The 144,179-nt window shown below is 39.1% G+C and overlaps 3 protein-coding genes across 4 annotated transcripts in view; all 3 read right to left on the bottom strand.

Moving 5' to 3' along the window:
- lrrc52 (leucine rich repeat containing 52) overlaps nucleotides 1–30,818 on the bottom strand; it is a 55,360-nt gene extending 24,542 nt beyond the window's left edge. The window contains exon 1 of the mRNA XM_079830855.1: nucleotides 29,759–30,818. Within this exon, the coding sequence (XP_079686981.1) occupies nucleotides 29,759–30,407 (649 nt within the window). The 5' untranslated portion in view covers nucleotides 30,408–30,818. The remainder of the gene's footprint in view (nucleotides 1–29,758) is intronic.
- A 25,363-nt stretch (nucleotides 30,819–56,181) lies between these two features.
- gtf2a1 (general transcription factor IIA, 1) lies at nucleotides 56,182–71,187 on the bottom strand. 2 transcript variants are annotated; one of them, XM_079830488.1, is made up of 10 exons: nucleotides 70,937–71,187; nucleotides 68,506–68,607; nucleotides 68,268–68,421; nucleotides 68,110–68,174; nucleotides 64,844–64,919; nucleotides 62,478–62,611; nucleotides 60,459–60,560; nucleotides 60,100–60,363; nucleotides 59,932–60,021; nucleotides 56,182–58,721 (listed from the first exon to the last, which is right to left on the bottom strand). In XM_079830488.1, exons 1-10 carry the CDS (start codon nucleotides 70,964–70,966, stop codon nucleotides 58,614–58,616), a joined length of 1,125 nt encoding a protein of 374 aa, XP_079686614.1. In that variant the 5' UTR covers nucleotides 70,967–71,187; the 3' UTR covers nucleotides 56,182–58,613. The 2 variants fall into 2 exon arrangements, with proteins under 2 accessions (XP_079686614.1, XP_079686615.1); XM_079830489.1 differs by lacking the exon at nucleotides 70,937–71,187 and adding an exon at nucleotides 68,724–70,202 and having other exon boundaries at nucleotides 57,071–58,721.
- A 5,482-nt stretch (nucleotides 71,188–76,669) lies between these two features.
- ches1 (checkpoint suppressor 1) lies at nucleotides 76,670–124,969 on the bottom strand. The gene is made up of 6 exons (XM_079831691.1): nucleotides 124,785–124,969; nucleotides 103,711–104,261; nucleotides 90,884–91,032; nucleotides 87,884–87,942; nucleotides 84,805–84,913; nucleotides 76,670–80,735 (listed from the first exon to the last, which is right to left on the bottom strand). The coding sequence occupies exons 2-6, from the start codon at nucleotides 104,245–104,247 to the stop codon at nucleotides 80,237–80,239; spliced, it is 1,353 nt and encodes a 450-aa protein (XP_079687817.1). The 5' UTR covers nucleotides 104,248–104,261; nucleotides 124,785–124,969; the 3' UTR covers nucleotides 76,670–80,236.
- Nucleotides 124,970–144,179: the final 19,210 nt, after the last annotated feature.

The following is a 144,179-nucleotide window of genomic DNA, read 5'->3' as shown; positions in this document are numbered from 1 at the left end:
CCTGCATGAGGAGGTCTCTCCTCAGCGGGATTGGCCACGGAGCTGTATCTGACATCTGACTCAGCAGTGAGAACCAAGGTTGACCCAAATTCAGAATGCCTGGCACGTGAGTCGCTCTCAGCGAGCTCAGATTGTGCTCTGCCCATATTAGGGCTTCTTCCGCCATTGAGTGCAGATCGATAGATCTCAGACCGCCTTGGCGATTTATATAGGCTACCACCGACCTGCTGTCCATTCGGATCAGGACATGGTGGTGTTTTATGTACGGAAGGAAAGCTCTTAGCGATATCGTGACCGCTTTCATCTCTAGACAGTTTATATGAAGGCTCTTCTCCGAGTCTGACCAGAGACCGGAGATCGGCCTGCCCTCGTGAAGAGCTCCCCAACCTAGGTTGGATGCGTCTGTCGAGATAACTTTCCACTTCGTAACAGTGCCCAAACTCACGCCCGTCTTGTACCAGACGGGATTTTTCCAAGGAGCCAGAGCCAACACACAGCTGTGGTCTACCTTGATTTGCAATCGGCCCGAAAGCCATGTGTGAGCTGGAACGCGGCGATTCAGCCAGTGCTGTAGGGGGCGCATGTGCAACAGACCCAGTCTGAGAACTGGCGCCGCCGAGGCCATGAAACCCAACATCCTCTGAAAGTGTTTGAGAGGAATGTGTGCACCGGACCTGAGGAAAACCGCTCGGTTCCGAACAGAGAGCGCGCACTGTGACGTCAGCCGCGCACTCATCTGCAGTGAGTCCAATACTGTTCCCAGAAACGAAACTTTCTGTGTGGGAGACAATAAACTCTTTGCCACGTTGATTGTGAGTCCCAAGCATTGTAAATGGTTGAGAAGCCAAGATCTGTGGTTTAATAACTCTATCTCTGACTGAGCTATTATGAGCCAGTCGTCGAGATAGTTGAGAATTCTCATTCCCCGAAGCCTCAGCGGGGTTAGCGCCGCTTCCATGCACTTTGTAAACGTGCGGGGGGCTAGAGATAGACCAAAAGGTAGCACCTTGTATTGGTATGCTTTCCCCTCGAAGGCGAATCTCAAGAATGGCCTGTGATGGGGGGCTATTTGTATGTGGAAATAGGCATCCTCTAGATCCACAGTGAAAAACCAATCTCCCGGGCGAATGTGCGCGAGGATTTGTTTAATTCTCAACATTCTGAACGGGTGCTTCATAACGGCTTTGTTTAGATGTCTGAGATCTAGGATGGGTCTTAGACCACCGTCCTTTTTTGGTACAAGGAAGTAACGGCTGTAAAAGCCCGACTCGCTCTGTGAGGGGTGTACGGCTTCTACCGCTCCCTTTCTTAACAGTTTTGATATCTCGGTTCGAAGCACGTGACTTTTGTCGCTTCTCACCGTTGTCTCTTCCACGGCGCGAAAGCGCGGTGGTCTGCGAGCAAACTGTAGCGAGTAACCTCGTTCTATTATGTTCAACACCCATTTCGAAATGCCGGGAATGGCCCGCCAGGCCTCGGGCTTCGAAGCCAGGGGCTGAATTAATCTGTGGGGCGAGACGCTGAGTAACAGGGACTCGGTGGCCCGATAACCTTGCGCTAAGTTGGCGCTTATGAGGGAAATGTTTCCCGCCGCCTGAGTGCAGGGGGCCGGGGGACATAGAGTATTGGTGCTTGTGTACAGGCGAGCGCGTTTGAGTGCGGGCTCGTTGACTGTGAGAATAATGTTTCCAGCCAGAGTGCAGGGGGCTGGGGAACATGGGGGAGTGCTTGAGTGTAGGGGTACATGCTTTAATGCTGGCACACTGCCTACAGAGAAAAAACTCTTTTTGTGACTCATATGGGTCGCCGTGAAAACGGCGTTTGTGTACAGGCGAGCGCGCTTGCTTGCGGGCTCGTTGGCTGTGAATGTGGCGTTCCCAGCCGCCTTGAAGGGAGCTGGGGAACGTTTTAGAAGAGAGCGAGGCGGTGCACCGGCCGAAGCGGGCACTATCCGCCTTCTCTTCATACCTCTGGCTAGGACGGCTTCGGAGGCTCAGGTTTCGACACATTGCTGGGTCGTGGACCTCGACGCTCCGGCGGTCTGCTGCGGCTCGTAGAGCGGGAACGCTGACCGGGCTTGGAAGCCGCGTGAGGCTGGCGAGCTGAAGGCGGCGCCTTGGTGGGCTGGGCTGGTCCAGCTTTAGCGTGACGGCTAGCGGAGGAGCTGGAACGCTTAGGCAGGAAATGTCGCATTGCCTGTGAAGCCTTCTGTGCATCAGTGAAGCGCTCCGTGAACCCAACCACGGCGGAACCAAACAATCCTGAAGGCGAAATGGGCGCGTCCAGGAAAGCGGTCTTGTCCGTGTCCTTCATCTCAGTTAAGTTAAGCCACAAATGGGGCTCCAACACCGTCAGGCTGGCCATGCATCTGCCGATCGCCTGAGCATTGGCCTTGGTGGCGCGCAGGGCCAAGTCAGTGGCGCCGCGCAAATCCTTCAGAGCCTCGTTGTCAGGAACAGACTCGTCCAGGGAACGGAGGAGTTTGGCCTGGAAGACTTGAAGCACCGCCATAGAGTGTAGCGCTGACGCCGCCTGGCCGGCGGAGGCGAATGCTCGACTGGCGAGGCTGGACGTAGTGCGGCAGGCCTTGGAAGGGTGCACAGTCTTTTACTGCCATCCTCTGGCGGAGGGCAGACCAGTCAATGCCGAGGTCGTCCACGGCCTTGGTGAGCAAGCGCATAAGCTCAGCGTCGACTGAGGTTATGACGCGTCGAAGTGGCGTGCTCCGAGGCGGCGTCCGACCACCCGCTTCCGGATGCAGCAAGGGAAAGGCTGTCATCCTCTTCCTCCTCCGGTCCGCCGAACGAAACAGCAGCAGCCGCCATGCGAGGGGAGCAGTGCTGTTCGTCAACGAACAACACGGGCGATGGCGAGGCACGCGGGGACATGCCCGGCGTGTGCTCGTCAGAGCGCTCCGGTGGCCTCTGGTCGCAACGTTTTTTTCTTCCGTGGCTCTAGAGGCTGGGAGCAAGGGACGGGATCCGAGTCGAAGCTGGCGAGCCGAGCCCGAAGGGTTCGAGATGACGCAGATGATGTGCCGATCCTCGTCCGCGATAAAACCTCTGCACGAGGCGCAGGAACGAGACATTTGCAACAACGTCTTGGCTCTTTTTAGAATGTTTGAAAAAACAGAAGGTATTAAAGGATATAGTGCCGGATGGCGCAGCTGGAAGGCAGGCTGAAGGCGGAGAATCCGACGTCCTCAGGCTGCAGTGTTCCGCTGGGTGCGTGTCGACGGCAGGCTTCGATCCAGAGCTCAACGATTGCAAGTCGCTGAAGAAGAATTAATCTGACTAACCTTGCGAGAGTGGGTCTTATATACCCTTGGCTATGCAAATTCTGTTGCCCCTTGTGGCGGGAATTTGGAAGGACCTGATTGGTCTGTCCCGCCCCACGGTCTCGCTATAGGTTGCTGCAGTTGCAGCGGCACAGCCAATCAGCACGCAGCTGCTTCCTGCTGAGAGTTGTGCAGCTGCACTGCGTATAAAAGGTATTTTTGGATAAAAATTTGCTTCAATATCTCGAGGAAAGGAATTCCCCCATAGCGTTTTAGCAAAACGCAATACGAGAGTACTCTCGTAAGGGAACCTCATTTAAATCACCCTCATGCCATTCCAAACCTGTATAACTTTCTATCCTCTGTGGAAAACAAAACAAGATATATTTGGATGAATTATCCCTTTGGGCAGTCGTGGCCTAATGGTTAGTTAGAGAGTCAGACTGGCAACCCGAGGCAACATATGCCTGCCCACTGCTCCAGGTGTGTGTGTCCACGGTTTGCAGTGTGTGTGTGTGTGTTCACTACTCACTACTCCTAATGTGTGTGAACTAACTTGGATGGGTTAAATATGGAGGCCAAATTCCGATTATGGGTTACCATACTTGGCCTTCACATCATGAATATGAATATGAAAGAATATGTCACTTTAAAGCCTAGACTAAACATTTCCCGATTCACCATAAACTGAAGCGTCAAAGTGGCGTTAATTGCTATGAAATATTTAGCTAACTGTCGTGTTTTTCAGTGACACTTTTGCTCAAGGTTAGTGTCAATACTGCTGAGTGTGCAGTGTAGAGATTGTCCTGTCATCCTCAATTAAAGAACGCCCCACGGCTTTACCGTTAGTCTTGTTTCAGCCGCTACAATATTTATGCAGGGATTTCGTATAACAGGGGTGGGCAAAGAATGCATGCAGGTTACTTCCAGTCTCTCTAAAACAGCATTTGCTGATTGCAGTCTGAAAGAAGTGTCCAGTTGCTTTCTTTTTTAGAATGCTATTTTGTCACTTAATTACGAAATAACATTGCCCTTGTATGAGGGTCAATAAGCGCATGATTTAGAAAAAGCTAACCCCTGGTTTCATAGACAATTTTGTAATTTTTCGCCGCTAGAGGTCGCTAATTCGTAGCTAGATGACACCTGGATTTCGCAGAGGTTTTATTATGCCCCAGACGACCATGCGTGGGGTAATGCAGCACTGTTTTATCATTTTAGATACATTTGAGTGTGTTGAAAGTTGTGTTATAATGCTTCTCTGTGCGTTTACTCGACGCCTACTATGAGACACTTGTTGCACACTTCAGTAAACTAGATCGATATTAGGCAGGTTATCCAGAAAACGAGATTTAAACAAAAAGACTAAGGCCCGGTTTCACAGACAGGGCTTAGACTAAGCTAGGATTAGGCTTTAGTTCAATTAGGACATTTAAGTAGCTTTTATAAACGAGCTCTAGAAAAAAACATTACTGGTGTGCATCTTAAAGGTCCCATGGCATGGATTTTTTATTTTATCTTATAATGTATTCTGAGGTGTTCTTATATTGTTAGTATGATTTTTACATCATAAAATGTCATAATTTAGAAATAAAATGCATTTTTTTCTATACTGATGTGTGCCCTCTGGCTGAATGCCCTGTTTCAAGGGGTGTGTCTGCTGTGAGACTTCAGTAAAAACCCCACTGTTGTGATTGGCTGACATCTTTGCATTTGAAATGAGCGGAGGGGGCGTGGTTTAACGAGGTCTACGAGGCACAAGGCTGTGCCAGAGAGACGGATGGACCTGAGTTCACTTCTCATCAGTTCTCTCAGCACGTCTCAGTTCAGTGAACTGTTGTAGTTACTAGCATATATTCTATACTATAACTATATTCAGGTTATTAGTTTATTTCTAGTCAGAGGGACTGTCACTCATGTCAGAAAGTTAGTAACTTTAGTAAATGATGGATCAGTGCTGACTCGAGACGCGAACCGTGTAAAACGATTCAGTCTGATTTGGTGAACTGGTTCAACAGGTTCACTAAAAAGAATCGGTTCAAAAGAACGATTTGTTCGCGAACCGGACATCAATGGACCAGAGACGGAGAGATTGTTAACAAAGTTATATATTGTAACTACTGAGTTGTGAGAGCGCTGTCAGCGCAAGTTTATTTTGTTTGTATCTGAGAGTTCTGAATAAACACGATTCCCAGTCACGCCGAGCCGTCTTCCTCCTTATTACCAACTTTGTAACACATGTAATGTACCATTACAGGAGATGAACGAGTTACGAGTAACACATTATTGAGTACACAGTGCAAACAAAGACACAACAGCAGTAATCGAATGTGATCTAGTTTATTGTGGGTCTAGGCTGGCTAGCCTAGCCCGGAGACCCTCACGCTTACCCCCCTTCTGCTTAATCTCGCGCCGCGTTTGGTGCCTCCGCTGTGGGCCAGATGCAGTACTGGGGGTCAGTGATGTTGAAGACCGACCGGTCAGTGCAGCCCGAGCCTCGGCGTGCGTGAAGTTTATTTCTAAAGATGTGGCTCTGCCGATGTTGAGCAGAAACTCTCGACTGTATGCACATTTTAGAACAGATAGACGCGACGAGGACGTACAAAAACACTGACTCACAAGATAGAAAACACTGTTCTGTCGTGAGAGAGATAAGCCACAGCGTGTGCACGAATAATAAAGTTCTGTGTGAACTTGAATAATTAGCTACACATCAGAAATCACTGATCACAGATCAGAAAAAACTGAAAAAAGACTTCTGTTTTCATTTTCAGTGTACATCCAAACACTGAGAAACTGCCAGCATTCACTCGTTCACAAGCCATGATCTCTTGAGGACAAACAAATATGGCGCTCGCATGGGCGTGCCAAATTCTCTGGGCGGAGGAAAGGGAGGTAACCGTTCCTGTTATGACGTCACAACAGGAAAATTCAAGATCAGCTTGTCTGGGCTGTCATTTTGTCAAAGGCAGAAAAAGACAGCCAGAACTCGGTTTACACCGATCAAAATTTCTAGTCACTTGGGGACAAGGCTAGGGGAACTCATATTAATGTTGAAAAACCTCATAAAATGAAAATTTCATGCCATGGGACCTTTAAGACAAAACGGCATTGACATATTTGAAGACGTATCAGTGCAAGTTTCTTTCAGTTAAAACAGCTCAAACATGCATTTTAGTCTAGGACTAGCTTAAGCCTTGTCTGTGAAATCGGGGCTAACTGTGTTGAGCTAACAATGATTCATTTTCTGTCGATGAATGTATCCAAACAGCTGCTCACCTGTCTAATAAAATGCATAATATATTCAAGCGTCTTTGGAAATCATGGTTAACACAGGCATTATGTCATTGAAAGCCAACGCACGGACACGGTCCGTGTCCTGGTTAAAATTGCTTATTTCTCTGGATTTAAACATTCTTGGAAACATTTGCACAACATGTACGATTTTTAGATTAAAATGTCTAAAAACCACTAGAGCAATGCTGTATATTTTTTTGACTTGTGTACTTACATTATTGCAAATGTAGTCCTGGACTAAAATGTATCTTCGAGCTGTTTTAACTGAAAGGAATTTACACTGACATATCTTAAAATATGTCACCGCCATTGTTTTGTCTCAAGATGCACACCAGTAATGTTTTTTTTTTCTTTTCTTTCTAAGACACGTTTATAAAAGCTACTTAGTGTCCTAATTATGTCCTAATTAAACTAAGGCCAAATCCAGGCTTAATCTTAGACCTGTCTGTAAAACCAGGCCTAAATGTTTTAAAAATCGATCTTTAAACGCATGTGCAAATTTTAGAAATGTACTCTATGTATCCATGTTGGTTTTAAATGGTTTCCAAAAACTTATTTTATACTAAAGAAAAGTTTAATTAAATGTCATTAAAATGTCATTTGGTGTAACCAAATATCAAAAACAGAAGTTTACAGTGTATACATTTTAAACATAAAATTAATTTGATCATTTATAAATATAGTATAACAATACTAACTAATAAAACCTCAACAACAAAATTCAAAATATTTTTACTTTTTTTATTATTACGGGTCCTCTCTATGATGCATTGCTTAGCTTTAATTTGGCAGACAAAGGATTTTCGAATTTTTGTTTGTGAAGCAGTTTTGAATGTATATATATTATTTTAATGAGTTTTTTCTTCATCATGATGTCAGGGCAGTTGTATCACCTTGATATTTGTGTTTTTGAAATTAATAATTTAGAAATTCTGAAAAAAAAAAAAGTTAAATAGGAAAACACTACTGACCCATGAATCAGCAGTACTGTATTCAGATACAGTGCTACTGCATTTTCTAAAAGGGATTTTCCTGATCCCAGAGAGAGTTAAAAAGAACATACACAGTTCAATGCTTATTAAAATTTGCTTCAGGAAAAATTACATCATCCAAAACATGATTCACTATTTTCTTGGTGCTTCAGTGGCTTTCATGACTAAATCCTTGTATAGAGAAAATCCGCAGCCTTTCCAAAGAGCAGCCTGCCCACCAATCAGTGCAGAAGTTCAGCTTAGACCAGAATAAATTCCAATGTGTTTTTTTGCACAACACAATTTTTTTTTTTGCATGTTGTTCAGATCAGGTTTATTTAGTTAAAAAGCTTGGTAGGGACAATTATTATGTTAGTGACCAGTCTCCAACAGACAACATATGCTGTAAGACCTTACAGCCGTCAAATATCAGATGCCTGCCGACTGGGTCCTGCCAAGCACTGCATGGCACAGAGAGAGATAATATAACTCTTGACAGCACTAACATGCACCTGTTTGTGGCTCATGAACTGTGCTCAAATATTTTAAAAGCTTCAAATGATTTCTTTCATAATATGATACTCATTAAATATCACTGGTACACTTTTTGAGCCATCCACCTCGAGCTCTTTTCTTCCCTATTATGACGTACACTATATTGCCAAAAGTTTGGGGACGGCTGCCTTTACATGCACATGTCTTTAATGACATCCCATTTTTAATCCGAAGGGTTTAATATGTAGTTAGCCCACCCTTTGCAGCTATAGCAGCTTCAACTCTTCTGGGAAGGCTTTCCACAAGGAATTTGTGAAAGGACATTTTTGACCATTCTTCTAGAAGCGCATTTGTGAGGCACTGATGTTGGACGAGAAGGCCTGGCTCGCAGTCTCTGCTCTAATTCATCCCAAAGGTGTTCTATCGGGATGAGGTCAGGATTCTGTGCAGGCCAGTCAAGTTCCTCCACACCATCTATATCTTTACGGACCTTGCATTGTGCACAGGTGTGCAGTCATGTTGGAACAGGAGGGACCATCCCCACACTGTTCCCACAAAGTCAGGAGCATGAAATTGTCCAAAATGGCCAAGCCCAACCCCTGAAAAACAACCCCACACCATAATCCCCTCTCCACCAAACTTTACACTTGGCACAAGGCAGTCAGGCCTTTATGTGGCCTACCACCTCTTGGCTGAGTTGATGTTGTTCCCAATCGCTTCCACTTTGTTATAATACCACTATCAGTTGATCGTGGAATATTTAGTAGTGAGGAAATTTCACGAATGCACAGATGGCAACCTATCACGGTCCCACGCTTGAATTCGCTGAGCTCTTGAGAGCGACCCATTCTTTCACACATGTTTGTAGAAGCAGTCTGCATGCATATATGGTTGATTTTATACACCTGTGGCCATGGAAGTGATTGGAACACCTGAATTCAATGATTTGGAGGGGTGTCCCAATACTTTAATATAATTTATATCTGTGTGAAAAAAAGTATAGTAAACACTAAATATCAGTACACGCATTTTCTGCTCTCCAGTAGTGCAGGTATTAATCTAGCATGGCTGAGTTCAAATGCATTCAGCAGTGCGACCTTCTATTTTTAAAGCCCACTAATTATAAAATTGCATATGTTAATCTTTAAGAGGATGAAGTGCTAGAAGGTGGGAGATTCTTTGCCCACTCTCATTCTGAATCTCAATGAGGATGGACTTTCTGATAAGTGTGCGGTGGAGAGAAAGATTATTGTACAGGAATTTGCTCAGGCAGCAGTGCTTTATATAGTGTGTTCAACTCTATTGTTTTGTGCGTGTGTGGTGTCAATCATAGTTGTGTATTGATGTGTGTTGCAGTGTATGTATTTCCTTTATCCTGAAATGACCTTGTAGTACAGTGTACATCAATATGTCCTGCTGTACGTCTGTGAGGGGCTCTGTTTTTGTGCTGAGCTGTGTTGTTTTGCATGGAAGCACCTTGGTAGTAAAAATTCGAAATAAAATTTAGCATACATAAAATCACAATGTAAGATATAAAGTCAATTTATGTGAAAAAAAGGCACAATTATGAGATATACAGTCTCATTGCGAGATACACTACTGTTCAAAAGTTTGGGGTTTGTAATATTTTTTTGAACAAAGTCTCTTATTCTCACCAAGGCTGCATTTATTTAATAATAAAAAAAATACAGTAAAAACAGTAATATTGTAAAAATGTATTGCAATTAAAAATAACTGTTTTCTATTTGAATATATTTAAAAATGTAATTTATTACATGCAACGATTTTCAGTATCATTACTCCTGTCTTCAATGTCACATGATCCTTCGGAAATCATCCTAATATGATGATTGGATGCTTAAGGAAAATTTTGCAAATCACTTTTGAAAACACTAAACATTTTTTTTGTGGAAACTGTGATGCATTGTTTTTCAGGATACTTTGATGAACAGAAAGTGCAAATCAACAGCATTTATTTGAATTAGAAACGCAGCATTTACAGTTATTAGTCTTTACTGTCACTTTTCATAAATATAATGCATCCTTGCAGAATAAAATAATTTGTTTATTTCAAATAAAAAAATGACTGACACCAAACTTTTGAATAGTAGTGTGAATTATGAGTCTGATTTATGAGAAATAATGAGAAATAAAGTCGAGATTATGAGAAATAAAGACAAAATTACAAGAAACAAAAGTCATGATTGGTATAAAGTCACATTTTGCGCTATAAAGTTGCAATTTTAACGTGGTGTGTGTATACATGTCACGGATGGCTGAAGATGATTTTGAAGGGCGAAACGGTGAGATGTAGCATGTAAATCAATGTAACAATGAATAACCATGGCAACAGAAGAAAACAAAGCAAACACAGGAAATTATGATAAACAAACTAAGAGTCCTTGAAAATGAAACATTTTACACTACAATACACGAAGGGTGAAATACAAACACTTGACTAGTATCAAATGTAAGAACTGATATTATTAAGGGGAAAAAAAACTTTTTACAAATCGCAAAATAATATGTTGTAAATTGCAAATTTATAATAGTAACTAATAGTAGCATCACAAGCAAACTGAATCAGAGATGTAAACGTATGCCATGGCGCATGGTGGTTAACAACTGAATGTCAACTGCAGGTATAGCTAAATAAAAGACCCCAGAAAGCCCTTGAGAACATGTATATTTGTTGCTCCTACCAATGACATCAGAGTGAACCATGAGATAGATTACATTAAGCGTCTGTCAGGTGACCTTCCTCTGAGACTGCGGAGCATGAGCTGTCACGGCATTTGCTAAGGTCATTACCAAACACCTCACACACCTGCATCGCATATAAAAACGAAATGTAAATCATTGAGTCAACGACTCAGTTCACAGCATATAACTTTGTTGTGGCTGAAAAATTGAGATGCATGAAATAAATTGAATTGAAATCAAATTCTACAGATTCCCATCTGTGCAAAGTAAAAAAAAAAAATCTATTTTTGAAATTTGTCAAAACATGATTGACTGGCAGAGGAAATAACAGAAGGCTGCAAATATTTAAGCTTTGTAAACTACTAACAGCCGTAATGTTCCACTTCTGCATATCTATTTCCTAATCTGTTTTTCTCTCTATCCCCTCTCACTCTTTTCTCCTTGTGCTGTGATCCCTTTCTTCATGAATATTTAACTCTCATCCTAAACCCGCCCACTTCTTTGGCTCCGTTCCTATGAGCCTGACCAGTTCAGATTCCCTTCAGCCAACCAGTGCACTTCATCATGAGGAGACGGAGCGAATAACATGGCAAAAATCAAGGGTTTGGGACAGAGATTGCTTTTGAAAGCAATACCATATACTGCAGAGAACAACACAAGCATTCGGTGGCACAAACCGCTGCTCTCTTTCCCTTCAAACAGCTCTTGCTGGAGGGCATCACTCTCACTGCTGAAGATATGAATCTAATACTCTCTCCAGATCTGCCCCCTCAAAAAACTTGCACCAACACAACTGTACGCACATATACTTCAGATATCAGAGGACACGTGAGATTGAGGGCATTCAGTCACTTTCCCAATATGGATGGAGGTCATGGGACTGATCTATTGTCCGTCTAAGTCAATCAATATGCAGTGTGCAGTTTATCCCTTTGAGATTACAATAATACAGATCTTAAGACTGTATGCTACATTCCAGGCTAGTATCTAAGTAAATGCTACAATAATACAGTTACAATCATCTTTTACGTAAATACTAAACATTGTTAATCTGTTCACCTTCTCTTCAGATAATTAGTTATTAAATCCTCAGTGATTCACTCACAGATAAGTTCATGTTTAAAGTAATTTCAAGTTCATTTTGTTTGAGAAGTGTTCGGAAGTAGGAGAGTAAGTCCATTTATTTCCAATAGATGTTGGCCTACATATACCCTTAAAAAATTTGGGGTCAATAAAGACATTTTCTATTTGAAAGAAATGTATATTTTTTTTCAGGAAGGGTGCATTAAATTGGTGTGACAGGAAAAACTTTTGTAATGTTACAAAAAAAAATGGTATCATCGTTTGCACAAAAGTATTAAGGAGCACACCATTGATAATAATAATAAATGTTTCTTGAGAACCAAATCAGATTGATTTCTGAAGGTTATTGTCACAATCACAAGTGAGAGTGCCCCTGATTACCACCTGAGGGCACTCCACCACGGACTGTCACTCCATCACAAACTACATTACCCATAATCCTTTGCCCGGACTCATCATCACTCATTGTTTGCACCTGTGTCACATTACCTCATTACCCCATTACCCCAGCCTATATAAACCATGCTCACTCTATCATTAACTGCGAAGTCTTGTTTGTTGTATATACTGCATTTCTGAGCGTTTCCCTGGTTTCATGTCTCTGGTTTTGGATTTCTTGCCTGTTCCGTGGATTACCAGTTTGCCTGTCTCTCCTGCCTTGTTTGCCTGTTTGGACTGCTTGCCTGTGTATGACCTGTTGCCTGTTTTTGACTACGATTGTGGATTACCCCTTACAAATAAAGCTGCATTTGGATTCTCAACCTCTGTCTCGGAGCAGTACGTTACAGTTATAATGTTTTAAATGGCATGCACATCATTCTTTTTTGTCAATTATGTCTTGGTAACCTTTTTTTCTGCTAGTATTGTGTCACATTTATAATTGCCAAAAACAACCTTTTGGCGGGGCCTTCTGATGGCTCAGGAGCTGTGATTAAATGCTCATATTATAAGAGCGTGCTGCAGTTCCATTTTTCACCACAGATTTACATTGAAAATTTGTGAGGCGCTATAGAGCTAGGGAGGGCTCCGAGACCGGCTGCCCCATTAGTATCATGAATACATGCCTGCCAAATCCATGCGCTACATTTTAATATATCCTGCTCACTTTACTACTTAAAATAGTCTAGAAAATCCCAAAAATATTTGTTGCAGAATGCTGAGCACATTTAGCCTAGAAATCTAGACGCACCCTAGCTGCAGCAAATCTAATTTGCAGCCAGGGTAGTCTAGCAACTCTCTGTTGGCTTGCGAGCTGGAAAAACCAAACTCTGGTCAAGCCAATCACATCGTGTATAGAGTCGGTGGGCGGGCTCAACATAATGACGGCAGAGTTGCGGCGGTTCTGCATGCTACTCGTAAACAAAGAAGCTGGCGAACAGCGGCCTTTCGAATCGGCTTTGGCCGCGACTCTGGAAGACTTGGAGTTAAGCTTTTCTTTGAGAAAAGAACAAAGAACGGCACTGAAGTCATTCTTAAAGGGATAGTTCACCCACAAATGAAAATTAGCACATAATTTACTCACCCTCAAGTCATCCTAGGTGTATATGACATTCTTTTTTCAGACGAATAAAATCGCAGTTAAATTACAAAAGTCCAGACTAATCCAAGCATTAGAATTTGATTTATAGTTGCTCTGTTTTTGAAGTCCATAAAAAGTGCATCTGTCCGTCAAATAACGTGCTCCACGCGGCTCCGGAGTGTTAATAAAGGCCTTCTGAAGCGAAGCGATGCGTTTGTGTAAGAGAAATATCCATATTCAAAACTTTACCAAGTAAACATTCGGCCGACCGCCTTCCGTGGAAAAGTGTTGAATGTTGAAAGTGAAACTCAAGATGCGTACGTGACATCATGACGAGCCTACCTGGTCGCGTTAGACTCGGAACTTTCAACAATTTTTCCATAAATTGAACAGGGAAGGCGTGTTTACGTTGTGTTTCAAGAGTCTTTGGTTGGAGCAAGATGGCGGTGTACCTTCTTTTAATGAATTTCACGAAAATACAGCAAGGTTTGTTAACTCTGCTTATAGAAAATGAAGAACAAAGAATGCGCATCAGATGAGTTTTAATCTTTTGCGTTTTTAATTCATCTATGAAGCCACTGTAAACTGTATCGTTATATAGTAGGCTAATTGTAATTATAACAAGCACATAATAAATGCCAGTTTCTAGGACGAGTAAATAGAATTTCAACAAAAATTTACCGTCAACTACAGACGTTGCATCCATTGATTACACCATGTTTCTCACTGACCAACTCGTACAGATCGGGTTTAAAGAAAATCCCGAACTTCCCACTGGTATTTACGACTTTGTGGTGGCGTTCATGTGCGTTCAGCTCGTAAATACGATCTTTACGACATGACTTGAACGCACCACTAGTCTCGCGTAGCCAGACCTTCAGACTGGCAGCAGAAAGTCTGGACTCTATCATAGCTTTCATTGGCCAAGGACCACCTAAGAGGAATTTTGACTGACATGTAACGCAGCCAATCACAGTTAGTTTTGTTCCGCGTCATATTTAGGGTTGTGAAAATGTAAAGTCGATGTCCCTGCAATAACAGACCTGAGTGCATCTATAAATTATTAATTCAAGAAGTTTTTGCAAGTTTACTGCAACAATGGAGCCGCAAACTTCACATACTTTTGAAAATCCAGCCTTTAGTTGCTCCTGGTAAGCGCTCATTTTCACAGTTGTAAACACGACGACAGCGTTCTTTTTCCACGAGGGGGTTTGGCGACACAGCATTTGTTTAGGAAGACCGTTAAAGAATGCGACACACGTCTTGCGGACATCCTGTAGAATTCAACCAATCAGATGACAACTTCGAAACTCCTGAAGTGTTTCCAGATAAGTGTGCCATATGCATCAGACCGGTCCGTGGGTGTGACGTCTGAGGCTGAGACTAGGAAGAACCCTGCTCTGTCAGATGGTCATCTCTCTCCCTCACAGTTTCTTTCTCTCTCGCTCTGTTAGTCAACACTGTGAAAGTGCTGACAGTGTGGAGAACCGTCACCTCTCCAGCAGCTGATCCAGAAACAATAGAGCCGCTGAGAAATATTATCATGACACACGGCATCACAATTATACAGAATCAAATCAACCTTGACTAGTTTATTATGAGACAGTAGATGATGAGCCAGCAGTAATCTTTCTTATCCTGATGGTTATATCCCCCTGGTTATAAGTTCTCCTGCAAAAAGACTGAGGCAGTGAGAGACATACAATAAGCTGCCACAATTCAACAATCGGAAAATGCTGTGAATTATAATATGAAAAAATATGGAATATGAAGCACATGTATGAGCCTCCAGATGATGATTAGCGGTTTCATTGTGTGGTTGTCAGTAGTCTTGCGTAGCCATGCTTTTGACTATCAACATAAACTCTGTACCACATTGCAAGTTATTCTGGCCAAGAACCACCCACTTAGAGAGGAAAAAAACACTCTGATCGACATATTAAGTGCAACACTCATTGTCTGTGGCAACAAAACGATATGATTTTGCTTTATGCATGTTTCGTGACACTTTCAATAGGAAATGTCCAGTGAGTGGCGCTAAAAGCACAATTTTTTTTTTTTAAATAACACAAAACAGATGCACTTTGAAAGTAATGTACTACACTAAACCCCACACCTAACCAATAGTATTAACAACAGCAAATGTGTGATAAAAACATTTGCTGAAGAAACCATGCCATTTTAGCTTGCTTCTACAAGAGCTCTTCTATCAGGATGTTTTATTGGACTTAAAAATACAGTAACAATTATTGTGGAAAATTAATTTATATTAATTAATACAACTTTTCTGTTGTAACATATTTTAAAATGTAAATTATTCCTGTGATGGTAAAGCTATATTTTCAGCATCATTACTCCAGTCTTCAATGTTACATGCTCCTTCAGAAATCACACTAATATGCAGATTTGTAGCAATGCAAATGTCTTTACTGTATCTTTTGATCAATTTATAGTGTCTTTGCTGAGAATTTTTTTTATTTACTTTCTTTTTTTAAAACAAAAATCTTACTTATCCCAAACTTTGGAATAGCAGTGTATCACGGTTTCCACAAAAATATTAAACAGCACAACTGTTTTCATGTCGCGTGTAGTAATAATCCAAAGACAAGATGCATTATGCAGAATGAACGATAAAGAGACTTAAAAAACACCAAGAATGTGAAACACTACATGCGTTAACATTGACGACACAAAACCATGTACACAGGAAACAGAGGGCTTAAATACATCATTATTATAGGTGTGTACTAATTAGAAACCACAGTAACAAACAATAAACGAAAACTCAGGATAAGACATTGAAAGCAAAAACTGACAAAGAAAAACAGAATATGACAATAAAACTAAACAAGACATGATCGTGACATTTCAGCATTGATAATAATAAGTGTTTCTTGAGCATCAAATCCGCATGTCAGAATGATTTCAGAAGGATCATTTGACACTGAAAACTGGAGTAATGATGCTGAAAATTCAGCTTTATCATCACTGAAATAAATTACATTTTAACATATACTGTATTAAAATAGAAAACAGTTGTTTAAAATTTTAATAATATTTCATAGTATTACATTTTTTTACTGTATTTGACCAAATAAAAGCAGCCTTGCTGAACATAAGACACTTATTTTAAAAATATGAAACAATCGGAATTATTCCAAATGTTTGACCGGTAATGTAATACAAATTAGTCAGGTTGCACTTGACACCCCATATCACAGATACAAGCTCTACTTCAATATCTCTTCATCTGATCGAATTCCGCTCCAGTGAAACCACTACATATAATTCAATCATTGAATATGGCAATGTTAATAGCTACTGCTAATAGATACGCAGACACACTGCTGTGAGCATGTAAGATATGCTACTGTTGCATAAATAGACAAACATAAGGTAGGCAGGTGGAGCTGGGGGAGGTGGAGGGTTTCTGAGGAACTCTGATAATGTGCTGCAGGCCTAGCTTACAGCAAACAATGAAACAGACTTTTTAAATGCTGAGCAAGCAATCTCATTGGCTGCAGAATCAGCAGAGGCTGATAATGATGTGATTGCTTGCACTAGATATTGCAAACAAATTGTTACTGATATACATCCTCTGATAAACAGTTACTATTTTATAAACTGTATTTGTCACTCTATAGCTGGCAGCCCACCAATCATCTCCATACGGGGAACCCACCTCCCTCCCCCTTTTCCTGGCGGTGCGGCTAAATTTGGTTAGATACGTGTGCGTACCAAGCCTGCAGCACTCCTCTCAGAAATTGAAGCCTCCGCGCCTCGATCGCCCTCCGGTGGTTGGTCCCAGTATAGCTCATAAACCCCACCTCTCCTGGACACGAGACACACTAAACAATTCAATTACACTTCAAATAATTGTTTACTAAAGATGGTTTCTGTCATTTTAGGCAGTTTTTATCATGATGATTTCATTTCAAGTGTTCGTTTTTTAAATAAGAGTAGGTTTAGTTAGTTATTTGATGCTATAAAAACGGGGGGTGTGACGTCATGATTGACAGCTGAGATTGACGGCTTCTCTGAGTGAAGTTGTCACTAAGGCACTAACTGACTTTTTTCTGGATTTTTGGGAGGAGATTGGAGCTTTAGCTTTAATATATTTTTTCTAGAACTACGCAGCACGGGCCAGTGGATAATGGAATGCAAGCTCAAAGGAGCTCCTGGACACAACATCCTGTGAGAAGTAGTTCAATTTGACACGCACCTCTCTGTTACAAACCACACATCACTCGATGTTTAAACTAGTTTTAACCCTTAAACGCATACCTCTGGTCTTTAGTGACCAGGGACGTAATTTACTACCCTCCTTCTCATTCATTTTTTAAAGTTAGACATCAACCTTCTATAAGTGGTCCTCAATCAATTAATTATAAACAATATAACAAGACAAAAATACAATTCTAAAAGAAATCATGTTTTCCCATTCATTTGTTGTAAAAATTGTATAGGGTCGCTAACGACCCGAGGTGTATAACTAGTGTATTTTTTTTTCTGCACATCAATAATTGAATCTTTGATGACTGAATAAAGAAATTCACCTTTATACCACAAGCTGGCAATGTCTGATACACAATGATGAAGTGACGTTTCACTCATAGTTACTGCAGGAATAACACAAAAGAATAGGAAGGTTCATCAGCAAAACTTGAAATGGCTCAGTGATTTACTGCAGAGCAAGTTCTGAACACAATCAAATATTAGTGTCACTGTCACTTGATGGTGGATCTGGTGAAGAAGCTGTCAGCGATTAAAATGTTGATTTTGAAGATGTTGAAAATGATAGTTTTGAGAATATGTTTGAGATTGCGAACATGAGCCAGATGCTGAATGTACTGGGGAATGAGCTCTGACGGTGACAGTGATGATTGTATAAAACATCTGCTCAAACTGAACCCTTCCGAGATCCAAAAGGTAACAAAATATGCTTTATTTATATTATCGACAGGTAGAGATCTATCAGTGTTAGATATAGATCCGGTCACTAAAGACTCAAATATGTAATAATGATTGGGAAAACATTCATGCATTTAAGGGTTAAATCGGATGAAACAGCCTCAACATTCCCAATAAGACTGATGAGGAAAACAGGAGAAACATTGTGCCATGAAAAAAGTTAGAAGACTTTTAAATCATTACCCTTACAAAATTTACCACGTATGTACTGTAGTCCCACTGACTGTATGGGTAGAAATGTGGAAAATGTTTATTGAATACTACATTATAGTTATTAACATTTACATATTGCATATGGGTATACGAGAATATAATTCATTTTTGTTATGAAATGATGGCAGTTTCCATGTAAATACAATACTTTTACTTTTTAGGCTTACTTTAGCTTATTAATTGACACTGTAATGTGTTTCACCCCCAACTGGCCCACCTCAACTTTTCGATTTGATAATCCGGCTCTCAAATTGAAGCTAATTGAATAGCCCTGCTCTATAGAGTAGGCCTATTTGATGTCTTTAAATGCACTACACACAATTGTCGCATTCTTTTTTTATGCACTTGGTGCCCACCGAATGAAGCGGCACTTAAACGAACTTACCGCGAGCCCCAGGCTCGCCTTTAAATCAGACCCTATTAGCAGAAGCATCTGGCGTCGCCACATGCCTCTGCATCCACTCAGTATGCAACACCCACACTCCCATACGCTGCATTTACTATGCCAAAGGACTCACAATTACCTCTCACATCTGATCATCCAAACACACACATCCATGTGTCAACACTTCAGTACATTACAGAACAAAAACACACCTTCAGAGAGCAGAATGAATGACGTACCTGTGCAATAAGGCCTATGTTCATTTGAAGTAAAACTTAATTTGAGCACAGCAAGTGGGTGAAACTGAATTTCCTCATCGTCTCATTGAAACACACTTCACACAAACACACACACACAACACAATGAGAGCAGAGGAATCCCCAAAGGAGGAAGTCTTCAATGTGCGAGTTAATGAAACTGGTGGCTCTCCAAGGCCCAGGACAAATAGAGAACGGAGATGTGAGCACACACACACACACACACACACACACACACACCTACAAAAACAAAATGAAAGTAATGAAGCCAGAAAACATAAAACATCATAACACTGCTGCTATTGGCCTGTGTTTGTTGTCACTGTAGAAATAATGTAATGACCAAACCCAGATGGAATTTGCAGACTTTATAGACCTATAGACCTAGAAAAATTATGTCCCACACAGTCCCTAACACTTCAATATCGAGTCAGACACCATCCTGCACAATGACATATGGTGGCCCTTTTCCGCCTCGTTGTAAAAAAATACAAATATTAGCTGTGAAAGTTTAAAATAAATCACAATTTTGAAAAACAAAGTTGTAAATCGCAGTTATAAGATATAGTCAGTTACGTAAAATATAATTGCAGCGATAGGCCCATATAATTATAGAGTTATAATAGACAATTATCAGTAACAAAGTCACAATTGGGGGATATAATTATAAAATTAAATTGTGAGATTTTATAAATTCACATCGAGAAACATAAAAAGCACATTTTGCGAGAAATAAAGTCACTTTTTGAGATATAAAAAGCAATATCGGGAAAAATTGTCGCAATAGCTAAAAAAGTTGCACACACTGAACATTTTTTTGACAGTTCAACTTAGAAAATTTACTTAATGCACTGTAAAAAAAATCAGGTCTCCAATTGAACATTTTCTAATGAGCGATCACATCCAAAATTTTCAGTTGGCCAAATTTAATTTCTTGAATTTTAATTGAATTAAATTGCATCAATTCACAGAAATTCGATTTGGCCAACTGAAAAATTTAGATGTGATCGCTCATTAGAAAATTTTCAATTGGAGACCTGAATTTTTTTACAGTGTGTGGTAACATCTCAAATAACTGGTTTTATTTAAATGAATTAAATCATTTAAGATTACTGGATTCAACCAACCTGAAACATGACTGTCAGTAGATTTCTTCAGCAAGGTAAAATTACTTAAGTTTTATATAACCTTTTTTTTGTTTTATATGATTAAAGTCCTTTTCCACCTTGATGTAAATACACTCAACAAATTAATGCATTACTCTTACCTAATTTAATTGAAGAAATTTGAACACACAATTTAGTTTATTCAAAATAAATCAGTATAGTTGGGTCAACAGAGGCGTTCATCATTACGCTCAATAATGAACCACTAAGAAAAGATTAGTGTCAGTACTGACATTAGCAGAACACTGAGTGCCCACAGCCAAAGCACACACTCTTCAGCACAATAGTAACCGCAAAATTCAATAACAGAAACTCCTCTAAATGTCCAATATTACAGAACATTAATCATTAACATAAACAACCAACATCTTTCCCTTTGCTGAAAAACACATAAACACGAGTCATTACTATACTGCCCTCTATAGGTCTGGTGCAGTCGTGGTGCGCATATGTCGAGCTTTATTGAAAATTGTATATTGAGTTAATATAACTCAATTAAGTTAAAACATAAACCTTAGTGAATTAGGTTACAACAACAAAATTTGAATTTGTTGTTAGAATCAGGTAGAAATACCTCCTTAAAGCAACAATCGCACGTTCAGTTTTTACAGTGCATATTAATAGAATTAAAGATGCTACTGTGAAATATAAAGTCAACTGCGAGATATAAAGCTGCAATGTGATTTTTGTGAAGTTACATTGCAAGATACACTATATTGCCAAAAGTTTTGGGACGCCTGCCTTTACATGCACATGAATTTGAATGACATCCCATTTTTAATTCGTAGGGTTTAATATGGAGTTAACCCACCCTTTACAGCTACAACAGCTTAAACTCTCATGGGAAGGCTTTCCACAAGGTTAGGAGAGTGTTTATGGGAATTTTTGACCATTCTTCTAGAAGCGCATTTGTGAGCTCAGGCACTGATTTTGAGCGAGAAGGCCTGGCTCGCAGTCTCTGCTCTAAGTCATTCCAACGGTGTTCTATCGAGTTGAGGTCAGGACTCTGTGCAGGCCAGTCAAGTTCCTCCACACCAAACTCGCTCATCCATGTCTTTATGGACCTTGAACATGTTGGAACAGGAAGGGGCCATCCCCAAACTGTTCCCACAAAGTTGGGAGCATAAAAATTGTCCAAAATGTCTTGGTATGTTGAAGCATTATGAGTTCCTTTCATTGGAACTAAGGGGCCAAGCCCAACCCCTGAAAAACAACCCCACACCATAATCCCCCTCCACCAAACTTAACACCTGACAATGCAGTTAGGCATATACTGTTCTCCTGGCAACCACCAAACCCAGGCTTGTCCATCGGATTGCCAGACAGAGAAGCGTGATTCGTCACAGAATGGAGATGGTGGTCTACTCTAGTGTGTTAAACCACTGAACTGATACACAGAAGGTTGCTGGTTCGATTCCCAGCAGTCGCCACCACCAGTGTGTCCTTGAGCAAGGCACTTTCTCCAGGGGGGATTGTCCCTGTAATATGTGCACTGTAAGTCGCTTTGGATAAAAGCGTCTGCCAAATGCATAAATGTAAATGTAGAACAGTGCTCAAGAGTCCAGTGGCGGCGTGCTTTACACCACTGCACTTGGAAACCCATTTGACAAAGCTCTCTATGCACTGTTCTTGAGCTAATCTGATGGCCACACAAAGTTTGGAGGTCTGTAGCTATTGACTCTGCAGAAAGTTGGCGACTTCTGTGCACTGTGCGCCTCAGCATGCGCTGACCTCTGTGATTCTACGTGGCCTACCACTTCGTGGCTGAGTTGCTGTTGTTCCCAATTGCTTCCACTTTGTTATAATACCCCTAACAGTTGACCGTAGAATATTTAGTAGTGAGGAAATTAGTACCACACTTGAGTTCATTGAGCTCCTGAGATCGACCCATTCTTTCACAAATGTTTGTAGAAGCAGTCTGCATGATTTTATACACTGTGGCCATGGAAGTGATTGGAAAACCTGAATTCATTGATTTGGAGGGGTGTCCCAATACTTTAGGCAATATAGTCCACCTTGTGTTTTTTTTTACATCAGGGCAGAAATGAGCTTCTATAGTGACATGAAAAGCAGCACAAAGTCCACAAAAGCATGTACAAACTGTACTATAATTAAATATTAGCAATATAGATGTTGCTTGCTTATATTTAATTTAATCAGCCTAATTTTGATTGACAAATTTTGGCTCCAGATGATGTAGTTATAGTGGCTAACTGGGTTGTGCTAACCAGCCAATCATCAACGAATTGCAATCCACAAACTAAGTAGCAAATCATAGTTTTGCTGGGCTGTGACGTAAACTAAAGGCTATTGGCTAAAAGGACAAGCCCTTTTGTTTCAATATGTCAACACAGGAAGGAAATTATTAATAAAATCATTTTAAGGGGTTGTTAGGACAGTACAAGCCGTGAGTGATGGTTTCTGTGTGTTCCTTTGTGTGTATAAAACCAAAGAAACAGCATCACTTAACAAAAATGTCTTTCTATGCAGAGGAGATCTACAAGATCAATAATATCCAAAGCAGAAGGAGGATGGTGATGGATCAGGATTTCACTCTACATTTATAGCTCAGGACAGAATGGCATCAAGTCTACAATATTGGTTTTGGCCTTTTCTCTTCTTAAGGAAGCCTGCACTGAGGACTGTGATTAGCACACTGCACCTGGCTAAGACTTATTTAAATAGAAGCATTTTGGTGGCCTGTTTGAGAATATTCCAGGGTGAGAGAGAAAGAGGGAGGCAGAAACATGAAATGACTCACAGATGCTAAAGTGGTGTGAATCACACAGAGTGGTCACTCAATCTGCAGCATACACACACTTAATAGACTCCATAGCTACAGACAAACACACGCGCACACACACACACACACACACACACACACACACACACACACACACACACACACACACACACACACACACACACACACACACACACACACACACACACACACACACACACACACACACACACACAAAGGAGTAATTATTACATAAATAACACTCTTTTCTACATTTTTAGTTACAAGTATAGGAGAGTGCATTAGAAGAATATAAAAATTGTGCATTTGTCTTCAGAATATCTCAGTTTGTGTTCCACACACAAGAAAGAAAGTCAGGTTTGGAAAAACTACTTACCTTTATGTTGTTCCAAACAACTACACTCTAAAAAAAAGGTTCTATATGGCACCAAAAATGGTTCTTGGCTCGTAATCATAGGGGAACATTTTTACGTGCTATATAGCACCAATTTTTGTGCTTCAGTGGTTCTTCAGCGGTTCTTCAGAGGTTCTTCACCGGTTCTTTGACTAAGGTGCTATATAGCACCGCTACCATATACAGAACATGTTAAGATATGGTGCTATATAGCACTGCTACCATATACAAAACATGTTCAGATATGGTGCTATATAGCACCAAAAGTGGTTCCTCTATGATTACGACGAAGAACCATTTTTGGTGCCATATAGAACCTCTTTTTTTTTAGAGTGTACAATGAATGTCGACTAAAGCTTCCATCATATAAATATCATAAAAATGGCCCACACAACTTCTGTGCTTTATTCCAAGTGTTCTAGAATCATAAAACTTTATGTGAGAAACGCATCAAAAGAATTAGATATGTCAGTTTGTGTAAATGTGTACACTTCCTCTGTGTTATTCACAGATCTCCCTGTTTATTTGTCATTTCGTGTAATCCGGTGAACTTTTGACAGCCCACACTTATGTTAAAACTTACGCATTTTTGTGTAACTGCCCACAGACAGTCAGATCAACAGAGGGGTGGAGACCAAATCAAAAGTGGATTATGGGTGACAGCCAAGTTTGATTAAAAAGCCCATCTTGCCAGTGGTGAATTACCCCTTTAACTGCTGTGGATCATCGAGTCAGTGAGATCAATTCAAGAACCGGAAGATATCTGACTCAAAAGAACGATTTGTGCACAAATCAGACATCACTTTCCTCGAGTCAAGTTGAATAACTAGGGCTGCGTCTGAAAGCTTAAAAAGCTTCTGAGGATGCATTGCCAGGAAGTAAGGCATCAAGACTTATCCGAATACAGTGTTAACTCCACTTCCTGTCTCCTGAGATACCTTCATCTGAACAATTTTTGAAGGCAGCATTGGTGCATCCTTCGTTGCCTTTGATATCCCACAATCCTGTGCGTTCCATTCGGTGACAGTTGAACTAAAAATTAAAGATAGCATCTGAAAGTTGTGGGTTGGTGGTCAGTTTGTGTAAAACGTTTTCCACTTCTGATGTCATTTCTAGCGAGAAATTACTATTGAAGTAATTGAATATCCGCTTAGTTATCACTAAAGCTATTAGTTATCACCTAAGTTATCAAGCTATTTTGTTGTTTCGTGAGGTACCTTTGTGCACAAAAAGTCACTGTCGGACAAGTCAGCTGCCTACGTTTTCGGACGGTCGTTGTGATTTTGCCAAGTAAGACATCCTAGCGAATAATAGCTGTCTCTGTTAACTATAGACCCAATATAGTCTGGCTATGAGTAACCCACTTCTAGCCAAAATAACCTATAATTTGATAACGTGTCGTTTTTGTCAAAATAACTTGCAAGATGTGTGATATTCCATCATGTGAGCATAGTCAACAGTGCCCTTACGAAAATTAACCATGGTTTTATTATAGTAAAAGTGTAGCAACCATGTTTTTTTGGCTAATATATTACCATTTATATATGGTAATACTATGGTTAAACTATGGTTAAAGTAGCAAAGCCATGGTTAATTTGTGGTTACCATTGTTTAACTATAATAACCATGTTTTTTTTTTTTGGTTTCATTTGTAGTAAAACCATGGTCCATTTTCGTAAGGGTGATTCTGTGACTAGTCTATTCTTGATTATGGTTAGAGGAATATAACATTTTCACTGACAGCCCAAATTTTGCCGTATTTTAGCCTAGACGTCAGGGCTGTGTTTGGACGGCTATTAGATGTCTTTTAAACGCAAAATTGCTTGCTGGGATGTTCCTGGATCAACATCTATTGTTGATCTTGGAACAACGTTTCTGTCCAAAAACATAGTCCTAACCCTATCCCAACCCCTAAACCTAGTAAACATACCCATAATGTATCTCTAAAATCATACGAAAATGATGAATAAGAATGGTGTCAAAGCCCCTAACCCTTGTTCTGAACCTAAACTTTACTAAAAAAAACTATCCCTTAAATCTGATTGGTTGATTGGAATGTTGTTCCAGGATCAACACGGATGTTGATCCAGAAACATGTTCTACTCGTTGAAGTCACGTTAACCGTTTTGTTTGGGATGCAACCTTGGAATATAGCACAGAAGTCATATGGATTCATTTTATAATATTTTTATGATGATTTTGCATCCTGTTTAAAGGGATAGTTCACCCAAAATTGAAAATTCTGTCATCATTTACTTACCCTCAAATTAGGGTTAGGAAAGTTTCAAATATGTATGAGTTTCTTTCTTCTGTTGAACACAAAATAAGATACTATGGAAGTCAATGGTGCCCCACAAATGTTTGGTTACCCATATTCTTCACAACATCTTATTTTGTGCTCAGCAGAACAAAGACATATATCCAGGTTTGGAACAACTTGAGAGTGAGTAAATGATGACAGAATTTTCATTTTTGGTGAACTATCTATATTTAGGCTTAAAAGCTCCCATTCTTCAGAATGGCTCTGTTCGTGTTCCACTTCCACAGAAAAGTGAAAGTCATACAGGTTTGGAACGACATGAGGGCAAATAAATTACAACATCATTTTCATTTTATTTGGGGTGGACTATCCCTTTAATATGCTCATGCACAAGCATTCTCATCTGAAGCTGGTGATATTTGGTGATTTAAAAGAGAGGCAGCCGTGCTCTTGTAAGGTGCAGCCCGAGCACACGGACAGGATTATATAATGGGACAGGAATTCTCATATCCACTTTAAAAAAAGACATAATTAGCCATCTGCTCTCAGTGGACGGACGCAGCAACACTAAAACGTCAGAGAGTCTAATCAGGAGAGAGACAATGAGCACATCTTTGAATAGACTGAGCGAAATTAGGATTTCACATTCTTAGGGTTTTGCTCCCCGATAACAGAGAAGCCAGGGCTTATGTTCAATCTCAACGTCTGGAAAAGCTCAATTAAGTTCTGAGACGGCATTGACTTATTTCTAGAAAGATGGATTGGGCAGATTGCGTGTATTGTTATTCTTTCTATACTTTCTATGTTCTATCTTTAACAGCTTCATTATGGCATAACAGCTGATAAAGCACCAAGAACCAAAAAAAAAAAAGATTTCAAAATCAGATTTTGTTTTTAGCACGCCCAAATTAAATCTATTTGTGTCTGGGAAAAAAAAAATATGAAATCCAACTTTTACTAACACAATCTATACTAAATGAGGTTTAAATCCAATGGTTTTAACCAGGAGGCCGGGGCCCCACTAGAGGGCCTCAACAAACCTCCAGTGGCCCCCAATAGATACACTATAATACTATATTTTTAGTATTTAAAATACTTAAAAAATACTATGGAAACACTTTATTTTAGGGTTCAATTCTCACTATTAACTAGTAGCTTATTAGCATTATATTATAGGATATTGGCTGTTTATTAGTCCTTATAAAGCCTTACCTTATTCTACATCCCTTAATCCTACCCAATACCTAAATTTAAATGCTACAAAAACAGCTTTACTAACTATTAATAAGCAATAAATTAGGAGTTGACTGAGGCGAAAGTCGTAGTTAATGGTGAATATGTGTTCCCCATACTAAAGTGTTACCATAAAAATGTTTATTACAATAGAAGTAGAGGTACATATCAGCTTATATGTGAATATGGCCTAAAGCACTGTTTTAATCTGATTATAAAGAGATTTGAGTCTGAACGATCAAATTGGAAGTCGGTTTTATTGTTATTTGTCTGGAGCGATATCCGAATTTACTCAGTTTTGCTCACTCTTACCTCATCTAGAGAAATGTGTGACTTTCACTATGTAGTATGTAGTAAATAGCGACGAATGAGTTAACAGTGAAACGGTTTTGAATACTAAAGCATTTTGCTGATGCTGAAATCATTCCTATGGAAATCTACCAGATATAGACAGATTCCTCATTTTCAAAATGACAATTTGGAAATTAATACATTTATTCAGAAAGGACACATTAAATTGATCAAAAATGACAGTAAAGAGATTTATGATGTTACAAATGATTTATATTTCAAATATATGCTGTTCTTTTAACTTTCCATTTATCAAAGAGTCCTGAACAAAACGTCCTAAAGACCAGATGTGAAAACCAGATTGGAGTTGTGTGCATTTTGAACAAATAATCATTGCTAAATAAAGTTGTAAATCGGTCCAAAAAGTTGAGATCAACGCAAACCACATTCAGAGGTAGTCCAAAACCAAACTCTAATCCGTCCTAATGCAATTTCAGACGACAGCGAAGCTCCGCCTACTTGTCAATCTGCACTAAAGCAAGGTTTTAAACTGCAGGAAAAACAGAAAGTAACAAAGACAGATTGGATACAAGACTTCAACACGAATGACATATACACAGTGACGCGGATCATGTGAAGCACACACATCTGAAGTTCAATTACAGCTGCTTGACTAAAATAACTATGAGCATCACGCTCGAAATGTCACATTTGTGTGGAGATTAACATTTAAGTACATTTGCCCTAAGACTAAACTGGCTTTAACTGGTTTAATTTAGCTGCTCTCATAGCCCGACCAGAGTGGTTAAGCTGGTTCCCCAGCTGGTCTCCCACCTTAAACAGCTGACAAGTGCCCAAAACCCCTCTAAAATGAGCAAACGACCGAAGACATGCATATACACAATGACATCTTGTTTTCCCACCAAACATATTGTTCGAGTCTACATCTTTCACGTCTTTTGCTGTAATGTTGTAAACAGAGCCAGCCTGCCCTCTGAAGCCGCAGTGTTCACAAGGTCTGTGCCCTGCCCTCTGTTCCACTTAGACGGAGTCTTTGGATCAAATTAACAGCCTGAATAACTCGATAACGCAAACTGGAGTGATAAGATTGATAAAGACCTTCTCACTCTTGAGGTCTAATGGTGGAGATAATTAGCTGGCTTTTAATTCCCTTCCTCTCTCACCTTCACTGTAAGGTCATTTGTTGGACACAGACACTGGAAACTATTTAAATAACCTAACATAAAAAATGTTATATAATGATATAAAACATATTTAACATTGAGCTTTTTACATTCAGCAGTGTATTTTGAAGGGGAAAAAAAGAAAAATCCTGGGTAATGTATTTCAGTTAATGAACATTTAGGCAAACCCCATAAGTCGGCGCTGTAGATTGGTGCTTGCCAAATTTGAAATGGTTGAATCTTAAATTATTACATTTGGTCCACAATCTTGAAAATATGGTTACTTCCTTGCCTGTTAGTGGTGACACACTGTGTCCTTGATCGAGACACTTAACTCCAAATTACCCCAGGGAGACTGTATAATATGTGTACTAGGACACCTTGTATAAAAGCATCAACTAAATGACTAATTAATAATTAGCACCTTCATTACGTTCAATTATGATGCCTGGAGCAAAGGCAATAACATTTGTTAATACAGCAGCAGTTAAAGACTTTGGCTCATAACTGAAAAAGATGATCATAACCTGCTCCAGTGTGCTTGTCTTATTATTGTGTGTACTGTAAATCACTTAATTATTTAACGATGGATCACTAATTTGCAATTTTATTACATTGATCTACAGTATACTGCAAAAACAAAATTTTGCTGGACAGATTGAATGGCTTGCCACTTGAAATTAGAGTCGCCATAGTGTTTCTCATTTTAAAGCTTGGCTAAAAACCTATTTGTGTACTTTATAAATAAAGGAAAGGAAATTAATTAAATCAAATAATTTTAAAGTTAAAAAATGCAGCAAAACCCCATTAATTGGCTGGAATTTACATATATTAAATATTACATTTTAAAAGAGAAAATGTTGATGTATTGTAAAACATTGTAAATATATTTAGGCCTAAATTACAATATAACCTACACAGAAAATAATATTTAAAATTTGGCAATAAGCATTCTTTTAGGTTAAGTTTAGTAAAAAGTATGTACCACCTTGTAATGTATGTGGAAGAATTCCTATAACATCTGTGCTGTCATTGAGCACATTTCTGGAGCCATTTTGTTCAAATTTTAACTATGTAGACTTCTATTATACCACATAGTAGGCTACACGTCACAATAACAAAAAGATGTTAATAGCGCAAATAGGTTGGTATTATAACATTATAGGCTATCAATTAATGGCATAGCCTTCCCAAAATCCCTGTAACATCGTCGGTTTTAAGTTCTTGCAGCCACAGCTGCCATATTTGTTTACGCATATCGAACTTGGAAAGTTTTCAGTTGCAGAAGCGCATCTCACCTTGGAACTTGAAGCCCTCTATTTGGATCCAGAGGCACAGGTCCTCTGTGTCGCAGTCGCATCTCCAAGGGTTCCCGCTGAGCCCCAGAGAGCGCAGCGCCGGGAGCGCGATCAACGAGCTGATGTTGAGCGCCGTCAGGTTGTTGCGGCTCACGTCCAACACCTGCAGCGCCGCGTTCTCCGCGAAAGCGTCCGGGTGGATCTCCGACAGCCCCGGGTTGTCAGTCATCCTCAACATCACCAGGCTGGCCAGCGGGCCAAACGTCCGGTCCTCGATTTGCGCCAGGGTGTTGAAAGACAGATCCAGGTAGGCGAGCTTGCGCAGGTTTCCAAAGGTGGACTCGGAGATATCCGTCAGCGAGTTGTTGCTGCAGTCCAGGTACACCAGGTCCGACAGGTAGTTGAGCTGCAGCGCCGGCAGGTCGCCGATCCGGTTATTGGAGATGATCAGCTGCCGGGTGGCCAGCGGGAGGTCCACGGGGAAGTCGCTTAACTGTTGCCCGGCACACTGGACCACCAGCTGGTCGTCGCATACGCAGCGGTCCGGGCAGCCGGCGGTCAGAGCCGGGGACGGCGCTACATCCATGACGAAGACGAAGAGAAATACCAGCCGCAGTGACTGCGCGCTCGGCTCGGGCAGAACACGCATGATCCCGCCGCCGGCTTCATCGACTGTGCGTGCGCTCGCGCATTCTTCATTGATCTGCGGGATCCGGTTCGGTCGTAACTGCTGGAACGTTTTGGTGTCACGGAGCGGATTCTGCTCTTGGGATCCTCTCGCAAGTCTCCTCAACAGCGAAGGTGACCGTGCGTGCCGCGTCTTTAGTCCTTCCAGTGGATATCACCATGAGCTTATTCGTTGCGGTGTTGTGTTAGGATCCTGGACATGTTTGTTTTCCATTTTGCGTATATCAAGGTTAATAATGTTCTGATGATCCTGAACAGACTTTTCTCACTAGTCCATAAGTTTGATTCCGTGTTGAAACGCTGTCAAGTTGTGAGACGCGCACCATCTCGCTGTCTGTGCTGCTGCACGGTGTGTGTTGCTCTGCTTCTCTCTGCAGCTGCGAGTGAGTGAGTGAGTCAGAATGAGAGAGAGAAAGAGAGGGAGAGTCTGACACAATGTCGGTGTCCCGCTCATTTACACAAGAGAAAATTACCCGGGTATAGACTAAAAACCTTTCAACACATAGACCATGCGCTCAGAGAGCACGCAGGTGGATGGACTATTTTCGAAAATAAATAAATATTAGTTTTAAAACAGTATATGGTATCCTGGCAGTCCCTGAATAGTATAGGGGAGATGGGGTTTCTTGTCACAAGATCTTCAGTCAAAAGTCATTTACACACATGTGTTGGCAGTGATGGTTCTGTTCAAACCATTTCAAATACCTCTTAAACTAGAATAATTTTGTGAGTTCTAAACTTAAATTACAGTATCCTCATATGTATAGCTGTTGGATAAACAAATGACCACAATAAAACCACACATAACATTCAGACAAGAGTCACTTATGCATATAGCCTATATGAGGGTTCCCCAAATCGGGTCCTGGGGGGTCAGAGTTTAGTTCCAACCCTAATCAAACACACCTGCACAAGTCAAGGGCTGCGTCCGTAAACTGGAAAATGCTGCCTTCGGAGGACACATTTCAAGGTAGGAAGGAATCAAGGCACGTCCGAATCCAACGTTAGCTTCCCTTCCTGTCTCCTGAGAGACCTTCATCTGATTGATTTTTGAAGGCAGCAGAGGTGCATCCTTCGCTGCCTTTGATATCCCACACTTCTGTGCTTTCCGTTCTGTGACAGTTAGAATGAAAACAAAGAAAGATGGCTTCTGAAAGTTGCGGTTGCTGGTCAGTTTGAGTATAAATGTACATTTTTGACCAACATTTTCCACTTCTGATATTTATTTAATTTAATTAATATTTAATTAATCAAATATTTGTTTAGTTCTCACCAAAGCTCGCTTTATTTTGCTGTAGCCTATATCATTAAACGGTTACGCTGCCTCAGAAGTCTGTCAGAAATCCGTTTTGTGAGGTATATGTGCTTACACTCCCTTACAAGTCATTGCCTGATAAGGCAGAGAGGCAACAAGTCAACTGCCTAGGTTTTCAGATGCAGCCAAGGGCTTCAGAGTTACTAGAAAGTTGCAGGTAAGCGAGTTTGATCATGGTTTGAGCTAAACTCTGCAGGACAGTGGTCCTCCAGGGCTGGATTTATGTTCTAAATAAAGGCTTGCCTATAGATTTAATTTAAAGATTGAATGTCCCATTCACGCTTGTGCATATAATGGCAATAAAAGGTCACTTTGTTAAAGCTTTAAAAAAGGACACAATATATCAAACTTCTTATAAGTTTGAAGAAGGTCATCATTACCATTATGGTCAAGCGCGAACAGGACATTTGTAATTTTCCTTGTGTTGTGAAAAAGAAAGGACATACAGCTTTAGAACAACACCAGTGTGAGAAAATATTGAGTGAATTTTCATATTTGGTGAACTGTCCCTTTAGTAAAATGTTTTTGCAATTTTGTAAAGTTGACCGAATATAATCCGGAAGGAACATTGAGGTTGCGACTGTGCTATTTATTTCTTTACACTCTTAAAAAAAAAGGTTCTATATGGCACCAAAAATGGTTCTGGGCTCGTAATGGGAACCTTTTTAAGTGCTATATAGCACCAATTTTGGTGCTTCAGTGGTTCTTCAGAGGTTCTTTACCGGTTCTTTGACTAAGGTGCTATATAGCACCACTAACTAAGGTGCTATATAACACCGCTACCATATACAGAACATGTTATACACTCTAAAAAAAAAAAGGTTCTATATGGCACCAAAAATGGTTCTTGGCTCGTAATGGGAACCTTTTTAAGTGCTATATAGCACCAATTTTGGTGCTTCAGTGGTTCTTCAGAGGTTCTTCAGAGGTTCTTTACCGGTTCTTTGACTAAGGTGCTATATAGCACCGCTAACTAAGGTGCTATATAGCACCACTACCATATACAGAACATGTTAAGATAAGGTGCTATACACTCTAAAAAAAAAAGGTTCTATATGGCACCAAAAATGGTTCTGGGCTCGTAACCGGAACCTTTTTAAGTATCATATAGCACCAATTTTGGTGCTTCAGTGGTTCTTCAGAGGTTCTTTACCGGTTCTTTGACTAAGGTGCTATATAGCACCGCTAACTAAGGGGCTATATAACACCGCTACCATATACAGAACATGTTAAGATAAGGTGCTATACACTCTAAAAAAAAAAGGTTCTATATGGCACCAAAAATGGTTCTTGGCTCGTAATGGGAACCTTTTTAAGTGCTATATAGCACCAATTTTGGTGCTTCAGTGGTTCTTCAGAGGTTCTTCAGAGGTTCTTTACCGGTTCTTTGACTAAGGTGCTATATAGCACCGCTAACTAAGGTGCTATATAGCACCGCTACCATATACAGAACATGTTAAGATAAGGTGCTATACACTCTAAAAAAAAAGGTTCTATATGGCACCAAAAATGGTTCTTGGCTCGTAATGGGAACCTTTTTAAGTGCTATATAGCACCAATTTTGGTGCTTCAGTGGTTCTTCAGAGGTTATTTACCGGTTCTTTACCGGTTCTTTGACTAAGGTGCTATATAGCACCGCTAACTAAGGTGCTATATAGCACCGCTACCATATACAGAACATGTTAAGATATGGTGCTATACACTCTTTAAAAAAAAGCTTCTATATGGCACCAAAAATGGTTCTTGGCTCGTAATGGGAACCTTTTTAAGTGCTATATAGCACCAATTTTGGTGCTTCAGTGGTTCTTCAGAGGTTCTTTACCGGTTCTTTGACTAAGGTGCTATATAGCAGCGCTAACTAAGGTGCTATATAGCACCGCTACCATATACAGAACATGTTAAGATATGGTGCTATATACACTCTTAAAAAAAAGGTTCTATATGGCACCAAAAATGGTTCTTGGCTCGTAATGGGAACCTTTTTAAGTGCTATATAGCACCAATTTTGGTGCTTGAGTGGTTCTTCAGAGGTTATTTACCGGTTCTTTGACTAAGGTGCTATATAGCACCGCTAACTAAGGTGCTATATAGCACCCCTACCATATACAGAACATGTTAAGATATGGTGCTATACACTCAAAAAAAAAAAAAGGTTCTATTTGGCACCAAAAATGGTTCTTGGCTCGTAATGGGAACCTTTTTAAGTGCTATATAGCACCAATTTTGGTGCTTCAGTGGTTCTTTACCGGTTCTTTGACTAAGGTGATAGCACCGCTAACTAAGGTGCTATATAGCACCGCTACCATATACAGAACATGTTAAGATATGGTGCTATACACTCTTAAAAAAAAAGGTTCTATATGGCACCAAAAATGGTTCTTGGCTCGTAATGGGAACCTTTTTAAGTGGTATATAGCCCCAATTTTGGTGCTTCAGTGGTTCTTCAGAGGTTCTTTACCGGTTCTTTGACTAAGGTGCTATATAGCACCGCTAACTAAGGTGCTATATAGCACCGCTACCAAATACAGAACATGTTAAGATATGGTGCTATATAGCACCAAAAGTGGTTCCTCTATGATTAAGACGAAGAACCATTTTTGGAGCCATATAGAACTTTTTTTTTTTTTAGAGTAGTTCAATGACTCGCTCATAGAGACATTAGAGCTGTGTTCGAAATCGCCCCATATACCCTCATTCACTATTCCCAATTAATTCACTAATACAGTCCACTTGAGGGAGAGAATGAAAACGAGTGAGTGAATTCGGACAGTGAGTGCGCTGGAAGGGCTGCCAGTTTTGTGCTTGCTGTTTAATAATCATTTGCAACTTAGTACACTAGCAGCTCCAGTAGTGATGAAAAGCTTTATCTTGAACTCTGTAATGGAAACAAGCATGTATAAACTTTAATTAAACAATTTAATAGTCAATTAAAAGGAATTTAAAAAAGGAATTCAAAGAAATGTATAGCTTTAACAACATGGATGGCTGGATGATTTAGTTGGGGGCACTATCTTCTGACAGGCAAGACGTGGAAATTCATTCCTCACGACCCTCACAGTGCATTATGGGTATTCATGTTGAGTGTACATCACTTGTATACTCATTATAGCGGTGCATTATGGGATTGAATGAATGCACTCGATACAGTCTATTCGTACATCCCTACAAATTAGGGGGACCAAACGTCCTGTTTTCCCTAGGACATTTCACTGTTTTCAAGTCCTTTCCTGTACCTAATATAACAATTTTCTATCCATACAGAGGAGGCATACTTTAAATGTATTGAAATTAATAAGGAATCTTTGAGTAAACTTCGAGTATTATTTGAGTATCTCATTGCCAGGCCGAGTGTCCTGGTTTTCGGTAATCAAAATATGGTCACCCTACTACAAATGTAGTGCCTTATTTAGGGGTATAGGGGGCGATTTCAGACACAGCCTCTAGTGTGGATTTTCTCCACCTACTGGCAAAACGATGTAACCTGTAATAGTAAGCAATAGTATATGTATAGTCTAAACGGACAAAACAATTCAAAGAACAGTTCATTTACATGTTGTTTTGAACACTCAAAGCACTCAAACATCAGTGTGTGTGTGTGTGTGTGTGTGTGTGTGTGTGTGTGTGTGTGTGTGTGTGTGTGTGTGTGTGTGTGTGTGTGTGTGTGTGTGTGTGTGTGTGTGTGTGTGTGTGTGTGTGTGTGTGTGTGTGTGTGTGTGTGTGTGTCTGTCTAGGTTTTTCGCAGTACCTCAAGCATGTGTGTACAGTGATGTCATAAGACTCCATGCCTGACGTAGCAGAAACAGAGGAGGGACAGAGTGTACAGCAACTGACTTTGACCGTCTTGACTGTCTCTGTCTGCGAGGCGAGACAGATGGAGAGAGAGAGAGAGAGAGAGAGAGAGAGTGAGACTGTTGCATTCAAGCTGACGCAGGTGCAAAAGAAACATGATATGTGCGACTACAACATGGAGCCTGTTCTATTATTGTTGTGGGGGAATCTTTGTATCCTCCTGTATCAACAAAGAGGGCAAATGATTATCAAGTGAAGCTATTTTTCATTTGAAGATCTCTGTCTGTTCCTCCCAGGGCTTTGCACCAACAAGCCTACATGCGAAAACCATGATTCATTTGATTGTGTAACTTCTATTGTGGTGGAGTAACACTTGCCTTTAGCTTTTCAGGCCTCCCACAGGTAAATCGACTCACCGAGTAGAGCCGTTGTGTATGACTGGGGCATGTTACTCCATACTGGTTGTGTGGGACTGTGAAAGGTAATAACAAATGAGTTGTACAATGTGATATGTGTCCAAAACTCTGCTCAAGGGTCTACAACAATAAATAAAAAAACCTCTATGGTTGTCATAAGTGGTCATCAATTGTTTTGGAGTGTATTTGAGTTTTTATTGAGATACTCATTTGGGGAAACGTAATGTGATTCTAAAGTAATGTGATTCTAAATGAGAGATTTACAAAAAATATTTCTCAGAAATGTCCACAAAGTGATAGGAATTGAATCTTTATTTCACATAATTCTGACTTTATGTCTCACAGTAGACTTTATCACAATTTAGACTTTATTTCAATTGCAGTTATACTCACAATTAAAGCTATTTCTCACAATCTCACAATTGCGACTTGATTTAGAGTAAATTCGACTTGAAATTATTTGCGCAACTTTATATATTGCAATTGAAACTTTAATTCTTACAGTTGGAATTTTATAGCCTTAAATTGTGACTTTATTTCACGTAACTGCAACTTGTAATTATGACTTTATATCTCACAACTGCAACTTTATATCTTACAATTGTGACTTTATTTGTTGTAATTGTGACTTTATATCTCACATGTGGCTTTAAATATATAACCATTTAGACTTTATTTCTCACAAGTACACTTTTATCTCAATTGCAACTTGATTCAGAGTAAATTTGACTTAATTTGATGTAATTGTGAATTTATCTCAAAAACTTTATATATCACATATCTTACAATATCAACTTTAAATTATATACAACTGTTTAAATGATTTACCATAAAGTTGCGACTTGTTTTTGTTAATATATATCTCACAACTGCCACTTTATCACCTTTGCAAAATATCTTACAATTGGGATTTAATTGTCATAAGTGTGACTTTATATCTCGCCATATGACTATACTGCCAAAAGTTTTGGGACACCTGCCTTTACATGCACATGAACTTTAATGACATCATTCTTAATCCAGAGGGTGTAATATGGAGTTGGCCCACCCTTTAAAGCTTCAACTCTTCTGGGAAGGCTTTCCACAAGGTTAGGAGTGTGTTTATGGGAATTTTTGACCATTCCTCCTGACAGCTCTCAGTGTGTTTGGCATGGTAATGGATATGACAATGTTCAAAGTGACAATGTTGTTGTTCTAATCTCAATGACAGTGTTCTAAGGTAAGTTCTTCCATGACAGCTCTCTGTGTGTTTGGCACGGTAATGGATATGACAATGTTGATATGTTTGATCTAGGCAGAATTTATTTGCTATGCTGCTGCTGTATGGGACTTGCTACTGCCAATACATGCACGACACACTGCTGTGAGCAAGTAAGAGATGCTGCTGCTATACAATATAGCGTACATGAATTACCCGTAGCAGATACATACAGGTGGAGCATTAAGAGTTCCTTTCACTGGAACTAAGGGGCCAAGCCCAACCCCTGAAAAACAACCACACACCATAATCCCCCTCCACCAAACTTTACACTTGGCACAATGCAGTCAGGCAAGTACCGTTCTCCTAGCAACCGCCAAATCCAGATTTGTCCATCGGATTGCCAGACAGAGAAGCGTGATTCATCACTCCAGAGAACACATCTCCTCTGCTCTAGAGTCCAGTGGCATCGTGCTTTACACCACTGCATCCGATGCTTTGCATTGCATTTGGTGATGTAAGGCTTGAATGCAGCTGCTCAGCCATGGAAACCCATTCCATGAAGCTCTCTATGCACTGTTCTTGAGCTAATCTGATGGCCACACATAGTTTGGAGGTCTGGAGGTCTGACTCTTCAGAAAGCTTCTGCGCAATGTTCACCTCAGCATGTGCTGACCCTGCTCTGTGATTTTACTCCCACTTCGTGGCTGAGTTGCCGTTGTTCCTAATTGCTTCCACTTTGTTATAATACCACTAACAGTTGACCATAGAATATGTAGTAGTGAGGAAATTTCACACATGGACTTATTCCACAGGTGGCAACCTATCACGGTACCACCATTCTAATGTTTGTAGAAGCAGTCTGCATGCCTAGGTGCTTGATTTTATACACCTGTGGCCATGGAAGTGATATATAACACATTTATAAAGAGTTCAGATGCAACAGCCCATCTGACGTTTTTCTTTAAAATAAGCTTTTTTGTCAGGCTTCTATGTATAGGTTTCTACCTAAGTACCAGCACTTCTGAAGGGGCTGAGGCTGGGATTTAGTGGGTTTGAAGTGAAAGTATTTTATGAACCTATACTATATGCGGAGAGCATTCACTCAGTATCGTTATCTCAATTTTGACCGAAGTGGCTTTTAGAGGCTTTTGCATCTGAACTCTTCATATATATATATATATAGTTCAGATGCAAAAGCCTCTAAAAGCCACTTCCAGTTTGGCACGTTTTCAGATCATGCCTATGGAAGCTTAACTTTCATAGGAATTCATTGAAAATTTGAAACACTCACTTTACTCCACACCGCTCCGTTATGAATGCCCGAGCGCCGTGCGCATTTACATTCTGTGAGTGAGATCCCACCCCTATGGGTGGGTTGAAAACATGCGTAACAGCTCCTATTACTGGATGTAGTCTCTAGCCTCTGGCCAAAAAATCCTCTGATGACGCAAAATTACAATATTTGCGTCATCTAAGAATTTTTTCCAGAAATAAAATGCATAATTCTCTCGTCTCAGGGGCGGAAAGTACATTCATTCGAATATACTACTGGGTTTCTACTGATACAAAGCTTAATGCTAATCGCTGAAGTAACCCCTTAATGTTAATTTCAACATTTACTAATACTTTATTAAAATCGTGTTAACATTAGTTAATGCACTGTGAACTAACATGAACGAACAGCTGTATTTTTTTATCAACTAACATTAACAAAGATGAACAAATACAGTAACAAATGTATTGCTCATGGTTACTTTATGTTAGTTAATACATTAACTAATATTAACTAATGAAACCTTATTGTAAAGTGTTACCATAGGGATATCTCGCAATGTGACTATTTCACACAACAATTTTTCATCATTGCAAATTTATAGCTAACAATCAGATTTTTTATTTTTATTTTAAATGCATATTTCTATCATGAAACTCTAGATGACGCAGGCTAATAGGTCCTAAACTCAATCTGCTTGCAGTCACATCTTTTCTATAGGGCACAGCTGATTGTTTACTGCTGTATCAGTTGCCAATGAGCTCAACCTTCAAATACTGGTCAGCGTTTGCTGTAGCAGTCCAGCGCGCTTTCAGAAACCCTCCACCTTCCCCAGCTCCACCTGTATAGATCTGCTGCAGGTAATTCATGTACGCTATATTGTATAGCAGCAGCATGTCTTACTTGCTCACAGCAGTGTGTCGTGCATGTATTGGCAGTAGCAAGTCCCATTCAGCAGCAGCGTAGCAAGTATCAATTCTGCCAAGATCAAACATATAACACTGTCATATCCATATCCATTACCGTGCCAAACACACAGAGAGCTGTCATTGAAGAACTTACCTTAGAACACTGTCATTGTGAATAGAACAACAACATTGTCACTTAGAACATTGTCATATCCATTACCATGCCAAACAAACAGAGAGCTGTCATAGCAGTACTTACTTTTTACTATGATTGAAGAGCTCATTACTGTTCAAATACTTGGATTATACCATAGGCATCTTGCGCAATGCTTATTGTCATAAAATGACCCACAATTTTCAATAGACACATATTTATAACCTTAAAAAAAACCAGACACTGAAAGAGACTATCATCTGCAGCCAGACTCTCTGGGGTACACTGAGGCATGAGGAAGCCCTAAGTGAGTCAGACAGGTGCATGTGAGTGAAGAAGAGCCGAGCCGCATTAGTATATAGGGCGGTTGTTGGTGGCTTGACTGTGCCCTGAAAGGTAAGCTGGCATTCTGGGGTAAGCGCCAAAGTAAACCGAACGATTGAGCTCATTAGTGTAACTTTCATCCCTGGACCGTCTCCAGCGTGTCAGTTTGCAGACGACGGAGTGTCAGGTGAAGTTGAGGAGGGAGACTTTGTTACTATTTAATGGGTGAGTCATCTATCAGAGGCTCTGATGCATGGCACAGTCCATGGAGAAACTGTGAGATCTACATGTGCCATCAGAAAAGGTTACTGTATATTTTATTTAAGAGTTATCCTTTATATAAACATTCACAGCACATGTAATATATTTATCAGAGTGTGTCTGTGAAGTTTTAGATCAAAATTCCAAACAGATCATTTAATATACCATTTTGAAAATGCCAATTTTTGGGTTTGAGAAAAATTAGCTGTTTTGTGTGTGTCTCCTTTAAATGCAAATGAGCTGCTGCTCTCTTCCCCAGAGGGCGCAGCCTTCACAGCTCGCAAACGAAAACGTGATATGATATGAAATATGATACATCTGTTTGGTTATGATCATCTCTATCGCGGACATGCTCACGTGACATTGCAGTTCTTCCTCATCATCCTGAAATATTATCATCTGCATGCGTTTTAAAGCCTTATCACTCTCAACTTGAGCACACACACTACTGGAGCACACACACCCGACACATGCGCACAGAGCTGGATGTCGTGTGTCCGTGAGTATTAAACTACTAGACTAGTTCTCTTTCATGTGTTATTGCGATTAAACTGTCAAATGCACACAAGGTTAATTCAAAGCAGCTTCACAGAAAATACATCTACATTACAATTTAAATTGATTTGTACATGTTATGCATTTCAGAAATGCACATATACAAAGCACACAGATTAGCTAACTATCTATAATTAATCAATATAATAACTATGGCACAGAAATAAGAATGCATGTTACAGGTTATGTCAGAAACACACAAAGTTCACATGAAAACAGTTGGTTATGTCTGTGCATGTATGCAGCAAGTACAGAAATCCTGTGTGTATATTAGATCTGTGTATTAAAATGAAAGCAGCGTAATATAGTACCTACTGCTATATATGCTGTTAACATAAATCAAACAACAAAAGAAAAACAGAAAATCAGTCTTAGAAGTTTTAATAAGAACAAATTTCTTACTTGAATGCTGCTGTTAAATTGTCTGGCTATCACCAGAACAAACTCAATCTTTTAAGATTGAACATTGGTCTGGGGAGTCTGCTCTGTATTTTCTTCTGCACAAGAGGCGTGATCAACGGGCATAGTTCAAATGACTCTGTACGCAATTGGATAGTCATTCAACCAATCAGACCACAAGATGCGTGATCAACCCAAATAAGTAGTATCAAATTTTGTATGGCTCCATGACATGATTCAGGCATTCAATTTCATATCAATCATCCAATTAAATTTCATATTTTTAATGTCACAAAACTGAATTATAATGCTGTACTAGCTAGTTGACAAACTTTTAGCTAGAAATAGCACAAATTTGCATCTTAAATAAGCCCTTCAGCTTAACTGTTATGACTAGTGATGGGGAGTCGACTCCAAAAGAGTCTATTCCTCAACTCTGAATAGCCCCAGAGTCGGGGTCGACTCCAGCACAGGAATCGACTCTCTGTGTTGACTCTGTTGCTGTGTCCGAAATGGCTCACTTGTTTATTGATTCTCTAATCCCTATAAAGTGCATGGCAGTTGAGTGCACTATAAGCAAGGAGTGAATAAAAAGAATAAGGAATTCAGACACTGACGTAATAGAGAGCTGTCGCAGACACTTTGTCACACATTTATTTGAGTGCTTGCTTTAGAAATAGAAAACTTTAGTTTGTAATTGGCTTCCTCCATGCTAGCTTTAGTTTAATTGATGGTATAGTAATGCAATAAATATAGATTTTCCATGCTTAACCTTGTGTTCATAATCATTACACTAAATCATAAAAAACTCACATCAAGAAGAAACACATCAATAAGTGTACATTATTGTATGTATTTTAGTATTTAGTATCTTTAACTCACCTTTTAAGACAATGATCATGTGTGTTTAGCCCCATCGACAACAGCTTTTTTCGTGACTTTTTCCTCTGTAAAATTAGGTATCGCTAGCCTGACAAGCCAGACCCACATCAAGATGTTGGGTCTGGAAACTCACCATTGGCAGGGCTCAATCCGAGGGGCGGGATAAACGGTTGTCTTTCAAATTCCCTCTGCACCCAATTGGATAGCGCCATGAGCGCCACAACCAACCAGAGCAAAGAAGAAGGTGAAGCCGAGCTAACGTTAGTTGATAGACTTTCGCCGTAACCGGTAGGAAAAACTTTGAACATATCTTCTTTTCTTAAGAATGACTTCAGTGCCGTTTTTGTTCTTATCTCAAAGAAAAGCTTAACTCCAAGTCTTCCAGAGTCGCGGCCAAAGCCGATTCGAAAGACCGCTGTTCGTCAGCTTCTTTGTTTACGAGTAGCACGCAGAACCTCCGCAACTCTGCCGTGACGTGCCGTCATTATCTTAAGCCCGCCCACCGACTCAACACACGCTGTGATTGGCCTGACCAGAGTTTGATTTTTCCAGCTCTCAGGTCTACCGAGAGTTGCTAGACTACACTCGCGGCAAAATACATTTTCTGCCACTAGGGTGCGTATAGATTTCTAGGCTAAGGTATCGCAACAGCTAGGTAGAAATGTTGATATCCAATCATCAAGTCATCGCTAAATTGGACTAATTTGGATGCTCACGCTAAAAGTATGCGGTTTTAATAAGGGGGTTTTAAGGCTTTGTGTCGGGGGGGAAATAATTTAAGTGTGTAACTTCAATTTTGTCTTATTTCTGACCCTGTTTGGATGTAAAGTAAATGTAGGTAAACTCCTACAGTGGGAGTCGGGAATCGGATATTTAAAACTTTTTTTGCTCTATCCTCTGCGCTTCTGCGTTTGTCAATACGCGACTCGCGCACAGCTGACCGCCGGAAGCTACTTATTTTAGTCTATAAAGTTTTAAATATGGATATTTTTCTTACACAAACGCGCCACTTTGCTTCAGAAGGCCTTTATTAACCCCAGAACTGTGTGGAGCAGTTGTGGGATAGATGCACTTCTCAAAAAAAAGATTCAGGCCCTTCATAGATATGACACATTTAAATGCTGTTCACTTTACTTAAACATATCTAATTTTGTCACAACTTAATTTAATTGTGTTCAGTCAACCTAATATATTTAAAACTGAAGTTTACTTAATTAAGTTGTGTTAAAACTACATTAAATATTTGTGTTGACATAACTAACTGGGCAGTGGATCTGGAGTTCCCAGCATGCTTTGCAAGGGACTCCATTAGGAGAGTAAATTTAGGGATTAAGTGTTATTTTATGTGTTTTTCTGTAAAAAGAAATATGTTGTTAGTTAATGTTAGTGTTTAATGTTCAGTTATGTTGGACATTTAGAGGAGTTTCTGTAATGTTTTTAATTCTATAGTTATCGTTATGCTGAAGAGTGGCACCTGTGCTTAGGCTGTGGGCACTAGATGATCTATGCTAATGTCAGGAGTGACACCGCTTTTCTTATATTTTCATTATATATATTGTGTATGATGTCTAATGAAACTGCTTATAGTTGATTTTCCAGTTAAATATGTTTTAATTTAAGTTTGACAAATATAAAAAAGTAATGTTATAAGTATATAAATATCATTTACACTGTATTTGATAAAATTGAGTTGGACCAACTCAATTACATTTCATTGCATTAATTAGTTTATGAGTTGGGGCTACACATATTTATTGGACGGAAAACCTGCCCTCAATTAAATTGAGTTTGTCCAATGAGTTATTTTTTTGAAAGAGCCAGGACATTTTTAATATAACTCTGATTGTGTTCGTCTGAAAGAAGAATGTCATACACACTAGGATGACTTGAGGGTGAGTAAATCATGGGCTAATTTTCATTTTTGGGTGAACTATCCCTTTAATGCAACACAAACCATTCATGTAATCTCAACACAAATGGATTAAGTAAACTTAAATTTAACCAATATTTAAGTGGATTGAACACAATCAAATGAAGTTAGGACAAAATGTATAGCAATTGTGTTGCTTTAGCTCATTTTAACTAGGCAATTTGAAAAAGCAATGCGGAAAAAAAGTATGCGATTTCGGATGCATCCGATGTGTCTGGAGCGAGGGTGGGACAACTCTCACACATCAGATCGACCCATGGACAAAATCAAGTCTGCCCTTCATTATTTCTATGAGAAGCCATTTCACTGGGATATACATCACAATAGGAAAGAAAAGACCATCACAGTTTCAGTTTCACGCCGTCTTTAAATAATTTTGTTGCGATAGAATGTATAGATGCCTCATTGGAACGGTCAGCGTGTTGTCACTCACAGTAATCGATGATGCCACGACATTGCGCAGCTTCTGGTTGAGAAACCGCCTTGATTTAAAAAATAAAATAAAATAGGATAACCTTTCACAGGTGTGTTGGTTTGTGTTTTTATATGTAGGCCAAGTATATATTTGCTTTATATATATATATATTTTTTTTTTCAGTTATGATATTACTTAATCAATAGAACCACTGATTGTTTATTGTTTCTTCATATATGTTTTCTAAAGTTTGTATTTGAGTGATTGAGGGTCTGGCCCATGCCAGGAGTGCAGTAACACTGCTTAGTCACTTAGCCCGGCTTCCAGAGATGAAATATGGATTTGTCTGAACCCAATGGACGGGCATGTTGTTCTGGACAAGCTGGCGCCTGCTCCTGACCTGGAAGGTCACTACGTGCCTAATTCCGGAGTGAAAGCGTCAACAAGTGATCTATGGAGACGTGCATCTGATTAACTGACAATGTGTGGAAATTGACTATGACTGTCTATTTTCTCTTAGCCAATCAGAATCATTCAACCCGCAGTAATGACATAGCTAGACCTTGAAAATAGTATAACTGTTGAGAAATTGTATGTATGAAAAGGTAGAGAGAGAGCGCTGCCTACAAATTCCTTGTGGGACTTGAAGCTGGCTCCTGCTGATGAAACTGCAAACAATTCTTCAGTAATTTTTTCTTTAATTAATTGCACTCCGGACTCTTGGTCTTCATTCTTCACAACTGGTCTTGGGTCCTAAACTGTTGTCCCCTGACACAGTCTATTGCAGATATATTCATACATGCGTCTAACTACGGTTGAAGACGCTCGCGTTGCTCTTGAATGTCACCACACTGGCTTAGACCGTTCCAATATGGCGGACGGCTGACTATAGCGAGCGGCCCATAGAAACCGCCACTAATAGAGTGGTGCAGGTATGATGTCATTTTGTAGGCCAATCGGCAGTTAGCATCACACTGGTTCCCTCGATAAAAACCCAATATGATTTTCCCATAGGCTTTTAGATTATAGCAAAAAAACAAGCTCTTTGATCAAAAAAAAGTTTAAGATACTTAGGTGTAGACATTTTGAAGCCTAAATACAGTCGCCAGAAGTAAAAAGCTAAAGGTAGGCTGTGAACGGACTACACCACGGTCGCTCGACTTCAACGTCACCGACAACTCAACAACTTTTCACAGAACGTTTGAGTTAGACTAGTTTATAAGAGCACAATTATGAGCATAATGAGGCTGTAAAGGCAGAGTGAGCTCACGTTTTCGACGTGATGACGTTTAATGTCCTGGCGGCCTCTTTAGTCCCATTTAGCCACTTGTTAGCAACCGCCTTTTCCAAGACACGTAACAGCTTCAAAAAACATAAATGGGGTAAAACTGATGTTTTTTATGTCGTATAATAAAATGAGAAAGTATCTTGAGTTTGTGTTCACCACAAATCTTATTTGTCTTTGGGACAATGCAACCGGAAGTGCAAAAATGCTAACTTGCTTCCTCGTTTTGGCCTGCAAAGTGATGTCATACACTGTAAAAAAAAAAATCAGGTCTCCAATTGAAAATTTTCTAGTGACCGATCATATCTAAATTTTTCAGTTGGCCAAATTGAATTTGTGTGAATTGATGCAATTTAATTCACAGAAATTCAATTTGGCCAACTAATAAAAATTTAGATGTGATCGGTCACTAGAAAATTGTTGTTATGAACAGTGCATTCAGCATTTTGTGTTGCTAACTAAAGAACAATCAATACAGACCACAGACATATTACATAGAAATGTACAGTTTAAAGTATAGCTAATACACTTCACATTCCTATACATTAGGCTAATTATTAAACATTCGCAAATCAAATATTTTTATTTCTTATAAATAAAATTGGTTTAGATTAGCCAAATTACCTTGTATATGCTAGCTTATGTGTGTATATATATATATATATATATATATATATATATATATATATATATATATATATATATATATATATATATATATATATATACACACACACACACACACACACACGATTTCGTTTTCATCAAGATCAAGATAGCTGATAAAATTTGATGATGGCCAGTGCATATTTTATAACTCCTATGTATTACTACTGTTAAGTAATTGGTATGATCACTAGCCTATTCATATTAATGTAGGCTATTAATATATCTAAAACAAAGGTAGGGAAATGTAACCGTTAGATCTTGAGTTTTGATGATGCATTTATTATTTTTTAATGTGATTAATGCAGTACGGGTGACGAACTACTGTCATAAATAATTATTTTAAATTACGTTTATTCATTTTTATTTCTATACGCCCGATAATAACCTTTTAGTGAACGTTACAAGTGCAAAGGAAGAGCATCGCCGTTGGGTGTCGCCAACCGGTGAAACAGCTCAATGTGGAAAACAGTTTTGAATTGGTGTAAATTCATGATATTGTTGCAATAAAGAGAGATTAGAGGAGAGATTATGACGACGTGCAGCGGTGATGATAACCGAATCATAATGTTTATCTCTCCACGGTGTTTTGAATGTGTGCGTGCCCTGGATCCACACAGAGTTTACTGTGAATGCTCAGTTGGAATTACCTGTTTTAGTGTTTTGGTCTGTAGTTGTCCACCGATAACTATTATCACATTATTTCAGAGAAACCAACACAGTTTAATTATTTATGTTCATTAAGCAGCTGCTTTAGTAAGTTTCAGTGACATCCGACGTCACTGCAACGTAAATGATATGAAGCATGACGTATAAGGAAGAGAGCACGACACGGGCTACCCACAATGCAACGGCACAAGTTTGTGTTTCATACATATTTTTGCGTTTTATTCATTAGATTTGTTAGGTAAAGGTTCGGTAGATATATGAACAACACTCTTTAGTGATAGTGCTAATGCTTAATTGAGTTGAAATGTGTGGTAATAAAGCACGTCAGTGCTACCGTTGTTGTGAAGTGTGTTGCCGTCGGTGGGCTCCCTGCTGGTTACATCTAAACATCAGTACACTCATGTTTTTCCTCAGATCGTATAAATCTTTCGCCTTTTACTAAAGATTTCCGTGGGGAAGAACACAATGAGTATAATCTAATTTTTTGATGCCCTGCCTCACGGCGGGGCTTCCTATCGGTGTTAAAATCAGAATCATAACAATGTAGTTACAGATTTGTGAAATATAACAAATGATTAAATAATCATCGGACTTATTACAGTGAAATTGTGTCACATAAATATATGTATCGAAATCATTGTGTAATAAGGTATTATTCTAAAAGTCTAAACGGTTTTAAGTCTGTCATGCAGAGTTAAGCTCCAACTTGCCTTAACACGCCTCTCTGGAAGTTTCTATGCCTAGTAAGACCGTGATTAGCTTGTAAAGGTGTGTTTAATTGGGGTTGGAGCTAAATTCTGCAGGACTGGACACCCCTGGTAAAGTATATTCTGCAAAATGATGAGCTACTTTTGCCATGTCCAACTAATTAACGAAAAATAAAACATTACGCTTTCACTAAATCCATTTTTTCCAAAAGAAAAAAATCTCTTTGGCTTTATTGGGAAGACATGTTCTTGGGAATAATGTTTTAATTAAGAGAACCTATAAATTGTCATTACTATGATTCACTTCCCATCCCGTAAATGGGTTGTTGATGTGACACAAGATAAAAAATAATATAATTAGTATTGTCATCATTTGAAATGCAGTAAATATTTATTTGTCTTACATGGACCTGTTGATATAGAAACTTTATATTTTCACTTTTTGAGCCAAATCTCACATTTTTCCTATGGTGTGACGGCTCAATAAATTACAACTTTTACAAAATAAGCATACAAATGGTAATAAATACCTCAGGCATAATTCTGCACGTGTCTATTTTAGTAAAACAATCTTCTTCTTTTTTCTCATCCATATATTTCTTAAAGCGTAGGAACTTGATACATTTTGTCCAACCCGGTGTGATGCCATATCCTGATTTAAATCGGGCAATTCCACTTTTAAAATTAGTTGAAGGACCCCATTCAAGGTCATGTTACTGTAAAGCCCAAGACGTGCACATGGTACGAAATTGTCTCAGAATACTTAACGTTTCTGAAACCACTATAAAAGTGTTTCTGTTGTCCTTTGGTGCGACACCGCTATATTCTTAATTCTTTCAGTTACACCATAGGACACATTTCAGTAAAAATGTTCAAAAAACAGTGAAAGAATTGACCAAGTTAGTGACCCCTTATATTTTCTCAAACATCAGACTTCAAACTACATAATATGCATTTGTTCTTCAAAAGTGGTGTTTTACAACAAACAAACAAAAAAAGGAAAATATTTTTGTACTGCTTATTTGTCAACCACACAAAAATCTTTAATATCCCTTTAAATGTCAGGTCCTTTATGACACCCTGCTGGAACTTGGAAGATATGTTATTTTGACAGGAAACAACATCCTAACATTGGTTTTGTAAGGGCTTTTAGTCAGTCCAGGCTGAATATCATCTAGTTCTGGTCTTTTTGGTCAATGTATTTAAACAAGTAAAGTACATTTGACATATTTGTAGACATAGTAGAAACAAGTAGTCCAGTATTGCTCACACAGCTGCATGCATTGAAAAAAAGGGGACTCCCGTAGAGAGGCCAGTGATGACAACAGCAGCAGACAGCGAACAGTCAAAAGTGCAACAGACACAAATAAAGTGTAGCCTGCAGCAGATGGAAAGCCGGCGCACGGACCCCTGCTGGCAGGGAAGCGAACTGCAGGTGGGGGTGGGTAAGCGTCTGGAGCTCTAACCCCCTGTGGTTCTCTGAAGCTGTGCTAAGACCAACTGAAAATGAAAAGTTGCGATTTTCTACACCTATATGGCTCCTTAGCACACGATGTAACTGTAGAAGAGTCAAGTTTTAAATAGGAAAAATATTGAAAGTGTCTTTGGTCATTTTTTGAATGAGATGCTAATGGACTGATCAGAATCAATGATGTATGCTAAGCTATGCTAAAAGTGCTACCGCCAGATACAAAGATCGGCTGAATGGATTCAAAAACGGTAAAACTCAACTATTTAACTCTAGGGGACTTGTAAAATGAGCCTATTTTCAAAAAAAGTGGAGTGTTCCTTTAATAAAGTCCACCATGGTTTCGGACATCACTACAAATGGCTGTCCCTTCAAATAATGCCCTATTTGAGGGTATAGGGGGCGATTTCGGATTCAAGTGAAGCCAAAGCGTCCGGATCGCCCCCAGGTGACAGGATGCAGTATAGCTCATAAACCCCACCCCCTCAATGAAATGTAATGGGAAATAGACAAACTAAACCATTTCAATTACACTTCAAGTGATTTTTTTCAAGTAATCACGCCCGATTGGTGGCAATAACGTAATAGGTGGGTGTGGCTCTGAGGCTCCACCTTCTTTGATGTGGAAATCTTCTTTAGTTTATTTCATGTGTTCAGTCAGACACCCACGAGTAAAAAACATCAACAAACTGGAGAGCTGCTTTATAGTAGAAACTTAAGTTGTGATTCTAATTTAAAGCAAAATTGACATTTCCATGTTTAATCATGTAAAAGTTGCTTGATTTAAAGCAATTTATTGTGTAAAAAGCTATATAAATAAACGTGACAACATCCACATCAGTATAATCAGATGCTTTCTTAACTGTCATTTTCTCACCACTGTTATTTTTAGATGTGTTTATTGTCGTATTGAGAGGAGAGTGTGCAGAACATATGATTTTCATCAAAATATGGGATGTTTGCTAACAGTATAACGCTGCTTAGGTAGTTCTAACTTCTTTTTACCCCCAAGCAAAGGATGGAAAAGAACTTCACCATGAGTATATCAGGGCCTTAAAGGGTTAGTTCACCCAAAAATGAAAATTCTGTCATTAATTACTTACCCTCATGTCGTTCGACGCCCGTAAGACCTCCGTTCATCTTCGGAACACAAATGAAGATATTTTAGTTGAAATCCGATGGCTCAGAAAGGCCTCCATTGGCACAATGGCACGGTTCACTCTCAAGACCCTTAAAAGGTACTAAAGACGTCGTTACAAAGTCCATCTCACTACAGTGGTTCTACAATAACTTTATGAAGAGACGAGAATAGTTTTTATGCGCAAAAAAAACCCTAAATAGAGACTTATATAATGATGACTGATTTCAAAACACAGCATCATGAAGCTTCGAAGCGTTATGAATCAGCGAGTCGAATCATGATTCGGATCGCGTGTCAAACCGCCAAACTGCTGAAATCACGTGACTTTGGCGATCCAAACTGCTGAATCGACTCACTGATTCATAACGCTTCGAAGCTTCATGATGCTGTAATTTGAAATCGGTCATCACTATATAAGTCGTTATTTAGGTTTTTTTGCGCACAAAAACTATTCTCGTCACTTCATAAAGTTATTGTAGAACCACTGTAGTGAGATGGACTTTGTCGACGTCTTTAATACCTTTTATGGGTCTTGAGAGTGTAAAGCACATTGTGCCAATGGAGGCCTTTCTGAGCCATCGGATTTCAACTAAAATATCTTCATTTGTGTTTGAAGATGAACGGAGTTCTTACGGGTGTCGGACGACATGAGGGTAAGTAATTAATGACAGAATTTTCAGTTTTGGGTGAACTAACCCTTTAAATAATGAGAGGATTGACACTATCCCTTTAACATATTATTATGCATTGCTTTGACATGTATGAAGTAGTGGAAGATTTTTGTAATGGCAATGTCCTTACTGTATATAAGGTTGTGGGTGTGTTTTCAACATTGCACGTGCGTGTTACTAGCCTGGATGCCAGCCGAACGTAGCCCCGCCCACAACATTTGAGGTCAGGAAGTTCGGTCTGGACTTGATCCGCTGTGGAACCAGAGCTGTTTGGACCAATCAAATTGTCAGGGCGGGCTTTATACGATGATGGACAGATGATCAGCAGTAACGTAATCATCCACGTCACCAAAGAGCGCTTGGGTCTTGTCGAGTTCTAATCCTAAACGGAGAACTTGTTCGTATATGCATTCACCATTATTGTTTCTCTCAAAAATGATGATCGTGTTGGAAAGTACTCTGTGTATCCTTAAATTATTTTTACAACACTGGCAAAGATCGTATACCCTCATCATCTTCTTCTACTTCTTCCAGCGTGCATGCAGTTGAGTTCTGTTGACAACTATGCGTTGCTTAACACACGTCACTTACTCCGTTGCTCTGATTGGTTGTAGGTCTATCCAACTGAGTGCAGAGGCATTTTCTTTCCTGGTTCGGTTGAAACACGCCCCCATAATCACAGCCCAATGGCGCATGTTACAGCATATCACCTTGCTCTTTCCCGTCTCAAATGTTGCAGACAAGCCTGGGATACATGCATACATGTATGTGAGCGAGTGTGTATTTGTAACAGTCTGTCTAACCACAGGATCACTGGCCATATCGTATTGTTAGGCCTGTCTGATGTCAGTTTCTCCTGGTCTCGTCTCTCCCGATCTGAAGCAACCAGCGTCTGTCAGTCCTAAAATTCAGGATCCGTTTCTGCGTCAGTTTAACTTTACTGCACCCTGCACCATGTCACGGCCTCTAAGGCCATTAAACCCACAAGGTCAGTGGTCAGCCTGTGAGCCAAGTCTGATCTTACTGTTACTACGCAGGTAGAGACGCCCTTCCCAGTCCTTTTATTCCACTGCCAGTATTGATGTCCTCTCAGAAGAAACAAGAGAGTGATCTAGAGCAGTCATTGCACCTTAGATGAAAATCGGGACAGTGTTTCCACCAACAGTACTGCCAGCTGTCTCGCTCCCCACTATCTTCAATCTGTCATCAAAACCGTACACCGTCTCATCTGCGTTCGTCCCTGCGTGAAATTCCAGATTGTGCAGATTCATATTTAAACGATTGGATTGCAGCTGCAAAAATTCACCAAACGATGGTAAACGTGACCATCCCTCAATGATTGACTATAAACCAAGCAAATAGCATTCGAGTGAAGGTTGTGAACATTTCATTGGTTAAACCTACTGAACAAATCGGTGTCTTGATTCTGAAAGAGACTCATCGTGATACTGAATGACAGAGAACAACAATAGATTCATTTCAGATGCAAGTCAATCTTGTTCATAACAAGGAGAGAAAGGGAGCAGAAGAATTATGAAAGTGTAAAAATTAAACTCTTTGGTCATTTTTTCGAGCAAGATGCTAACGGTCTAATCAGATTAAGCCCTGCTAAAGGTTCTACCGCCAGAGCCGGAGATCGGCTGAATGGATTCGAAAATGGTATTAAACTCTAGGGGAGTTGGAAAATGAGCCTATTTTCAAAAATAGTGGAGTGTTCCTTTAAAGGATATTAAGACTTCTGATTCATAAATCAATTCATTTGTTATTCATTGAACTAATAATACTCAAATGTTGAGGGCGGGGCTATGGTCGGCTTGCATCCAGGCTAATCAAGCAATGCTTCATGCATCACTACCAAGCGGCAATCTTCCGGTCTCTCTTGAATCCAACGCAGAAGTGACTTAAACTAAAATTCATCGACTGCCTGCTAGAGACGGGAACCAAAAGGGAGTCAATCTCATGGACCCCCATGTTAAAATGCTCAACTTCACAGCAGGAATTTTTTTACAGCCTGGTACAAAAAGTGGTTTTGGTCTATATTATTAATTTTGCCCTTCAACTGTAAGGGGGGTGAATTTTTTTTTTTTTTAATAACTCATCCGTTTAAATTATACTAAGCTATAAAGTTCTATATACTTAAGGGTGTGGCCACTTGAGTGACAGGTGGAATGCCGCTGCTACTAGCAGTTTGTCTGCTGTCTTTTAATCCACCCACATCCCACTTCTTTGCCCATTTTCCGTTATCCAGGAGTGAAGCGCGGTGACACTGCCGGAAGGTTGGTGGTTCAATGCCCGGTTCCACCTGACCAAGTGTCGAGGTGTCATCCCACCAAACCTAGTAAATAGCCCATGTTGTTAATCCCACATCCCACTTCTTTGCCCATTTTCCGTTATCCAGGAGTGACGCTGCCAAGATGGCGATGGCCAGCTCCACCCACTTTGGGTGGCAGTGGCTCAGTTGTTCATGTAGGTCAGGGGTGTCCAAAGTCAGTCCTGGAGGGTCACTGTCCAGCAGAGTTCAGCTCCAACCCCAATTAAAACACACCTGAACCAGCTAATCAAGGTCTTATTAGGCATACTAGAAACTTCCAGACAGGTGTTGAGGCAAGTAAGAGCTAAACTCTGCAGGACAGTGGTCCTCCAGGACCTACTTTGGACACCCCTGATGTAGGTTGTCTACAAATCGGAAGGTTGGTGGTTCAATCCCCGGTTCCACCTGACCAAGTGTCGAGGTGTCCATGAGCAAGACTGCTCCCGACGAGCTGGATGGCACCTTGCATGGCTGACACCGCCGTCGGTGTATTAATGGGTGAATGTGAGGCAATGTGTAAAGCACTTTGGATGGCCACGGGTCTGTTGAAAGCACTATATAAATGCAGTCCATTTACCATTCAAAAATGCTCTTCAGAAACCTACAGGTGACATCACGGACACTACGTCTATTGTTTCATACAGTATATGATCACTAGACCATTTATAATTGACAATGGACCTTCTTTCACAGTTTTTGCTAACGTGACTGCACCTTTAGGCTGTATCCAAAATTGTGCCCATACCCTCATTCACTATTCCCCACATTAAACCACTTTAAGTAATTAAAACCAGTGAGCGCATTCAGAAACTGACTGCATTAGAAGGGCTGTCTGATGAAAAGCAATAATTCATTCAGTGCAACCCTCAACAGTGCATGCGTATGTGCGACTTAATTTCCATATTCTGTAAAACGTTGATCTTTCGGCATATACCCTATTTACTAGACGCTGAGTGTACATCGGTTGGACATTTGTTAGTGCGGTATATAATAGGATTGAATGAGCGCACTTGATGTTCACTATGGTTTCAAACACCACTACAAATGGCCACCCCCTCGAATAGTGCACTACATAAATCTAAAGGGGACAGGGAGGTGATTTCAACCTACAGTAACCCTAACCCCACACTGGCAAAATTTTGCAGGGAAAAATCAAAAATATTAGTAGTGATGCATGGAGCACAACTCACTTTCAATCAAATGCAGATTTCTATTGGTCAATGGGGCAAATCTAGCCTGGTTAAAACCAGACCATTCTCAGTTGTCTGGGTTTTCCCAGGCTAGGGCAAATCCATGTGACTAGCAAAATCTGTGTGGGAAATTTTTGGGCCCTTTCCTGGATTCACATCGAAATGACTGGTATTCCTCATAGAAATGTCACTAAGTAACTGTAAATATAAATCTGTAAACTGTAAGTGACCGCACTTTTAATGTCAGCATCGGTAACACTACATTTTAGTATTCTTGTTACATGTTTCTTACTATAGCAAAGAATAGCAAATTATAATTACAAGCAACTTATAAACTAAACCCTATAGTAAATAGCCTACGTTGTTAATATCTCTCAGTAAATGTATAACTACACTGTAACAAGTGCACCTTAAAATAAAGTGTAACCTCAGCATCTATGGTAAAATGAAACTTTAAGGCCACAGAATGATTCGTGAACAAATCTCAATTAATCTTTTCGGTGAATGAATTTTAAAGTTTTGAGTCACAGAGTAATCATGGGTTAACAACCCATGTCCTTAAATTTTAGGAGATCACCACCACTAACTGCAACTATCTGGTTTAGCAGTAAACACTATTGTTTTGGTCAAAGGTAAATCTGGAACTCTCCCAAACTGAATCCCAATATTACCATTGCAGTATAGAATGCAAAACAAAATTGACTAGTCTCTCTTCTACTGCTTGAATCATCCGGTTACTCCATTGCATAACCACATTGTGTTATGTGTGTATTCAATAATGTAACACTAGGATTGGACTGTGAGGATGTCCACGTGGAAAAACACACAGCACTATACAAGTGAACAACCTGCCAGAGTGTCAAAGGACACTGAAGAGCTGTAAAGTGGGTGTAGATAGTGATAAATATAAAAGCTCAGGGCAACTGCTGTACTTTTACACTAACACACCATAACATACCTATTTTAAAGAGAGGGGGAGACATTATAATCCGCTGATGTTGTTGTAGGCGTAAAAATTCATATGAAACCGAGGCATCAACACAGCTGTCCTCTCCATTAGAAGCGTAATGGAGTGTGTGTGAAGATTGATGAGGCATAGAAACCCAGATGGTGAATATACGTAGACCTCGTGTGACATCGTGACCTCTGAGGAAGGGAATGGATGGGATGAAGGAAGTTATAGGTATAAGGACATGGATCACCATCGCAAAATCGAGGGGAAAAGCCACATATACAAAGTGATTGAGGAAAGAGGACCCATGGGAGAGCGAGTGACGTGTGCTCAATCAACCTCAGTGGGCAACGCTGTTAGACCTGCAGCAGAAAAGTGCTGATTCATGAGAAGGGAGGTGTGGAACTGGAGTGGAGTACATTTTTACTGCAGATGAAGCATTTATATCGTGCCTGGGGACGAAGTTAATGTAGGAATAAGATGATGAAATGAAAAAGGCCAAAATATAGCAACTTCCCTCAATGATTTGTTCTTACTTGTAAAATAAAGGCTTTTAATCCACCTTTCACTCCACCAGTCATCAATATTGCTTAAGTTTGCAGAGAATGCAATGCAGTGTTAACCTATAGTTAGAATTAGTCTTTAAAATGTACTTTAACTAGTACTTTAAAATGACAATTTTGATTTCAAACACTGTCAACATTTAAGTATTTATAGGGAATATCACCACCTAGTGGATCATTGTAGTAAGAGCACAATGCATTCCATCATCATCTGCAGCAAAGAAACAAAGCAAATCAAGCGCCATTCCTTGTCATTTTTGGTATTTTACAACCCAATTGATTCATAACTCTGCAAGATTTTGCATTTGCTTTATTTTCCTTTACTTTTTTTTTAAAGAATGCAACTTTTTAGCAAGGATGCATTCAATTGATCAAGTGACAGCGAAGATATTTGCTACAAAAGTAATGGAGATCCATTTCAAATAAACTATTCAACAAAAAAATACTAAAGCAGCATAATTGTTTTCACAATGAAGAGTAATGATGCTTTAAAGCTGCAGTCTAACTTTTTGCACTCACAGAACTGCATGCATCTTGCGGAAGAACATTGCAGCCGAAACGACTTCTCTCTGTTTATGTCTATGGCGAGTCACGCAGGGACTGTGCTCCTCCGCAGCGGTTCCTACCAGTCCGGCCTAAAATAGTCCCAATATAAACACTTATTACAAGTGTACCATAATGATTCACGGTAAGACAAAAACACGGTTTGGAAAATGGATTCATGTTGTACTGTCTCATATAATTTTTGAACACAAAAAAAAAATTTTAACCGCAGCTTTAACTTTTTTCATGTTATAATGTATTCCTGTGATGGTACACACTTGTACTGTATTTTTGATCAAATAAACAGTCTTGGTGAGCATTAGGCTTTTCAAAAACATTAAAAGAAATCTTAGACCCCACACTTTTGAAGGGTAGTGTATAAAAGAAGAGGGTGGGGCTTTATTCTAGCCATAAAAAAAACTGGATCGTCAAACCTACAAAATAGTTTGTTCAAATGATTTGGCTACTTCCCATAATCCACACAAAATCCATGACAAAAGAAAGTTTTTGAAGTGGAACAATGTCTGAAACTTGGACAAAAATAAATAAATAAAGACTTTAAAATAATGTGCAGTGATGAATAGTTCATGTTAGGTCTTCAGTAAAAAAGGCAGCATTGATCAGCAGGAGACAAGTTGCAAAAGGCAAATGTTACTCAACAAAGAGTCAATTTTAATAGTGCTTTAATAAAGTTCAGCAAACGCAAAAAATAATAAAACGTATGGTTCAACAGAATACTAAAGATCTCTACTAACATAACCCTTCATAGAGATGAGAATCAGAAACAGAGCAGTTTGATTGGTAAAACAGTAAGTGAATGTACAGGAAGTTCCCTCACATGACAGTAGTTCCGAAGTATTCTTTACTTACCATTAGAAACGCAAAGCCAAAATGTACAGTTTGTTGGATTTGTTAAAGGCTCTCCCCCTTTAGACTAAAGACCTGATATTTAAAATAAATCTGAAAGGCACAAACAAGGAGCGTAAAGATGAACTACACTAAAATAAAAAAGCCCCAAACTAGTCCAAGCCATTTCATCGAACAATCTTAGCATGAATATTTGCAACAAAACGTCAATACTTTCAACTGCTGAACATATGGACACAGAACACACAGTCAGTCATTCCTCAGACCGTATGAGGGCACGGCTTTAAAAGTCAGACTAAATATTATAAAACAAAATATGGAGGGACAAAAATAACAACAAGTTCCACAATGCACAGAATCAGGTTGAAATCCTCCTCAGCAGAGAATGGGCTGAAAGGAGCATTTCATTAAGAGCACAGTTCGGTTTCATCCCCCTAAAATATGATGCTGCCTGAGCTTCAGGAATAAATACGAACTACTACAAATGTGTAAAATAAGCCTGACCGCAAGTAAAAGTAGGAAGGGTGGCCTGACCGAGCACTTCATTGACACCAAACGCAATAATTGCACACAAACACACGAGCGACGACGCAAGCTCCGTGATGCACTGCCCAAAAACATGCATCAAACTGACAAGAGCAGATCTTTAGCCAGAGTACAGAGTTAGAAAAATCCATGACAGACTTACAAACACATGAACAATTTAGTGAGATCGACATTGTTACACTTAACTCGCCTGTTTTCATTGGTATCTCTGCTGTTAAACATACAAAGGTCTAAAAACATCGCAAATATGAAAGGAAATGATTGGAACACAGTTCTTGGTTGCTCGTTTTAGTGTTTGTATAAGGTGGCAAATGGTGATGAAATGGTCCTCGTGTTGGACCATTCGCTTTACACAGGATTCAGATGACTGATCTAGCTACGGAAATCACCAACAAACACGTACGGTTGCAGTAAAAAGGCCGTCTTAACACCCCAGAGTCAACTTAAGTTAGCGCCAGGCGCTAAAACTGGCTCCCTGCGCCTAATATATTTTCATATATCTGAGGGGCAAGAATATTGGTCTAAACAAGAAGTTATGGGCTCCTGTGAAATTCTACAGGTAAAAGGGCCATCTTAAAAGGAGGGGGAGGGGTGGGGGAAATCTCTTGGATGGCACACGTTATTTTGTGCAGATATCACTCAAACAGCACAGTAGCATTGGGACGTTACTCTTCAGCCCCCGAAGTGGGAATCCCCTGAAACGTAGTTTCAGGTCTTGATGTGTCTTGCCTTAAGTGTAGACAGTTTTGGGTTTTGTTCCTCTCTCTTTACCACTCTGCATCTCCAATGGCTTTGGAGAACACGTAATCCCGCCCGTTCAGATTCATTATCCCGTCTTTCAGGTGAAATTTCCATTTGTTCTTACTTCTGTGAATCTGAAGCAAAAGATAAGGTATAAATTTCGATTGAACAATTTAAAAGGGTGGGAATTTTTTTTTTTGCTTTACATTTCTAAGGGTGTAACATGTCAGTGACTATTATAATAGAGTTTATTTATTTGTAATTTAATAAAGAAAGTTTCCTATGCAATGTCAAATTTCACTTGTAAACTCGTGTTATTGGTTTTGCATACATTTTCTAGACATGTTAAATGCCAGTGACCATCGTAATAGTTTATTTATTCAAATATTGATATTTTGATACATATCCATGCTGAAATATCTGAAACGATACCAATACAAAAACAATATCGATACACAGCTGTGTGTTTTCGCTTTCCTCTTCTTTCCAATGGTGAATTGACAGACTCCCCTCACGTGTCTCGCTCTAGTTGAATAGGTTTGGTGTTACAGGTCATGAATTTCTGTGCGGGTATTGTACATCATTTTACTTATTCCCGCCTCTAAAACAGGTAAAGAGTACCAAATTGACTTCTTTTTCGTAGCTAATTGCGGTGTGTAAGCTAGTGCAACAAAATTACCCAAATCAATCAAAAAGAAAATTTGAAAAATATCTAAATCGAAGTTTTCCTTGTGGTATTGAAAATGGTAATGAATATCAATTTTTCTCAAGGTATCGCTTCGAAGTTAGAAATTCCAGTATCGCTACACCAAAATCATGTTAAATAATTGAGTGGGCGTTTAGACGACAAACTTTTGCTAAGTTTCTGAAAACAATACCGCTATCGTCTGTGTAAACTAAAACAACACAGTTTATTTAACGCTTCTCCAGCAAAGTGTAGATTTCCTGCACCACTACTACGACCAGAGATTTACCTTTTTTTTTATTGTATTCACCGCTCTGTATGCAACATTTTAGTTTAAAAACTTAGCACATCGCTGTCATGTAAACTAAATCATTTTTGCATTACATTTCTAGGTATGCAATATGCCAGTGTCGATTCTGAAATTCTGTGTAGGCACAGCTATTTAAAGAAAAAATCCTATTTATTTTCTGGAGTCTTTCCTCGTGGTTTTAAAGGTGCAATGTGTAGTATTTAGGAGGATCTACCGACAGAAATGCAATATAATATACATAACTATGTTTTCAGTGGTGTATAAAAGACCTTACATTTACTGTTATGTTTTTTTTTGCGAATTGTTGTAAACTAGCAAGAGGTAACAGAAGTTACCTACACATTCTTACCTTGTCATATTGGCAAACCACCACGTTCTCTGTGTCGAACAGCTCCTGGTCTTCCTCATCACTGACGTCGTCACCACTGTTTAACGGCTCCTGAATTAAAAGACAGAATTGTCAAAAAAAACAAGGACAGTCTAGGATCAGAACCAAAGGCGCTCTTCCAGCACATACCTCCTCCACTTGGCCATCCTCGCCACCATCTTTCTCTTTGTCTTCATCCTCGTCCTCATCATACTCGTCCTCCTCCTCTTCATCCTCATCTGAGGACGTGTCACCTGCTCCGTCTACCTGGAGCATCATGGGAGGTTGCTGCGAGGCCTGTTGCTGCTGTGTCTGTTGTTGGGGTGGCTGCGCTTGAGGCTGTGGCTGAGGTTGAGCCTGCACCTGTGCAGCTCCCTGTCCCTGCTGCACCGCCATAGCTGCAGCCTGCATGACCTAAAGACAAGACTTTTCAATACACACTGCCTCTTTTTCATCAATATCATCCCAGGGGCATGTAGTTTATGCTTGAGATCAGAGGTTGTGCTGACCTGAGTGTTCTGCTGCACTTTATTTCCCGTGAGGACAATCTGCTGTGGTTGGATGATGACTCCGGTCTGCTGAGAAAGGCCTCCCGGAAGAGGAGTCAACACCTGCATGGAGAGAAAGAAAGAAAGAAATGAGGGCCTGGTTTCACAAACAGGTCAGACTAAGCCGGGATTAAGCCTTAGTTTAATTAGGGCATTTAGGTAGCTTTTATAGACGTTCCTTAGAAGAAAAAAAACACTCTAGAGATAAAACAATTGGCACTGACATATTTTAAGATATGTCAGTGCAAGTTGCTTTCAGTTAAAACAGCTCAAACATGCATTTTAGTCTGGGACTAGGCTTAAGCCTTGTCTGTGAAACCAGGGTAGGTGTGCTCAAGTTGAACTATACTAGGCTTCCACCGATGGGCGAAATCTGCCGGTTGCAGTCGGGGAGGAGTTGAAAACGGAGATGCGAAGTAGGACACTTTCTGCTTCCCGTAGTGATGTTGGTATTTGCGTACTTTATCATATATGAATTGGATTAGATGCAATATTTGTCATGAAGGAACAGCCTGGGGCCGGTTGCATAAACCGTTAAGACTAGTCTTACAAGTTAGACATACATTTTTTTCTTTAAGACTGTTCATCATTTTTTTTAAATCAGTTACATAAAAACAGACTGGCCTAATTTGATACGATAAGTAAGACTGAATGCCACTTGCCTAACTACTGGTGGCTCATACTAGATCTTAAGACACTGTCTTAACATAATGGCTTAGTTTATGCAACTGGCCCCAGAAACACTTCATTCAATACTTCATGTCCAGTACTGCTTAATACAGAGCCATGTGTACTGGAATAAAGTTCAACATAAGCCTATACTATTTAAATGCAAATAAAGTGGGTCTATTTTTTTTTTATCAGTTTTGTTTTAATAAACATGCCAATATAACATTAAAGGTTACATGAGAAGAGTTTTTCCCGTTATAAAAACTCTAATTTGGGAGCATCGGCTGAGCGGAATGCTTCAGAATATACTTGAAACATGTGATCGTTGTGAATCCGGCCAATTGTGTAAACGCTGCAAGTCAAAAGCTTGTGCAGCCGATTTGGGCCAAACAAACTGACATTCCCAGAACTCACTGTGTGACGCTTCACATTTGATGGGTTTTCCCTTTAAAAAGTCAGGGGTTTGTTGCATCTTACGGTGTTATGGTTTATTGTATTTTATTGTGATGTGCGAGTAATACAGTGTTTTGTATCTGTACTTGTGGTAACAGTCATAATGTGGCTCTTTAATCACGCAAGTAAATAAAAAGTAAATTAGTAAAAAAAAATTGTTTAGTTTTTATGTAAATAAGTAAAAATAAGCTAAACTTGGCAAGTATTACACTTTACATTTCTAAAGTATAAAGTATTACACATCACTTCAGCATGCAAGTAAAAAAATCTAAATCAGTATAACATTTACTTAAAATCATTTTGTAAGTAATAGAGTAAACAATTACGTAAAAAGATTACTTAAAATAAAAAATAAAAATGTATAAAATGCTTGTCTTTTAGTATGTTGGTATATTAACATTATAAAAGTTAATGAAATAGTTTTACTGTAAATTTAAGATCATCTGTAAAACTTAATATTGCTACCTTATTTTTTTTATGGTAAATCTCTGGCAACCACAGCTAAGTTTTTCCCTATAAATTTAATGAATTTTTACAATGTACAGCATCTTTCATAAACCACTGACACCGCAACAACGTAACCTGCTCTACTTCCATCAGTTCTCTTCCTGTGAGCTGTTCCCCATCACTTCTGATATGTCATTTAAACAAATAAGAGAGCTGACAGGCATTCTGCATTGGCTAGCTATGATGAGGACCTCTGCTGACATGGTGAAACAAAAATCGCACGCATCACATGTGCGGACGGCGTCACAACCTACAGGATCCAGTGACTGGACTAGAACAATTGAGTCACTGTTGGCAAACCGAACATGGACATTGAAAGTTTCCAGTGTTACTAGTGTAAGAAACACAGACCTGCTGTATGACGGGGGCCTGCACACCTCCAGGCTGCATCTGTGGCAGGACCTGCTGCTGCAACACCATCTGCTGCTGAGGCTGAATGATGTATTGAGCTCCATTGGCAGCTCTGACCACCTGCAGGATCTGACCTGGGACAGCCAACAGAGAGAGCTTTTTTTTAGGGCTTTCAAACTTGATGCGTTAACATGCACTTAAAGTCAGCATGATATGGACATCGCGAAAGAGAATTTATCGATCGCAATTGATTGGATTGTACAATGAAAGGGCTGCAAACTAAATGGGTGTTTATTTCATGCAAGCGACGGTGTGCTGGAGGGCAGGGTTTGAAACTCGTCTGGCCACATTTTTGCCCAACCATCAGACTGGTTTAATCAGAAGACATTATGAGGACACGTTTTCTTTATTTTATAAAACGTTTATAATAAACACTCCAATATTCCATCAAATAAATCAAAGTAACTTTAAATGTTTAACATTGTTAATACATTCAGTGACGACAGGTAGCATTTTATTATTAATCTTTGTTAATGTTAGTTAGTAAAAAAACATTGATCATGTTAGTTCAAAGTGCATTAATGTGCAATTTTAATGTGATGTATAAGTAAACATTAAGATTTATAAATGCTTTAGAAGTATTGTTAAAGGGTTACTTCAGCGATTTAGCATTAAGCTTTGTATCAGTAGAAACCCGGTAGTATATTCAAATTATCGTACTTTCCCCCCTCATGTCCCCCTGAGACGAGAGAATTATACATTCTATTTCTGGAAAAAAAAATTGTTGATTATGGCATATTTCTCTAAATGTGTTCTGTTTTTATAACTCTTGCAAGTGTAATGATACAAATAATAATTAAAATCTAGCCTTTATAACAATGTGAAACCCGTGCCACTGTTGTACTTACATTTTACCTCTAGTCTTTTTGTTTTTGCTATTGTGCAGGATGAGGGTGAAGCTGAAACAACCTCCTCCCAAGAAAACACCATTGGAAGATTCCTTTTTAAGAGACTTGAGGATTTGTTTTAAAATGTATTATGAGTTTTGACAAAATATACATTTAAGTTTTACAAAAAAATATGCAGAATTTTGTCTGAGAAATAAAATGACATTTTATAATTTGTGTTAAATCCCATTTTGTTAAATAAAAAAAATTGTATTAGTATCGTGAATCATATCGCATCGTGAGTTGAGTGAATCGTTACATCCCTACCTTTGATTTTTTTGCCATTCACAATTGCGAAATCTGATCGGATTTCAATCAGCTATGTACAAAACTAGTTTTATTAAGCAGACGCTGTTCAAAAACAACTTGGTTCCAACATGTCCCCATACAGCAGTAGTACTCAACCTTTCAGAGGCAACCCATTTTTTTAATTTACAGATACTATGATCGTCCATAGATTAAAACAACTAAAACAATTATAATTAAAATACATTGCAGACTTCCAAAATTTGGGGTGAATTAAAGGGTAACTTCAGTGATTTAGCATTAGGCTTTGTATCAGTAGAAACCCGGTAGTATATTCAAATTATGGTACTTTCCCACCTGATATCCCCCTGAGACGAGAGAATTATGCATTTTATTTCTGGGAAAAAATCCTCCGATGACAGTCATTTTGTATCATCTGAGGATTTTTTGGCCAGAGGCTAAAGACTACAGCCAGTAGATGGAGCTGTTCCGCATGTTATCAACCCACCCATAGGGGAGAGATCTCACTCACAGAATGTAAGACACAGACGGCCGCACGGACAATCATAATAACGGAGCGCGGTGCAGAGTAAAGTGAATGTTTCAACTTTTCAATGAATTCCTGTGATAGTTTAGCTTCCATTTGCGATCTGAAAACATGCCAGACTGGCGCTTAACGTTACCTCAGTTCTGCTCAGCTCTTCGTGATGAATGAAATCCGACTCCTACGTCTGTGCGTCTGTGCCGTGACTTTCGTTCGGCTCACTCACACTTTATTTAAAAGACACGTTCAGCTTTTAATTGTATTGTTTATTCTCTAACGGAACTAAATGATTGTATTACTATGAAGATCAAAACGACGGTGTATGGAGTGGCCTCGTAGGGCAGCGAAGCAAGTGCATTCTGGGAGTTGTCCTTCATCCACATGAGGCAAAAATACATTTGTCTTCTCAGTCTAGAAGGCACCAAATTCTAAAATAATTTCACATTTCTACTGCATAAATGACCCAGATTAAATACAAAGCTTAATGCTAAATCACTGAAGTAACCCTTTAAGAAACAGATGTAGTTTGTTGTACCTTAAATTTAAAGCATTTTAAAGGCAGTTTGCTGAGGCCCCCGGGTTGAGAACCATTGCCTTATGGGACACATGTCAAGAGTGTAATGTCTTACCCTGAGGCGTGATGAGTTGCTGAATTGGTGATACACCCGTGGGTAAAGCCAAAGTTGCTGCTGTGGCTGCTGCACTCTAGTGGAACAGGAGATTGAAACAAGAATTGAATCCACAGAGGACATACACATACATTAATGATCAGGTAGAGCAGGAGTGAGAGAGGAAGAGAACAATATCCTTGCTGGAATTTGCTGTGTAATCTAATTTGAAGTCCCCAGCTCTGTCTAAACCATTTTCCAGGAAGACTCCTCCCTCATCCCATCTGCTCTCCTGCTGGCATTAATGCTGATCCTAAAGTGGTGTTCATATATATAGGCAACTAGTGTGGCAAAAACCACTGAGGTCATTCATTTTCAATGGGACTTGCAGAATTGTGGATTTGAGTAACAGTGACTGTCCGTGAGGTGATGTGGACATGCATAATGTTAGTCCTTTTGAAAAGCTGAGCAAGTAAAGCAGTGATGCAGCTAACTCTAACCCAAGCCAAAAGAAACACTGGAGCGCACAAAATGTGCTGTGCATGTGAACTCTGAACTACAACCCTTAAACAATTAAGTCAACAGAATGAAACAGTGACCACCCACTTTTTCAGTGGCCTTGATTCCGCAAGTTTTTTTTTCCCCATAGGGTTTTTAAAGAGGCTTATAAACAGTTAGAAGGCATGAACCAAACCAACAAGCTACAAGGTGAATCACAAAATTACAGACTTGGACTGTCACTGGAAGTAGTTGAAATATCAGACAAAGACTGTAATTAATGACTTTAAAAGGGTCATGTAATGCACTTTTTAAAAATATTCTAATGTTCTATGAGGTTGACTTGTGTCATGATTGGAAAACAAACAACAACAAAAAAACATCCTAAATTAGAAGAAAAGCCATTTTCTATGCTGTTTTTTGACCCTCTCTTTCGAACACACAGTTTTGGTGGTTGTGCCGCATTCAAGATTTGGAAGTAAATGCCCACTTCTATGACTGGGTAACAGCTTTGCAAAATAAAATACATTTTCAATGTCCCTGCCATTACGTGTGGAATTGTTTTGAAAATTTCAGATGTTGAAAAATATCTTGTTACATACTAGTTAAAACATTTGTCAACAATTAAATGTGCATAACATATGCTTTATATACGTCTTCGCTATGGCAAATAGTTTAACTATTGGAGGTTACCACAGTTACAGTTGACAGGATAACGTGTGGAGTTGTGTAAATGGAGTTATGAATGAAAATACCATTGTTTGTCGCACTGTCACTCTTATAGGCTATTCATCTTTTTCGATAAAGTGGAAAACGTATTCACTGTCATTTGCAGTGTCATGTTTTAAATAAAAATGAAACGCGTAATGTCTTGCTGATGACAAAACAGAAGATCTCACTCACTGAAGCTTTTATTCAGGATTTTAAAAATAATACTGCGCTACAGTATAAATATACTCAGTACATATCAAATGATCTGTATCAGACAAAGCTATAGTGACACTTGGTGAAAAAACTGTTACTCACACTTGTGTGTTGCGACATTACTGTCGGAGCCAATATAGTCGTCACTGCATCATCTTTTATTTTCAGTCTATCTGAAAAGCCAGCGTTGAACTGGGTCTTGTTTAAAAACTAATCCACAGTAAAATGAAGCAAGCAACCAAAGTGTCTTACTGACACGATCTGACTGGAACTTTCTTTAAATATTAGGATCACAAGGAAGGAAGACAATATCTTGTAAGTCTCGTATTTATTACTACATGACATGTGCGAAACAGTGGGTGGGGCTAAAGAGGTAATGTGTAGAAGTAGGTGTTGATCTTATGCAGATGCGGTCTTTTGTCTCACTATTACGTCAATGTGACAATCAAAAGCGAGTCAAATTGAGAGCTTGGTTTCAATGAAAGCCATTTTTGGACTAATGAAGATGTTACTAACAGGATATTTTTATAGTACAAGGTAGGCTTGCTACGATAGTCGGTGTTGCCGGTGTTACCGGTGTCCAGACTCAACACCGGTTATATCACTTGCCCACCGTGGCACCGCCCACCGTCTTTTTGATTTTTTTATAGTAATAAAATAATTTAGTTCAGTTAGAGAACAGACAATACAAATAAAAACTGAATGTATCTGCTTAATAAAGCAGGATCCGACCGTGAGTCTCGGCAGCGGCAGGAGTCATTCATCAGATTTAAGAGTGAGGAGCTGACGGAGATGATCGCGGAAGATTTGGTTTCAAAGCGAAACGTAAAAGCGCCTATTTAAGGGAGTTTGTCATTTGTTTTGTTGTTGTGTTTTTCATTAAAAATTATAGGCTAATGAACCCACAATTCAAGCAACCCGCAGCCGAATTGGCGCTTATTCAAAACGAAAGTAAAGTAAGTAAAATGTGCACGACCGCACAGAGCGCGCAATGTTTACTTTCGCCTGGCTCCGCAGTGCGAGCCTCCGCGCTACGCTGACTGCGGGCGCTCGTGCGGGCGCGTCGAGTATAAACGATGCTTTAAGGACGAACTGTTATTCATTCATGGTGTGCATCTCAATCATAGACTGATCAATGCTTGATCAGTGCCCTGACTACTGAACTAGGGAACTGATTGAGACGCACCCATGGCCTCAGAGAGCTTATTTACAGACGAGCTGTCATTCACGGTGTGTGAATACGCAACACTGGCGCGTTTTCAGTTCAGAGCGGTGGTGTGCATGTTACTTTCGGTTAGATAGAATTAGTGATTTAAAAGCCTCCGCCGGTGATACCGGTATTACCGGTGTTGTCACACATCAATTAACCGGTGGGAAAATTTCCTCACCGTCACATCCCTAGTACAAGGACCTCATATGTCATCAAGGAAAATTCTCAATTCATGCCCCTTTAATGAAGGAAAGAACTACAATCCCATGAAGAATAAGGCAAATATAAAACTATTGATTTAATGATGCAAAAATGTGTATATAAATAGTAATTTGAGAGCTAAGGGAGACCCTTATGTAATTCGCAGTGCTTTACGAGAGTGACAGGCTCTGATGGGTGGAGATTTCTTTGAAAAATCATGGGTAATTTTGGTTCAGACAAGGAATTCCATTGTTAAAAAGTTAAAATAATGCAGGCTGATGGTTTCAACAAAAGCATATACCATCGATTAACCGCAGACCTCACAATAGGGCGATCTTCAGTGGTTTGCAAGTTATCTTTAGAAATAAATTCCCTAATGGAGAAAACGACCAGAACTCAATTGTTGCACTATATTTTAGTGTTCCAAACACTAAAGCAAGTGAAGCACACTTACCATTCCTGTCGCGCTCATGTGCTGGAGAATCTTAGGATCCTGAACAATGACCTGCTGCTGAGGAGCTGAGAAAATCAGACAGACGGTTATAATTAACAGCATATTTACTGGCTTTTATTCCATTTCTAAAAACAAGTGCACGTCAGATTGGGCCTCACCCTGCTGCGGAGGCAGGAGGATTTGCTGTGGTTGGGATTGTTGCTGCGTCTGCTGAGCTTGTTGGGCCTGCTGCTGTTGAGCTTGCAGAGCCTGCTGCTCCTCCGTATGAAAGCCATCCACCGCCTTGGACTGCATCAGCTTACTCTCCCACAACTGCTCAGTAAGCAAGATGCCAGTTTAAATCAACCATCAATCTGGTCAGCACATTAAGATTTATCATAATAACAAACATCTTACCGTTTTAAGCTCCATCAGGACCTGCTCATCCACTCCCTCGTCCAGGAAAAGCTCCCGGACTTCATTGATGACATCCTCCATTACGGATCTATACAGTTTAGGCTACAATGCAAGCACACAAAATGTAAACCTTTCTTACTACTAAATATTATGAATGCATGTTTTTAATGAAGTGGTTGAACTGGATCACAATATCAGTAAACTATTTGTTTACAAACCAGACTGAATCAGTCCTCGTGAACCAAGAATTGTCTTTTGCCAACATGGTTCGTAATGAGCTGAGAATCAATGATTGAGCTGACTTGGAGCGAACTGAGTGTTTGACTGATGAGGCAAAGAGTCACTTTAATGCCTGCTACAGACGCTGCGATTTTGGAAATCCTATAAGAGCATTACAAACAACATTGTACGACATGGATGTAATAAACTTAGACTGTATGATGACGAAGACACCTTTTTAATCGTGGGCTATGACGCAAATTTGTATAGAATAATAAAATATCAGCATGCGCTAGTGGTAAACAAAAGGAACAAGATGAATCGCACTTTGGCAATTGTGGTTCTCATGTGCGCTGAAAAAAGATGAGGAAGAAAAAGTGGAGAAAAATGACATGGGTCATGGTTAGGGAAAAGAGGCCAACTTGGCATGCAAATTTTGCAAATGGAGCTTCAGGTAAATAGTTTTTTAAGTTTCAGCGCCAGTCAGTTATTGGATAGTCAGTAGCAGCAAACACCATGAGGGGATCATGCTAAATTTCTGACATTGTCAGAAAATCTCACTCTACGACGTAGGACCACCGCTTAGGAGCCACAATCACAGAAATCGCCACAATTGGCCATATTGGTCTGGGACAGCCCAAAACCGTACGATGCGTTACAAAAAACGCACTGGTAATGTTTTTAACTTTGTTATATTACAGCTTTATCAGCAAACATGAAAGCTATTTTTCAGGTAAATTGATTTTGGTATTGTCTGTAAGCGTTTATAATAAATATCATTAAATATAAATAGGTTCTAAAGTGCTTTGTTTATAATGGCTGCAACAAACTGAACTGGGACAACGCAAACCTTTAAAAAAAAAAATATTACAAAAACGTAATTGAAAGTAATAAACGGTCATATGTGCCACGAGGCTTTATTTGACAGTTTGTGTTAGAGTAACAAACCACTTCAAGAACACAAAGAATGACGTAACTACGTAAAAACGCTGGATTGTTTCTCAATGGAACCGACCCACACGGACATCAGTCCGAGTTCCCAGTCAACATTGGGTAACTGGACCCGAGTCGAAGCTCTAGTAGATAGTGACAAATGGTTTTGCTAACGTGTTCATTATGGCTGCTCGCGATCTAAACGCGACGCATCCGCTTTAAATAGCGCGTGCACCACTTCGACCACGGTCAACTGCACGCGCCGAAACCGAGAAAAGAAATATTTAAAATACACATGCACTTCCGGCAGCAGTCAATCCGGAATGAGCAAGCAAATGTCTTTCTCAGCACAGAAACCACAATCGCTATGGCGCCACGAATCCGTTTTTGCTAAGACGGAAAAGCAGCAGCAGGCTCGCGGTCTGTGTCGTGTCCTGTCCGTGGCGCGCGGCGGCCCGTCGGCTCACTATTTAAAGCGCAGTCTGGTGTTTATATGCAGAGCCGGTGACGTAGCGCCGAGTAGCACCTTCCCATCCCGGGCAGTCTATATTAGAGCGCCGGTATGGCTGTATAAAACCAGGCGTCTGAAAGAAGGAGGGTCAGAGGCGGAGAGAGAGAGACGCAGACAGCGAAGGGCGACGGTAGCCATGATGAAACAGCATTTGCCTGCATTGAGGATTCCGTAAAACGTGTTTTATTGTGATAATCGGGTCATTTTTGGGCTCATATACATGGGATTCGGTAATATGGGGGGAAATGTACAGCTCGTTAAAATAAAAATGATGTGATGCGGGAAGGTTTTCGTTCGAACACGCAGGACAACAAACACAATTCTGTCCTTTCGCTTGATATTTATATAATAGATTTTGTTGTTTAATTTCAGATGCATTTGTCGGGATCAAAGGGTGCTTTAGCAACAAACTGTAATACCGAGTTACACGAAGACATTATTTATTTTCCGCTTTTTACACGGCCGAGGTCATATGTAATAAAGTCCTTGTTAATTTAACATAAATGCGTTTTTAAACACATAATAAAGTGGATCAGAGCAACTGTTTGTTCTCCAGCAGATTCAGCCGTGTAACGTAACTTACATCTCTATCAGCAAACACTCACACACTTCCCTACAAAGAGCTCAAATGGATCAGATTGGATGTGTACGTGTGTCTAATATGTTTATTCGTTGTAAATACTAAGTGTGGGTTTGGTACTGCGTCTAACTACAATTCTTGGACACGTGTGTGATTTCGAGTATGAGTGCCGTTTGTCTGATCCTTACCACTGCGTTCGAGTTAGCCGAGCTCGCCATTATGAGCGCAGTGAGGGGGGAAAAACACACCGCAAGTATCAAGCAAGAACCCCAAAAATCATTTAAAAAAAGCACGGAAACATCTAAAACGTTTAAAAAGTTGCCGGTTAAAGTTTTTGGAAATAAAAACACAGCTGTTTACGGTCTTATTCACAGTCCCAGGGCTGCTGCTCCCCAGCCGTCCGTCTTCTCCAGTCGTCCGCCTTTATATACGGAGCTGCGCGAGACACAGGGCAGGGTCAAGCGGGCACTGTGCGAAATATCGCGAGATTTCAACGCGTTCTTACCGCAAACACGACACGGTTAGTCAGTATGGAGGCTTAACCAAAATCAGCAAATAGTCACGTTGTGTTTATCCACAGAAAAAAAAGACACGCAGCGATGCGGGATTGTTACGATGCGGGATTACTAAGCGTTTCTTGTTTATTATTATTACTATTATTATTATTGAGATCAAATTTCCTAGCCTCTTTATTTATCAGTTTTTATGTCCATCAGAAGGTTAATGAGTTTCATTTGATAAAAAATAAATCTTTATCCTTTTATAAATAATTTAAACTTCCAGGCAATGCTTTGTCAAAACAACGTCAAGTTTGCTAAACTCTCTAGTTATGCTTACAAAAGCACTGAATACACCAAAGATATGTATACATTTATAGCCCTTACTTTATTGGAAATTAGGCTACAAGCCTAATGGACGTACCATTTTCACCACACGAGGGCAATGTGTACCACTCCATAAGCAACCACTGGTTTATATGTCTATCTAAGATTCATTTGAACCTTCTAAGACCATGGGAGAAAAACAATGGTGTTTATTTTTCATTCACCAATAAATTTGGGTTTCAGGATTATTTAACCAAACTTTGTTTAAAGATTATTCTCAACTGTTATGAAAAATATTTCAGACTGAATTGATATACCATTTTACTTTATGCAATATGTGGGTAAAGTTGCCATACATGGGGTTTCCCATTCAATTCCCATTCGATACACTGTATCTAATTTGCATATTAATGTGTTCTTGGACCAACATTTAATGTAAAAAGAAAAGTGTAATAATGGGAGTAATAGTTGGCAACATTTTCATAATAATATCTAATATTTTATAGGAATATTTACAATTTCTTTCCCAATTCTCTTGTGTCTCCCAAAATGCCTGATAAACATGATTTAAGTCCTGGTGTCCTCTATTGAGGACATTTATGAAATCAGTGCCCTGTTTTGTAACAGAAAGTCATATTTTGATTAGAAACCCCATATTTTCCTGAGATGTTGAATTATAACAAATGGTATCACTGAAAAGCTGAATGTGCTCTTTACAGGACACGTGTCTGTGATCAGTGTCAGAGAAATTCACTCAAATGTAATGTCCTCGTAAGTGGACAGTGGCACCCTGGAGGTTTAACATTAGATTGTGGTTTATTTCTCAAAACCTTTAAATAAATAGGAATAGCAAAACTAACAGTCAACATTTTTGCAGATAAATATTTCAGGAAGTTTAAATAAAGGAATCAAGGACTTTTACAGCCTCACTATAAGTTGTGCAGATCGTTCCAGAGAGAGGATTGTCTGCAATCAGATCTTTTTTTAATTTTAAACGAGACGAGTTGCATGCTCAGAAGTAAGTGTAAAGATGTTATGCTGCATAAAAGCCAGGTTAAATTATGCCAGCTTTGACCCACATCAGCGCTTAGTATCAAACTTAGTATGTTTATTTAATTTCTGTATAAATGCATTTATGCCACCTCTGAGTAGGTGTCGACTTCAGAGTTATTTGAGGTTTTTTATTAACCAGAGAAACTTAGTAGTATACAGTATAGAGGAACTTACATATTAATACACAAAAAAACTTTTATTGAAAAGATATATTGTCAATGTTCTCCAAACTGGTGCGATAACCTTAGTTTCCTGAAAAAAATGAATACAATTTTGCTTGGATCCTGACCATTTCATCTTGCGTATATGACATTTTCCCCAAATAAAAAGTTGTACAATAAAAGTCACATTATTATTACTATTACTTTAATTGGAATAATACATATATAAGTCGACATTTATGTGAGTTGAGTCGATTAGTTGCTGATGACATCATAAATGGACAAATAAGCCTGAACCACGATGTGGCATTTGACACAGCGCTGCCGAAAAGGTTTATGCTCCTACATAACAGCTTATTTTTATCAGTTCTTTTATCTTTAGGTCATTATATTTCTCACAGATTTCTGCTGGTTCTAATTCAGATACAGTAAAAGTAGCAGTAAAGATTACATTTATATGAATGCATTAGTGAGAGAGCGATTGCGTGTGAATTAATTCTACCTGAAAGTGTCTTTCTACTAATAGTGAAGCTGTGGGGTTTAGTTACTATGCCAGAACTTTTCAGTTTCTATAAGCTATTGTATTGATAAATCATAGAATACTGTTGACGATACATTTCTTCGCTACTGAATGTTTCTGTGTGCGCGCGATGTGCGAGCTATGGGCCTTATTCATTACATTTTTGTAAATAAGTAATTTGAACGTAAAACTCTCCTCCGGATTCACAAATGCTTTGTAAACTTTCGATTGGTTAAATTTGTGTATGTTAGTGAATAGTTTGAGAGCGCTTTGGAGGCGCAGCGTTTTTCCAGCTGGGACGCTTTGGTTGCTATGAATATACGGAGTATGCCAGGCAGTAATGTGCCATCTCATTTTGAAGAATATTACTGAATATAAAAATGCAGAAATATTAACTTATCCATTGTTGTTTAGTCATTGTACAAGTAGGATGGTTGGTCAGTGTGGTATTTGTCCCGCCTCTCCTCCACTGTGATTGGACGGCTGGGTAAAAAGTGACAGTGATAAGTACGGCGTTTTACCCAAAGTTAAACAGTTTTCAACTCTCAGCTACAAAATAAATAAATAAATAGAAATAAAAAGACAGGGCAAACGAACTTGTGAAATATTATAAAATTCTGTCATCAGTTTGCCTATAACATTTGAATGTTTTACGCACCATTTATACGTGCTAGGGAACAGGTGTAAATTTCTTTCGTAGCAACTAACATTTTGAAAATACGAAAATGTTCATGAATCCGAAAATTTACATTAGAGCGGCTTTCCGAATTATTTACACAAAAATTCGTTCTACTCCTGTTTCATGAATGATGCCCACTGTGTGTGCGTTACAATGCAGCAACGCATTCATTTAGAACGGCCATTAAGTTATGTGTGTATAAGCTGTTTAAAATGTGCATTCACCCGATCAATTTTGAGCATCCAGATGGTGTAATCAAACATACACTTATGTCCTTGTTGATAATTATATTGAAGCGGCGGTAGATTCCAGAATCTTTCACACTATATTGCCAAAAGTTTTGGGACGCCTGCCTTTACATGCACATGAACTTTAATGACATCCCATTCTTAAGCCGTAGGGTTTAGGCAGCCCACCCTTTGCAGCTATAACAGCTTCGACTCTTCTAGGCAGGCTTTCCACAAGGTTTAGTAGTGTGTTTATGGGAATTTTTTTCATTCTTCTAGAAGCTCATTTGTGAAGTAAGGCACTGATGTTGGACGAGAAGGTCTGGCTCGCAGTCTCTGCTCTAATTCATCCCATAGTTGTTCTATCGGGTTGAGGTGAGGACTCTGTGCAGGCCAGTCAAGTTCCTCCACACCAAACTCGCTCATCCATGTCTAGACCATGTCTATAGACCTTGCTTTGTGCACTGGTGCGCAATCATGTTGAAACAGGAAGGGGCCATCCCCAAACTGTTCCCACAAAGTTGGGAGCATGAAATTGTCCAAAATGTCTTGGTATGCTGAAGCATTAAGAGTTCCTTTCACTGGAACTAACGGGCCAAGCCCAACCCCTGAAAAACAACCCCACACCATAATCCCCCTCCACCAAACTTTACACTTAGCACAATACAGTCAGGCAAGTACCGTTCTCCTGGCAACCACCACACCCAGACTCAGAGAAGCGTGATTCGACACTCCAGAGAACACATCTCCATTGCTCTTGAGTCCAGTGGCGGCGTGCTTTACACCACTGCATCCGACGCTTTGCATTGCACTTGGTGATGTAAGGCTTGAATGCAGCTGCTCAGCCATGGAAACCCATTCCATGAAGCTCTCTACGCACTGTTCTTGAGCTAAACTGAAGATTTTTGAGGTCTGTAGCTATTGACTAAGTTGGCGACTTCTGCATGCGCTGACCCCGCTCTGTGATTTTACGTGGCCAACCACTTTGTGGTTGAGTTGATGTTGTTCCCAATTGCTCCCACTGTTATAATACCACTAACAGTTGACCGTGGAATATTTGCTTGTGAGGAAATTTCACGTATGGACTTATTGGACAGGTGGCAACCTATCACCTATTACTGAATTCCTGAGAGCGACCCATTCTTTCACATATAGTTAGGCAATATATATCTTGTGGAGTGCTCTCGGGTATGCATTTATTTGTCATTTTAACTGTTGGAAACGGAGCGTCAAAGATTCAAAGATTTCTTATCCTGTTGCACCGTCTATAGGCCATGATCAGCGACTAGTCAACGTCAAGCTTAAAGTGTCATGGCAGTGCATTAAAGTCGACTATCCTGAGCAGTGCAACCCCTATTAAACCATGTCAATTCACCTAAATGCAACATCAGATGCAGATTTTGTGCCACCTTTCCTTTAGGGGATAAAGAGAGCCATATAATACATGTTTGCCAGTGGTATATGGAGTAGCAATATCTTGAAGTGTATTTGTTTTGGGTATCACCTGTTTAAATTAATTTCTTCCACTTTGTCATTTTACTCAATCCAAAATGAAACGCACTATTTGCATAATTTCTTTTGTGCTATGGAATTTTGGCCCATTTTTCTTGAGCAAGGAATGAAAAACACCTGTACTGTTTACTCATAAAGACTCAACACAAAGACTAATAAAATGTATCAAGCACAGATTGCCTACTCATGGCTCCTGGAGTTGCATAGCAACAGAAATGGCTCCAGTGAGCACAGGGAGCTGGTGGCTGCTGATTAAGCCTCTACTGCCTTTAATTATGAATAAAGCTCCAGTTGCATAAGCCATCATTGGGTCCCATTGGCCACACCCAAGCTCAGTGTAATCAAGTCACCTTAAACATGGGATAAATCAGTCAAGACTGCACTTAAACCACACAAGATCACACATACACACTCTTGAATATGTGGTTCAAGGGGACTCTTCATAGGCGTATTGGTTTTTATACTGTACAAATTTTATCATCTTACACTAACCCTACTCCTAAATCTACACATTACAGAAAACTTTTGGCATTTTTTGAATTTCAAATAAACAGTTTAGTATGTTTTAAAGCCATTTGGTTTACGAGGACACAGGAAGCGTCCTCGTGCATGTTTACTTTGCAATACCACATTTGTGTCCTCATAAACCATATACAAGAACACACACACACACACACACACACACACACACACACACACACACACACACACACACACACACACACACACACACACACACACACACACACACACACACACACACACACACACACACACACACACACACACACACACACACACACACACACGTTGGGTTTCCATGTTATAGAGGCTTTCCATTGGCAATGATTTTCATCAGGTATATAACTTTAAAGGGAATGTAGTACTCAAATTCTGATAACAATTGGCCTACCACCGAAACCAAATAAATGAAAAACAACTTGTCATTTAAAACTCTGATATTTTTATTATTGCAACTGGAAGACAATACATTACATAAACATTATTTTAAGTTTCAGGAGAAATATGTGGAAAAGTAACAACATGATGTGACATTTATTGTCATATAGACAATGTGATTATTTACATGTATTGATGAAATAGTTTGATATTGTTCTTTGGCAATATGATTGCACACCAAGGAAATAGACAGCTTTATACTCGTACAGCATTGGCATCTGAGTGTATTGAAAATAGACCTGGTCAAATACATATTCGTCATGATTCCATTGTGCTCTAAAAATCATAATCAGACCACTAGTGACTTATGTAAGTACAAGGACAAAAACATATTTGGCAAAAACAAACAACATCAACAACATTGACAAAACCCTTATATTATTTCACATATAATTTCAGAGGCAGTGAGAGTTTTCCAATAAATAATTCATGCATATTTGTTTCCCCCTTTTGTCTTACATGGATTTGTATGAATCTTAGCCATTAAATCAGTTAAAACAAATCGTTTTTTTTTTTTTTTTGGTACACACGCACACACACACACACAAAAATGGCATATTATGGGACAGGCATTTAAAGCAAAACCGTAGCAGCAGCTTATTGCCTATATGCAAATAAAATAAAGTAGGGCCATCTCACTGTAAATCGTCTGTTATTTTACACTGTATTCACCCTTACAGTGTTGCTCCATCACTAGACCCCCTGCCGAAGACAAATAGTCCTATTTTACCATTTTAAAAAGTGCTGAAATATCGTGCTGGAGTATTTTAAAGGACTGAAAAAGGTATATCTCTGCTCCGCTCCCCCGGGGGACGCATCACATTCAGAAAGCGTTTCATACATGAAGCGGAAGTGGAGTGTAAACATCACGATAGATGCTGTGAAACCGACGGATGACGGACCCAAGCAGCCAGCGAACAACTACACTGTAAAAAAATATTTTCATGATTTATCACAACTTTTTATGTGGTTCAGATAACATAATATTTTGAGTTTCTGTTGCTTAAACCAATCTCCATTGTATTGTAACTCAAATTGTTAATTTCAATGAACTCAAAATTTGAAGGCAACTTCAACTTAACTTGTTAAGTTAAACCAACAATATTTTTTCACAGTGCACCGCAGGACGCTCTCACACACCTGGACAATTCAGTTTCACAGAAGGAGTTCAAGTTCATGAGGGATGGAAGCAAAGGTGGGTCATTTAAAACAAAATGTAAAGGAAACAGACAAGCCATGGTCGATCGCGAAGTATCGCGCTAATAAGGGACTATCCTAAAGCCGATTCTAATTCCTTGTCAAACTATTTCAGTACAATTTAAGATATCAACGCTGCAGGTTCCACAATGCAAATGACTTGAACAGAGTATCGAACCATTACAGAATAACAGAACAGACATCCAAGCACAACCTTAAAGGGTGTACAGAGTGATAGGTCATCCAACACTGATTATTAACAACATTTGAACACTTACATCAATGAATTGAAAAAGGACCACCAAACCGAGGACCACGAAAAAGGCAAAATCAGTTTCACCTGATATTCAATACAAGGCAGATCTGTTCATTAATGGGTTTTCATGAAGTCCCTTCCTTTGGAAGAGTTGTCTGCCGCAGAAGAGAGATACGATTAAAAAAAAAGTAAAGAAAAGAAACCTACGCTTTAAGAGACGCCTCTCTGTTTTCTCGTAAGAAAATAAGCCATGCCTCATGCTAAATATCTATCTTACATGATCTTTCATTTAGAAAAGAAAATACTTCTTCTTATGTACAAGCACCCATGCAATATAACTGAAAAACAGGCAAAAACTGCCTTTCGTGGGAAAAAAAGGGAGTATCTTTTTACAGTGTTATCCTGATAGGACAAATTGCTTGAATTGTGAAGATTTAAAAAAAAAAAAAATTTTTTTTTTTTTTAGAAAACACCAACATTTTGGCAACATAATCGGCATTTCTGACACATTGCTTCATAGAAAGATTTGTTTTAGTGTGCTTCAAATAAGAACGAACACCAGAAATGTTTTGAACACCAGGCATAAGAGAGAATTGGCATATTGCATTTGACCTTTACATTTGTAATCCATTGGACACAGGCCATTGTACACAAAACATTTGCTGCTTAATAAATAAATGGATCAATGACATAGAGTGTTCACCATAAAGAATAGTAAAAATCAAGTAGAAATTAACTTTTTGTATTTGTGTACACCATTCTCATGAAAAGTCAATTTAATGACTTTAAATGTCATGTGGTGTAACCATCAATTAAACATTAATAAAAAAAAAAAGAATATATTGTCCTTACACCTTGAATATACACGTTATTCATTATTAAGAAATTAAATAAGGTAAAAAGCGTTCCTAATTATTTGTTTTTAACTTACTGACCTTGACACAAAGTCTACAGGTCTTTTTGTTTTTTGATTGCACCACATGACTTCGATTTTTCAGACAAAGTCTTTCAAATATTATTGAGCAGTTTTGTTAAAACATTTTACATTATTATAATACCATTAATTACGTTTTTCAACTTTTTCATATTTTTCATACTCCAGTGTTGGGGAATAACGCTTTACAAGTAACGCAAGTTACATAATCGGATTACTTTTAAATTTAATACAAAATATCGGAGTTACTTTTTCAAATAAGTAACGCAAGTTTCGGTAAAGCATTTCCTTCAGCCTGATTCTTATTCATTTCACTTTTGGTGCCTTTATATTCGCCAAAAAATAGAACTTTTTTTCTTTTTGTTATTAAAAACAAACAAGGAAGCCCAGGTGACAAAAAGTAACACAAAAGTAATGTAATGCAGTACTTTTCATTAAAAGTAACTAACGCAATTAGTTTCTTTTTACTAATATTGTAACACATTGCTCTACATATTTGACTAGCCCCAAAAACTGAATTCAGAAATAAAAACATGCAATAAGAGGTGTATTCTAGTCGTGAATTGCATTTTTGATGTATTATGAATTAATCAATAGATGTGGACCAAGAAAAATGCATGTCATTGACCCAAATATTCATCTGATGGTTTTTGTAATATAGGTTGGTATCACTACTTTTGAAACTATTACTGGTCTTACTAAGTGTGCATGAATTAGCTGCACTTTCATCAACAGGTATCATCTTTGGCACACTTGAGAGCAGCATAGAAAATCTCTCCGTTCAACTTTCTGATGTGAACTAGAAGGATTGCTACAACATAATTCATTCTTTTAAATTGTTCTGTAGACTTGATGAATTCAAAAACAAACATTTTTCACTCAAATGACCCAAATTTTACTATGGCTTTTTTCCCTCTTCGCACACACACGCTCACGCTCGCACACACTCACACACACACGCACGCACACACACACACACACACACACACACACACACACACACACACACACAAAACAACATGAACATGAGAATCTTTCACCCGGGAAATCAAATTTAACAAGGGACAACAGTGATTTTATTGATATTGCAACAACTGACTAGAATTCACCTGATATCCTGGAACAGAAGTATTTAGATCTGTGTTAACGGGATTTTCGTTCATTGCTAATCACTGGCTTCCTCTTTCAGCTCCTTCTGAACTTTACAAGCACGCTGAGCGTTTTTATTCAAACCGGTGTGCACACCAGCCAGGTGAAGCAACGACCCTGCCGCCTCCTTCATCTCCTCATCTTCCTCCTCTTTTACCAGGAGATTTTCCGCCTTCCTCTTCTTCAGGGGAAGTGTGTCACCAGGGGTCCGTAGGTGACCTTTGGTCCACAGCAGTCTTCTGCGCTGGAGTAGCTGGGAAGGAGGTGGCGAAGCGTCCAGCGGAAAGTCTTTTTGCTCCTCCTTGACCTCAGTGACCGTCACCTCCTGACCGTGGCTGTAGGCAGAGAGGGAACCCTGAGTGGAGCAGGAGGAGAGGGAGGAAGAAATGTCCCCCTTTGTATTTGGAGACTGGGAGCTGCTGTACGTGTGGTCCTCCTGTTGATCATCGCTGGGTGGAGGAGAGTCACTGCACAGACTGTTTTTACCCCGTGTCAGATAGTCGCCCAGGGCTGATCTGTTAAAACAGACAGAGAGAGGCGAACATTATTAAATATATAAGTTACGCAGATACTATTACCAAAACGACTTACAGTGTATTCAAGGAATATACACATGTTGTGTTGTGTTATGATTGATAACCAATAAATGGCTTAAATTAAAATTCTAAATAAATTAAAAATGAAATGCTACAAATTAAAATCAAAAGTGAATTATAATATACAGAATGAAAATGGATATTCATTTTGAGTTACATTTAACATTGTTATTGGTGTTTTTACAGATTCGTTTTAAGTGTAATGTAATCTAAAATGTTAAAATTCGGCATATATCTACCAAAATTCAATAAAGTTTATGCTCAAAACAAGAAGACACAGTATTTCAAAGGCATAAAACAAGACAAAAAGCATTTTTGCAGTACAACAGCTTTAGAGGTTGGCTTTTTGTCACAAACCAAGAAAGAAAGCAGTCTTACATATTTCATTTTTGTTTATATGAATTAAAGGAGTTTAGATTAATGTTATTGTGGAATTATTGAAATACTACTATAGTATTTTATTTTTATATTTTCAATTAAAGTTTTTTTGGTGACCCTTTTTTTTATAATTTACAATACAAGATTTTCATGAAGAAAAGAAAAAGAGAGGAGAAAAAAAAGAAAAACCCTCCCTACCTTAACACAAGAACCATAAAGGAACAGTCGCAACCATTAAATAAATAAATATTAAAAAAGCGAAATCATATTTTCACCGTCTTAATCCTTACATACTGTATTTACATAATACATACATTAGATTAGATTAGATTCAACTTTATTGTCATTACACAAGTACAAGTACAAGGCAACGAAATGCAGTTTAGGTCTAACCAGAAGTGCAATAGCAGCAAGTGCAGGATATACAATGGATGCGTAAGTGCAGGACATGGATATGTACTGAATATGTATAAATATGTATAAATAGAGAGACATTATTACTATAAACAGAACTGAATTTACAGGTGAATATGTACAGTGAATAAATATACAGATGGCTATTACTATAAACAGAATTTACAGGTGAATATGTACTATGAATACAATATACAGATGGCTATTACTATAAACAGAATTTTACAGATAGAGGTATACAATAATATGTTAGGCTAATATGAGGAATAGCAGTGGATTAGGGTAGTGCAATAAATTATGGACAGAGCTATCCGGAAAAAAAAGTGTAAAGTGCAGTGGAAAGTGGTTGCATATTACATTTAGAAGTACAGTGCAAAAATGCAAATGTAAACATTGGTACTATAAATACAGTCGGCAGTGCAAATGAGCATAATCCAGTTAAGATATGGCAGTGCAAGATGCATATGTAAACAGTTGTTACTGTGATAAACAGTCGGTAGTGCAAATAAAGTGAAGGAAGATGTGAGGTAGGAGAGTTATCAGTTTATGAGGGAAGTGGATCAACGGGGGTTTGAGTTCAGTAAAGAGACAGCTCTGGGGAAAAAACTGTTCTTTAGTCTGCTGGTCCTGGTCCGGTGGATCCTGAAACGCCTGCCGGAGGGCAGGAGAGAAAACAGTCTGTGGGCTGGGTGAGAGGAGTCCTTGAGGATGCTGCGAGCTCGATGCAGGCAGCGTTTCCTCTGGATGTGCTCGATGGCAGGCAGTGGAGTCCCTGTGATGCGCTGGGCAGTTTTCACCACCCGCTGCAGTGCCTTGCGCTCCGCAACAGAGCAGCTCCCATACCACACTGCCACACAGTTGGTCAGGATGCTTTCTACTGATTTCTATGCTTTCTACTGATGCACATACAGTGCATCAGTAAAGTATTCACAGCGCTTCACTTTTTCCACATTTTGTTATGTTACAGCCTTATTCCAAAAATTGATTAAATTCATTATTTTCCTCTAAACAATACCCCATAATGACAGTTGAGCTCAGGTGCATCCTGCTTCCACTGATCATTCTTGAGATGTTTCTACAACTTGATTGGAGTCCACCTGTGGTAAATTCAGTTGATTGGACATTGTTTGGAAAGGCACACACCTGTCTATATAAGGTCCCACAGTTAACAGTGCATGCCAGAGCACAAACCAAGCCATGAAGTCCAAGGAATTGTCTGTAGACCTCCGAGGCAGGATTGTAGGGATCTGGGGAAGGTTACAGAAAAGATTCTGCAAACTTGAAGGTCCTAATGAGCAAAGTGGCCTCCATCACCCATAAATGGAAGAAGTTTGGAACCACCAGGACTCTTCCTAGAGCTGGCCGCCTGGCCAAACTGAGTGATCGGGGGAGAAGGGCCTTTGTCAGGGAGGTGACCAAAAACCTGATGGTCACTCTGAAAGAGCTCCAGCGTTTCTCTGTGGAGAGAGTAGAACCTTCCAGAAGAACAACCATCTCTGCAGCACTCCACCAAACAGCCCTGTATGGTAGAGTGGCCAGACGGAAGCCGCTCCTCAGTAAAAGGCACATGACAGCCAGCCTGGAGTTTGCCAAAAGGCCCCTGAAGGACTCTCAGACCATGAGAAACAAAATTCTCTGGTCTGATGAAACAAAGATTGAACTCATTGACCTGAATGGCAGGCGTCATGTCTGGAGGAAACCAGGCACAGCTCATCACCTGGCCAATACCATCTCTACAGTGAAGCATGGTGGTGGCAGCATCATGCTGTGGGGATGTTTTTCAGAGGAAGGAACTGGGAAACTAGTCAGGATCAAGGGAAAGATGAATGCAGCAATGTACAGAGACATCCTTGATGAAAACCTGCTCCATAGTGCTCTGGCCCTCAGAGTGGGGCGAAGGTTCATCTTCGAACAGCACAACGAACCTGAGCACACAGCCAAGATAACAAAGGAGTGGCTACAGGACAACTCTGTGAATGTCCTTAAGTGGACCAGCCAGAGCCCAGACTTGAACCCTATTGAACATCTCTGCAGAGATCTGAAAACGGCTATGCACCGATGCTCCCCATCCAACCAAATGGAACTTGAGAGGTCCTGCAAAGAAGAATGAGAGAAACTACCCAAAAATAGGTGTGCCAAGCTTGTAGCATCATACTCAAAAAGACTTGAGGCTATAATTGGTGCCAAAGGTGCTTCAACAGAGTATCGGGCAAAGGCTGTGAATACTTATGTACATGTGATTTCTTTTTCCGTTTTTTATTTTTGATAAATTTGCAAAGATTTCAAACAAACTTCTTTCACGCTGTCATTATGGGGTATTGTTTTTAGAATTTTGAGGTAAAGAATATAATACATTTTGGACTAAGGCTGTAACATAACAAAATGTGGAAAAAGTGAAGCACTGTATACAATATAATACATGTACATACACTTTAAATATATAAATAAATAAACACCACCATGATCACATTATTGATATTACTCAAGAGTCAGTCCATTCTGTTCTAGAAAATGAAGGAAGGCGTCCCAGATCTTGTAAAATGTATTTTTTCGTTTGATTGAGTAAGCAAGCAGGTCTTTCCATTGCTAAACAAGACAATTCTTTGATCCAGAGTTATAAATACATTGATACATTTTCAGTCTATGGCAATCAGGCGTCTCGGTTGCAGTAGACACAGGTTTACAAGCTTCTGTTCACGTATTTTCAAAGATAAGGCAGGTGGAAGAAGACCAAGAATACAGATTTTGGGGCAAACAGGGATTTCTCTACCAATAGTTTAGGTAATACACCAATAACTTCTTTCCAAAAGGCCTGAAAGGACTCACATAGCCAAATACAATGAAATAATGTTCCCATATGAGTTATTTTAATATTCTTTATGTTTTATCTAATATTTATATTCTATTTTTTTCAGAGCAGAGTAGGTTCTCGGAAAGAAGGGGTTTAGAGAGACTGACTCTTCGAATTAACCGCTTTCAGGATCTTTTGAGAAATTAGATGATGCTGCAATGTATATTATAAGAAAATTAAAGTGTTTTTTGACCATGGATGCATGTAAACCTATTGTAGGAAACCTCCAAAACAAAATCAGAAACCTTTAAAATAGCATAATAGGGGCACGTTAAAAAAAAAAAATCTAATATTTATAGTTTTAGTTAATGATAACAACAATGAGAAGGAGAGAAGGATACTAACCTCACGGTTGTGGTCCTCTTGCTCACAGGACTCAAAGGAAGGGGTCTGATAACTGGAAAGAGCCCCTGAGCGGCAACACGTGAGCTATGCTGTATCACTCTCTGTGGAACTGGCAAACAACAAACACCCAATTACAACTCATGACATAAAACACACAAAGAATATTTATTGACTACACTGTGCTGTGATTCCAAAAGTTTCAAGAATTGAAATTTCCAGTAGTTTGCCGTAGTAGTTGTTTACCATGGAAAAGAGCAGCGTAAACATTGTGCTTAACATCTCATGGAAGAAAGTACAGTAATTCAGGTTTGGAACGACATGAGGGTGAGCTTGACAATAGAACGATCTGAAAACTGGGAGGAACACATTTTAAACCTTATCACCATGAATATTAATTAGCATGCAATACTTGCTCAACTGATTTGTTGAAAGGTCAATAATATTGTTGACGCTATACCAGTTGGAAGGTGGAAAGTGATTCTCCAGTTAATCCCCTGAGGTGGAGTAAATGATGACAGACGTTTAATTTTTGTGTGAACTATTGTTTTAAGGGACATGATAAAAGGACACTAGACAGCCTTCACAGGTGTCCAGCCACTCACAAACTGTGAGCACTATGACATTGGCTAGTATAAAGCTTAAGTGAAGCGGCCTTGAGCTAAGGCTGTCCAGTCGAGCACTTGACACACATCCACACACACACTTAGCTCTTAGCTTTTATGTAGACAGCCATCAAGACATTCGCATCACTCAAACGCCAATAGCCTTGCTCAGACACTTTTCACAGGCAGCTTTGCCTCCATTATTCCATTATCAAGAGCAGACGAGAAGGAGAGAGGAGCCACTACAGACAGATAATGTATCCATTTCCTTCCATTTAGCTGCTTGCGGTGGAGTGGAAAGAGAGCACCCTGATTGGAATCGAATGGACATTTAAACGGCTGGGACACCAACAGGGATTGAAAGAAAGAGATGAAGGAGCAGTTGTGGGAAATGAGAGAATCAGTGGCAAAAAAAGAATGATTCCCGAGACATTACAAAGGTAATCTGTAGGCGCAAAGCAGCTATTTGTGTGATAAAGAGGGTTTTTTTATAAATCAAAATCAAGGAGCTCTTGCAAGGCACTTTTAAAGGCTGCATGAAATCACTTGGCATGCACAGTTTTTTTTCTCTGGTGGGACTAAAAAATTACTTATAAAAAAGTTTTACAAGGCTAATAGGCTGCATCACACATTAACATGTTTTGCTAGATGGTGGTACGTGGTAGTAGAGGGAGGGGTATTCTCAATTCATATTGAGCATTTTATTGGACGAAAATCTGTGTAGCGCTGGATACTGTATACTGTGCAGTCATCAATATTTTTGTTCTATTCTCCCAAGATATAGATTTAAAATTAGTACGATTTTTTTTTTTTGTGAAAGAAATTAATACTTATTCAGCAAGGATACATTAAATTGATAAAAGTGACAGTAAAGATACGAAAACATCTTACTGATCCCAACATTTTGAATGGTAATGTACAAATGGATGATGTGCCGTTTATACACAGGTATAGTATCTGCCTGTTTATCTGCTATGGCTACATGAACTAAAAGCGACAACACTCCAATTTTGATATAATTGAGTATTTAACCCTCATCCTTCCCTTGCACTTTGTAACAAATCCTTGCGGGTCAAAATGACAAAGCCCTAAAATTATACTTAATTTTTTCTTTGTCCAGAATTTCGTTTCATTTTGATAATATTTGTTCTATTTTTGAAGCTATTTTTTAAATATATTTTTTTGTATTTTATCAATAAATAAAGTTATTTAATCACATTCTTTCAACTTCAATTCAAAATAACTCCCAATTTCATGCATAACCCTTTTAATTCAGCTCAAAATATCTTACATTGGGTGTCTTTGCTCACCTCTTCTGGAAAAAAGATAATATAACATGAAATTTCATGACTCTTCATTGACTCTAGATGGCCTTATTTCTCTATATGGAACAAATGAACTGTTCCGCTGGCTCTTAAAGTGAGTTTTTCTTCCCCATGCATTCAGATACACTGACACATAATGTTTTGGTGGTGAATTTTAAGTATTTTCTATGTGTACTGAAGCATTCCTCACATCCCATTCATTCCTATGGGGGTCAAATTGACCCGTGAGGGAAGGATATGTTACTTTTTTAAATTTCGACAACAAAACTCCTCGAATCCAGACAATTTATTTGTGCATTCATGGTTAAAAAAGGACAAAAGTCCTAGGGCCCTATGATACACCCGGCACAATGCGACGCCAGGCACGGCGCAAGGGTTTTTTGCTAGTTTCAGCTCGCTGCAGTTATCCTTTTCACTTCCTGCGCCACATTGTTTAAATAGAAAATACATTTGCACACATGGGCGTGCTGGTCTGAATACGAGGTGTGTTCAGGCGCATTGTTGGCGCCTCGCTATTTTGAGGCAACTAAAAACAACTGCGCAATTGACCAACTGAAACCTGGTCTGAAGTCAATGGCAGAATATTTGTTTTGTTATTTAAAGAGTAACAAAGGGACCCTTTAGGCGGGTCCACAACGCGCATATACTCTGCTTATTACACACACAGGCACACGCACCAGCACACACATTTTTTTAAATATTAAAAATAAAAGGATTCCTCTTAAGTGTTCAGTCTTTCCACACGCAAATTCCACCATGTAAATAGCAATCCGCCATGATGCAAGCGCAACTGGCTTTTAAAGGAAAGGGGAGATGAGACTCTGATTGGTTTATTGCACGTTACGCACAAAACACACCCATGACTCATTAAGGGACTAGGTACAACCCTTTTGGGCCATGCGCCGGGCACGCCGACTATTGTTCCTGTCGTTAAACTAGCAAAAGTGAATTAAGTGCACTTGCACCATGCGCTTTAGACCATGCACTTAGATCGTTAAAATAGGGCCCCTAGTGTCTTGGACCACTCCGATGATCTCTCAACTTTTAATCATATATATTTTTTAATTAGTTACGGGTCAAAATGACCTGAGGGAAAGGATGAGGGTTGAGAAACATAATTTAAAAAATGATAAAAAAATAAAGGGATTTTACCTTGTAAGAGCACCCCTCCATTTTTTCTGAAGAGTGGACTTCCTGGCCATAGTGGAGGACTAAGGGATATAAACAGAGCAATAATGTTAGAGTGAAATAATCACATACAGTGATAGAATCAAATAATGAAAAAAACTTTTGTATTATGAACTTCTGAAATCCTAGTCAAAGACAGATAAAGGCAGAGGGGAGGAAATTCTAGAGAATGAGAATCTGATGGTGTGGAATGCAAACTGGAGACTGAGAGGTAGTGTAAGAATCTAATTGAACGAGTACAGACATCCTGGCGAAGCATGGAAATCCAATTATTTACCACGATTACTTGTTATAGACAGTGTAAAGAAATGTATCCAAATGGCTTCTGTTTTCAATAACAGTTGATACAGATTGAAACCAGATCCTCAAACTCACCATAGGCATCCCTTTTTAAAGTGATAGAGACAGTTGGGGGTTTAGGGTGTACACAGATGACATTTATCTAATCTCATTAATATTATTTTGATTACAATTTAACATAACCTTTTACTGGTTTGAAAATGTTTAAATTGATACATTTAATTGGACATCTGCCACTGGTATTCCTGGGATTTTGTATATTTTATTTTAAATATAAAATCGATTTTATATTTTTATTTTATATTTTATTTATATATTAATACACTGCCCGGCCAAAAAAAATTAAAAAAGTCTGTTTAGATTTAAATAGGCAAATGCTGAAGAGTCTATGATTGGATCATTATTGCAGTGGTTATTATGTTTCTAGCATGTTTTACGTATGTTTGGCAACAGTTATTCTAACCCTAACTGATGGAGTGTGTAGCTTTTCATTTCTTAAACAACCATGTAGGAAGACACATCATGGCCATATTCCAGGATGACAACGTCAAGATGCATCAGGCTCAAGTTGTGAAAGAATGGTTGGGAGGGAGCATGAAGAATCATTTTCACACATGAATTGGCACCTCTGAGTCCAGACCTTAAACTCATTGAAAGTCTTTGGGATGTGCTGGAGGAGACTTTACAGAGTGCTTGACTCTTGCATAGTCAATACAAGAACTTGACCAAAAATGTATGTACCTCTTGATGGAAATAAATGTTGTGATGTTATTTCTACCAAGAGGTGCATACATTTTTGGTCAATTGATTAATCTTCATGTGTGAAAATGATTCTTCAAAATTAAAAAACATTAAAGTTGACATGAAATGGAAATTCTATTTTTAGATGCATTTAGAAATGCATTTAGAAAATCGAATTTACATTTTATATCAACTTTATAAAGATCTTATTGTGATCAATCCTCAATAATGCGTTAACATTAAAACAATTTTTTTTATCAAAATGTCATGACTCAATCTTCCGGTGAAACATCAGAATTCTCTCTGTTACATCTCAACTTTAATGAAAACAACCATCTAGCTTGGACTAAAAACCACATGAAAACCATGTGAGCTATCATATGAAACAATTTTCCGATTTCCAATAGCGAATGAATTTGGAGTATCAGATTTGATTATTGTTCACTTGCTTGGCTTTTCAACTGATGAAAAAAGCCACTTATTTGGAAATGAAAGACAAAAGAGCTTCTTTTTGTAAACAGAACAATTTATAAATGACGGTACAACTTTTTATACAGTAGCTGACTTTCCCAAAAGAGAACTAGAGACCTATCGAGAGCAGCCCCCTCATTCCACAAGAGGAATTGGGGGAAAATCAAGGAAAAAGCAAGCACACAGGTGGCATCTACTGTTACTATGGAGTTTAGTGTTGCTAAGCCTATAATGTATTTCATAGCACTAACTGTCTGTCCTATCTATGGTTTTTTCTGCTTTTGTCAGACAAATAGCTTTGTGCTTTTATAACACCTGTCTCATATGTTGCCATGGAGGTGCTCTGGTCGTCACAGCAACAGCAGAGGAGAAGAAACGACTTGGGAAGGGCAAGCGTGTGCCGTTTCTTTACATCCCACAGATTCCCCAGAGGACCATGTCCAGTTGCTGATGAAGACTTCATGAACGAGTGGGGAACTGACCCAAAACCCTCAGACACAAAATTGTATGTTATGTTCACACTGCAAGCTCAATTCCGATTTATTGCTCAGATTTTTTTTGTATAGCTGTTCGCATTGCCGTTTTAAATGTGGCCGATATCAGATTCCAGTGTAAACAGATCATGGCCCTGAACTGACCAGCATGTGCAAAAAAAGATGTCACGCAGAACGCTGTCATACGGAAGTAAACACGGAGGACATTACATTGATTATGCGTTTATTTATAGGGTGATCTGCCATGGAAGCCAGCGAATTGATGTGCAGGCAACATAAAAAAAAAACAATGCGGAAAAAGAACGTTTTTTGTAACATTTATGATAAGAGCTCTCATGTTTTGCTTGTATATAAAGATGTCACTGTAATACTTATGAGTTCTGACACATCACTGTCCTTCCACATTACATACCTTCAGGTATGTAAAATATTTTTATGTGCAATGAATGTTGCTCTAGATTGTCGTAAATGTCGCATGAAATCCGATATGACTGTTCAGACTAAGGTCACATTTCAAATCATCCGACCTGTATCGGATTTAGAACCACATATGGAAAATCGGATTTGGGCCACATTTACCTGCAGTCTGAATGTAGCACATGTGTTCTTCAGAGCAAAGTTATTCTTAAGAGCTCCTTCTGTATTCTTAACTCTTTCTTGAGATTTATTTTAATTAATATATTCATACTGTGGTACAGTCAAAATCCTCTCAGTCACATTTTATTATTCCACACCAAGACACGTTTTTGTGCCCAAGCTCTTTCTTTAGAGATGGAAAAGTCTAGACTAGGATTTTCAGAGCCACACAAAACGGAAAGTGTGAATGAAAGTACTAGAAGAAAACCAATGAAGACGGAAAAAGCAATAACTGGTAGTTGCAGAGGAAAAGAACAGAAAGAAAAAAGAAAAAGAAATGGACGGCCAAAAAAAAAAACTGAGTGAGAAATTGAGGCGTTACCTGTGGTATTGCTGAGGAGAGGCAGATGGGGAGGTAGGTGGTTTTGGAAGCCGAGGGGAATACGGATGATATGGAGTCTTCTTTAGCGCCTGAATCAGATTGTGTCTGTAGTCAGGATCAATAGACCAGAGAGAACCCTTTCCTATGCTCTAAAATACAAAAAAAAGACAAATTACAGTCATGTTACACAGTATCTTCATTAAGATTAACAATATTCCGAGGTCATGTACAGCAGGAAGCCTATATCAAACATCACCAGGCAAGCCCTAACCTGGAATGCTCAAGAAAAAAGGAAGACCAAGAAACACTTGCCACTGAGACAGATTGCAAAAAGATGGGTTACACCTGGAGGAAAGGTCGAGAGGAAAGCCCAAGACAGTGATGCCTGGTGAGCTCTGGTTGACAGCCTATACCCCAAAAAGGAGGAAAAGGCGAAGTAAGCAGTAGTAGTACTCTACAGCAAGGGTGGGCAACTCTGGCTTTTGAGAACAATAAAGTTTAGCTTCAATCCTACTCAAACACACCTGAAAAAACTAAATCAAGGGCTTCAGGATTACTAGAAAGTTACAGGCAGGAACATAATTTACATTGGGGGCTCATCCACGATAGGAAATTAGGACGGAGCCCCTAATACCTCTAAACCAATGGTAGCCAAGCCTACTCTTGGAGGGCTACCATCTTGCAGAGTTTATCTCCAACTCCAATCAAACATACCTGAACCAGCTAATCAAAATATTCAGGATTACTTGAAATAGCCTGGGGTGCGTTTCCCAAAAGCATCGTTAGCCAACTATGGCCACAAGTTCTGTCATTACCAACATAGTTGAACGATTGTACCAGCAGCCATATCACCCTGTAGCCCAAGACTGGTTTCCCACTGAAGCTAAGCAGGGCTGAGCCTGGTCAGTACCTGGATGGGAGACCTCCTGGGAAAACTAGGTTGCTGCTGGTAGAGGTGTTAGTGAGGCCAGCAGGTGGTGCTCACCCTGTGGTCTGTGTGGGTCCTAACACCCCAGTATAGTGACGGGGACACTATACTGTAACAAGCACCGTCCTTCGGATGAGACGTTAAACCGAGGTCCTGACCCTCTGTGGTCATTAAAAATCTCAGGATGTCCTTCGATAAAGAGTAGGGGTGTAACCCCGGCATCCTGGCCAAATTTGCCCATTGGCCCCTGTCCATCATGGCCTCCTAATCATCCCCATATAAATACACAATATTGGCTTCATCACTCTGTCTCCTCTCCACCAATCAGCTGGTGTGTGGTGGGCGTTCTGGCGCAATATGGCTGCCGTCACATCATCCAGGTGGATGCTGCACATTGGTGGTGGATGAGGAGATTCCCCCCTTCTATGTAAAGCGCTTTGAGTGCCTAGAAAAGCGCTATATAAATGTAACAAATTATTAGGGGTTCAAGCATGAAATGCTGAAACCCTATTGTAATTGTAAGGATTCGTAAAACGCATCGACTCTCTAGATCAATAATTATCAAAAAAAAGTTGAACTTTGGCATTTGGGTGGCTGTAACAGGGTCATTTACAAAAGGGGCGTGGCAAAATACACTAAAAAGCCTATTAATCCCAAATGAAAACTCAGAACTTCACCAAAATTGATGACCATATGTGTCAGAACATGGTGAGGAAGCATGCAGAGTTTCATGGAGATCGGACCATAGGTGGCGCTATAACTGGCAAAAAGCCTTCCTTCTTATTAGGGGTTCAAGCATGAAATGCTGAAACCCTATTGTAATTGTAAGGATTCGTAAAACGCATCGTGCAGGCCAAACCGTAAGGCCTAGAGACATGAAACCTGGTCAGATGGTAGGCCTCAGTTTGGGGACAACCTATCAGAGTATGACCCCGAATGGCCCATAGGTGGCGCTACAGCAACCAAAAGTTCAAAATTGCTCATAACTCTTAGTCTGTTTGTCCCAGGATCAAGTGTCTTGTATCGTTGGAATCCTTGGCTCAAGGCGGACAAAATGGCTCCGTTTTGCTCGCCCTTCGGGCACCAATTTCGAGTAAATTGCATTTTTTTGAAAAAACTATTTTTGCGAACTTCTAGGTTTTTGGCCTGATTGGAACCAAACCACTGCAAGACTATTCTCTGGAGTCTGACAATCAATAATCACCCAAAAAATTCAAAATTTCAATTAACGGTCGATAAGGGGAACCAAAATCTTTGATGGCACCAGGGCCATTTTTACTAAAATGTTTATAAATTGTCAACGGAAAGAGATTTTTTTGCTAAACTTGGGATACATCTTTGTGAGCTCAATCGGAGATCACTTGAAAAAAAAATGCAACAATTGGCCACTAGGTGGCACTATAAAATGGTTATAACTTGTGAACGGAAAGAGATATTTTCGCAAAACTTGGGACACATGTTCATGAGCTCATTCTGAGGTCACGTGAAAAAAAATCATGACAATTGGCCACTTGGTGGCGCTATAAAATGGTTATAACTTGTGAACGGAAAGAGATATTTTCGCTAAACTTGGGACACATGTTCATAAACTCAATCTGAGTTGACATTAAAAAAATCGTGACAATTGGCAACTTGGTGGCACTATAACAGTGGAAAAAATCATGAAAATAGCTATAAGCGCACCCAACCGTTAGTCTACTGAAAATTGGCATGCAGTGTCTTTGTCCAGGGTGCCATGAGAGTCTATGAGAACATTGGTGTATCTAAAAAAAACCCAGTATACGTCATTGGCACAATGCCTTGAAGGAGCCTTAGAAGTTTCAAGCCCGTGTTTTTTTCACAGGAGTGACCTCCTAAAAATCCTTGCCGAGTCCAACAATACCAAACATGCCAGGTTTCGCCTTATGGTTTTAAGTGTCATTTAGAGCTTTAAAAAATTGTGGTTATCTTCAAAGCCATTAGTCTGATCGAGACAACAACAAAAAAACTAAGGAAATTTGAAAATTTGAAAACATAGGTAAATGGCTAAACAATAATGCCAAAATGTTAAAATTATGATCGGAACTGACAAAAAAATAAATTAAATCCAATCAATTTCACCCATGGATCATTTTGATGCTCTCACATGTTTGAAACGAACAATGATGGATTGTGATGAAATTTGTTTTGAATTGGGACTGGCGAATCCCCGTCCATACTGTCAATAACCGTTTGCAAAGACCCGCCCACTTTAGTTACTGTTGCTATGTCTGACAAGCGACGCCACTCTCACACCACACCAAGTTCTCACGCAGTGAAAAATTCATTGCGGATCAGAGAAAAGACTGCGCGCTGACAGACAAGTACTTTTGATATGAAACAAAGTCTCACCTTTCAAATGTAGTCATTTTTTAGAGACATTTAAACAATAAATACCATTTTGTGTCTCTTTAATGTGTCTGAGAGATCGCTGTAGACTCGAGGCTCAGTTAAAGCTTCCTTCTAGTTAATTTATATAATTAAAATAAACATGAAGGAACATAAAAAGAATGTTGTTTTAAAGTGCTAAGACGTCAGTACACTTTGTTTTTCAAATTTAAATCCTCCTATGTTAATCTACTAACTCTCCTGACTGCTTTGTTGGACAAAATGGCAGATTATGATTAGTCAGATCACCTGTCAATCAAACTCCCTGCGAAGGGTCAATTGAGAATGCCCGTGCGCACAATCCTGATCTAATCGACAACTTTGCAGTTGCACATAGTAAAGCCAGGAAAATCCCGCTATAATTTAAGAGAGCATCTTTTTTATGTATTTGGACCTAGGCCTAACAATGTGTTATGGTGCGCTGTCACCAGTGGGTTTTTTTTTGTTGTATTTTTTTGGTGAGCGTAGGCTCCTCCTGATTTTGTTAGTCATCTCATCTCTTATATGCTGTGTATGATCATATCCTGTCCTATTCATGGTAGACTACTCGCGGACATTGCGTCATCAAGGGGCCCGCCTTGATAATCCTACTTAAGGGCCCGGTGTTGGCTCGTTACGCCACTGAATATAATTGTCTAAACTCCTAATCAAAATTACATATTTACAACAAATTTGACACATATATATGGGCACACTTTGAGTACTACTAATAAAAGTGGTGGAGATCAGGCAAGACTATAAGAAGACTCAGGCAAAACGTGCTATAACTGTAAAAACGCTTTAAAACCATATATTTCCTATGGTAAACTGCCTGTATTGGCTGTAAATTGACTTGTTCATCTATTACGGCAGTTGTTAAATGCTTGCTAAATAAAACTTAATGTCTTTTGATGCTTGTGTGCTTCAAGGCCTTAAAGGCCTTAACTGCTTGAACCCCGATAAATGCTGCTTGCAGCTTTAATTATTATTATTATTATTTAGTGTTTCCCGAAAGCATAGTTCAAACAAACATTTGTAAACATTGTGGTTAGGAGCATAGTTTATATATATAGTTAAATATATATATATATACAGTTTAATCTATATATTTTAGCGTGTAAACAATCAGTGCGGTTTTCGAGGAGTGCGCATGTGCATAAACGTGTACGGGAACCCTGAAGTATGACTTATGAGGGAACCTTCGATGAATCAAATAAAGCAAAATGACAGGGAACAAAAGCAGTGAAGTTCCTTACAGCCACATGTCAGAAAAATTACGTTGGGGAGAAAACTGCAGACTGAATGAACAGCATGTTTACAGGAGCAAAGTGTACGCCATTTAATGCATGTTAACGTGATTACAAATTAATGATAATTCCTGTTGTTTATGTAAATTCACTTAAAATGTAAATTAACATACATTTTATTTTTAATCGATTAATTAGCATAAGTAATTACGGTAACAATTACCGCTGCTTATTAGCATGCATATTACTAGGATAGTGGGTGTTTATTATTTCTTATAAAGCACATATTAATGCCTTATTCTGCTTGACCATATTCTACATCCCTTAATCCTACCCAATACCTAAACGTAACAACTACCTTACTAACTAATAAGAAGTAATTAGGGGTTTATTGAGGCAAAAGTCATAGTTAATAGTTGTGTATATAATACTAAGAATTGGACCCTAATCTAAAGAGTGCCCGTAATTACCATACCACCTGCACGTGATGTCATTAACAACATTGTTGTACGGGAAATGCACTCCAGGTGTGTTGGAATAAGGTTGGAACTAGGCCTGTCAGGATAACAAGTTTTGCTGGACGATAAATTGGCCAAGAAATTATTGCGATAAACGATAATATTGACGTTCTGAGACCATTTTCATATAAAATAATGATAATGGCATCATAATACAGGTACACCTTTTCAAAGATCAATAAACTTTTATTTCTAAAGACTATTTAACACAGAAAACAGAAAGCATTTTAAATATCCACAATAAATGAACAAAACAACCAAAACAAAAAAAGCAATGGACTCTCAGTCTGTTAACAAAAAAATGCACTTGAATAAATAGCTGGGAAAACTGCAACGGATGATTGTGTTTTAGGTAATGCTGGGAATCGCATTTTTTCTGTAATTAATCACCATTAATATGTTTTTAATGTTTTGATATTGTAATAATTTCAGTTACTCTCCAAATTAATGTAGAAACAATTTATTGACAGCATATTTTAAATGTGTGTTGTATTGTCATGTTTTTATGAATGAAGGCCAGTATCACTGATACTAATGTCTCAATGAAACATTAATGACGTTACATTACAGTATAACTGAAAGCTACCAATTTCAACATTAGGTTTTTAAAAAAAACCTTTTAATTTAAGTGAACTTAAAACAATCTTTACATAAACCCATTATAATAAATGTTATTTTTACCTGTGCCTTCCCTGTTAGACATATACAGAAAAGTAATAGTTATCAAACACCTTTTTTAACTGCATAAATAATGAATGAAATATAGATTAATCATCATTAAAGCTACAATTTTCTCTGTTCCCGTTCTTTGATGAACATTAATGACAGGCATCATCAGTGCTCCTGTCACTTTAAGAACAGCCACAGCCGAACATGCGCGGGACAGCGCGTGAGATCCGCGTCATCTCATGTCCTAACAACTCTTTAAGTTCAAATTCTCCTAATATGAGAATACTCAAAATTCTCTGTGTTGTTGTTATTGTTTGTTCATGAGAAAAAGAGAACACGATGGGTGTCGAGTGTGTGTGTGTGTGTCTCTCGATTAGCTGACATGAGACGCAGCCACACAGACAGGACATTGACATACAGCGCATTCTCTTGTGTCTTGTCACGCTTAGAAGCATTTACATGTATAAGAGCGTGATCATATAATGTAACGCTCGGCAAAAATGAAAAAAAAAAAAAAACGGACGCTGGAAATTATCGCGGCCGGAAAAAGTATCGAGCTAATTTTTTTTTGATTGTGCGATTAATTGATTTATTGACTATCGCGACAGGCCTAGTTGGAACTGAAGTCTGTAGAAAGGTAGCCCTCCAGGATCAGGGCTGGCAACCCCTACTCTAAATGCAGACAAATTGGGGGCTCGTCTAGGATAGGAAACTGGGACCTGTCCTGGTGCAGCCCAAGAAAGAACCATGCCTCTAAACCAGGGCTCTTCAACTTCAGTCCTGGATGGCCAATCTCTCTAGTGCTAACCCCAACCAAATTTCTCAAGGTGTTCAGAATTGGCACACCAGGACTAGAGTTGAAGAGCCCTGTTCTAAACCCAGACTTATACCTATAATATTTCCCCCCGGTTTCGCAGACAAGGCTTAAGCCTATTCCCAGACTAAAATGGATGTTTGAGCTGTTTTAACTGAAGGCAACTTGCAATGACATTTCCTAAAATATGTCAGTGCCATTGTTTTGTCTCAAGATGCACACCAGTAATGTTTTTTTTTCTAAGGCATGTTTATAAAAGTAAACTAAGGCCTAATCCTGGTTTAATCTAAGCCCTGTTTGTGAAACCAGGCCATTGTATATTATCAATGAATACACATTTGCAAAGCACAGAGGAAACCGAACAGCAGGGTGGAGGATTAGACCCTGCACTCGAGACCCTTGCTGTCTAGTTAACATAGAGGCACCTGTAAAACTGCCTCAACAGGCAACACTGGCATGTATTTTTAGATCAAAGAAGCCATTCTCCACCTAATTAAGCTGTCTGCCCTCCATCAGGGGCTTCCAGAGCCACATTTCACTTTACCAAAAAACACAACTCACATAAAGCCATGAAATTCAACCCGTGTGCCTTTGATCTCAGCTCTCGTATTAAGCACAAAAATAAGGGAGACGGGATGATGAAAGCGCTCTGATATTATCGTAGTTACAGAACAGTCGCTATTGCAGTGATCATCAGTGTTCACTGACACACCACTCACTGCAATTAGGGGAAAGGTTTGATTAAACAGGCCGACAAGCTAGCAATTGCCAAATGGTTGGGGGAAGCAACTTTATTTCACATTTGTGTGTGTGTATTTGTGTTTCACACTGCTCAAGGAGCCATTGGCCCAGCGTGCCGTTTCCACCCGGGGTGCAGGGTAATTCAAGTACACTCCCCATGACTTCATTCATAACTTCCCCCACCAGTCTTCCATCTGCCCTCAATTAGCTATCAACACGCCTGCACAACATCACAGATTGACGTGCATCATTCACAAGCTCCGGCAAGGCGTCCGGGTACGGCTCCAGCTCACCTGCCTGCCAGAACCGCACGACCCCTCTCTACAGGAGATAGAGGAGCAGCAGACAAGCACCTGTGGTTTCACTGGTCTCCAAGGCAACCAGTAGAAGAGAGGGATGGTTGGTTGTCTGGATGGAAGGTTTGGCAGGAGTATCTCAGTCTACATGGAGACAATGTTGGTGCTTTAAAACCAGCCCAGACCCATGTGCTAATCTTTCCCAACCGTGGTAAATGAGGAAAGCAGATTTCTGCCACAGACTCTACGCTGAGAGAGCCAGAATGCATGATTGCTTATGTTTAAAGGGGAAGGTTTCTACTCATGGCTTATAAAGTATAACCATATATTTTCATGAATGTTAAAGGGAAAACTGGATTTTCCACTATGCCCTTTTTGGAAACTAAGCTGCAATAATGTCATGTTAAGAAATCTCCATGGTTCCAGTGACACAAACTCATTAACATAGGGCACCCCATATATCATACTAACGCGTATTCAGTATTTAGCAATTTGGTTAAAGGCCCACTGAAGTACATTGGAACGCACAGCATTATTCAAAGTGTTGACGCAATTTCCCCTGAAACGGCTCCAGCTGTAAGCAGCTCCTCCCCTTTTTTAAAACAGCCAATAGCGTTTCATTAATATCACAGTTTGACTAAAGCCTTTCTGTTTGGTAAAGCCACAGTTTCCTCCTATCATCATAATCTCTTCCATATCGCTTTGAAATACAGTATTCTGTGCAGAATTTAAATGGGTCCGATATGTTTTGTTGTCTGCGCCGATTCGCGCATATGATCCGCTCTGCGCTCTCGTGTCTCTAGTCTAGAGTAGACCAGAGCCGTTGGTGTGTGTGTGTGTGTGTGTGTGTGCTGCAGCAGTGCGTGTGAAACTAACGTGAAACCAGACTTCATTCGCCTGAAAGCATATTTACACTGTCTGAATCGTTTCCTATCACATATATAGTATGCTATGTGCCATTCACCATGTAGAAAATAGTAAATGTGTGAACAAGTGACCGATTTCAGCCGCAGCTTCAGCGTCTACTTATAGTGTAGCGGTGGGATGTTTCAGATTCTAGAGAGCATTTGATTGGACAGAAGATGAGAAGCTGAAGTCCGCGGTGATGTCATCAAAATCTGTGATCCATTTCAACGGAAGTGAGAGACTGTAAGTTTTGAATGCTTGGATCTCCTAAATGCAAATTTTGTCATTGTTTTGGAACACACCAGCTTATTCCTAACCTTAAGGCTAACATAGTCATACTAAAAGCTAAAAAACTTCAATTTTTGATTTCAAGGGGCCTTTAACACTTATATGAAGGTCACCTGCACAAAGAGTTTAGACCAAGGGCTCAAGGTTTGTCTGGTTGGAATAGTCAAGTTGGTCTCTCCTGGTGGGATGATATATAACTACACCAGATCTCTATCTACGGTGTTTTTGGAGAGCTTTTTAAAAGCATAAGAGGGGCGATCGCTTCTTGAAGTGTTTGGGATTGTGTACTTTTTTTGAGCCGTCAGCCAACCAGTGCTGTTACGGGGAAAAAATGGCAGCTTCAGGGTGTGTTCACACTTGTAGTATTTTTGTTCGCTTGGTTTGTTTGGTCCAGACCAACACCCCCACCCCCCCACCCCCCCACCACCCCCAATTTTTTTTTTATTTCTGGTCTGCTTAGCATTCAGATTGCCATTTTAACACCGAACCTAAAGGCAAAGGGATGCGTTCACAACCTAATTGGTCTGCTTTTTTGACGTATTGCCTATGGAACTTACCAAACATCCAAAACAATGCTGTATGCTGGGATATATGTGCTCGTTGTATCTGCATATGATGGCATTTTGACCAGCTGAGAACTTTTGAAGAGCTTATAAAATGTGTAAAGGAGTCAAAACAGCAGCAGGAATCCCTCCGTCACACACACAAACGTTCTACTTTGAGGAGACGTGGTTCTGATGCCTGTACTGAACTGTGATGGGCAACATCACGACTATGACAAGAAAAAATGATGAGCATTGCATGAGCATTCTGTCCTTTTTTTGGTTTGTTTAAAGGTCTTTGGTCCGTGTTGCATTCATATTTCATTTGAACCGCATCAGAGTTCATTTTGAAAGCAGACCGCGACCGATCTTTTCAGCGTCTCGGTCCACTTGTTTGGCGCGCACCAGGGTTCAGATGGCGGCGTTCACACTTATTCAAATGAACCACTCTAACAGACCAATTGCACCAGGGTTCATTTTAATCGAACCAAACATGCCAAGTGTGAACACACCCTCAGAGTGATTAGCCACATGGCATTTATGACGCACGTTATTTGGTTAAAAAAAACCTAGATGTGGAAATAAATTTCCATAAGCCTGTTTTTGGAAGGGTCATGTGCCAGCTAAGAAACTGAAATGATTAAGGACATTAACAAAAAGTATTATGGACGCCCTTGGGTTAGTAATTATAACATTTGCATACAGGCAAGTGTCAGACAAAGGGTAAAAATGGTCATGTAAAACTAAGTTAGCTTTTCCCTTAAAGGGATAGTTCACCCAAAAATGAAAATTCTGTCATAATTTAGTCACGCTCAAGTTGTTCCAACCCTGTATACATTTCTTTGTTCAGCTGAACACAGAGGAAGATATTTGGAAGAATGTTTGTAACCAAGCAGATCTCGATAGCCATTGACTACCATAATGGGGGGAAATAATACTATGGTAATCAATGGCTGGAGATTTGCTTGGTTACAAAAATTCTTCCAAATATCTTCATTTGCGTTCAGCTGAACAAAGAAATTTATACAGGTTTGGAACAACTTGAGTGTGACTAAAGGATGACAATTTTCATTTTTGGGTGAACTATCCCTTTAAGCAACCTTGACATTATAAGTGGACTTCAGGGGAAAAAATTAAGTGCTACAAGAAAAGAAAAAACTAAAAAAGAGGAAATTATGATCCAGACACACAGTGCACTGAAAATTGCATTTGCTTAGGACTGAAGTACAAAATGGACAGATTTGTTATCTTTAACCTGTGCGCTTGGCAGGAACTTTGGAGACTGATGCCTGTAAGAAAGCTGATACTGGTCTATCATAGTATTTAGTGTCTTAACATCTGCTATAACACATTGTGAATTATTATACTTAGTCTGCTGTTAAACAGCTAGTTTGGATGTATCACTGAGATGAAATGCCATTTCAATTGAATTAAGTGAGACATTTAATACATTTAGTAGGCCACTCAAAGACACTGTAAAAAAAAGTCTGTAAAATTAGGGTACAATGTACTGTATAAATATGAAGGAATGTTTTTGTTTTTTACAGGTGTTTTACCTGTATTTTGAATTACAAATTGCAATAGTTTGTGTTTTAAGGGTTAACGGAAATTTCCGTAAAATGACTGGATAATGTCTTGGCAGAAAATGAACAGTACATTTTCCGTTTTTTTTTTTTTTTTTTTTACAGTGCATGTCTTATTTTGTCAAAATATCTGGAAAAAAGATTTCTGAAATAATAATAAAAATATCAAATTTTCCAATCGCATTGGAAAATGAAACCATATGAGACGCATGCATTCATATTTAATTCAGTTAATTCACAGTCTGTATAAGAAGGGTTATATGAACTTGTCAATTTCAGCCGATTAGTTTGGTATTCTGCCAGAGAATTACTTTGATTATTTCGTACTCAGAGAAATTTAATACAGCTGGCCAAGTAACCTGAACTTTACCCACCAAAACAGATCACTGTGCTTCATACCACTTCCCTGAAATGTTCCCATATTTTACCCACACACACACACACACACACACATAGCAACAGCAATGCTGTTGCTACAGAAACTGCATGCTTTTCATGTCAACTACAGCTTGGTTGCTATGGGAATACATATACAAGGAAAACTCTTTTGGCCGTAGTTAAGAACCAAAAGACAACATGATGGCTTAGACAGGTACAAACACACTCTTACACACAGACACATACACACACACACACACACACACACACACAACAATGCAAACTCACTCAGCCAGAGCAAAAGGTGTTATTCGTTAATCCTTTCATCTGCTTTGATGTCAGTGTATGATTTTATCATTATTTGTCATTTCTAAACAAAAAGCATGATTACATTTAGATTATAGTTATGCTTTGATTATAAATCATACTTTATTATAATTATAATCATGTTAGCATATCCACAGCTCACTTTCATAAAATCTCTTAAAAACTAACCATGATAAGTTGTTGTTGACTAGCTGGAAACTAATCTGTCACTGTGGACTTTGAATAAAGGTTAATATTGCATTAATGGGTCAATGAGATGACGCAATTTTTCGTACATTAAAAATGCAATAAAAAGACACCCTTTTTATAATGAAAATTTGTTAACTTTCTGTATTAAAATATATTTTGACTTTTTAAAAATAAGTTTTAACAATATCAAAATGATAAAAAATGTCAGTATGATACAACTGTCCTGACATAAAAATAAAAAAAGTCTTATTTTTTTAAAGAAAGCATTATTGAGTAGCTTGGCATAATTGGCATTATTAAGTAGTTTGGGTCTTATTACAATCTCTTTAGGAAAAAATCTGCAAAATTGCTTCACTGCTATTAATATTAAAAAATTTTTTTTTTTTTGGAAAAACCTGAAAAAAAAAGGTTTAAGGAAACTATGTTATTATTTTTACTTGACCACTGTACCACATAAAAAAAAAAAAATTCAATTTAAAGATTTATTGAAATTGGTATAAAGGTTTTTTTTGGCAACACTTTACAAATTGACGTTAATTTCAACATTTACTAATACATTATTAAAGTCAAATTTAACATCTGATTAATGCACTGTAAACTAACATGAACAAACATTGACCGACTGTATTTTTATTAACTAACATTAACAAAGATAAATAAATACTGTAACAAATGTATTGTTCATTGTTAGTTCATGTTAGTGAATACATTAACTAATGTTAACAAATGAAACCTTATTGTAAAGCGTTACCATTTTTTCAAACCCATATGAAACCAACATGAATACAAATAGTATATTTTATAAGAACTTAGCAAAATATTTTTTTAAGCTTAATCTTTTTCTTTATTGTGGACAACACTGCTCCAAAAATGATGGTTATAAAAATAAAAGTGGTTAAAGTATTTAAAATCCAGCAGATCGATGAATTATTGATGAAAATCAATCAGGAAGATGAAAGTATGCATTCTAAAAAAACAAATGGTTCTTTTACACCTTAAGCCCCAGTAAAGCTCACCTGACTGCGATCCTTATCCACCTTCTTGAAGCATTTGTTTAGCGACAGATTATGACGCACTGAATTCTTCCAGCCAGTGGGGGCGCTAGCGAAATAAGGGAAGTGCTCCAGTATCCAGCCGTAGATGTCTTTGACAGGAAGTCGCTTAGAGGGAGCGTCCTCTATTGCCATGAAAATGAGGCAGCTGAAGGAGTAGGGAGGTTTACGGCTGGGACCCGTGGACAGGTGGTAGGGCGGCTCGCTGGGCTCAGGGGATGACGACGGCGATGACGAGGGCTCGCGGCCACCGTTAGCATCCTGCAGGGGGCTAACGCTACGCAGGCCGGAGTGGCCCAGACTGGTCAGAAGATCCGTGCTCTCGTGCAACCAGCTGAGGCTGGTCAGCTCCTCGTCCTCGGCCCGGCTGAGGGAGGCAGACAGGGCCAGCGAGAGGTCAGCTGCTTCGGTGTCCTGGTAGAGCTGACTCAGACCCCGCGCCACGCTCCCACTGCTGGGGCCGTCGGCCTTCTTCCCTGGGGGCATGACCACTGGACCCATGCAGCCCTCGGCTCCTGCAGAGACACAAGAAACACTCTTTAAAGTGACTGCTGGTTTTTAATCAGAAAATCTTTTTTTATTTTTATTTTTCAATTTGAGCTCTTATATAAGCTGAATATTTTGGTATGGAAGGTCATTTCCGCCACAAATGAAACAAAAAATGTTGGTAAATGAAAATGTAAAAAAGTCGCAATTACAACAATTTTTTTTATCATTACATAAAAAGTCAGAATTATGACATACTATATCAGAATTATTATCAGAAAAAAATCTAAATTAAGACCTTTTGTAAAATGTAGAAAAATAACTGTTGTTTGTCTTTTGCCAAATAGGTAGGAGAACATCCCATAATGCACGGGCACGTTACCATCTAAGGCCACTCCCACCAGTCTGCTATGGATACACTTCACCAGAGTCAAATACAGCCTTGGTTTAGTATAAAATACTTTTTAGCAAACTTTAGGGCTTTTCACACTTAACCCAGGGTTATTGTTGTTCACTGTTTTTAACCCCGGTAACATTAAGGAACGTTTCACACTTGTGATTTAGATGCGGGGTGTGCACCACTTTTTACCCGGGGTTTTGAAACCCTGCTCCTGAGCACTGTGTTAGAATGTTAGACTCGATAACCGACAACCAATAGCGTGCCTCATATTTATGTGCTTTGGTCAGCCACAGAAACACGCAATCTGTATAAACAGTAGCTTCATAGTTGGAAGAAAACGCAACAATTTGAGTTTCATTCTTATCTTTATAGTCCGAAAAGTCCATCCAGGATAAACTTAATAGTAAAGTCTGCAAATGTATAATTAATATGAGGATGCACAATGCTAGAGCCTTTATGTAAGCATATCGTGTGTGGCGTTTGTTCAATTGGTGACACCGCAAATATGCAAATAAGGACGTTAATCCAGGGTTTAGGAATGTACAGTGTGAAACAGCAGTTTATGAATACCCAGGATTAATTGTTAACCGCAGGTAAATTATGAGCAATGTGAAACGTGAATCAAGATAACCCAGGTTACCGTTTACCTGTGGTTTAGAATGACCCAGGGTTAACTATTTCAAGTGTCAAAAGCCCTTTTTTAGTCACAGTGTTGTCGACCTGTATTGTTCCCAGGTACAAGAATTCAATAAGAAAACATTTAGTGGGAGTGAGTTTTTTTTTCAGTTTCCAGGGAAGGATCCAGTGCTTGGTAGGCAGCGGTTAAGGCTGCAAAGACTCATAAAAACAGAGAGAACACAGCGACGGACAATCTGAAAAACCTCAGTGTTTGTTGTAAACATTCCAATATGGATGACCTCAAACAGTGTTTTAAACCAAACGGAGGGGAAAAACTGAAATAAATTGTCATTTCCCCTGAAGCAGAACACCGTTGTGTACAGGTAAGCTGTTGCCCTAGTGTTCCATTTTTACCATAATGCTGTATAAAGAGTAGACAAGGTGTGATACAATTTTCAGTGATAAACGTACTCTTACAATAACGGTTTTGTTAAAGCTGCAATACGTAATTTTTCCGCAGGCTACTTTTTGCGTACGCAACGCTGTTTTATCATATTAGATACATTATTTGAGTGTATTGAATTTTATGTTATAATGCTACTCTGTGTGCTCGCTCGGCGGCTACTATGAGACACTTTTTGCACACTGCAGTAAGCTAGATCGAAATTAGGCATGGTAAAACATGGTACTCGCGGTGAACAATAAGACTTACTGTGTTGAGCTACATAACAGCGATTCGTTTTCTGTTGATTAATGTATCCAAACAGTTCACCTGTCTAATAAAACACATAATAAAATCGTCTTTGGTGTTTCCATGTTTTCTACAAAATAAAACCAGAAATTGAGGATAACGCAGGTATAATGTCATTGATAGGCGACGCACGGACATATAATACACGCGGACATATAGAGATTATAAAGTATAATCTGTAGTTTTCACAAAAGTCCTGGAGCAGTCAAAATGCATCTTTTGCTGACAAATAAACATGAATTTCTAGATCCAGCTAACTGTATGTGAGATTTGAGCTTTGCAGCTTTTGGTATTAATCAAACAAATGGTTAGTCAACAAATACATGAGGCTTAAATCAATGCATGTCACATTTAGTTTAATCTTTTATCTTTGTGGATCTTCCCTCGAAACAAACATGTACTCCAGAGAGAAATGAGACTAAAATCTGCATGAGAACTGGCAACCACTTCCATATTTCAGAGGTGAAACTAGCAAACAGGGTAAAGACAGAGATGACACTCTCAACAAATGCAGTTTATTCATCATAAAAAACACCAAATTCACATGATATTGATATAAACGGAGGAACAGAGCAGAGAAGACAAGCTACTTTAGCTAAACTCACCAGTCAAATTAGTAGCATTTTTTTAAACTACTGAAAATACTACTTTTTTTAAACACAAAAAAGATTTATAAGGGTCCAGCAAGAGGAATAATGGCTACATTGGGGTCTGGCCCCATTTAAAGGTTTCAGAAGACTTGAAATATGATACTTTAGGTGCTTTTTTGATACATTATGATACTTTAGGTGCTTTTCTTATATACTTTGATACTTTAGGTGCTTTTTTGATACTTTATGATACTTCAAGTGCCTTTTTGGATACTTTAGGTGCTTTTTTGATACTTTATGATACTTCAAGTGCCTTTTTGGATACTTTATGATACTTTTGGTTCTTTTTGTTCTTGGCAGTACAAATAATTGTTTACTTACAGAAAACATAATCTCTCCATATAATCTATATATATATATATATATATATATATATATATATATATATATATATATATATATATATATATATATATATATATATTCTGTTTCACAGAAGAAAAAAATAATAGGGGGTCAGAATGAAATGAGAATAAGTAAATGCTAATACAATTTAAAGGGTCACAAAAAAAATGTAGGCAAACTATTCCTTTAAGGTGTTATGTACATTTATGAATTCGGACCCTTTTCAGATATCCGGGGGTTCTCAGAAGCGGTTGTCGTCATAGTTGGGTAAACATCTATAGCGGTGAATAGGAGGTGACAACAAATATCATGTTTGTATTCCCATTTAAAGCTGCATTGTGAGTTATAAAGTCATAGTGAGAAAGAGTAGCAATTATGACAAAGTAATTGTGAAATACAAAGTTGCAATTAAGAGGAACAAAGTCGGGAATTTGGGAAAAGTAATTGTGGGAAATAAAGTAACAATTGTAAGATATAAATAATTGTGACTTATTTTCTCATAATTATGAGAAGTTGCAATTGTTAGATGTACAGCTACAATTACCTTTTTCTTCTCAGGCTTCCATACAAAAAAAATGACAATGATGCAACCTTTTTTTACAATGGAAAATTTGATCAAGCATTAAATTGTTGTATTGGTGTGTGATTTTGTGTGTGTGTGTTTGAGGTTTCGGGGAAGGTAAGGTTAGCGTGAGGTTGGATTGTAGTGGAAGTAAGCCTGACGTTATCTGCAGATGCATAAAATCTAAATACGAATTTATCACACACTGCCCAAGTCACAGTAGGTAATCCAGTTAATCTCTCCCTACAGCATTACCCATCACTTTTAACTCTCTCTCTGACACCCATGCCAACACGCACCCACACACAATTATACATATGCTGTACGTACATGTCAACTGATGTGCCAGGGGCAGCACCCCCTGATAAGGCCATTCAATCAGTCAATATCAGCATATGCAGCTGAGCACTCCTTGGAAAATGCACAGTCACGCCTCAAGGCTGCTTTTGACACTCGCGCTTACATGTCAAAGCAGCAACTCTCTTCCCTTGCATTGACTGACAGCTGACAGCTAGCGCTGCATTGCTAATACAGCATCTGTCTCCACGGCAACGGAGCGAGAATATTATCCAGCCTCACAATCTGGAGCAGAGATTCCCTGGGGTCAGTCAAGGCTGCGTTTATAAGGCAGATTATACAAATGTGGACGGCATCACATCCACATCACAACCGAGGTCTCAGCTAGAATCAACTGCATATTAACAAAAACTGTATTTTTGTTTGACTAAAATACAAGAAAAAACTGTTATGGTCCATTATTTAATCATGACCTTTAAAAATATGTCAAATGATAAGAGAAAATAATACTAATACAAAATATTTTGGAAGTACAATTAGGTTCTATTATCTGATGGTAATACACTGACAGTAACACTGTAACAAGGATTTAGTGGAGTATGTTTTACAAGAAAATGCTTTTTCGGTTTTTCTTCTTCAAAATTTCACGTTTAATTTAATGTGTTACTTGCCGTTTCTTTGCCATTGTTTGCGAAAAATGTTTCTACACCAGACATTTTTTTTGTGTACTTGTGTTATTTTTAATAAAACAGCATTTACATGTTATTCCAAGGTACTTAATGGTTTATCTTAATGATAGTCTCCATAAAATTTAGCATATAGAAAAAAAAACATGTTATGATCAATCAGTATCAAAACGGGCTCAAAATATAGCCAATTAACTGTAAGAAAAGCAGTAGATTGGCGGGTCAATTATCAGTCAAAATGTTGTATGAAGGGTAACCGCATGAAGGTGTTCTCTTGGAACATATAAATACACATATACACGCACGATACACAGTTTTGCTTTTTGTGTATCCATGGTGGCGCTGCCACAAAACGTTACATTTGACAGAAAAGGGCCAGCTAATTTTACTGTTGCTATGACAACAAACTACTCGCAGAGGGTACCATTGGGGCTGCCAGTGAACTTCCCTTACACTCAAGAATCAATTACATCTAACCATTCACAAACAGAAAGTAAGTTTGAAACCGGTCCTTGAAGACCCCTCTGAAATAAGGGAAATGCAGAAAGTTGTTACAGGTGTACAGAGAGGTGTACATTATACTACGTAACTACGTAAATACCGTGGTATAGGAATATCATGGATTCACTTAAAATAAAAATGCATTTGTTCAGTTAAGCTTTCACCTATACAAATGCACGGTAATTATAAACATACAGACATTATTAAAAAAATATAGGGCAATTTGACTTGTTTTTTTTTCATTTGTTGTTTAGTTTTATTTTACTTTACAAATGGAAGAACGGCTGTAACATCAGTCACAAAAAGATGGCGCAACTAGCATCTAAAAAAACCACTCAGACTAAAATAAAAAATAAATAAATAAATAAATATTATATATAATATATATATATATATATATATATATATATATATATATATATATATATATATATATATATATATATATATATTTATTTTTTATTTTAGTCTGAGTGGTTTTTTTAGATGCTAGTTGCGCCATCTTTGATTTTTTTCACTCAGACTAAAATAAGTATTTTTCTAAGTATTTTTTTTTTTTTTACAATACATATTGTAAGAAGGGACACATTTTTTTACATTATTTATATTATTAATTACTTATTTTGTATGGCTGTTTTGCACACCTGTTGCAGTAATGCTTAACCTGGAACAAAAGTTAAAGAAAAATCAAAACACAAATCAACCCAAAACATAAAAAGGAAAGGCAAAATAAAACCAAAACAAAAAAGGCAAGGAAAAACTAAAACCAAAAAAAAACAAAAAAGGCAAGACAAAACAAAACCAAAAAAATCTAAACGAAACAAAAAGGCAAGGCAAAGCAAAACTAAAATCAAAACAAAACTAAAAGTCAAGGCAAAACAAAATAAAAAAATAAATAAAAAAACAAACCAAAACAAAATGGCCAGGCAAAGAACAAAACAAAAAGGCAAGGCAAGGCAAAAAAAAAACAATAAAATATCAAAACCAACACAATAAGCCAAAACAAAAACAAAACAAAATATTAAACAAAACATCAAATAAGAACTGTACCAGATGAATGGGGCCATGGGAATTTTCCTATTAATTACAGTAGGGTAATTCCATGTCAAATCAAACAAATTTTGGAAACTTCCCTGGTTCAATTTTTTGAATATCTTTTTTTTTTTTTTTTGAAGAAAGACAAACATAAATAGTGTCGAAAGACAACATATTAAATTCCATGGATAATCTTTTTACTGAGTAATCCACTATTTTGTGAGGGGGGTCAAAATGAAAAATTCTATGATTTGGAGTCAAATTACAGGGGAATAAAAATGACTTTTCAAAAGACTGCAGCATCATTATTTTATTTTTACACAGATATTGTCAGGTCTGTTAGTTAAATCTGTTGACTTTAGCAATCTTTGTTGCATTGTATGCCAATGCTGACAGTTCAAAAATGGGAAAAAGCTGTTTTCATGTTTTCCCCCCTCTGTAACTCAAGAAGTATTAAAGCTATCTTAATATCCTTTTAGATTTTGGTTCTTAACAAACTTTTCAATGGTGAAAAACCAAATGTGGGTCACTGTGGGTTTCATCAACGTTTAGGTTTGTCTTCAGAAAAAATATTAACAAAATTAAATAATTTTGAGCCGGGGACCTCTGGTTGAGTTGACACGGTATGACCCAGCAGCTTGATGACCATAAATAATAGGCAATCAATTATGACAAGTAGCACAGGGCTTCTCGTGAGTTCATTCCAGGCAAGCAAAGCAAACATCTCAATGGACTTGAGTTCATTCAAAATATTTAAATTCCACAAAACCTGCTAAACAAATCCTTCACAAAAGCCAACAATAAACTGCATTCACACAACCCTAAGGTACATCTCGCTTATGAGATTTCAGTTCTGGTACGTAGAGTACAAATAATAGACCTTTGTCTCGATGTCAACATCAGCATTGAAAGACATTGGAGTTTCCCCCTCCTTTCCAGCACTGGAAAAAAAAAAGACTTGTTTAGTTTCCATTTCTTCAGTTCCCATGACAACAGCGTTAGGGCACACCAGGGCATGTACATACAGCCAACCAATCACACAAGCTGTCTGCAGATCAAAGAATACGGTCCATCCTTTCCGCCAGAAACATCAGAAAAGCCCATAAGCAATGGGGAAAAGGTGAAGGTTCATTGTCCAAAGGGGCCGGAGCGCCCTGTTCTCCCTATGGGGGTCACAACGCAATAGACTCCGGGCAAGAACTTTCTCCGTTCCATATGAACTGCTCTTACCCACAGGCACTTACCATTGGACGAGTTACAACGCTCATTTGCTTTATTCCCCTGCTCCCCTGTTCCCTCGTTCCCTTGTCTGATCTGAGCTTAGTGAAGGTGACCTGACCGCACTCAGCCCGAGGGTCTTCGAGTAAAGTTTGGTGCAGAGAGGAGACCTCTACTCTCAGAAGTCAGGCTTAAAACAGCGCTGGCCCCGGGCCCCTGCATTCACAGCATACACTGACAGCATGCTAAGAGTCGCTTTTGCAGAGGGACCCCTCGCTTTCTCTCTCTCTCATCCTCTGTTTTTCTCTCGATTATAGTCTTTGCTATGGACTTGAACTATAACTGATGGGAGGGGAGCAATCGGCAAAGAGCAGGGAAGCCAAAAAGACGTTCCTCTCAGCGTTTATATCTTGAAGGACATAACTGCACACCACATCATTTCTATCATTACATCAAAGCAATTGTAGAGCATTCCTATAGATTCTGCACTGTAGTGCAAAAGAGTGAGCTATTCCTAGTAGTTGGTTAACAAAATATGTGATGTATATTATATTATTTTGTTTTAATATAATATTCCTGATGAAAAACAACTTGAACCACATTATATTATACAGCAAATATTGCAAAATAGCATTATTTAATCAGCAAAAAATGGTTTAAATTGTCATTTTGATGTGGGCACTTTTTGGTCGAACTTCTGATTGTGCTGAAGCTGTGCTTTAAGGATAGTTACTTCACTTTCTTTTGTACGTACCATGCAAAATGTATAGAATTTACTGGATATTCATTATTATGACAAGAATTGAAAGATTGTATAATGTGCACAAGGTTGCTAGCTGATTCTAATAAATCAGTCTCATGCTAACACATGGTTTTTAAGTGTGTTAACTGTATGTTTAATGTTTATTTCCAGTGCTGTACCAGCTGCCAAATACTTCAATCGTAAGTTCATTACTGTTTATTTTTAGAAACTGAGGGACATGTGGAAATGATTTTTTTGTGGTAAACATCAGAAGGCCACATATGCTGTCGATAAGAGTTGTTTTAAAGCCTCAAATATTCCATAAAAGATTCACCACACCCATGGTACAATGAAAGGACACTCAAAGTGTGCATTTATCCATGCCTCAAAGTGCCCATATTGTTTATTCGAACATTTCCTTTCATACCTTTCATTTGGGGCAGTTGTGGCCTAATGGTTAAAAAGTCAGTCTGGTAACCCAAAGGTTGCGGGTTCAATTCTCAATACAGTCAAGAAACAACTGAGGTGACCTTGAGCCTAGTCTCACGTAACCAAACCTTAAGACTGACGGCAGAAAGTCTGGACTCTATCGCAGCAATCATTGGTCAATGACCACCCATGAGGACATTTGACTGACATTGTTTTGTTCCACGCCATGTTTGGGGCATGAAAATGTAAAGTCGATGTCCCTGCAATAACAGACCGGTGTGCACCTTTAAAGTATTAATTCAAGAACTTTTTGCATATTTACTGCAACAACTGAGATGCAAACTTCACATCAGGAGCTTGCTCTAGTAGTGATAACAATGAGGACAAAATCATGTATGTTTACCCGGAGCTGTATGATACATCTTCGTACTTTCTAGAAACAGGAATACAAAGGATCTTGCTTGGAAGAAAGTGAGGGAGGAGGTTGGACAATCTGGTAAGTTGTAAAAAACGCTCTGTACTCTATTTGAGCTATACATAGGGTGATTTCAGGGTGATTGGGACACTTTTTGCCATTGAGATGACTTGGAAAAAGTGTCTCAATCACCCTGAAATCACCCTAGAGACTACAAGCTAGTTAAAGCCGGCAAATTGAGCTTATTCGCCGTATTTTAAAACAATCCATGTCAGGCATTTCGCAACGAGACGAGCCGGTTGGCAGAAGCCCATCCCATGATGCGAATTTGCGTCTGTTGTGTAGTGAATGTCACGTGCGAATGAAGCAAGTAAACTCAAAATGTTCAAGCGTCCAACTACGCGCTAATAACGCGATTTATTCGCTCAAGTCGCGTCTGGTGTGAACGCACAGTAACACAAACGCACAAACACATACAGTATGGACACACACTTGCATAGAAATGCGCTGCTCTGACAATTTTATCAGTAAAAAAGTTTAGCAACTTAAAAGCTGCATGACATTTTTTACTAGCGAGGTAATAATGACACTGTTCTTGAAGCAGATAAACTTACAGTTTCACCATTAGTAGAGCTGCTGCCGAACACCGTACGCTCGACCGCTCTTCTGTCTGCATGTGTTGTTGTGTTCTGTGTAGCACGTGGTTCATGTTTATGTCGGCCGCGTGCTTTCATGTTATGTTTTGTCTTGTGCTGCATAGCCCGCCGTTTGTGTTTTTTTCACCGTTGTCCTGTTTTGTGTGAACACGCGGCTTATGAGTGTTCTCATTAGCAAGTCCTCGCCTCGCCTCATCACTTCACCCAACCTGACATAAGCGTTTGACCAATCCCAACAGACTGAGCCTACTCTGACCAATCAGAGCAGTGTATGCTCTCAGAACGGATGTGTTTAGAGAGACGGGATCCTTAATCGAGCCATCTTAGACACTGTAAGAAAAGAGGTGATGCTGCAATGTATATTATGAGAAAAAGAAAGTGTTTGTGACCTTGCATGCATATTAACCTAGGAGGAGACAAAAACAGGAACCTTTAAAAATAGCATAATAGGGGCACTTTAAAAGTGTTTACAGAACCGCTAAGCTTTCCAAGTCCGATATTTGGATTTGGGGTGGCTCAGAACCCAAAGCAGCCAGTGTTTATCGACACTACCCAAAAAGACATCAGCCCTGTGGCATCACCACTTATCTCCAGCAAACAGGAGGACGGGCCTCTCGCCATCAGCCTGAAGTTTGTCCCTGCAGGTGCCACCGAGGACTAGCAACCGAGCGTGGTTACCCAACTCTTTACTGGCCCTTGACCATCAGGACAGAAAAAAAAAGAACATCCTCTAGTCATTAGCAGCATTTCAAAGTCAACGCGTCCTCTAGCGTATGCTGTTTGACAGGCCCTGCCAGGGTAACGTGACTGAGGGATGATGGTACCATGATTAGACAGAAGCTCTAGGGAGAGACCATGCATCCACGGATCTGAGCACAAAGGACAGGAGGAGGAGTGGAAGAGGAAGATGAGACGGGGACCGTGAACGCTGACAGTCTAGCACCAGATACATATTCATCAAACGTGCCCTTTGTGATCTGCCGAACTCGAGACACCATACACTTCTGCGGTTCATCAAACTCGCCTGCTTCCGCAAGACGGCCGCAGTCCCCGGCGTCCTTGTGGAGTCAGTTTGTTCAAACAATCCCGTTCACATCCCCCAGCAGTGCAAAGTCGGCAATGGGTGCGTTTCAGTCCACTTCCTATTTTAGTAGTGTATGGTAAGTGCACTTCTGTAACTGGATTTACTACAAGATGGACAATAAACGAAACAAATGTTTTTAGAACGTTATCGGTCATGGTGTGTTATACAGATGTTGTTGATAATACCGAGGTAATTAAATGACGTGACACTCAATTTTTACCAAAAAATTACACTGACTTGAATATACCTTTTCTATGAATAGCTTGTTTCTAATTTATTTATTTATATAACTGAATTATTGTTTGCAACACTGATTTACATCACAGAATACACCATGACCAGTACGCACCCCTTTTGCCATATTTTCTCAACTTACCAGAATGAATTTTGGAGTGCAACATGGATACACTTCCATGATTATTTCAGAATTCCCAAAACTGTAAAGCTCTGGTAATGAACATGGTGATATATCGACTCAGATGTTCAGAGTGTGAGCTGCACACTTTTGTGAATACCTGATTCCTCTGAGTGTATTCAGAGCATGAATCACAGGAGTCAGCATGTCTGCGTCCAACCGCAGCACACGATCTCAGCTCGGCACTTCCTGCTCTGCGTCTGCTCTTCATAAGGGTCCCTCACATAATAGTCTTGGGCACTTAATCATCATGATAAGGGGACAAAAGTCGAGCTTTCCTCAATAACAGCTTCTCTGGAATAATTGACCCTTTATTGTGCCCATGAATAAAAGTTCAACGCTGGGATCAAGACCAAGGAGGTCTAAAATACGTGCAGAGAGCTATGCGTTAGCATTCCCATCTACCTCAGTGGCAGATGCTCAGCCGATGCAGTACGTGATTTGAAATCTGCCATATAGGTACCTTTGAATGCTTTGTCCATAATGGAATCGTTACAGCATCAACCAGCTTTAGGTGACTGGCAGTGCTAAGTAAGCGAACTTTGAACCCTTGAGTGTGACCCCTGACCCATCACCATTGTCCAGGGGAATTGTATTGAGTGCACTTTAAAAGGATAGTTCACCCAAAAATGAAAATTAGCCCATAATTTACTCACCCTCAAGTCATCCTAGGTGTATATGACATTCTTCTTTCAGACAAATAAAATTTGAGTCATATTACAAAAGTCCAGGCTAATCCAAGTATTAGAATTGGATTCATAGTTGCTCTCTTTTTGAAGTCCATAAAAAGTGCATCTGCCCATCAAATAACATGCTCCACACGGCTCTGGGGTGTTAATAAAGGCCTTCTGAAGCGAATCGATGCGTGTGTGTAAGAAAAATATCCATATTTAAAACTTTATCAAGTTATTTTGACGGAGCAACTATGAATCAAATTCTAATGCTTGGATTAGCCTGGATTTTTGTAATATACCTCAGATTTTATTCGTCTGAAAGAAGAATGTCATATACACCTAGGATGACTTGGGGGAGAGTAAATTACAGGCTAATTTTCATTTTTGGGTGAACTATCCCTTTAAGTCACTTTAGCTAAAAGCATCTGAAAAATGACTACTTTAGGGATTCTACAAAATTTCGGTCACCAGTTTAAAAAAAAGTGATACAAAACTAAACATGATTCTGAAATATTTGAACAGAAACAGTTACTTTAAAGGGTACAGAACACACACAGACTGTGTTAATCTTGCCAATTGCCTCATGTCATGTTAATCTTGAGTACCTATAAAGTAGTATTGCATCCTTCATCTCCGAAGAGTCTTTAGTTTTATCGGATGTATAAAAGACAAGATATGCTGTACTGATTCTTTCCAAAAACAGCCGAGCTCGTGGAGGCGTGTAGTGGGCGGAGCTAAAGAGTCACAAGCGCGCGCACACACATACCATCGCATTATCCATGGATAATGACTTTTGATTCTGCGTACTGTTCCCTTAACGCTGGGTTATTTGGGAAGCTGAACAAGGTTCTTTCCCTCACAACCAAAAACACACTTATTTAGTGACATTGTTGATTTTGTGGTCTAATAACAAGAAAGACTGCTCTTGCTCTTGCTCTGGTTGATGTGCGCACGCGCTCTTCCAGGAGAAGTGCCCATACAAGGAATTCCGCCCTTTAGGAAGTCATACAGAGCCATACTCGAAAAAAACTTTCAGAAACTTATACGAATCATGAACGAGTGAATTTGGAGCAGAAATACTCCATCATACGTCCAACTCATTTTTTGAAACTTGAGAATGAGAATCCAACTCTTCAACAGTGTAAACAAGTCAGAATGCATGAAATAGCATTAGACATCCCCTTTAAAGTCCCCATCACTAGTAATGAAGCGATCGCTCTTTTGGTTATTAGCTTATTAATAAACAGTGCTGTCACGCTTGTCTTGTGCAGAGGCTGTTTAGCGCAACCTCTCATGCAATACATGAGAAGACAAATCATCTCTCATGTAAAAAGTCAGAGGAGCTTCTGTTGCTAAAGAACCTGCCACCTTTCTTTAGAAAAGGAAAATACTCAATTGTCCATAGTTGTTTTAAGCACTTAAAGTAGAATATGCTTATATTACTCAAAAGTCTATAGATATGAAATCTATCTTTTCTTAAATTGTACAAACATTGACAGAGTGTTTAATCCCTTAAAAATATTTAACAAATATAAAATAAATGCTATTATTAAATAAAATTATATAATTATATATAATTGTATTATTACACATTTAACTGCCCGGCCGAAAAAAGTCACTGTTTGGATTGATTGAGTCATTGAATCATTGATTTGATCATAATTGCAGTGTTTATGATGTTTCTAGCATGTTATATGTTTGGCAACAGTTCTTCTAACCCTAAATGATGGAATGTGTAGCTTTTTATTTCTTAAACAACCATGTAGGAAGACGTGTCATGGCCATATTCCAGGATGACAATGTCGACCCAGACAACAAATAGTGTCGGAATCCACGTGTACCAGATGTGGCCCGGATCTGGGCCGACACTATGTTGCTGTCTGGGAAGATTCATCAGGCTCAAACTGTAAAAGAATGGTTGGGCATGAAGAATCATTTTCACACATGAATTGGCACCTCTGAGTCCAGACCTTAAACTCATTGAAAGTCTTTGGGATGTGCTGGAGGAGACTTTACAGAGTACTTGACTCTTACATTGTCAACACAAGACCTTGACCAAAAATGTATGCACCTCTTGATGGAAATAACATCACAACATTTATTTCCACCAAGAGGTGCATATATTTTTGGTCAAGATCTTGTATTGGCAATGCAAGAGTCAACTTATAAAAAAAACTTTCAGAGAATTTTTCTACTTATTCGAAACAAACAGTATTTTTTGGCCCAGAGTTTCACAAGTACACACCAAAATAAATATGAACAGATTATTGTACTGACTGAGCTTTTAGAAGTAATGTTTCTCATATTACAGAATCCCCACTCCAAATAAAACCATGCACAAGCACACCATAAGCTAAAACTGTCAGCTTCTCTGTCTACAAACGGCACTACATTCTTGCTGTCACTAGTCACCTCTCTTTGAGCTCTTGACAATTTGTCACAACACTCTGAAAGCATTTTCTTGTAAGTCGATTTGCGCCAGCTAAGAAATAAGTAAATGTAGACATATTCATTATTCATTATATACACACAACACTATGGCCATGCTATGTTTATGTACTGCATGTACGTGTGGACCTTTCCATAGCATTTCAGATTGGAGAAACTAGACCCACAGTGCACTCATGACCATCACAGCTGTTCATTCAGGCCCGATCAGAAGCCAGTTCTCAGATGACCAGCGCTATGAATGGAGCGGCCACAACCTCGGCCGAAAGGACTATTAAGGTATGAACGCCGCGCTGCTCTTAAGCGGCGACATTGAAAAAAAAGATGAACCTCATTCCTGTTGTTGTTCGTAGGGAGTGAGTTTAGGACCTCTCTCAGACTGTGTTATGCCTTGCTCTGGTGTTTAACTCTGACATCATACAGGAAGGTATTTTTCCCCTTTGCATTGCCAAAGAACAGGCCCACGCATGGTCCAGACAGAGAGAAGGGAGACGCCGAAGAGCAGAGGGACAAGCTCATGAAAAAGTGCCTGGATAGATGTGGATCGTCCACATAAGAGATCTGAAAGCCCCGGGAAACAGTCAGATATCATAGCGAACCTGGATATGCTGTGTACCTACCCAGTAATGTAATCAGTGCATGGGCAATGATAGACTTGGTTACCAAGGGGGGGGGAAAGTCATTTGCCGGGAAACTTTTTGCCCAGAAAGCAAATGATTGTTCTTGTGTCAAAGTTTGTGCTGGAAGTGATCTGGAAGTGCACCTGAGATGACAAGACAAATATTTTTTTCTCAACTGTCCACTGATTAACATTAAAGTAAAAAAACTAAATGATCAATGATAGTCAGTGATGTAACTAGAGTTGTATGCGCAGGGGGTCCAAGGCTAATTCAGGGGGTCCATCCATAGACCATGAAAGAAATTAGTTTACAACCCTGGCATCAAAAAGCATTAATATATCCTATAAATACTATAATGTTACTTAAGTCACTGTGACTGCACTGCATGTATTCCTAGAACAGTTGTAAACATAATGAATGTTAGGCTACTGGAACTCTCATATCTGATTCACTATCTGATAAGCAAAAGTAAGATCTAATGTTAATTTACAGTGACTTTCGTAAAATTTGTTGGTGAAAACTGAAAAGTGTGCGCTGTGTAAACATGATGGTTATTGTAGTTCTAGACTAAATGTGAGCAGGCATTTACTCATCTCACTTGCACAAAAACAGATTCAGTATTCCTCAAAATGAATACAAGCAGTGAAATGCAAACTCAGAATATCATGCAAACCTGCAATAATAATAACATGTTAAATAACACAAATACCCTTTATGTAATCTCACTTTATTAGCCAATGTCTTTGCTGCTGACCTTCAATGATCCAACGCAAAAATTACAGCACATTATTGTTGTTTTTATTCCTGATCTCGTGTTTCTTCTCTTGTGTTTGCATTTCCTTCAATATCAGGCTTGTTCATTTAACTTTTGGTGTGAAAGGGCCTTTGCATTTGCCAAAAACAGAACTTTTTTTGTTGTTATTAAAGAAAATGAACAAGCAAGCCCAGCCCAGGTGAGAAAAAGTAACTTAAAGTACACATTACTCATTACTTTCCATAAAAAGTAATGGGTTACTTGAAGTCAAAAGTAACTTAAAGTATATAAAACACTGTGTATATATGATATATATCATTTTTATTATATTATTTACTATATTATTTTTATATATTTTTTATTATATTATTATTTTTATTCATATAATAGCTTGGTTTTTTCCTCACTCAACTATCTATTCGTTGACATCTTCATAGTCATGTAGGCAACTGGTTAACATTAACCATTAGCAAAATAGCTATTTTTCAGAAAAATCAGCGTATGAAAGCTTATGTAGATGACTTTGCACATTGGGATGTGGGATAGGAGACAGTATTTTACATCCAAAAATGACACTTCAGCTTAAATAATATAACATCTTAAAACTGAAATGTTCAACTCAGGCTGTTCTTTGACCCATGAGGTTTCTTCTGAAGTGCCGAGTCTGAGGGATCATCCAGACGGTGCACTCAGACCCATTCTGTAAGTGAGCTGACACTTTCACTTTTACAGTCCACAAGAGAGATGGAAAAGGAGGGGAAAAAATGTGGAGGAAGGGAGAAAGAATGGAGTAATTTTTCAGCTTTCCTATGGTTTCTAGGACAATAATACAAGCACATAAATCCAAAATATGAGGCCAATTATCGAGGCGGTATAGCACACGCAAGTTCTGTTTCAAGGTCACATACTGTATAAGCCAATGTTGTAATTGTGAACTAAAACTTTATTAAAAATATACATTTTACAAAATAGAATAAATACTGAAAAACAAAAGCTATTTCAACTTTGAATAACTACTATAATAGTATATAAATAACACACACACACACACACACACACACACACACACACACACACACACACACACACACACACACACACACACAAGCAATAATAATAGTGATGGCCTAAGCAAGGACCACTAGTAACTTGATTTTGAGAATAAACAGACCCTGTTTATACCATTTTAGAAAATGACATAATGGCCCATTGGTGATGATCAATCTCTTACGAGTCACAAAGGCATGACATCATCACGCAGATATGCTATATGAACATGAAATCTGGGCTTTTAATGCTCCATGTTCCAGTTGTAAAGATAACCACAGCTAATCATTAAAATCTTCTGCTGACTGAGGGTTAGTTTGAACGATAAGACATACTTACACAGTGCTCTACACGCTTAAAATGTATACCTGCCTTACTACACAAAGACAAACACATGCAGTACAGTGCCAACCCCTTTCACCAGCAACCGGCCAGTAAATATTTATGAAAAGTAAAAATAAAATCAGTCACTGACTCACGTGGCCAAAGCGGCCATGGACCAATCAGAGGCAGAGCTGCAGAGCAATCAGTCAGACTACAGCATGACATCATGAGTCATGACATCAGCCCCTGAAACTAAACACCCCTCTCAATCCTCGCTTTGCTCTTTTCTCTGAAACAAGTTCAAGGACACAGAGAGGAAACACAGTGTTCTGGCTGTTCTCACATCAGTATGGCCGATTTTGTGGCCGAGACTCATTCTCTGAGCATTACATCATAATCAGCAAAAATGTGGCCGAATGGTCACAATGTCACACTTCTTTTCACTGCGTTTTCCTCTAATTTAGTGTCTTTAGACCAACTGGATTCACATACCAGTATTGATCTTCACCACACAGGGACTTAACACATTGTTGTATATTTACGCAGTGTTGTATACCACATTGTGAAGTTTACTGAATGTTGTTGTATAGTGTGTATATATTTTGAAAACTGGTGTAGGGCAACTTTGGAATCAAGAAAAAATTGTGTATCAAGAAAATTACATGGGATGCAAAATTACATTATGCTTGTTTTCAGAGAATATACTGTATTGTTAGTATTAACCACACTATGAATAAATTATGATTACCTGATTAAAACAAGAATACAAATTTGAATGCTATTAATGCTTGAATAAATTTAAAGGGTTAGTTCACCCAAAAATGAAAATTCTGTCATTAATTACTTACCCTCATGTCGTTCGACGCCCGTAAGACCTCCGTTCATCTTCGGAACACAGATGAAGATATTTTAGTTGAAATCCGATGGCTCAGAAAGGCCTCCATTGGCACAATGTACTTTACACTCTCAATACCCATAAAAGGTATTAAAGACGTCGACAAAGTCCATCTCACTACAGTGGTTCTACAATAACTTTATGAAGCGACGAGAATAGTTTTTGTGCGCAAAAAACCTAAATAACGACTTATATAGTGATGACCGATTTCAAAGCACTGCATCATGAAGCTTCGAAGCGTTATGAATCAGCGAGTCGAATCAGGATTCGGATCGTGCGTCAAACCGCCAAACTGCTGAAATCACGTGACTTTGGCGATTCAAACCGCTGAATCGACTCACTGATTCATAACAATTCGAAGCTTCATGATGCAGTGTTTTGAAATCGGTCATCACTATACAAGTCGTTATTTAGGGGGGGGGGGTTCTTACAAAAACTATTCTCGTCAATTCATAAAATTATTGTAGAACCACTGTACTGAGATGGACTTTGTAACGACATCTTTAGTACCTTTTATGGGTCTTGAGAGTGTAAAGCACATTGTGCCAATGGAGGCCTTTCTGAGCCATCGGATTTCAACTAAAATATCTTCATTTGTGTTCCGAAGATGAACGGAGGTCTTACAGGTGTCGAACGACATGAGGGTAAGTAATAAATTATAGGATTTTCATTTTTGGGTGAACTAACCCTTTAAGATATATTTTTTACGTCAAATAAATGAACCTTGCTTAAGGATGTTTAGATATTTTGACTGTAAAACAAGACACTGATATACTATTACACTGTGTCTATAACGGATGCGACTGTTGTCGCTCGCGTCACAACAGCTAATAGCTGTCTACACTGGACGCGACAAAGCGCCCGTTTGTCCTTCTCGTCAATACGCAAAGCATGTGTCAGTACGTCATAAATAGAAAGAGGCATCAGTTTACTGTCGGAGATTTGTCGCTCGCGTCGCACCGCATCCAGTGTAGACAACATCACTGATTATAATGGGTTATATTGCGTTTTGTGGTGTTGCATCGCATCGCATCGCTCGCGTTCAGTGTTCGGTGTTATAGTTTTAGTTAATATTTTGATTTACAGAGTTTTTTTTTCATTTTCAGTTTCACTTTAATTTGAGTAATTTAGTTGTTTAAGTAACAAACATTTTATATATTCATATACTCATTAAGAAAATTAACAGACAAAAGTGTCTTACAACAGTTAATCTTATTTGTGCTGATATTTTTTATGACTGCCCTGGAACTTTTTACTGTTTGTATCACTCCACTTGTCTGTGTTTGCGGTGTGGGTTGAGAGTATGTGAGCGGTAAAGAGTGGAAGCAGCGATTTTGCCTGAAGCGAGGAGGTTTTTAAAAACTGGGACATCTGTGTTTTGCTCACTCTAAACTGTAAAAAAACCTCAACTTTGTTTCTTTTTCGCATGAGTTTTACATACACCCAAAAGTTGAGATTACTTTTTTTAAATTTTGTCAATTCAAATACATTGGACAAATCAATTGGATAAACACAGTAAATTAAGTTTTGTTTACTAAAAATTTTTTTTACAGTGTATAATCGCTTCAGAGCGAGGTTTCTCTTCTTTCCAGGGTTTCTCCACTGAAGATGTCTTGTTTGTTGTTGTTTTTTATCCATGCACTGGAAGTGGTATCCAAAACGGTTTAGTTACCAACATTCTTCAAAATATCTTTCCCCCAGTTTCACAGACCAGACTTAATCCTAGCCCCAGACTAAAATGCATGTTTGAGCTGTTTTAACTGAAAGAAACTTGCACTTAAAATATGTCAGTGCCATTGTTTTGTATTAAGACTAAATGCCCTAATTGAACTAAGGCATAATCCTGGCTTAATCTAAGCTCTGTCTGTGAAACCAGGTTTTTGTGTGCAAAAGAAAATCAGTCATACAGGTTTGAAATGACATGAGGGTGAGTATTTGATGAAAGAATTTTAATTTATGGCTGAACTATCGTTTTAAGTCATATTCCTCAAGGGACTGCTGACTAGTCCTGACATTGTAACTGATTTTAGGTTTTACTGTCCTTGTGGGGAGATTTGACCCAAACACACAAATTCCTTCACAAAAACAAGCAAATATACATATATTTCAAATAGATCACCACAAAATAGACGTGATACCAAAAATAGAAAAACAATCTGATTACACTGTTATAGTCACCCAAGATTTCCAAATGTGCATTGCTAAAGTCCACACTGTGTGTAAACAGACTCCACACACTCGCACACAGATTAATACACTCAAACACAAATGCAGTGCACGCACACGTGGCAGCGCGATTAAAACCGAACAGCGTTCATGTGTACAATCAGCTGTGTTGAGCCAGTCAGACTGAGGCGTCTTTCTGCTGTTGCTGTGGTCCTCATCAGATCTGCCTCTCTTAACTAGTTTTCCGCCTGACAGACACAACATACCACTTATACACGCATGCACACACACGCCTACCACCATCTGTCCAGGCTATCACAGAGATCACAAGCAGTCTGTGGTAAACCTGTCTTCCCCGCAGAAACGCTCCAGATTCTAACCTGAGGTTCCAAACAGATGAGAAGTTAATGACGAAGCTGTGCCGTTTCCTTTCAAATCCACAGCAAACTTTTGTCTCATGTCATTCCCTATTGATTTTGCATGGAACGATCAGCCTTGCGCTCTTTTTCCCTGAAAACAGTGCTGTCTTTCCTCCCAGACAGGAAAAGCACCCCAAACACGTACACACACACACACACACACACACACACACACACACACACACACACACACACACACACACACAAGTATTCCCCTCGTGCACAGCGATGACTCATTTCCACAATCCTTCAGAAGACGCATGTGAAGACCATCCCTACACTCCCAAACACACTCCAGCCTCCTTTTGTTGAAGCCTCTACCATAAACACACTCATAAAAGCTTGCACGCTTGCATTCACACACTCGCGTGTGTGTCCTAAAGATCAACAAATTGAGTCACCTTTTAATCCCGATCCACTCTGAATAAGCCCTTCCACATGTATTCCTCTCCTCCCGACGGCAGCGGGTCAGTTCTTGCACTTCAGCCCCTCCATTTCTGCCCGAGCAGTGTTCTTGGAGTGACCACAACAACAGAGCTGCGTTCCTCTAGTCTCACCCTCTCTCTTTTCCTATCTCAGTTTTCCTAAGCAGGGGTGTGCGCTGAGGCTTAGGCAACCCCTGGAAGAAAATGCAGCGCTCTCTGGGTCCTAGTGCTCATCGGGTGCACTCAAAGATGCCATTGTCTGTGGCTCAGGGGGAAGCCCTGCTCGCCAGAGTCACTACAGAGGCTGCAGGTGGCATAACCATTAACGTGCCGGGACTGGGGGATTCGAGGACAATTAGGCTACGTCTAAACCAGGGGTGGCATCTCTGGCCCACGAGATTCTTTTTTTTAAGCTCCAACTTTAAACAAACACACCTGAACAAGCTAATCAAAATCTTCAGGATTACTAGAAAGCTACAGGCAGGGCTGCAGCTAAGCTCTGCAGGAAAATGGAGCTTGAGGGCCAGAGTTGCCCAGCCCTGGTCTACACTAATCCCGGTACATTTGGAAATGCATCTTTAACTCTACGTTTTGGCCTTCCATCCACATGAGATGCGTTTTTGTCCTGCGGAAACAAAGATTTTCGAAGAAGCTCTTCCAAGTGGATAAAACTGAGGAATTTGAAAACGATGATGCTTGTTCGTCATGTGACGCATATTGTACCAATAGATATCTATACCAGTGTTTGCCTGCTTTGTGCTAATTTGTACAATCTTCATATTACATTCCTGCAAAGATGCCAGAAAATTTACTCACAACTGCTGTCCATGAGGACTGTTGCGTTTTAGACCATACTTGGTATGGCGATTGAGTGCGAGCTGGACACACTAGTAAGTGGTGGGATATTTTGCTAATAAAATGATCCTGCCAGAAGAAAAGCGTGAGAACTTTATTATGTCTGGTGATCTCCCGGCATAGTCCTGCATGTGGAAATGCTAATATTTGAACTGGTGGAATAATATTTACATTTGCGGTGCGGGTGCAGGACGGAAACCAATAGGCACGGTTGGACTGCGGGTCCAATAGCCAAGACTATTTCAACTCAACTCAGCATTTGGTACACGCTGATAGGCAGCTGTTTTCAAACTGTCCCGTGCTTATTTGTGTTCATGCTCTTTAGTCTGAAGACAGTCAAAGGTTTATTGTCAAATGTGGATGGAGAGCATTTTGAAATGAAAACGCCGTTTTCAAATGAATCCAGATTAATGTAGATGTAGCCTCAGTTATGCCAATAGATCTAATGCTGCCATGGAGAACCTATATAGTGCAATAATTCAAAGAAATAATCGGCAATTAACTGTCAATTTCAGCCTTTTATTTAGGTATATTATCAGAGTCAAAAATTTACAATGCGATATGCAGCATTGAGCACAGCGTTTGCGTGCTTAAGGAAGCGTTCTTTGCTTGCTCTCTGTATAGGCAATTTGAATAAAAGTTTTGTTTTTCCTGCTGCTGAGAAGACCAACAGCCATGTATACACTGCAGAGTTTCAGGAGAGACAACCACATTTAAATTCATAGTGAACATGCTACAATATCCCTGATATTATATGACAGTAAAGGCTCATATTGGGCCATATGTTCTTTTAATTTATGGAGACCTCTAAGTGTAAGTATAGCCTATGTTGTGATTTATGCACATTTGTTCAAAATACTCTGCTTGGGCAGTCTGTTCACATGATGTAGGAAAAGTTTGGTATTTACACGACAGACTGCTTGGCTATTTTTCTTAAATGCAGCAACTCAAAATGCCTAATGTTGGTTTGATTGCTTGTGTTACATGAGAAAATAAATTCAACCTTTTTGTCAACCTGATTTGCAAGAGAGGTTTGGGTCACAGTTCTTTATGTCAAACGGGTTGGGTATGGAATTAGTTTAGTGCTGTCGTATAATGGGTTGGGTGTTCTGTTCTGTTAAGTAGTGTGGATGCGGGGCGTGTGCGGGTATACCAAATAGGGTGTGTAGGTGTAGGACGCTGTCTCCCAGTATCATCTCAGTGAGCTTGTATTGCTTTTTATGCATATGCAGTAAAATAATTTTAGCATTCTCAATCGTTTCAGTGTGGACAAGAAACTTTTGGAAAATGCTTTATAAACGCAAATGTGGATGGAGAGCATTTTGAAATGAAAATGCAGTTTCCAAATGAATCCAGAGTAATGTAGATGTAGCCTCGGTTATGCCAATAGATCTAATGCTATGGACGTCATGCCATAGAGAACCTATACAGCGCAATAATTCAAAGAAATAATCAATTAACTGTCAATTTCAGCCTTTCATTTAGGTATATTGCAGAGTCAGAAATGTTAATTTCCATTAAGGGGCAATATTTGCCCCCTAGAATTGATTTCCAGTGATTTGTTTTTAATTTTGTAATGGCGATTTTTATAATTACCTTATTAAATGTTTCTGTGTTGTCTTTTATGTCAAATGCTTAAATGTAACCAATTATTTGAATTACATAATAGACTGTTACCAATCAACATATTACAGGGCTGCAATATTATACCAAAAATCATTAGTGTCAATTATTGCTCTTGATATTGTAATAATTCTTAATCATTATTGTGAGAATGTAACCAACAACGTGAGATCTACATGTAATGCCACAATCAAGACCTTACATCCATTTTCACATTTTACTTTAATCGGGACAGCCGTAATAGAACTGTTTTCAAGCTAGCAAATCTGCAACTTGTACCATAATTTACATATTATCAGGGTATTTTAATCTAACCCATCCCTAAATGGCACATAAAACCAAAACAAATTGTTATAGATAGCCATGTAAGTGGGAGGCCAGAATAAGCTGCAAAGTGAAAAAGACCTAATGCAGACTGTCAAAAACCCGACTATGCAAGACGATGGCAGGGAACTGAACACTCAGACACTGGCTGGGGGAAATATGCAAGGAATGGGTAGAAAAACACAGCATATTTTGAACACCGTGCATGAAATAGGTCTCTTTGTGCGCTGCATTTCTGCGTTTCTCAGGAGACTGTAATAACAGGCTTCAGCAGAAGACGACATACCAATCTGCTGAGAAGATACCAAGGGCACTGTAGATCTCTGACATTAATAAAATTATCCCTCCTCTGGCAGTCATACTTCTTTTTAGCGGGTTTTAAATGCTTTTACAGTAGTTAAGCATAACATTCGTCACGTAAATAAAAGGGTTACCTCCAAAAAAAGACAAAGACATCAACTCCAGGTGAACCACAATTGCAGGGTGAAAGACAAGATGATTGTCTGAGTGATGGATTGAAAGGTTGGAGATAAAGTGAGAAGAAGGACAGATTACAGGGAAAGCGAAAAAGGGGGAAAGAGATCTCGCCCTTGCACGCTCGTCTTCAGCGGCGGCTCGGATCGATAGTAATCCGGAGAGCAGGAGTTGTTTATTTTGGAAAGTCTGAGAGGCCTGAAAGGGTGGCTGCTTTCTCACACAGCCATTAATCAGACGGAGGGGAGGAACCACCGTGTCAATGCCCACATGCCTGTCCACATACCACACAGCGGACACACATCACTGACTTACTGTAGTCGTAGCTCACGCCCGTTGGGCAGCCCGGCTCCTCCTCACTGCCACGTGCTATTGAAAGCCTGTGCGCTCGGCTTAAACCATCTGAAAACACACAGGACACAAAAGTAATCAGGTTATCTTGTAGAGAGTGACCGGTCCTTAGGGGAAACGGACTTGATTTTTATCTAAAGAGTATCTGTAGGGTTTTAAGTACTGTATATAAATAGAACGCCATAGTACAATTTATCATATACTGTAATAGTGCAACACTCACAGGCATATCCAAAGCTTTACACGCTGGGGTGACATAAATTGTCTTTTAAAATCACTCACTCAGATCATTACAGAGGTTCGAATTATGAGTTGCTCCCTAACACATTGATTGGAGAAATACTGTGCCATATACTCAGAGCGATGCAGTGAACCGCGGGCTTGATTTAAAGACCCCATGAAATGGTTTCATGAACTGTAGGACATATCAAGGTCTTAAAAAGGCAAGAGCCTTAAAGGTACAGCTCACCCAAAAATAAAAATTCTGTCATCATTTATTCTCCTAGCCTGACGTTGTCATACTCAATTCTAGTCAGAATATGAGTCTGATACTGCTCCGTTGGGCTGTGATTATGGGGCGTGTTTCAACCGAACCAGGAAAGACCTCAATTGGATAGACCTACAACCAATCAGAGCAACGGAGCGACGCATAACGTTAGTTGTCAAATGTCAACAGAACTCAACTGCACACATTGTTGCCAAGTCCGCGGTTTACCCGCGGGCTGTTTTTCCATGTACGCGAGTTGAAGATATTTATAACCCCAATTATGTGATATTTAGACCCAGGAATGCGAATTTTAGCAGGAAACCCTGCCAAAAAAACCACACATTTTACACCACAAACGCCATTTTTTTTAGGAGTAGCTTCCCGGGAAGCTATTGGGCAAGTTTTTAGTAGCAATTGGGCGGGTTTTGTTGTGAAGACTTGGCAACCCTGTCTGCACGCACGCTGGAAGAAGTAGAAACTTTACGATCTTTGCCGGTGTTGTAAAAAAGAATTTAAGGATACACAGAGTACTTACCAACACGATCATCATTTCTGAGAGAAATAGTGAAGGTGAATGCATATATGTACAAGTTCTCCATTTAGGATTAGAAAAAATTCAACCCAAGCGCTCTTTGGTGACGTGGATGATTACGTTACTGTTTATCATCTGTCCATCATCGTCTAAAGCCCGCCCTGACAATTTAATTGGTCCGAACAGCTTCTGCTCTACAACGGATCAAGTCCAGACCGAACTGCCCAACCTCAAATGTTGTGGGCGGGGATAAGTTCGGCTGGCATCCAGGCTATTATTCACCCTCATGCCATTCGGAATTTTGATAAGCCACAAGAACAAAAATTATCCAACCATTTTCAAACGTTTCAATGTAAGGGAACCCAAATATGATAAAGCGAGGGACTCCCTTCCCAAAGCATAAAAGCTTTTTTATATACAGCAAGACAATATAAATATAATTTCACTCACTTTGCCTACCACTTGAAGCAAAAATCCATTGTTCGGTCCTTTTAAATGTGTTTGAATGTTGCCATGGTAAATTTGTTGCTGATCAAATAATCAATATCTTCAATATCAGTGGGAGCAGTTTAAACTAATATCACATAATTTACGTCTCTGAGATGATGGGTATACCAAGATTGATATACCAAGGGAGGCTAGCCTCCTCTGCAATGCATTTGTTCTCAACACTGAAACACGCTGAAAGTGAAATACTCTATGGTGATTGGCAAATTTTCTTTACCAACAGAAAGTCTCCAGCTATGGATTTGCCTCCCTGTCCCCTTCTCTATCCCCTCAGACTCGCCTTAACACATTTTTTTCAAATGATTGGAATCACATCTGCAAAATCTTCTTTAGGCTCTGCCTCCCTTGCTTCCCCTGATGAGCTGTTTTTTTTTTCACTTCTTCTCACTATTAGAATGATGTATACCTAAAGAGAAGCAATTCAAATGTATTATTTAGAGAACTTTTCACACTTCATATCCTTCCAGAAAAGTTTTTTTTAACTCAGATGCTCCTAAAATACATATTAATAAAAAATGCATTTAGTTTTCCCTTAATTTTTTGGCAGACCCATTACACAGTGGTTCTCAACCGCGGAACCAGGTCCTATTAGAGGGCCTCAGAAAATTTCCAAACATAAAAACACTCCCAGTCTCTGTTAAAATCACCATGAAATCAAATGTTTTTTTGGCTTTTAGTATGAATATGTCAGCCTTACTGTTATACATAAGCTAGTGCTTCAAAACAATGAAAAAATGTATATTTAGACGATATAAGCATTCAAAATGTACAGTCTCTCACTTCCACCAATACCACGCTGCACTTGTTCAGCTTCTCATCAGATTTTCTGTCCAATCAAATGCTCTCTAGAATCTGAAGTGTCCCGCCCCCTACATTATTATTAGCGCCGGCAAATCGGTCACTTGTTTACACATTTACCATTTTCTACATGGTGAATGCCATATAGTGAACTATATAGGGAATAGTGAACTATTCAGACAGTGTAAATATGCTTTCCATTGGAGCGAGTGAAGTCTGGTTTCACGTTAGTGTCACGCGAGCCGCAGCGCGCACACAGTCCGGAGACACGATAGCACAGAGCGGATCATATGCACGGAGGATACCAGAAAATGTATCGGACCCATTTGAATTCTGCACAATATTATATATTTTAAAACGATATGGAGGAGATTAGGAGGAGACACAGCTAGAGATTAGGAGGAAACTTTGCTTTACAGAGCTCAGCGGCTCTAGCCGAGCTGTGATATAAACTAAACGCTATTGGCTATTTTAAAAAAGGAGAGGAGCTGCTCGATATGTCCTGCTCTGTCTTCCTGTTTCAGTGGAAATGACCTCAACACATTGAATAATGCTGTGCGTTTCAAGGCACTTCAGTGGGCCTTTTATGCAAAGGTTTGAAAACAAGCAGCAGTGTCATATTACCAGAGGAAACATCTTTTGAATACTGTGTTGGACAATGGGGGAAGGGGTGGGGTCAAATAAGTCAAATAAAGAGAACAACTGCCATTGAACCGTCTTGTGGCCCCCTGTGGATCCTGAACCCCAGTTTGAAAACCCTGATCTAAAGGCCCTGAAATACTTCCAAGCAAAATCGAAGACAAACTGGTGTGAAGTCATTTTGAACAAAATCTTCGTTTTGGGTCCGTTTCGGGAGTTCAAAACAGCTTTCCGAAGCACACTTTCTGGAAAGATTCACTCCTGCTGGTAAACTACTTCGAACTACCATTGGTCTGTGGCGATGATGTAATAGGTAGATGTGGCTATGGGGCTCCGCCTTCTTTTAAATAGAAATCTTCTCCCTTTAATTTCTTCTGTTCATTCCGTCCACAAGTCCACGTTCACAAGTAAAAACATAAAGAGAGCTGCTTTAAAGTAGAAATTGAAGTTGTAATTCTAATTACAAGAGACATTGACACAGTTTGTCATGTTTAATATGGTAAAGCTGCTTACTTTTAAACAATCTATTGTATAAAGTGCTATATAAATAAACGTGATGTGACTTCCACATCGCTATGATACGATGCCGAAAGCATGCAGCACATATTTCACGTATTTCAAACTTCTTTTCACCCAAACAAAAAAGAACTTCACCGTGAGTATATCAGGGCCTTAAAGGAGTAGTTCACCCAAAAATGGTGTCATCATTTACTCACCCTCAAGTTGTTCCAAACTCAAAGAATGTTTGTAACCAAGCAGATAGAGCAACCATGGACTACCATAGTATTTTTTTCATGCTATGGTAGTCAATGGTTGCTCTATCTGCTTTGTTACAAACATTCTTCAAAATATCTTCTTTTGTGTTCAGCAGAACAAAGAAACTCATACAGGTTTGGAACAACTTGAGGGTGAGTAAATTATGACAGAATTTTCACTTTTGGTTGAACTATCCCTTTAAAGGAGTAGTTCATTTTAAAATGAAAATTACCCCATGATTTACTCACCCTCAAACCATCCTAGGTGTGTATGATTTTCTTCTTTCTGATGAACACAATCAGTTATATTAATAAATATCCTGACGCTTCCACGTTTTATAATGGCAGTGACGGGGTCTATTGAGTTTGAAGCTCAATAAAGTGCATCCATCCATAATGAATGTACTCCACATGTCTCCGGGGGGTTAATAAAGACCTTCTGAAGTGAATCGATGGGTTTGTGTAAGAAAAATATCCATATTTAAAACTTTATCAAGAAAAATATCTAGCTTCCGCCAGACCGCCTTCTGTATTCAACTTGCATAGAAAGTGTAACGCCTTTCACAGTTCAAAATGCTTACGCTACTCCCGACGTCATATGTCCCACCAGTCACACTTTTTTCTTAAGTTGAATACGGGTGGAAGCTAAATATTTTACTTTATAAATAGATATTTTTCTTACAAAACTCGATCGATTCACTTCAGAAGGTCTTTATTAACCCCCCGGAGCCGTGTGGAGTACATTTATGATGGATGGATACACCTTTTGGAGCTTCAAACTCAATGGACCCCGTCACTGCAGGATATTTATTAATATAGCTTCGATTGTATTGATCAGAAAAAAGAAAGTAATATACACCTATGGCTTGAGGACGAGTAAATCACGGGGTAATTTTCATTTAAAAAATTTCCTTTGAACCACTCTAAGTAAATATGATGATAAAGGAAAGCTGAAACAATGTACCAGTGCTGCACTGTTCTAAAGATTTGTGCACAACATTTTGTTTGTAAAAGTTCTGGTGTAAAATATCTGAGAAAGCTGACGTACATTTTGCTGATCAATGTAATTTAGCTATTAGTGGAACAATTACTAATCTCAAACAGACCCATTAGCTACCGTTAAAATCTGAGGGGACAAAAAATATAATCCCAGTCCTAAACGTAACCTTAACCCTAAACTAATCCCAAAAGCTGGTTAGTTATTGTTAGCAATGTTGTTCCAGGACAAGGTGTTGATTCTACATTCAAAGCTAAAGAGCCATAACAGCCATGGAGTTTCAGCAATCGTAGTATCTTCGAAAGCAAGTGAGAAAATTCACAAATTGCCTTTCATTCAAAGCGTTTTCCTTGCTCTAAAGAGAAGTGTCCTGGATAGCATGTGTACCCTACGTCATTTAATAGTTACAGGGCTGAGTCACTGGCGTAGACTCAAGCTCCAGGGGCAAAAATGTCCATTTTAAACACTCAGACCTTCAAACCAGATCGCACGCAGAATGTGACTTTATTCATCGTGGCATACAGGCACGCTTGGCTCGTGCCAAAGATTTTCATCCGATTCATGAAACACATCATCTTGAGGATACACGTGCACTCCCTGTTTTCAAATCCCCTCTCAATCTTCTATTATTAATCATAGACATTAGATTGTTTTCCAGAAACGCTTTCTAATGCGCATACAACAGAAGAATGGAGGCAGGGGGCTTTTGCCTTGCAGGAAGAGATGCACAAAAGCTCTTTTGTCTTTGTTTCAGGAGACCATAGGAAATGATGACCCACTTAATAGAACAATTTGGAACGCTCCTGCATTGTGCATTAAAAAAGGCCTCCCAGTGCCGAGAGACAAACAATAAACAAAATCAATGAGGTAGGAAAAAGCAAACAGAGCTTGCGAAGGGAAGAAACATTCATGTGTGTGTGTGTGTGTGTGTGTGTGATGTAGGGCTTCGAGCAGAAGTTTTAGTAATGATGACTTCCATCTGCTGAGATGGGCATTGCAGGAGGAGTAATGAACAAGCCAATCTGGTCACCGACATGTAATTGAGGAGCTTCATGTCATCTGCTGTTTGTTTGTTTGTTTCCTCCTTTTTTATTTGCTAAACTCTCAGCTGGTGTTAATTGCGATCAAATTACTATCAAAAGTTGGAAGATCATCAACTGGGAACAATAAGCTAGGTTTTTCTAGCTTTAATGTTTGACATCTTCAGTCAGGAGATTTCAGCCATTATAAGAAAGAGTATTGCGCTGATCACCAATGTCACATAATCTTAATATATCACTTAAACTCCTCATTAAATGTTATGTTCTTACTGTATAAATAAAAGATGCTTCCCTCCGCCTCTTCTTCTTCTCCCTGTGTGGGAATGACATCACCCTCTGGCAGAAGCATCGCTTCTATTTACGCCACTAATTAAATATCATTCAAGTTTATATGAGATCCTTCATCAGAACAGTTTCAACGTAATTAAATGCAGTTTATTACAGCTATTCATACTCTAAACTCAAGCAGGACTTTCACCATTTTTTTCCCCCATATTTGAGCAAGCATCTTTAAGATACATATATATATGAAAAATACAGAAACCCCCCCCCCCCAGCAATATTATGAAATATTAATTAAACATAGCTCTTTTCTCTCTGAATATATTTTTAAAATGTAATTTATTCCTATGATGTCAAAGCTGTACATTTTCAGCATCATTACTCCAGTCTTAAGTGTCACATGATCCTTCAGTATTCATTGCTGATTTTCTGCTCAATAAACATTAATGATTGTTATTATTATAACCAATGTTGAAAACAGTTGCTGCTTATTATGTTTGAGGTAAAAATTTGCATACAAAAGATATAAGCATTCAAATGTCTCTCACTTTTGCCAATATGGATCAATGATTTTGATGACATCACTCTGCACTTCAGCTTCTCATCAGATTTTCTGTCCAATCAAATGCTCTCTAGAATCTGACGAGTTCCGCCCCCTACACTATCAAAATCAAATCAAAATCAAATCACTTTATTGTCACACAGCCATGTACACAAGTGCAACAGCAGGTGAAATTCTTGGTGCAGTTCCGAGCAACATAGTAGTCACGACATGACATGTACAACATTTAGAGCAGCATCAGATTACACTGATGCGCCCACAATTACTCACAGCACAGTAAACTCTACAATAAACAATAAATAATTTACACACTATAAATAGACACTGAAGCTGCGGCTTAAATTGGTCACTTATTCTCACAATTACTATTTGCTATATGTTGAATGGCACATAGTGCACTATATAGGGGATAGGACACAATTCAGACATTGTAAATATGCTTTCCATTGGGGCGAATGAAGTTCGCGTTTGTGTCACACGAACCGCCGCAGTGCACACACAGTCAGCTCCGGTCCAGAGACACGATAGCACAGAGAGGATCATATGATCGAGATGGCGCAGACCACAAAACGTATCAGACCCGTTTGAATTCTGCACAGAATGCTATATTTCAAAGCGATATAAAGGAGATTAGGAGGAGAAATGGTTAGACAGACTCAGAATTAGAAACATTAGAAGAGATAACATGAACAGCACCAACATAATTGACCGGTAAGCCCCTCCCCTCGAATGCAGATGAGCCAATGGCAGAGTATCAGTCGCACGGGTACCGGAACTCGGACATCTTCAGCGCCATGGAGAAACATTCGAAAATCCAAAGCTCTCATCGGTTTGTTGGGGTTTATGCTACAAAAATGGTAAAACGATGTGCCTGGGGTACTGTAACACCGACTCCAGGTATCCTGAGAGGATTTTCAGTTTGTCAAACTCTAATTAAGTTACGATTAAAGTTAGTGAGTCCCTGCTAACGTACAAACCGAAATAACAAACTGTTCTCATGTCATGTAACGTTAACAGTGTAGGTCAAAAACACAAACAAAAATCTACATTTCAGTAGCCTGACAAGCCAGACCCACATCAAGATGTTGGGTCTGGGAACACACCATTGGCAGGGCTCAATCCGAGGGGCGGGATAAACGGTTGTCTTTCAAATTCCCTCTGCACGCAATAGGATAGCGCTACAACCAACCAGAGCAACGAAGAAGGTGAAGCAGAGCTAGTTGATAGATTAAACTTTTGCCCTATCCGGTCGGCAAAACTCTGAACATTTCTTTCTTTCTTAAGAATGACTTTCAGTGCCATTCTTTATTCTTTTCTCAAAGAAAAGCTTAACTCCAAGCCTTCCAGAGTCGCGGCCAAAGCCGATTCGAAAGACCGCTGTTCGCCAGCTTCTTTGTTTACAAGTAGCACGTGGAACCGCGGCAACTCTGCCGCCATTATGTTAAGCCCGCCCACCGACTCTATACACGATGTGATTGGCCTGACTAGAGTTTGGTTTTTCCAGCTCGCAAGCCAACGGAGAGTTGCTAGACTACCCTGGCTGCAAATTAGATTTGCTGCCGCTAGGGTGCTTATAGATTTCTTTCTTTAACATTAGGCTTCTGTAAACCACATTAGATCTGTAAACCCTCGCTTCCGAAATGAATCGCCCGCCATATTTAGTTTAAAATCTTTTATAAATCCCTCCATGGCATATTTATGTCCCACTTGAATGCTCCTCGACGTGGTCCTTCTGTGTCACAGACTTTATTGTGATTATCTTCTCATTTGGTTTTGTATGCATTTTTGATACTTCTGTGAGTTTAGATACGTTTAAGGTCTGCATTATCTGTCTTACCAAGGGACTCCTATTTTGATGGGTATTGTAATCTACGGAGCAATGCGGGTAGTGAAAGGGAGAGCTCGCAGTTTAGTTGTTTTGCAGATACAAAGTTTACAGTTTATTCCAAGTGCACCCCCCGAAATGGCGTAGGTCTGTATATGTAAACTGTTAGTTGAATGAGTGTTTTTGTGTAATTTGTGGTGTATGTTAATGATAATGCAATGGAGGGAGAGAGAGAGAGAGCTTGTGAATGAGACGTTAATGCGCACTTATGCTTTGTTTGTTCAGCTCTTACAGTAATTTTTTTGGAGTGAGAAGGGACGCAATAAACTTCATAAACCATCAGTAAAGTAAAGTAAAGTTTGGCTATCAAACGGAGGGGGTCCACTACATTCTGTGTCCAAAAACAACTTGGGATAAGGTTCACAATGACAGCTGTCAATGTAAGACTCGGCCACTCGGTTTGTTTGTCCGAGTTAGCAACAGTAACTAATGGGGGCGGGGCTTACCGATAGGTCAATTGGCACACTTTTTAAACTACACGTCCTTCATCATCCCATCACCCATCATGATTATGTTCACTGTTTTGCTTTAGTAACAGTTTCATATTAAATCGGAAAGTGGAATCTTTTTCACTGTGGCTGTCATAATGTCAAATGCGGCTTTAGCAAGATCAATGGCTCTGAAACGCTATTGGCTATTTTTAAAAAGGGGAGTAGCTGTTCGATATGTCCCACCCTGTCTTCTTGTTTAAGGTAATTGAATAACACTGCGTGTTTTAAAGCATTTCAGTGGGTCTTTAACTGTTTTTGTCTAAATTTGTTTCATTTGTTTCAATTTGTTTCTAAAAGTTGGGGTCCAAAACAATCCTTGACCTCATTCAATTTCATTGTAAAGACAAACATTAATAAAGAAATGTTTCTGTTTTTTGTGTAAACTACCTCATTAAGAAATTCCTAGATTAACAAAAATGTATGTGACTAAATTCGCTTAGATGATTGACTACTATTACTTTTTGTCCCAGATATTCACTGACAGTATACACTGCCTTTCAGGAAAACAGTTTGAAAGCAACAGATAGTAGCACAGAAATAACCCACATCACCTAGAAGCATGGCAAGGGTTTACATTTGATGAGCTCTCACATCCAACTGTAACTTTATCACCCGCTGACTGAACAAGCACTCTAGAGAGTCTAATGTCCAGTGTTACTCATATGTTATGTCTAACGTAACTTGTATTACAACATGTCATATCACTCAAGCAACTAAACCCTGAAGACAGGCCTTTGGATTTGAGTCGGCTCTTCTGATCACTGGTGACCGGCAGTGGTAATGAGTTTGTAGAGACACAGCTGCTCATGGAGGAGTCATATTAAATGAATATCTGTGGCTGTAATGAAGCAGAAAATGACAGCGGAGATGGCAGGATGTTGTGGTCAGCAGGCCTCCACCCTACATTTATCAGGTGCCCGTTTGCACTCTACAGCACATGGAGAAACAAGACCAAATCTTGTCGGCTGAAACACGGTCAGCCCGGCTTTAATGGACGTGTCTGACAGCTTTTAATTCTCTACATGATGATTGATTCATGTAGCCAGAGTTGAATGACACTTTTGTTAATTTGTCGATTTGAATTTCTTCTCAGACAAGAAACGGTGACAATGTAACAGTGGTCACAGCATTATTTTCACACCGCTGATTTTGCTTTCGAGTCTAAAGTCTTTCCAGTTTGTGAACATTTTGATTGTTGTTTAGGCCAGGGAAAAGTAGGGCACAGAAGGTGATGATGTAGCTGTAGTTGTTTCCAACAGTTAATGCCAGCACTTATAAAACATGAACTGATTTCTGCACAAATTCCTTTGGAGTGTTATTAAAAGGCAATACTGCAGAATGAGAATTTATTAGAATTTATAAATATAATCCTACAACTATGAAATACTACAATTATATAAAGAAAATTAAGTGGGTTTACACAGTAACCTCAACACATGCAAAATGCTATGGTTATGTATAATAACCACTGTGCATATGCAGCAAAAAACAAATTTGGCAAACATAGCGGAATAGAAAATTTGAGATCTTCATATTATACAAGGCGTTTAAAAATAAAAGATTATTTAATGGACTTGATGTATTTATTCAATAATGACATATTTGAGAACATACTGATTTGTATATCGCACAAGTTTGAATAACATCTCAGTCTCCTGAAACTGAATATATTAATGTTTTTATGCTAACAATCACAAATAAATTAGGGAAGCACAATCAGTACCATAGTTGAGTACTAAATTGTTTATCAGCTGATATTGTACACTTTTTATTTTTACCAATATTGGTCTATATTGGATATAAATATCGGTCAATCTTATTAATTTAATTAATTTCCTCTGTTTCCAGTTTTATAATCCAGTTATTATTACATTATAATATTGTGATGCCTAACTTGTAGAATTGTAATTTTGGAAATGTATTGGCTACTTGCTAAAAATTTATTATAATATTTATCAGCTTATAAAAGCTATATAATATATGTATCAGCCAGAATTTTAATTAATGCATCCCTAAAATAAACATTTTACACACTAAACGGGTGTTGTTATGGTAACTAAAACTAAATTAAATATAAATTGTAAAATATATGTAAAATTGTAAACATAAAATTACTAAAACTCAAAAACAAAAAGAAAAGAAAATGTAAAAATAAAAGATAATAAAGATATAATAAATACTATAATCGTATATAAATAATACTGAAATAACACCAAAACCAATTTTAGTTTGATGTTTTGTTGCCAACCGAATGTTTAAAAGACATCTATTGTCTGGGACTGTAAGGGTTAAATCCGAAAACCATACATGACTTTTCTGTACTACATGAATGATCTGACATCGGCAGAGCAATGAAACACTTGCAACATGATATCATCTTTATATTCATGCGAACAAATGATATTTCATGCTGAAGCCTTTGCTTTCATGGGTAACGGCACACTGCACTGTCACCATATGGGGAGAAGCAAGCCAAAAGCTCAATCCCAGATCACCCATGCACTGTTCCAGCCCAGCCACAGCAGCGGGATATAATTAGATTGGAAATTACAGAAAGTTACAGGGAGCTAAATCCCCCATGGATTGCGTGGCTATAAATGTCTTGCAAAAGCCAGTGGATGTATCACCATAGCAACAACCCTCTTCTGTATTCTATTTTGAGGGAAGGAGGAGAATGGTGGAGTGGAGGGGGGAAAACGCAAACATAGCTTTTTTAGCATCGAATATGATACATTATTCAAATGCCAAAAAAAGGAAGAAAAAAAAACTTTTCAAAGGAGAACCACTGTGGAATTCTTATGTATGGCTTGATTTGGCTTCACAAGGACAATATAAGGTCAAAACAATAAGGTTGTTTATCTCATTTCTTATATGAAGTAATGCTGATAATGAATGTAACCAACAGTCTTTGAATTTTGAATGATGTTGTGAATTAAACTTGACTGGATATTCCAGCCATTCAAAGGTCAAAAATGTTGTTGCAATTTGATGTTCCATTCCATTTGCAATCAACCGTTTTTTTCCCGCTCTGATTTTGTGGGGGGGGTTTCACTCTGCAAAAATAATTAAAGATGTGTGCAAAACTCACTGCCACGATAATACAACATACTGGATGGTTGCCAGGGGGTTGCTATGTGGTTGCTAGTGTGTTTTTTGGTGGTTGTTATTGCTTATTGGCCCAAGGCTTGATATTCTGGTCTAGACATGATGATTCAAGTTTCTTCTTTAATGTTTACTGGATTTTTTTTTGAAAGGTCAAACAAGGTGAAATTTGTGAATTGAAAAGAAAAATAACCAAAAGATTTGAGGTGTCATTAATTTGTTCTGTTTATTCTCAAATCATAAGTATGAGCATCTCTTTCAATATCACCTAAACAACAAAAAGTACCATGTGTATGACAGAGAACATCAGATAACACTGCCAAGATCAAACTGAGCAAAGGACAGGCGTAGAGCACATGGTCTGGTCATCTGAGGACCCGCACATCCTGACTGAGAGTGTGATCTGTCCCTGACTCACACTGGATTGGATAGTGACAGAACATTTGTTACAGATTTAATGCTCCTGTTTTTATATTACAATAACAAGCAGGGTACTGAAGCTCCCATAATCCTCTAAATAGCATTAAAATGTACTATTGCTAGGCTGTGTCATTGGCAATGTTGCCAACTATTTTCAAAGAAAAGTAGCTAAAGCCTGCCCAAAAAGTCACTAAACGTCACTAGATGACGTCATCATGTTTTCTCTGCTAATCAGTGCTCACATACTGTATTTTAATATAATATAATATATAATTAATATAGCCGAATGTCAAATAAAGTTGTTCTCATTTTTTTGTTCACAACAGAACAAGTATGATGATATAGTGAATGACAGCTTTTTTTGTAATATGTGTAAATTATCTGAATTCATAGAGTTTGAAAACTGGATTAACTAAAGCTGTGTGATACTGAATATAAGTGATAAGCACACAAGAAGAATGGAAATCAAAACGGTCAATAATCAATAATTTTAAAATATAAAACAAAGGAGAAGCAGATAAGTGTTTGGTCCATGGCAACACTGTGTGCTCATGTGCAGCCCGATCATTCACGTCTGTCAGATGCCGCGCGGTCAACAGAATGTGCTGCTGCTCATCTCAGCCACTCACTGAACAGAGTAGATGCAGAGAGAGGTGTGACTGCAGGGGGAAAGAAAGAGCTCGCGCTCACAGGACAGTGCTGGTGACATTTGGAAAGTTACTGAGGTTTGTCCAAAAAGTCACTAGATTTGTCACTAAATAGAAAAGTCACTAAATGTAATATTTGAAGGGAAACTTATATATGGGGCCTCCATGTAACGGACTTGTTTGTTCAGCACATCACACAGATGCTTGGATTGGATTGAGATCTGGGGAATTTGGAGGCCAAGTCAACACCTCAAACCTTGCTTCTCAAGGTTTCGTGCTTCTCAAACCATTGCTGAATAATTTTTGCTTTGTGGCAGGGTGCATTATCTGCTGAAAGAGGCCACAGCCACCAGGGTATACCGTTTCCATGTTTCCAGGGTGTACAACTTAGGAAGGTTCTACGTGTCAAAGTAACATCCACATGGATGGCAGGACCCAAGGTTTCCCAGCAGAACATTGCCCAAAGCATCACACTGCCTCCACTGGCTTGCCTTCTTCCCATAGTGCATCCTTGTTGCCATTTTTTCCCCAGATAAGTGACGCACACGCACCCGGCCATCCACGTGATGTAAAACAAAACGTGATTCATCAGACCAGGCCACCTTCTTCCATTGCTTCATTGTCCAGTTCTGATGTTCACATGCCAACTGTTGGTGCTTTTGACAGTGGACAGGGGCATGGGCACCCTGACTGGTCTGCGGCTATGCAGCCCCATATGTAACAAACTGCGATGCACTGTGTATTCTGACACCTTTCTATCAGAACCAGCATTAACTTCCTGAGCAATTTGAGCTACAGTAGCTCGTCTGTTTAATCGGACCACACGGGCCAGCCTTCACTCCCCACGTGCATCACTGAGTCTTGGCTGCCCATGACCCTGATAATAGCGTTAGCTATTGACCCATGAGAGATAATCACCGTTATTAACTTCACCTGTAAGTGGCCATAATTTTATGCCTGATTGGTGTATATACGGTGTGTGTGTGTGTGTGTGTGTGTGTGTGTGTGTGTGTGTGTGTGTGTGTGTGTGTGTATATACTGTATATATATACACACACACACACACACACACACACACACACACATACACACACACACCCCAAACTCACTCACCCATGTCTTTATGGACATTGCTTTGTGCACTGGTGCAGTCATGTTGGAACAGGAAGGGGCCATCCCCAAACTGTTCCCAGAAAGTTGGGAGCATGAAATTGTCCAAAATTGGCATGCTGAAGCATTAAGAGTTCCTTTCACTGGAACTAAGATGCCAAGCCCAACTCCTGAAAAACCGCACACCCCCTCCACCAAACTTTATACTTGGCACAATGCAGTCAGGCAAGTACCGTTCTCCTGGCAACCACCAAACCCAGACTCGTCCATTGGTTTGCCAGACAGAGAAGTGGGATTTGACACTCCAGAGAACACATCTCCATTGCTCTAGAGTCCAGTGGTGGCGTGCTTTACACCACTGCCTTCGACACTTTGCATTGCACTTGGTGATGTAAGGCTTGAATGCAGCTGCTCGGCCATGGAAACCCATTCCATGAAGCTCTCTACACACTGTTCTTGAGCTAATCTGATGGCCACACAAAGTTTGGAGGTCTGTAGCTATTGACTGTAGCTAACTTCTGCGCACTGTGTACCTCAGCATGCGCTGACCCTGCTCTTTGATTTTACGTGGCCTACCACTTAGTGGCTGAGTTGCTGTTGTTCCAAATTGCTTCCACTTTGTTATAATACCACCAGCAGTTGATCGTGGAATATTTAGTAGTGAGGAAATTTCACAAATGGCACAGGTGGCAACCTATCACGGTACCATGCTTGAATTCACTGAGCTCCTGAGAGCGACCCATTCTTTCACAAATGTTTGTAGAAGCAGTCTGTATGCCTAGGTGCTTGATTTTACACATCTTTGGCCATGGAAGTGATTGAAACACCTGAATTCAATGATTTGGATTAAATATTTTGATAAAATATCTACACCAAAATTAGGTAAAATATGAATAGAACTTAAAAATTATCAATATTACATTTAAAGTATTGTTCAAATACAAATGGTTATACATTTTATACCATATCCTATGTGCTCTTGATCATAGCACAGATCAATAACTAAAGCAAGAGTAAAAGAAAAAACATATCAGAACTATGATGAAGTGACTAGCATGTGACTATAAGAGCTGTTGGGTCATGAAGAACCTGGTTAGAGTCTTCTCCTGATCCCTTTCCCCTCTCTCTCCCTCCAAATGTCCCATCTCTTCAAATAAGAGCACTGTTTGACTTTTTGTACAAATAACGATTCATTTTAAGACGAGTCAGTCATAACACATCACGAGAGGCTCCATTAAAGTAGAATGAAGTAGTCTTTCCATAAATTTGAACAAATACAAAAGAGCAGAGTTTTCAGTAAATGCTGGACAGGACTCATGCATGTAAATGAATCGACACAAAATGAGAGCTAGAAGCGAACAAGAAAAAGAGGAAGGAGATGTCAGATAGAATATAGAGCAAGGGTTTCTACTGGTTGGTTAATTAGCTCCTTTCAGCTCTTTTCTATCTACTGCAGCGTCCTGTGAGGTTTATCACTGTCCTTCTTAATG

This window comes from Gobio gobio, assembly GCF_949357685.1.
Source record: "Gobio gobio genome assembly, chromosome: 12".
Classification (NCBI taxonomy): Eukaryota; Metazoa; Chordata; class Actinopteri; order Cypriniformes; family Gobionidae; genus Gobio; species Gobio gobio.
Note: the sequence above shows the minus strand (reverse complement) of the source record. Positions and strands in the feature narration are given on the sequence as shown.

Coding starts and splice junctions, on each gene's coding strand:
- gtf2a1 (XM_079830488.1), bottom strand. CDS start 70,966: ATGGCGAGCTCGGCTAACTCGAACGCAGTG. Junction 68,175..68,267: donor CCTCCTGCCTCCGCAGCAGG/GTGAGGCCCAAT, acceptor TGATTTTCTCAG/CTCCTCAGCAGCAGGTCATT. Junction 62,612..64,843: donor GCAACTCATCACGCCTCAGG/GTAAGACATTAC, acceptor TGGCTGTCCCAG/GTCAGATCCTGCAGGTGGTC.
- ches1 (XM_079831691.1), bottom strand. CDS start 104,247: ATGGGTCCAGTGGTCATGCCCCCAGGGAAGAAGGCCGACGGCCCCAGC. Junction 87,943..90,883: donor TCTCCTCAGCAATACCACAG/GTAACGCCTCAA, acceptor TATATCCCTTAG/TCCTCCACTATGGCCAGGAA. Junction 84,914..87,883: donor TGGAGGGGTGCTCTTACAAG/GTAAAATCCCTT, acceptor GTTGTTTGCCAG/TTCCACAGAGAGTGATACAG.